Genomic DNA, 107,538 nt, shown 5'->3' with positions numbered 1-107,538 from the left:
ATCAGAAGTCCGATTACTAGAAATGGACTGCAGGAACTATTTATACGAACTACATTATTAAATGCCGATGTAAATGTTAGTTTTAACAAATGAATTATGATTTGAATAGATTCACATTTTAATGAACAATGAATAATTCTGAAGAAGTAATACATAATTTGGCATTCAGAATAAATCAACCCTATTTATTTGACATTTTCGCCTTTTATGTCTATTTGCTATGTTCACACATCGTTGTCAATATATTGAAATTGTATGCGACTGTCATACACCGGAAATGTTTAGCTAGCTATAAACAAATTTTGATCAACCATTTTCTACTTAAGAAAATGCCTGTACCAAGTCCGGAATATGACAGTTGTTCATTCGTTTGATGTGTTAAACCTTTTGATTTTGTCATTTTATTAGAGTCTTTCTGCTTTGAAGTTTGATCTGGATTCATTTTTTTTGGTGATTTTACCTTTTACATCAAGTATAAACTATATATTTTATTTTAACTTGCGAGCTCGTTAATACAATGTTCACACAGTGCTGGTTATGGCTCCCGTTTGTGATCAGACATCGCTGTGACACGAAAAGTTAAAAAGTCGGATTACTATCTTCATTGATTTGAAATTTCTGAACGCAGTCGCACACGTTCGTAACAAATCGGCGGGAATTGTCCGGAGAGGTCGGATAAATTTCGCCAATAAGATGCGTCCACGTAATGTTCGAGGAAACTGAGTCGAATTTTATTATTCGGATTACAATCTAAACTATGTTGCAAAATATTCTTCTGTATCTGGTCAAAATCGTAACAATATTCTGTTTTTTTTTAACCGGTGCCATGGGGAACGCGCGTGATTTGTCATAGCTGGGTTTTGTTTACCGATTGAGTCCAGATATCATCCAGATATTGCCGTATTCGAACCTTTTTTTGTTTCGGAGTCCCTACATTTACAGAACACGATACGACGGAGTTCCGACAAGCGGTTTGCAAATCAGTACAGCAAACTCAGATAGGATGGCTTTCCGGAATTACCTAGTCATTCCTGAATATAAGGATTCTTTTTTTTAATGACGGGGTTTTCTAACGCGGATATATGCCGTAAGCATTGGTTACCTGTCTGGTCACTGTTTTATTTCACCGGATCTTGATGAGAAATTTTGACCAATTCTTATCTGGAATAGTACTATCAAGGACGGCAGCAAAATCTTTAATTTGTTCCCCCGGCTTAATGACGGTATTCATTTTCCACTGAAAAAAACCTGTTTCAATCCAAATCATTTACAGCTACTCTAGTATAGTCAGTGATTACATTTTACTGCATCAGCTTAATTATTTTTAAACAATGATTTTTCTTTTCTTTCGTGTGAAGACGTTCCGTCCTTTGGACTTTCACTCGCTCATTCATCTCCCGGGGTTGTTTCTGGTCTAGTAGCTTGTCCTTTGCGGTTAACATCATTTTCTGTCTGAAAGTTAACTGTTGATAAAAGGTGACAGTTTTGTGAGGAAAAAAAATATGTCTTTACCGAAGCATTTGTTATCTGAGTCGTTTTCGGCACAATTTGTCAAAATTGTTTGGTTTTCAATGGTCTTTAAATCATCGTGTTTATTTGGAATTCCAAATGCTTAGAGTAACATTAGTGAAACTATGTAGACAAAACCAGTCTGCCGTTCCAAATTATAAGCCTGCGATAATTTTCACAAAAAAATCATACGATTCGAATTGTTCGTATATTATGCTGAATTGATAATGACTTAACAGGCCGTACGGTGACATATAATTTAATTTGTTCATTCCTATGTCATTTTGGTCTCTTGTGGAAAGTTGTTACGTTGGCAATCATACCACGTCTTTTTTTTTTTTTAATAATTAAGAGTGTTTTAATCGTCATTGTTTCTGTGTAAAGTTTCGCCTGTATCCTTGAATAGTTTTTATAACTGTATATTCAGAATTTATATTGTATTATAGTTCGTTTCTGTGTTCCATTTTAACGTTGTGTTTCCGTTGTGTCGTTTGTTTTCTCTTATTTTTTTAGTTTGAATTCACATTATTATGAGACGTGTCACGGTACTTATCTATCCCAAATTCATGTATTTGGTTTTGATGTTATATTTGTTATTCTCATAGGATTTTGTCTAATGCTTAGTCCGTTTCTGTGTGTGTTACATTTTAGTGTTATTTCGTTGTTCTCCTCTTATATTTAATGCGTTTCCCTCAGTTTTAGTTTGTTACCCCGATTTTGATTTTTATCCATGGAGTTTTGAACAGCGGTATACTACTGCTGCCTTTATTTAGATGGAGCAAAACAATTGTTTACTTCTATCTTGATGTAAGTGGCATTTTTTCAATAAGAAAAGCATATAAATACTGTACTTGAACCGCTGATGCTAGCACCAACGTGAAATAAAAACCTTGATAGTACTATGACATTTACAACGACCTTAGAACTTAATATCTGTATCTGTATTTTGATATCGATAATGACTCAAAAAGGAAAATGATACAAAAATAACGCCTTTTTATGATTTGGAAAATGATACAAATAATCTAGATTACTTAACAGACAACACACATTCTGTTGAACTTGATTCCTTCAATTTTTTTGTTCTACATACACTGAGACTACTATAACATGTGTTAAGTCTCAGTACATACATGATAAAATATTCAGCGGCAATACGCATATACTGCTCGATATCCTCAGGTTATTTCTAAGGCATGCTATTTCTTGAGTAAAAGAAGAAAAGCACGAGATATCACACGAAATATTTAGAGAACATAACAGTTATTTTTCGATTGGTTTAATAGTAATGAATACTTTTTCTTCATATTATATACACCAAAACAATCTTTATTTCATTTGCGGTCAATTAAAGAATTAATGTGCGTAAATCTTATTACTATCATAATCCTGCAAATTAACAACACCAGGTCAATCAGTTTCATTTAATCGTAGTACAATATATGGATCTGAGGCATTTTAAATTTAACAAAAAGACAGTGCGTGTCAAATGACGGAATGAAATGTGCATAATGGCGGATTAGGGTGATAAAACCCTTCCATGAATACTTTGCATGTTAAGATTTAATGGTTAACACGCGATTGATTGTTTCTATATTTGTCACCGAAGATAAGACAACAAATTAAAACCCCAAACAGCCATATCAACAATTGATTAGGTTTCTAAGACTGTTTCAATGGTCACATAGTCATCATATGAGGGTACACATGGTATGGGTTTTATCAAGAATGGCTGATATATATGTTCAAGAAATGTGAAATAACAGATTCATTGAAGAATTATCTTTTTTTAAATTTTAAATTTTAGTCAGTTGTGTTATATTTCTGTGCTTTACACAGGTTTAGATGTTTGATAGTTATTAATGTCACGTTAACGTATTATGTCTGTTTTGGTTGCTAACTCAAAAAAAGAAGAACGATACCAGAGGGACAGTCAAACTCATAAATCGAAAATAAACTGACAACGCCATGTCTGTTTTTGTTGCTAACTCAACTTTGTCAATATAGCTGAAGTATAAATAAATAGTACAGCAGCTATAAGGTTTAATACACCATTTTTCTCCGGTAAATACACGTACCATGCAAGTCGGGAATATGACAACTGTTATTCATTTGTTCCGATGGTTGATACAGTTTGATTTTGTCAGGTTTTATGGACAGTTCTGTAAATAAACTCATCATAGATACCAGGACTAAATTTTGTATATACGCCAGACGCGCGTTTCGTCTACAAAAGACTCATCAGTGACGCTCGAATTCAAAAAAGGTTAAAAAGGCCAAATAAAGTACGAAGTTGAAGAGCATTGAGGTCCAAAATTCCTAAATGTTTTGCCAAATCCAGCTAAGTTAATTTTGTTAGACTTTCTTATTCACGGTACCTATTTGACTGTAGTAGACGTATATTCAAGGTTACTTGATGTCGAATATTTGAAAACAATATAAAACATATACAACTGTTGCAGAGCTGGTAAAACTAATAAAAGGTATAAAGACATATACAAGCACGAAATCAAACCTATCTAGAAAGGAGATACGTTACAAAACGTCTGTTTGTTTTGCTCACGCGTTGTATGCAATATGGTGGAATTTTATGCCACTGTCATAAAGTGAAAGGTTTAACTAGCTATTAAACCCTGTTTTATCTGCCATTTTTTTACATTAGGAAATGCCTGTATCAAGTTAAGCATATGACGTTTCTATACATTCGATTGATGTGTTTAAGGTTTTTTTATTTTGCCATTTCCTCTATTTATTTTAGAGTTCGGTGTTTTTGTTATTTTCCATTTTCCTTACTTTTTAATGATTCCCAAAATTTATAAAAGCAAATTTCAATAAACAATAGTTGTATTGTTATGAAAGTGTTGTTCATGGGCTGGCGATACCCTCCAACTAACACTCTACCAACAGATGTACCGACCTATTGGCAATAATAGCATTCAGTAGCAATTACCACACAAAATGTACATTTCAACGATCAAGTTTTTAACTGATGTTCGAAGTCAACATATTTTAAAATCAAACTCCTAACTGTTCTTAGAAGATATGAAAATACCAAAAAGAACTCATTGAAAGAAAATCGACAGATAATTACAGAGACTTGCAAACATGAGATACATTCATTAATTCTAATTAACTTCTCATGCTTTTTTTTTAAAACAAGTTCAATTCAAACAAATTTCATATGAAGTTCATATGCATGTTACAGTTCCCTATCAGAATTATTGACCCACTAGAAACGATTACATAACCAGAATCACATTGTCCTGAGCAGATGTGTATCTCGATAATAAATTTCTCTTCGGTGAGGCTCACGATGACAAAAATTTTGGAAATCAAAAACACAATGAAGAGCTGATGAGACCCAAAAGGACCAAAAGTAATGCCTAACTTTGATAAGTTGGTCCGAGACCACAATAGTCCCTAGTGTTGACAGTTGGTTACTTGCCAATGTTTTTATACCCCTTCCAAATTTATTCATTCATGTTTTATGCCTCAAATTGCAAGTAGGGGTGAAATCACACTGTAAAAAAATTGGGTCCAGAATTTTAAAGGAAAGTAGTGATTTGGTCCAGCTGAAAAAGGTTACAAATTAGCACTTCGGAAGCTGTCAAAAGATTTCAAGACGCCCTAAAAATAAAATTGTCCATATTTTGAGTTAGAGCCGATGAAGTTTTCTATTATTTTGATATAATTTGTCCCAAAAGTAGTACAAGATACTGTAAAAAGATCATTGAGAAAGCGCATGTTGGATTTTTTAAATTTTCATTTATGTTCTAAAAGAAATGCATTACGAAATAATTGTGGTCTCGGACCAGTTTTACATTCCTTAATTTTATATGATGTCCACATTTTTTATCAACAAATTTTGACAGAACAATATATGTATTCTAATACAATGTCAAAGTTACAAATGGTTGTACTGAAGTCATCTCTGAAAAGTTTACGGAAGCTAATAATAGTTCTAAGTTGACCGAAATTGAATATTTGTTTGCAGATGACTACGGATATGTACCAATTGTCGTGACCACTATGTCGTCTTCCTTTTCCTCTAATATGAAATCAACAGATAAAGGCAACAGTAGTATACCGCTGTTCAAAATTCATAAATCCATGGACAAAAAACAAAATCGGGATAACAAACTAAAACCGAGGGAAACGCTTTAAATATAAGAGGAGAACAACGACATAACACAAAAATGTTACACACAGAGAAACGGACGAGCATCAGACAAAATCCCACGAGAATAACAAATATAACATCAAAACCAAATACATGAATTTGGGATAGACAAGTACCGTGGCACGTCTTATCGCAATGTGAATTTACATTCAAAAATAAAAGAAAACAAACGACGCAACGTTTAAATGTAACACACACACAGAAACGAACTATAATATAACAATGGCCATATTCCTGACTTGGTACAGGACATTTTTAAAGGAAAAAACAAATCTGACTTGTCACAGTATTTTTAATTATAATTCCGGAGCACCTGATATCATACCTGGTTTTTATGTGAGGTTCTTGTGGCTCAGTATCTTTTTGTGATCTCAGTTATGATATGCAGACTGTCATTTGTCTCTGGTAGTATTTCTTTTGCCAAAGCTGTATCAATATGTGTTTGACTTACGAGATTGAATATCCTTTTAGTATCTTTCCAGTCTCGTTTTGTACATTCGATGACTAACAACCATCCAGCCGAGGTATCAACCAAGTGGTAATTATACCTTTAAAAAAACAAATTTTTACTGCACGAGATATGTATTTCGACAATGACTGTCTATGTCATGGTGCAAATAAAATGATTTTTTTAATTTGTGAATGTGTAGCAATATCATTACGCATTATGCATGGAGTGAGAAAAATTCCCAATTATTCACAAACTGTAATAAGTTAAACTTTTTTTGTCAATTATCGTGTATACTGCACAATACCTATATCATTTATTTACAAAGGTGTTTTGGGCTTCAAAATGCATTTTCATATACCCAAATTAGTGCACAAATTAACTTTTACCATGTCAACTTTGAAATGAATTGTAAGGCTATATTTCCTTTAAAGCCTGACAACTAAAAACAACTCGCAGGAGTAAAGGTAATTTTTCAAGGTAGACTACATAATTAATTGAAGGACATGAAAGGATAGACACTGAGACTTGCCAACTTTTACACAGATGGAGAGAACACCTCAGTAATTTTTAAGTTTTAAACGTCAATTCGTTTTTAGTTATCCTATTTGTGGTAAATTAAGAAACGTCCATTACCGTAGAAACGGCACCCACTCCTTCTAACTACATACAGATTAGTATTAAGACATTATAGATTACAATGTTTACACTAGTATTACGCAGGAAACTTTTCGCGTGCCAAGCACGATGTAAATTGTTCGGTAACTTTGATTTAAAAAGTGATGATTATTTAACAATATGTAAAACAATACTAACAAAAGGCTCCTGAACAATCACTGTCTGCTCAGTAACATCCAAACTAACATCATGTTAGATAGCCCACTGAAATCTACAAGTCATTCGGTCTTTTAATTATTTATTTTACATTTGTTTAAATATCGTTGATCATATATATTAGTTAGCCAAGTAACTAAAGCCACTTTTTAAATTAAATATTGCAAATAATGAATTAATTTGTAAAACTTTGCAAAACAATATATTTAAAGGTTTCAAATTTAATTGATTTAGTTTCAATAAAAAAAAATTAAACTTAAAATTGATCATTGAAATATGGAATATGAACATGACACATACCCGGTAAAAACTTAAACTGATACATAAGTTTACTTTAGAAGAATGTTTTATTTTCAACAAATCAATTCAATTGAGATTTCATCAAAATTATAAATTTAACTTGTAATGTTGTTAGATATTCAGAGTACATACATCACATAGGAAACATATGTCATGCGTTGTATTATAGCTTTAAGGATCTGCTTGGGAATGAAAACAAAGGAACTTTAACTTTTCTTATCGTACTAAAAAATTTAAAAACAATCATATACATTGTCTGATAATTGAAGAGGTAAATGACAAAATGCAAAATGTTCAACAATAATAAAACAGTTGTACACATCAGGATCGATTAAATGCATGGTGTCACTGAGGGACGTGACGGGAAATAATAAACGGACAATATCCACATTAAAAGGTACAGTCAACCAATGATATATGTATCATGGCATGATTTATGCAAAGTAACATCTTGCCTTTTGATAATAGTAAATAATTGGCTACAGAATAATTAAATGTCTTATGGACTTAAAGATAGTCCTTGTGATTTTGTTTGTCACGTTAACGTAAGAGGGTCTTAGTGTGGTCAATGGAGGTTGTGTAAAAAGTAAAATCACAAAAATACTGATCTCAGAGGAAAATTCATTTTCGTTTCCTTTACATAAGACCATTTTCTGATGTTTGACCCTCATTATCTATTTTTATATATATATATTTTAGCACCTTCACTGATTGTCACGTCTGTATATAAGGTCTTTGTGGGGTCTGTGGGATTGTGTTTTCATCTTTATGTTATTTAGTTATGCAATTTTAGTTTAATGTTATCTTCTGATGCTTTTTCTTATCTTCTTTGAGGCCTAGCACCCTCATTATTCTATTGCTTTTTATCCATCATTATACAAACTCTACTCAGACTCTCATGTATTGTTTCTTTAAATTTTCTGTTGTATCTTTGGTATTCCTCTTGTTTCTACTATTAGTTGATTTTATTAGTCGTTTTTTTTACGTATTCTAGTTGACTTTAATTTTACAAAGGTCTTCCTGTTCTAATTTTTCACTTAAAATATTAAAATAATACCAAGTCCACGTATGAGAAATCTGCATTCATCAGAACATTTTACATTTGAGTATTGCGATGATAGACCTAAAATATAATCATGATTGAATAAACTAAGAATAAAAGAAAGCTAGGATCAATTGATATATTATGTATATGCAACTAAAAAAATGGTTATGGAGACTTAACATCAACTCTTTTTATAACACAGTAAAATCATAACAAATGCTGAACTCCGAGTATGCGAGACCACATGCAACCAAAAATTATCTCTTCTAGTTTTTTTAATATAACATTTATTTTTTTACTAATTCTAACACGAGGACATTGATTAAAATAGGGGTATACTGCTTTTGATTCATAATCATATTTTTGGAAATAGTTTTCTTTTTTTAATACAAGTGTTCATGCATGGCAAAAAAATAGAATAAGAAAACATGTTTACATAAAGTATGTGAACAAAAGTATATACACTCATGAACGGGGTAGACAAGAATTAGTATTTTGGGTGCTATCTAAGAAACTTTTGCTAATATTCGGGCTGTTTGCTTGACACTTTGCACTGTATTTATGAAAAGTTTCATTGTGTCAAGAATTTTATGAATCTAGGCTGAATGTTTTATTGTCAGTTTTAGGAATTGGAATCCGGTAGAAGTCAATTAGATAATAGGCCAAGGAATTTTATACCCTAATCAATAGCTCATATACTGCATGTACTAATCATACAAACTGGCAATAATCTAACCAAGTAATTAATTAATATCTATAAAAGAATGATTAGTCAAACAACAGTATTTTGGAATCGTTAAAACACAATTAAAATCAGCAAAGTGGTGTTAATTATAACTTATTTATATCTTTCAAAAACAAATTATGAGGGTCGAAACAGGGTCACCGTTGCAAAGAATATGTTCTTATTTGAAAATATTGTCCTTTCATTTTTTTCTGGGACGAGGCGATTCTTAACTTTGTAAGTGAAATAACAGTTCTGCTGATGAAAATATATGCTCTGACAGTACAGAGGTGGTAGAATGATTAAGATTAGCCAAAAATGTATGCCTTGGAATAGTCCTCTTGTTCTTAGAATTCCTCTGCTTGGAGGAAGTAAATGACAGTTAAACGGAAATATTTGAATCTTACTTTAATTTTTTTTTAAATTTGATGCATATCAAATTTACCGGGAGGCGCTCTGAATAAGCTTTATAAAGCAACATTATTCTAAAACGAAACCGATTATTCGAGTACCATTTGTGTACTGAGCGACAATCGAGTACTCGAATAATCGTTGACATCCCTACTTTGTATACATTATTTTTTGTTACTTTGTATACTTCTGTCATCAATTCGTTTGATGTGTTTGAGATTTTGATTTTGCCATTTGATTAGGGACTTTCCGTTTTAAATTTTCCTCGGAGTTCAGTATTTTTGTGATTTGACTTTTTAACTAATGTACTGAATACCTTTGTCTTAAGTAAGAATGCGATTTCATTGCGCCAAGTTAAAAAACATTTTCGTCAACTATTATTTTTTGAGACAAATACGAGAAAACCATGCATGTATCATGACAGTTCTTGTCCATTCGTTTTTGATGCGTTTTGTTTTTTGATTTTGCCATGTGATTATGGACTTTCCAAATTGATTTTCCTCTGAGTTATGTATTTTTGTGATTTTACTTTTTCCATTCATTACCTTGCTTTGCAAACAAAAAAAAAACCACCAGGAAAGCCTCTAGCGGGTTTGATATTCAAATACTTGTACACATATAAATAGATAAGAATTAAAAAATCACACATAATCAAAATTTGTTGAAAGATACACGAGTTATTTATTTGTCAAATAACATTCTTGAATGTGACTTTAAATAACTTTGCAATGAGTTTTTACCATCATATATGTGGTAGATTTAGCTAACTATGCAACCACGATTTACTAACCATTTGCTTTGGGTAATGCCTTCACTAAGTTTAGGAATATGACACTCATTATACATATATTAACCTTTGAGTTCGTTTTTTTTTATACTTTTTTTTAGCAAGTTTCAGACGTCATAGCATACAAATAGTAAAAGTATGACCCAGGTCTAGTCAATAAAATGAATTCCATTACATAGCCAAATAGAAGTAATATTCGTACCATGAAGAAGTATGCAAGAATATGAATTGTTTTAAGAGCATCGCTCTAGTTTTTGAATCAATTATTTTCTTGTTAATATGTCACTTTTAAGAATTGAAATAATAAAATGCATACGTATATTGTAATCAAATTGGAATTTCTTACTGTGAATTCAATATCTGAGGTGAGAGTGGAGCCAACATAATAATTAAATGTGAATTTGTAACAATTTCGGTTAGATTGCCTTCCTTTGGTAATCCCTCTAATCTTGTTACATGCCTGTATTACACAATGTTATCTCAGCAACTGGTATTTAATTAGATTATTTTAGTAAACTGTATGACTACAAAGTCAACTGTCCACTTGATCTTTTATTAACAGGGATCAGGTATGGATACAATAGAACATAATGATACAAAATATACAGCTAAAAAGTCATCAAGGAGCATACATTATTTTATTTTTTTGCCCATTACAAAAAGTAACTGTTGTTTTTGGACAACTTTATATAAACTTCTATGAACAAGAGCGAAAAACATCACCAAAGATACAAGGCTTATAATCTAATGCACAAGACGCGCGTTTCTTGTCCACTTAAAACTAGTCAGTGGCGTCCTTATTAAAATATTGGTAAGCCAAAATCAAACAAAATATTGAAGAGCATTAAAAACCAAACATTCCGAGCAGTTTTGTCAAATATGACTAAGAAAATGTATGTGTGTTTCGTGGGTTTGAAAAGCCGGTATTGAACATGTTTTCACACAATGATTTATATAAAACTGTCTACTAAGTATTCAAATACAACATACTTCAATGAAATAAAACATGTTTAAATAAACACCAAACCCTCAATCCAAATCTACATAAAAGGATTAACCAATGTACCAAAAACAATATCAGTTTAGTGTATTTGGCAAATTGCATTTACGATACCTCCTGCTTGAAATGTGTTAACTGATTGAATGCTAAAACTTCAATGGTCTTTGGACATATATTTCTCGTGTTCGAATCGCTTTTCTTGATTTAGCCTCATCAGGAACACACAAACCATCGCATTGGTAATTAGATATTAAAAGTACCAAGATTATAATTTAGTACACCAGACCCGCGTTTCGTCTACATAAGACTCATCAGTGACGCTCATATCAAACATATTTATAAAATCAAACAAGTACAAAGTTGAAGAGCATTGAGGATCCAAAATCCAAAAAGTTGTGCCAAATACGGCTAAGGTAATCTATGCCCGTGATAATAAAAAAAAACTTAGTTTTTCGTAAAATTAAAAATTTTGTAAACAGGAAAATAAAAACGACCACATTATTGATATTCATGTCAACACCGAAATGAAAACTCCTGGGCTGGTGATACCCTCGGAGACGAAACATCCACCAGCAGTGGCATCGACACAGTGATGTAAATAGTTACCAAAGGTACCAGGATTATAATTTAGTATGCCAGACGCGCGTTTCGTCTACATAAGACTCATCAGTGACGCTCATATGAAAAATATTTATAAGGCCAAACAAGTACAAAGTTGAAGAGCATTGAGAATCCAAAATTCCATAAAGTTGTGCCAAATACGGCTAAGGTAATCTATGTCTGTGATAAGAAAATCCTTAGTTTTTCGTAAAATTCAAAATTTTACAAGAAATGAATATATACTTATAAAGACAAACTCAAACAAAAGCATATGTAAGCAAAAGATGTATATATACGTAAAATACACATTAAAAAAGCATATGTAAACAAAAACATTTACATATACATAAAAACACACACTGAAACAAACCATATGTAACATGAAATGTATATGTACGTAAAATACACATTCAAACAAAACATATGTAAGCAAGATACACATAAAAAAAGCATATGTAAACCCAGAAAATTATATATACATGAAAACACACACTGAAACAAACCATTTGTAACATGAAATGTATATGAACGTAAATTTCACACTGAAACAAAAGCATGTGTAAGTAAGAGATGTTTATATACGTAAAATACAAAAACTCAAACATAAGCACATGTAAGCAAGAAATGTATATTTACTTAGAAAACACACTCAAACAAAGCCACATGTAAGCAAGAAATGTAAAAATAAGTAGAAAAAAACACATTCAAACAAAAGCATTTGTAAGCAAGAAATGTATATAAACGTAGAAACACATACTCAAACCAAATCACATGTAAGCAAGAAATGTATATACACATTGAAAACACACTCAAACCAAACCACATGTAAGCATGAAATGTATATAAACATTGAAACACACACTCAAACCAAACCAGATGTAAGCAAGAAATGTATATAATCGTAGAAACACACACTCAAACAAAAGCATATGTAAGCAAGAAATGTATATAAATGTATAAACACACATTCATACAAAAGTATTTGTAGGAAAAAAATGTATATATACGTGAAAACAAAAACTCAAATAAAAGCATATATAAGCAATAAAATATATATACGTAAAAACACGCACTCAAACAAAAGCATATGAAAGCAAGTAATGTATATGTACGTAAAACACATATTCAAAATAAAGCATATGTAAGCAAGAAACGCATATATGCGTAGGAAAACACACTCAAACTAAAGCACGTTTAAGCAAGAAAGATTTGTGTACATAAAGCACACATTCAAACAAAAGCATTTGTAAGCAAGAAATATATATAATAAATAAGGGAATAAAAAAGGTAAAACCAATACCAATGACGCAACTCAGGTCCACAGCACGTAAAGAGAATAATACAGAACTTATTAATTTATTTTGGTCTGATGAGAAAAGCTCACTTGGCCTTTCAGGTCAGGTGAGCTAAAAAGGAGAGGATGTATCAAATAAAGTCACAAAATCCTAAACATATGTTTGAATTTGATGCAACTGTCATTTAACAAGGGCTAAGTTTTATGACCCAAAGTGAATACAATACAAAGTTTCAAAATGTAATGACCCTAGAAGTGGTCTTTGTGAATATATGGGAACCGGCCCGCAAATAACATTTAAAAAATGGACAAACCATTGTTCAAATGCAAACATTAATTGCAAAAATGTACTGTATTGTATGCAGAATTTGCAAGGAATGGTACATCGGACAGACTGGTAATTCAATTTTTCAAAGAGTCCTTAACAGACAACAGATACGAGATCCATCTACACGAATGCAAGATGTTAGCGAACATCGAAACGTGTAGTAGTGGACAATTTAGCTTATATCCGTTCTATAAAATGAACGAATCGAACAAATAGAAAAGACTGGCAAAGGAAGCACACTTTATAAAGGAGTTTCAGCCAAAATTGAACGGATCTACGTAAACATGTTTGATTTGTTTCTCCTTACCGTTATTGTCGTCAAGGACATTGTTAAAAGGTCGCCTGAAGATTGCCAGAAGGCATGAAAGCGCTAGTGACAATATTTTAACGAACTGTTATTATTTGATGTGAAATGTAGTTTGAAAGTTTAAAAGATTAATATATTATATAATATAATGATTATATGCATGGGTTCGAATCCCGGCGAGGGCAGAACAAAAAATTCGCAAAAGCAAATTTACAGATATAACATTGTTGGGTTGATGTTTAGACGAGTTATATATATATATTAAAAATAAACTCACACAAAACCACATGTAAACAAGAAATGTATATAAATGTAGAAACACATACTCAAACCAAACCACATATAAGAAAATAATTAAAGAGTGACATTAATATCTGCTCATAGATACCAGACTTATTATCATTACGCTAGATGCTTGTTTCGTCTAAACCAGAATCATCAGTGGAGATCGAATCAAAAGCAGTTGGAAAGTCAAGTCAAGAACGTAGTTGAAGAGCATTGCATATACTAGAACCGAAAATACCGAAATCTTGTTCCAAATACGGCTAGGTCGTTTTTGCCAGGAGTTAGATAACATCTTTGATTCTAATAATTCTGCATATTTTAAACAGAAGACTAATGTATCAATAATAGGTATTGACAACAAAGAGTGCTGACTACTAGGTTGGTTACATATTCAGGTGACACTGATCAAAAGCTCGAATGTAACTTGAAAACAGTCTCTGGAACAACTTTGATCAAAATGATTTCTTAGAATGTTGTTTTCATTTAGTTGTACTATATAGGTCAGATGTTTAAAATAACTACATTCTAGCTAGTGCAATAAAGAAGTTGTCAATGTTAAAAAAACATCCTAGATTGTCATGAAAGCGACATCATTTAAAGCGACTGAATAACTTACGTTTCACTAATATGCTTGTTGGTGAATAAAGCTTACTTTAATTGATCTTTAGTTTCACCTCATTGAAAAAATAAAGAAGTGAATAAGACCATCTTGAATAAGGGTCCAAAATTCATCCAATTTATATTTATCCTATAATCATTGAAAGTCTATTTCGAAAATGGTTCGATAAAAAATGTATGAACATCACAACAATATGTTTCATAGATATCATCGCCTTACAAAACAGAATACAGAGAACAAGTGATAAAAAAATGACTATTTTTCAAAGACTTTAAAGATGAAATAAATTCGGATACGGTAAACAAATGTACAAAGTGCATTGTAATCAAAAGCACATAAGAGGTCATTACTATTGAACAGTGGTATACTACTGTTGCCTTTATTAATGACGGACAGACGAACTTGCAAAGTGAGAAAGGCATGTTGATCTCGATTCAATGCATATAATAATAAATCAACCGTTTAGGTTTACCGATTCAAACAATAATAAGACAAACAAACATGGTTTGATTCCGTAGAATATATGATTGATACTATTATAAAAACGCTTCTCTCCCTATATGATATCTTTATTCTCATAAAGCCAATGCATTACATCGGTACAGAGATAACAAATACAACAATAAATATTTACAATATGTACAAAACAAGCCAGAGTATATACCATATGAATTACTATTGCTTTTCTACCTCAGGAATAGATTACCTTAGCCGTATTTCGCAAAACTTTTAGGAATTTTGGTCCTCAATGTTCTGCAACTTCGTACTTTATTTTGGCCTTTTTAACTGTTTGAATTCGAGCGTAACTGACGAATCTTTTGTAGACGAAACGAGCGTCAGGCTTAAAAGGACAAACTTTAATATAAGTATCTATGATGAGTTTATTTGGTAAATCTCATCAATTATTTAATTCTGGGAAACTAAAAAAAGCTAATATAGGTACCAGTCTTGTATTACAACTCCAGTTTGCACCACGGAGGGAAACAAAATAGTGCATTTTTTTCTGAAATTTTTCTGAACTCATTTTTTTCTGTTTGATTATAGGTTTATGCTGAATTGAAACATATATATAGACTTTAAAAAAAATCATGCATCTTTTGGGGATATCAATCCAGGAACGTGGAAGGATATCATGTTTACTGGAAGTGGTGCGGCCTAGTAAAAATAGCAAACAGAAAGTAGAAAAAAATGTTTTGACTTCAGGATTGCGTAACTTTTATTCTTCGTGGCAAGACCCCCTTTTTATCGATTAAATCACAATTTCACATTAGTACATACATGATATGAACATGATTTTTTTTCTATGTATCATTTTTTAATTTTATTATTTTCAAAGATCAGCTGTTTTGCATGTAAGCCTATGGAGCAGTCATTTCCAAGACTGCAACCTAAAGGGACTTTTTAAACTTTCTTTATATTCAATATTACTGACGAATTCGTCACCTAGAAAACGAAAAACAGTCACGCTTATGTTTTAAAATTACAAGCAACCATCCACTGTATATAGCAACCTTAACGAATCAAATAAAATTTTCACTTTTCCGCTGGACATTGATACCAATCAAAACAAACTTCTAATCTTAATTCACCTTTCTTAAGATGTTAATGTGCTTGTTTATATAACTTGTTTCATTAATTTGTCCAAACAACTTTTTAATCTAAGCTTGATAAAGGAAATCTACATTATACCTAAATTATAATGATATATTTAGAACGATGTGGTAATTACGAGAAACAGAAATGAAAGTGTTCTCTTTGTGTTTAGCTATTGGCGTCATCCCTAAAATCTCAAAGTACTATTTTTAAATTAAGATGTGTTTGTCTCTTGTGGAGTAATTAATGTTTTAATGTTATTATTGATGTATTAAATGCATTATCATGCGAACTAACTAAATATTGTAACATGACAGAACTGCCATCAAACATTAAAAAACAAATCTTTATCCGTCATTTCAAATACTTACGTCAAAATAAAGTAAAATGAAACGCGAAAATTATGAATGAAACATGTGTACTCCTAAATTTGAAATGAAACACGGTTAAGATAAATACCGATTGAATATCATATCAAAAACTTAAAATTATAAAAAACGAATTGCATTTACGTCAGGTTATGACAAATTTAGAATTTGATTTCTAACATTGTGTTGTAATTTTATCTGTTCAATTAATGATGTCATTTGAAACAGTCTAAATCATTTTACTGGAGTTAGATCTTTGCAATGGGAATTTTACATTAACTAATTCATTTTTGTTCATTATTCGATCTACGTCGAGTGAAAATTTTATTTTGTTTCATGTATCAACTAAGATCAATCAATTTGAATCTTTATAATTTGAGAATATGGTATGATTATTCACGTAGAATATTGCTATTTACATAGAGTGCGTACGAGAAATTTAACACTATTAATTTTCTAGCGTTTAAAATCATATCTATAGAAAATAGGTTTATAAATAGTAATTGTTTACCAGAAGTATAAGATTCAATAGTCCTTTAATAGTAATCACATGCTATATTTATACTGTTGGTAAGTAAGCAATACCCTCATCATAACATATTCGTAACCTTTTCAATCTTCTGAATTATAATGACCACTTATGAAGGTGTGGATGGGTTTTACAGAGAAGAGAATATAGGAAGAAATATAAAGAATAGAAAACATGGGAGACTAATAAAAGTGAATAACGAGGTGCTAAAATATAAAAAAAAAGTAAAATCACAAAAATACTGAACTTAGAGGATAATCAATTCGGAAAGTCCATAATAACATGGCAAAATCAAATAACAAAACACATAAAAGACGAATGGACAAGAACTGTCATATTCCTGACTTGGTACAGGCATTTTCAAATGTAGAAAATGGTGGATCAAACCTGGTTCTATAGCGCTAACCCTCTCACTTTAATGACAGTCTCATCAAATTCCGTTATATTTACATTGATGCGTTAAATAAACAGACAAAATAAATCAAATGGTCAAAATATGGGTACATCAGTCATCTTCGTCATAAAGAATAACTACAGAAAATAACAAAATATTCTGATTACAAAACGAACTATGTCCGGAATGCAGTTATCAAGAAATTTTTGAATAACCATTTTCATGCCCTCAGTTATTAAATCTTAGGATACTATTTTATGATGAGGATTTAATAGCGACACTAGTGAAGTAGGAGAAGTTAACCAATATTTTTAACGGCATATTCATATGTATATATATATATCACTGGTAAATATTTAGTTCTGTTCTTATATTTTAGTATCCTCACTAGATAATTCAAAATTGTGTGATTATGTTGAAAGCATCTATCTGTTCCTACCGGTTTTATACTAATATGAGCAAGATGACGGTGCCACATGTAGAGCTGGATATGCTTACCCGTCCGGATCACCCGTAATCGCCCTCATTTCTTTTTTGTGGGGTTCAATTTGCTTAGTTTTCGTTTTCTATGTTGTGTTTTGTGTACTTTTATTTGCCTGTTTGTCTTTTTCTTTTTTTAACCATGTCGTTATCAGTTTATTTTTTACATATGCGTTTGAATATTCTTCTTTTGAACATTTGATATTTTATTTACACAAGTAAAACGGCAAACTTGCACTGGAATTGTTTATTATTCCAGTGCAAATGAATACATTCTTGGTTTTTGTTCGGTTTGTTTGCTCAATCTTAGTGTTTTAGAAGTGTTGTTTTTGTTGTTTTTGTCTTGTTTGTATACAAAATTAAATTATGTTGAATTTTAAATAGCAGTTAAAAAGACCATGAGGGAATCGAAAAGAAGGACAAAACTATTGAAAAGACAAAAAGGCAAAAACAGTTATAGCAGTACATAAATCACTAGCCATGGATCCTGACTCGATGTCTACTTTGCATCGTTTGTTTTGTTTACGCATCGTTGACAGTATAATGGAATTTGATGCGAATGTCATACAAGAGAGGTTTAGCTAGCTATAAAACCTGGTTCAATCTACATAAGAAAATGCCTGTACAAAGTCAGGAATATGATAGTTGTTATCCATTCGTTTGATGTGTTTGAACTTTTTGATTTTGCCATTTGATTTGGGACTTTCCTTTTTTAATTTTCCTCGGAATTCATTATTTTTAGGGTTTTTATTTTTCACTATGTTTTATTTCAGAATATAGCGGCAAAATTTATATGTTATATTCTCTGTAAGCTTTCCTTAATGTGTGTATGTTTGCCTGTATGTTGTATTTAAGGTTTTATAACATAAACGAACTTCGTGCAAGTCATGTACCATTTCGTTCAATTTCCCTTATTTCAGACACTAGAGGCAATAAAACTGAAGACACCAAGTGATGATTTTTGGGCGTATAAAGTAAATACGGAAAATATTTTATATATTATAACTAAAACCTTGCGAAAAGTAACATAAATGGCGTTCTGATTTGTCTATGCACAAAAACATTCATATACCAAGTATACTGGCAACATGACTTTTTACTCGCCAAGTTTAACTTTAAAAAAATAAATTGGTGCATGTTTTAAGTGTGTAATACCATTGTTTGCATTACATCAAAGAACATCTAATTTAAGTGAAATCTACAAGTCATCAAACTGAAATAAACATCATTAAACAAAATCTACATCTTATTCTCAATTCGAGTGTTTGGTATATACTTTAGCTTAAGTTGTGTTATTCTCGTCCCTGAATGTAAATTATTAAGTATCTATTTTTCAACTTATTTAAAACTGGGGTTTTTAATAAAACAATGACGAATCTATCATTACAGATAACATTTAAGAATTGTACATTCTAATATTTGTAAAAAAAACCAAGTATTTCTATTTTTTTACTTTAATAATCATTTTTACAAACCTTGAAATTTCTTCTAAAGTTTAATAGGTCCATGAGGTCATAAGGTACAATGCAGTGCATGAACTATCCCAATTTTTTGAAAGGTGTAATACTCCAATAATTTTAATTGAAATAATGAATCCAGATGTAATGACCAACAAAGATATGCGCTGAGGACTGCAATGGATTCGGAACATATCTGTTACATTGATGTCAGTGCTCTCCAACTTCTTGTTTTTTTTTAATACAAACCATAGTTGTTAATTCATTGTGACGATGTAACTGATGGTTGACGTGTGGTATCCAGGGTATAAACAGCCAGGTCGTCAGCATTCATGTGTTTTCATGATATATTATTATTGCAATACTTACAATAAATTGACTGTTTATGGAATTAGGGATTATTCGAAAAACCGCAAACCGAAGCCGAGGGAAACTCATCAACTATGAGAGTAAAACAAAGAAACAAGAGGAACACTAAAGTGCAACACAGAAAACCGCCAACAAAGAAAGAAACGAACTATTTGACAACAATTGCCATATTCATGACATACGTCATATTTGGCACACCTTCGGAAATTTTAGTTTTCAATACATCTTAGACTTCGTATGAGATTGTTTCTTCCACATTTTTTATACAAAAGCCACAAATGATGGTGAACATAAGTCTCATTGACACTAATAATAATTCCTCCTATTATAATCATTTTGGTAAATTTACTTGATGTTTTAAATTGGTGTAGTAAAATTGATACCGGTTACGTTATCAAATCGATATAGCAACTTTCATACAAGTGAAAGGTTCAGCTAGCAATAAACCGGGTTTAATCAACCTTTCCATTTGTCGGGGGGGGGGGATGGGTTTCGTTTTAAAATTGATTTGGAGTTCGATGATTTTTCTTTTTTACGCAGTAGAAAATATGAACAGAAAGGTGATTTGTTTTTAACTGAGTAAGTCTGTGTTCGAATTTCGCAAACTGTCAATTTAACTCCGATATATTTATGCTATGCGTTGTTCATTACAGATTTTTTTTTTAATTCACCAATGTCATTCATAGAAAATAAAAAGATACTCTAATCCCTAAAATCAAAGTGTCCGCTAAATATGTTAAAAAATCGATATTAAAATTAGTAAATTAGTATGACTATCTTATGTCGTTTTTGAAATTTATTTATGTACATTGTGTATTTTTTGTGTACAAAATACCTACCTCAAACCGTGTAATTGACATATGTAAGTATGTGTCTCATCCTTCTGTACAACGGACAAATTAGACAGAGTGGACGTTAATTCAGGAACCTTTTATCGGATAGACTGTCTTGTTTGTTTAAATTAGGATGACAACTTAAATCCTGAACTAATTCCATATCAAAGAAAACTAATAAGTTAGTAAATTGTTTGTATTTTATGTTAAAGCTTAGATAATATTTTATAAATAAAAATAGCTAGTTGATTGTTTGAAAGTCTAAAATATTCATCTAAAGGTAAGAGGATATCTAACACTTTCAAACATTTTTATCTAACTGGTTTATGTATCTGTCATTGCATTCAGATAAACATTCTTTGTAAGTAATTTATTTTTTTTACCCCTGAAAAATTGTAAAAATAAAATAAAAACGTGATTGCCAATGAAATGACTGCTCCCTAAGAAAGGGAGAAAACGAAAGAACGTATCTGGAGTGTGTTTACCTTACAATAATGGGCAAACATACATATTCTGAGTAAAGCTAAAGCAAGTATAAATATTTTTTCTGATTAAACAAACAATTATCTCATATAAGCTTATGAACCAAAAGGGTTAAAAAATAAGACGACTAAAATAATTTGCACAGAATTAGAAGAGCAGCACATTCTTACTTGCAATCCTCTCTTATTATTTAAAAGCAATGTGATTGCATATCCCTGTACATTTAACAAACTGGAAGCATAACAGAAAACAAAAATATTAAGTGGTACCGACTGAACAGTATACTTTCAGTTGCTGTCTATAATGCAAGTTCAAATGACAAAGATAAAAACTTAAACACGATATAAATAGGTGTACCTCCAAGTGGATTTCTGATTTAAAAAAACAAGTATAACGGCTTTAAACTTAGTTTTAAAAAAAACCCGTGTAGAAGATAAGAGACTTACTGCTTTATACTAAGTTTTAAAAAACCAAGTAGAAGATAAGAGACTTACTGCTTTATACTTTCTGAATATTTTACTTGAAATAAGATACAGTTTATCTATATGATTCTGTCTGCAAATTTAAGTATGGGAAGACAATTACCCATTAGAAGTTAATAACTGATGAATTTGATCAGATTAAGGATTCTTTTTTTAAATAAATGTCTTATTGATGCGACTGTCATACAAGTGAGAGGTTTAGCGCTTAAAACCCAGGTTCAATCCACAATTGTCTTTACTTGAAAATGCCTGTATCAAATTAGGAATATGACAGTTGTAGTGTATTCGTTTGGTGTGTTTTATCATTGGATTATGCGATTTGATTAGGGACTGTCCGTTTTGAATGTTTCTTTGATTTCAGTACTTTTGTGATTTTACTTTTTACAATGTTTATTTTATAAAGTTAATTTCATTCAAGTATAGAAATTATATGTGTCTTCATTTTGTAAAATTTGTAGGACCATACGACTTTAAATGTCCAACACAAAAAGTTTATTGTCGAACACAAAAAGTTTTTGGTAGTTATTGTTCTTTTCTAAAACGATCAACTGTATGATGGAGCATGGAATGCAAGTGAGAGGTTTAGCGCTTAAAACCCAGGTTCAATCCACAATTGTCTATAATTGAAAATGCCTGTATCAAATTAGGAATATGACAGTTGTAGTGTATTCGTTTGGCTTGTTTTATCATTGGATTTTACGATTTAATTTGGAACTTTCCGTTTTGAATTTTCCGTTGATTTCAGTACTTTTGTGATTTGACTTTTTACAATGTTTATTTTATAAAGTTAAATTCATTCAAGTATAGAAATCATATGTGTCTTCATTTTGTAAAATTTGTAGGACCATACGACTTTAAATGTCCAACACAAAAAGTTGTTTGTCGAACACAAAAAGTTTTTGGTAGTTATTGTTCTTTTCTAAAACGATCAACTGTATGATGGAGCATGGAATGCCTTGATTCATGAGAATCAATAGTAATTACTGGGATGCTCAAATCTTGTAAATCCATTTAAAATATACATCAAAAAGCTGAGGAATTAACATGAACTCGAGCCTAAAATTCAAAGTTAATCATGCCACATTACTGCTTATTTTTTTACTGCAGATTTGTGTAGTCCAAAAGTTTAGAGATGCTCATCAGGACAATTTCTTGTTTACTTTGTAACTAAAATCACGAAAAGGAAACATTTTCTTCATAAAAATTCCACTGTTTAAAAGTTACAATGTAGTTATGGCTAATAAATGATTGTGTTGATGTCGAGTGCCAATGCGACTTCAGGGCGGATTAATGAAAAACTTGGGGCACCCGACAGCAAAACAACTCTTAGATCAAAAGACATGATTGAAGTTTTTGTCGAGTTTAAATTCAGTTGTATATACAAACTTACAACATCACTGAAGTTACAGATAAAATTAAATGGTATTGAAATTAGCAGACGATCATTTACAAAGTAACTTTTACTTGTCTTCGTCAATGTTACGTGTGCTTAAATGAAAGTCAAATAATGACATTAGTATTAGTGCATGATTATCGTAAACTAAAAATATACACACTTCCAAATTAGACACTGTACATGATAGTAGTGATGGTGTTGCTTATTTGAATATACAATATGTATTAGTGATCGAAAATTAAATGAGTGAAATAAAAAAAATACGCCTCCAAATTAGAGACTTCATATGATCGGAGTGATGATAAGTTTTTATATTGATCGGGAAATTAAATAGGGAAGTCAAATAAAAAAATAACGCCTCCAAATTAGAAACTCTGTATTATAAAAAGTAAAAACACAAAATCGGAGTGAGCTCAATGCTTATTTGAATATATATTGTTTATGAAAGTTAACACTAGTACCTCGTAACTTTACTATAAAAACGAATATTGGGCATCCTCATAATATGATACCCGAGATGATACCTATCTAAGCAAAGTTTGTAAAATTAGACTATTAATTGTAGCTTGACAAAATGTATCATAACACATATTTAAACTTTATTGTCTACCTCAAACATCTGTATATTCATGTTTTTCATTGTTTTTCATTCATTCTTTAAATGCACATATCTTCTTTTTATAAATAATAAACAATTCGTTTAACTGTATAATTCCATTGTCTTGTACAAAAGAGACAAAGAACTATAGCTCAGGTTTCGAATAAAGATGGCTTAAATTGAAAAAAACGATGACAATACATAAAACAGTCTACAAAACACTAAATAAAAACTGAAGGCTTGTTATTACCCAACCTAATTACGGGTGATCTTATATGCTCCGTTAGAGTAGTCAGATCCTGCTTCATATTTGCTACCCATCGTGTTGCCCAGTAAGGATAATTGAAAAAGTAAAACTTAAATATTCAATCAAACTGAGTTGTTGTAAAATTGTTTAGAAATATTTAAAAATAAAAAGATTTAGAAATGTGGAGATGATTTACATATTTTTTTTAAATACCTTATAAATCAGTTTTCGATTATGTTTTTTTCTTTTTTATTGTAGACTCAATGAATTAAGGCGTAAGTAACATTCTTACTCGTGAATTGAATATTGAATATATTTATACTAGACAACTTTCGAGTTCGATGCATTTCCATCAAAAACTCTGGTTTTAGTGAATGTCATCGTTCATTAAGATCATTATTATTCATATACTTTGAAATTATACTTTTTCATATTTTTTTTTGGCTTATTCTCTTTATTATCAGATAATATTGTCTGTATTCATAATAAAAAGTATGATTAAAAGTTGTTTTCTGGAAGAAACCCTGTCATCTTACCTTTAAATGGTTAAGACAAATCTGTCAAACTTCTAAATATTACTATATTATCTCACTTGTCACGCTTTATTTGGTTGTTTATTGATTATCATTACAGAAAATGATGATTGTATTTGCAACTGTTGTCCGGTAAAATTGAATGCATTCTCCATATTGACAATAGACAATGAAAAATGTGTGCATTAATTGTGAGGTTTTAATACCTTTTTATTTATTTTCTTTTCTTTGTAGAACAAAATATGATTGAAGAGGTAAAAAAGAATATTACCATGCATAAAAAGATAAATTCTGTGAAGAAGGCGTCAACGCATTTAAAAAAAGGGGAGGGGGGGGGGGGGGTAGTTTCAAAATTCAACATTTTATTTTATCTATTCAGATATTTCGAAACGTGACAATCACACTTTAATAATAGTTAGAAATAAAGTAAAGTAGATAAATGTATAAACGAACAAAATCAAAATAACAGGCTTTTCTGTATAAGTAAAATAAAAACAAAAGCATCGATTCAACTGAAAAAGAGAAATGTTGTTATAATGGGACAATGCTTCACAGTAATGGTATGAAGAGATTTGATAACATTTGATAACATTTGCAAAATATCAGAAGTTATTTATACGTATTAAAATGAAGATAATATTCAAGAAACTGCTACCTTGCTTTAACTGAAGCATGTAGATCATATCTGTTCTAAACCATAATGTTTAATTAGTGATTTAAGCATATTTTTCTTCAATACCAGATTTTCTTGCCAGAGATTTGTCGTCTGGATCTTCCCCACGTGCATAGATGTAAACAGCCAATCAAAAAGAAGCTCTTCTAAGATGGAGATGTAAGGCCCTTGTTTTTCAAAGTTTGAATCAGTTATTGATAAGTTGACGTATTTCATTACTAGAAGATTATACGGCAGATATCCTGAGGATTATTAATCGGACACAATTACCTAATAAACAGATTCTAAGGTAAGAAACATTTTCAGAAATTATCTTATTGATATAATAATTAGAATAATGATATTTTTTTTTAATTCTCAATGAATTATTTTTTATCATTATTATAATTTTTATTATTTATTATTTCTATATTATTATCATTCTTGCCATTAATGTTAATATTACCATTTTTTTTAAACTTTTTAAAACCGCTTGATGGGTACTACTTTTTTTTAATTTCACATTGGTATTGATATTAATTCATTGACACGTAAAATATCTCTTTTACTTATTTTTTTAATGATTTTTTTATGTATACTTTTTTTTTATTTTTAATAAATCTGTATTTTTTTCAATTCTGATGACAGAAACATAAGCAATACATATTTGATGTTGTAATAATTGTGTATGTGACTGGTATAAAATTATATGTATAGGTAATTAATGATAGAAAAATAAATTATAAGAGTATGCAGAAGATGAAATAGTGGAGTATTACATAGTTTTATTTTAAAATCATCAAAGATATGTGAAATAAACTGAAACATATCCTTTAATGTGAAATTATTAATTGCTAGTACCTTGCTGAGTAGGATATAATTCAATGTCATTTGCATCCATCACAATTAATAGGAAAATAAGATTTCATTATTCTTCACATCTATGATCTATCCTATTTATAAAATTTCTCCGGAAATGTTTAACTATTTACAAAATCATTTGCCATCATAGAATGTTCAAAATAACTCAAAATAAATATTCATTAAATATACAATAATTTGAAAATATTTGTTTTTCATATTATAAACTCTTTTCTAGCTAGAAGAGTATTTATAACCCGAAAGAAAAGGAAAATGAAAAACAGCAAAACTTATTAATGAATCTGCATAATTTGTGGAATATTGAAGTGACATTGCATACCTGTTCAAACATCAAATTGTGCTATTAAAATACCCAAAGACAGTCTTTAATTTAGAATACACCGTATCAATTTCTCCATTATCCATCAATTGTTAAAGTAAAGGTATGATTTTGATATTTATGAACATGACACGTGTTCGATGGAATATTTTCCACCAGGTACGCTCAAGACTTATATGTTTTAAGTTTCCAAATGTCTCCTTGCAATTAAGATGATTGTAATATAGAGTCTTTTGTTTTACATTGTGTCCGTCATTTCTTTCCCTGTTTCAAATTCATTTATTTTATGTGTTATGCATTTTTACCGTTTTGAGTGTTTAATAAGAATATGCTTATGCATTGAAAGGGTTAGACTCATAGCACATGTTTCTCAATTATTCTGCCAAAAGTGATTTAGGAAAGGCAATAAGAATTTAAGCATAAACTAACATGTTGATGAGACCAATAATTGTAGTTTTACAAATTAAAATTGTAATATTCAACTCAATACTATATCTTATCTGTCTAAATGTAAAATATTATTGTGTGCATGTATTTGCATGTACAGCATTGACTTGCTAATGCTTGGGGCTGATGTTTTCTACATAAAAAATATCTGTACCAAGTCAGGAATATGACAGTTGTTATCCATTCGTTTGATGTGTTTGAGCTTTTGATTCAACCATTTATAAGGGACTTTCCGTTTTGAATTTTCCTCGGAGTTCAGTATTTTTGTGATTGTAATTTTTGCTTATGAGACTGTTATGTTCATTGTACATGTTTCGCGGTATGCCGAAACAATGTCTTGACATTAAGATTAAATGGGTTCGCATAGTTAAAACTTTTTGCCAACGAATTGCCATTTGTCTTTTTAGTTGTTCGATGTATGTTTTTCATTTTTCATTTTTTGTTTTTCATCTTTATTTTTTTGTTTTGTTTTTATTTTATCTTAATTTTACTTAAATGTATATTTAAAATCATGATTAACTAAAGTGCATTCAGCTTCAAATAAATCAAGTAATGGGAGGTATCGTTCGGGAGGACAAAATCCTTTTTGCAGAAAAGTCAAAAACATAAACTTCATTCTAAAACAAACAGTTAGTCAGAAAGGAAATCATCATATTAAGAACCAATAAAGAAGTCAAGCATTCCATTTAGGAAAACAAGCAAGAAACAGCATTTATCTCAAGATAACAAGCGAAAAAAATCTCTATTTTTTTAGTACTTATCTCAGGGTAAACTAGTGATTTAATCATACGTGAGCTTTAACTCTTAGCCAATTTTAATTCGACATTTTTATTGGATAATAGTGAGAAAACGATAGATAAAACTTATATATAATACATAGTGAAACGGCTGTTGGTATGGCTAACTATTTTGAAGACATCTTACTTTATTTTCATTTCTGTATTACCACGGGTATAATTTGCAGTGAATCACAAAAAAAACTGAACGAGGAAAATTTAAAGAGGAAAGTTCTTATTCAAATCGCAAAATCAAAAGCTCAAACACATTAAACGAATGGATAACAACTGTCATATTCCTGACTTGGTATAGGCATTTTTCGTATGTAGAATATGGTGGATTGAACCTGGTTTTAAAGCTTTTAAAAAGACGATTTTTTTTTTAAGTTTGTGTGTATTTTCCTTCAAAAAGAGTTTGTTTAAAGTATTTTCTCCACGATTTTCTTTGTTTACAAATGATACTGATATTATTGTTGTAGACATTATTCACTAAATTACAAACCAAATGATACTGATATTATTGGTAAAGACATTATTCACCAGAAACAAAATGATATGTTATTATCCCAACTAGAAGGAAGACCAAATTTTCCTGGATTAATTTCACTTAATAAACCGACTGTGAATATGCTGTGAATTTGCCAATGAATGCTCAATTTAGGGTATTGGAAGTCAATTATTACAACACCAAAATACTCCAAACCTATTCATTACTGCCAATAATCAGATACGTCAGATGAAAGCCATTTTGATTGCTTCAAACATATAGCGAGAACTTTTGACTGATAAATGTTATATAGTTGTATGTTTAAAAAAAATATTAATAATTTATTTTTCTATCAAATCGAATCGGTAAATAAACACACGAAATATTGGAACGAAAGATACAAGAATACTAAACTTGGGCTTTTGAATTTTCTCGAAATATAAAGGAAGTATATGATAAATTCGGCATTCTAAGTTTTATATTTCAAATACAAAAATGAAGCTATGCTTTTTATCTGGTTTATTAAACAATGGCCTTGCATCATGGATAGAAACATTGTCAAAGTTATTAATCCGTCGGAATTAAATATTGAAAACGAATTTTATTTATATCTAGTATTCAGGTTTTTTTTTACTTTTTTACTAGGTGTATGCATTAATTATACATATTGAAGATAAGCTGACTTAATTTTTATTGTATATAAACTCATCATAGATACCAAGACTAGTATATACGCCCGACGCGCGTTTCGTCTACAAAAGACTCATGAGTGACGCTCGAATTAAAAAAAAAAGTAAACAAATGCCAAATAATGTACAAAGTTGAAGAGCATTGAGGACCAAAATGCGCTTTTTATTTGTATTTTGATTTGATTATTCGCAAAACAATCGGGACACTGTTTTAATGTCGATCAAGAGCCAACAACAAATACTGAAATGATGTATAAAACAGATTATTTATTCATATTTGTTTGGTACAAATAAAGTACTAATAACAAATTCTCTATTCTATGATACCGCTTCGGAACTTCTTTACTTATTTTCTAAGCATATTTGAAAAACAGTGCTTTAATATGTCTTAATGTGTTTTTATCGGTGATTCCAATAATTTCTTTGGAGGTCCTGGGATATAACAAAATGTTGTATCCATTTAAAGTGTACAAGCAGTCAAAGGACTTTAAATCATATTTTAAATTAAGCAACATGGTGTCTGTACAATTTAGTACCATTTAGTGCAAATTGAACAGTAATACTTTGTTTCATCTTTTGTCAGGAAATTGTTCATAAAAATATGACATTATTTGATTTTCATTAACCGTCCTGTCCCTTCAATTAAAACTCGGCATTATTGTTATAAAAAGGACGACAGCACAGGGCTGTAATAGACGTTTGAATAATTCATTGAAAATACATGTTAGTAGTCGGTTGGAAATCTGAGAAATAATGGCTTTTGGCAAATTTGTCGGTGATATCAATTTACAATATCGATATAAAATAAGACATAATTTTGATGACGAGTAGAATAGAGTTTGTACGATAAAATGGGGAACTGCAAGAACGCGTCATACAGGGTCATTTTCAACAACGGATCAATTGATAACAAAAGAAAAGAGTTTTATGTGTTATTGTTTTTGTTAAAACAAAATATATCTTCATAGACTCTCATTGTAAGGTATTTTGACCGATAGGCATAGTAGATCTCAAAACGAAATATATTTATGTCAACAAACAGATCAATGTAAACTAGTTTTAGAAATTAACACGTTATCTTTGAAATAATTCTCAAAACATTTTAACATTGACAGGTTTATTTTGAATTGTCTATTAATCTGTTCCAGTTACAATTTTAAATTGTGAAATTGATAGCTGGCAGCTTTATGTTTCTTCTTTTCTTTTTTTACCGAATAACTGAATGAATAACTCATATTGAGGAGAAAATATGGAGGAGAAAGTTTACCAATTACTCTAACTTTGAGGTAAAGATATAAAGGTTTTCAAGAACATTTTTAGTCAGCGATAGGACCATCTTCATCTTGTTGTAATGTATGATCACTTCGGCTCAATGTTTTCAATCAATTAGCACAATACATCAAGAAATGTGCTGACCATTTAAGACATAGGTACTTTGTAGAATATTACCAGATTGTTTGTGCATACAAATCCTAAACGCTTAAAAAAATATAAATGTTTTCATTAGTTAAGAAAAAAATAAGTGTCTTCTCAAACAATTGTTATTATCTTTGACAGTTATAACTTTAAATTTTTTATAAAATTATCAAATTTTAGATTTAAGATTCTTGACCATCATTGGTATTTTAAAACCAAATTGGTATGCCTTATATTATTAGGTATTTATAAAAATGAAATTCTGAGGTCCAAACGTTTTGAATTTTGAAATAATAGAGTTTCGACCAACAAGAACTACGTAGATCATAATCACGCGCCATTATAGAACAGTTGGAATAGACTTCTGCAAACGAAATGGAATAAAATGGAAATATTTCCTAAAACACGTACAGATTCTCATTAACTCTAAAGTCATAAGACCCGCATAACCCTAACAGTGATCCAGACTGGATTCTTTGAAATTGATTATGAAAAGTTAACCGAATATAGAGTAATTATTGTTTAACATTTGGATCTATTGATGAAGTCTCGTGCAATTTGGCGGGAACCCCATACCGCGAAACAGATTACAGTGTCAGCTGCAGTGCTACTATTAAAACATACAAGATGGTTTAGCTTAATGGTTAATCACGGAAATATTTTGTCACTACACGAGGAATTTGTCTTTCATTTTTTTTCAGATCTCACGTGAAAAGTCAATTTGTTTTTGTATTCAAACAAATACTAATAATAGATTATAACAAAATATACAAATAAGCCATCTTTACTAAGTTAATGATCTATCCAAAATTTTCTAAGTTCTTCGTAATTTATTAACAGGCTGCTAGGCTGTGTCATCTCTTCTCTGTATATACCCCGTCGGTTCACTCGAATGGTTCAATTATGACATTTTGGAGTGTTTTGATATTTTTTCAACATTATTTTGTTTATGAAGTGTGTCCTGTGACAAAAAACAAGCACTTACTGTGCATTCGTCTTTGATACAAAGATTAACATGTTTTCTATTTTTCCTTCATTTAGATTTGACACGAAGACAAATTTGCCAATGTGTCTTCAAAGTTCATCGACGGGCCATGAGTAGTGATACTGGCACACAACAAGATCAAGAAGTTCCTTATCTAGACAATAACAAGGTGGTAAGTCGACTTATATACATACAGGGCAAAAATTAAGGGGTAAGTCTCCCAGTGTACACAAAGTAAAATCCAAAGGGGAGGTCTTCATCTGTACATTTAGGAACAGGGTAAATCTCATGGTGCACATATTTGGCATAAGATAGCAAACAATGAGTAATGTTCATGGTGTTCATATAGGTACAGAGAAGTTCTTTGATTTATTTATGGGAATAAGTCAGCAACCAAGGTAAGTCTCCTGGTGTACATATTGGTGAAATATAAGTCCATGGTGTATATACGGGCATGGAGCACTAACAAGGGGGTGCAATTAGTCTCATATACGTTATGTTAAAGGATACTAATAAAACGGTAAGTTTGTTTTATTGGAAGGATTATTTTTTATAAAGGAGTCGAACTTTACTCGACTTAAGCAACGAAACTATTATCACAGCTGACCATTCTACAAATTTTCTGATTTGTAGAGACAATTCCATACAAATGTTACTATAAAGTAAAGATATTAGATGTTTCTTTTTTTCGGTATTTTGTCTTTCGTTCAAATATACATATGTTATGATAAGAAAACAGATCAAACAAAAAATAGAAAAGATGTAAATAGTCCTTAACCAATGTGATAGCATAAAGCATTTGCAATTTTCTATTATTGATTTGATACAATATCTTTATTCAGTGCTATTATCGGTCGTGTGTGTAATAGTTTTTGCATTACGGGGGGTCCTTGCACGTGCATAAATGATATTTCAGAATGGTTCTTTATATGGTTCAAGAGTGTTAGTTTAGCAAGTATAAAAAATCAATGAAACAATTGTGCATACGGGAAGGTAAAAAAATAATTAATCGCAGTTTTTATCTAATTGTCGTGCTGGAAAACATTTTTTTTACAATAATACTTTTTGAATTGCTAAAAATGTTATTGTCTATTAGTCGATAAGAAGCTTTAGTGCAAACCAGGTACCATGTAAAATGAATTTTATTTATCTGTAATTGAAAATCACCGTGACCGTCAGGTGCGGGTCCAGGTTTTAATAAACGGGGGCTGGCAATCCTATGTTTTGATTGATACTTGTAAAAGTCTATACATTAATATTATATGAAGATCCATAAGACAAGACCGGACCCCTGTCTCTAATGGTGATAAGAATATATTCAGTTATGACACATATTGATATTCATAAAACAATAAGGACGATTGTCCCGCATATTACTTTTACTGTTTTGAAAGTAGGAAAAAAGGTAAAAAAAGACGTAGGTAATTTCCAATTAGACAACCGATCATTCTAAACAGTTTGTGTTTGCCTTCAAGAGACCAGGTGCCGTTATATTGTTATTGCATTAGTTCTCTCTTATGTTGCATTAAACGGATGCATATCTTTCAAAATAAATATTAGTGAGTTTCTGAAAAAGTTTCAAAGTATCTACCTATTCTTTCCAAATCATAGGTTTCTGAATTTTGTGGAATTTTTATATCAGAATTGAAGGAAATACTGAAATAAGAATCAAGGCCCATTGATATATTGTCACCGCAAAGATATAAAATACGGGATGTTGTGTTATTTTGTAATCGCTTGCCAAATAAAGTTTTTTTGGTGAAGTTTAAATGTATTCTATGTTAATTCGGCAGAAATGTTCCTAAAATATGCCCTTTAATTTTCGTTTGACTTAAAAATTGTCATTTTGCTTTATGCTATTGTCAATATATTATAATTGGTTCGTTCCTCTGCACTTTCCGGCGACGGCAACTCCTCCTTAATCACTGCCGACAAGCTCCAAATTTTTATTGATTCTTTTACAGAATGAAATTTAAAAAAAATGTCGGTCTTGTACATTACAGGGGGTCTTATGCACGTGCATATATGTCATTTCAGACAGTTTTCTCCCTGTTTGCACGGATTGGGTGTGGTATGACAAATGGGATTTCCTATAGTCACCATGTACTCCGTCATATCAAGGATAACATAGAAAACAGAATATGAGTTAATGAGCTCTATAATCTTTTTTGTTTATTTTCCCAAAAGTCAAATATAGTTAATATAGTTTATGTTTTACACTAGTATCATTTCCTGATCATTTTATATCTTCTTGATACGCATAATTTTGTAGAAAGCCTTCTATAACGGGCAGCTTTAATATGTGTGACGTGTGTAATTTCTTATACTAAAATTATTGAAAACGTGAAAAAAATAAAGTATATAAATAAGGCAATGCGCCGACTTGTATAACTCAAGGGTTCTGAGTTTTAGTTACAAGTCGTGTATTCTAACTATAAAGAATAAGGTATTCACAATATACTTTGACGAACCATTTTGGAATATTTGGATAACGCTCTACAACTTAGTACAAGTTTTTTTTTTAATTGGGTGTTATTTATGAATCTTTGTTAGACAAAAAGCGCGTATAATGTGTACAAAATTACAAACCTGGTACATTTGATGGTTTTTTTTACAACTACTTGCAATTGGATGATGCCACTGCTGGTGGATACATCGGCCGATGGTATCACTAGCCCAGTACTCAGCACTTTTGTGTTGACATGATATATCATTGGTAACGACATGTCTGAAAATTACCAGTCTACACAACTATGAATTGTTCTGAAAAAACTAAGGATTTTTACTACCAAGAATATATTTCTTAAGGTGTATTTGTGGATTTTTGGGGTCTCCGATTCTGTCCAACACGTCGATGGTGAGTATTTTTTAGAAGTAGAATCGTGAACAAATCATAAGCCTTTATATTTTAACTATATATTATTTCCTTCAAATACTTAGTAAGATAATTAGGTACGCTATATAAAGTTAAAAGTTTCATACTTTGGTTTTTACCCTAGATTGATAAGAAAGATCGTAGTCCAGAATCATCAGACAGAAAATCAACAGACCGTGGTATTGATAATAGAAAAAGAAGGAACAGGGGATCAGAACTACTTCAAGTTTCAGACGGTAAATACTTTATTTTGATAAATAAAGTAAATGGATCAAAACAGTAAAAGAAAATTAAATATTTTTTTATACTCACCTCTAATAATTAATCAAAAGCATTATATATGAAATTTCAGACACGGTTGTTTAAATATTGAGCTACCCTTGATGTTTCAAAGGGGGTGTCCTTGAAAATCAACGTGGGAGAGAGAAAGAGAGGGTCATACAATAATGATGGCAAAATAAAAACTACTTCAGAGCTTTTTCTTGGAGGGTATAGATCTTCTAGTCTTTCTTAACTTATTTCTCGATTTTGTTTTGAGGATTTGATATCACTCTGATATTTTTTTTTACTTTTCAGAGCTTTTCCAAGACCTAAGCCAGATGCAAGAGACGTGGCTAACAGAAGGTATGTCTCTATTTTTATTCCATTTTGGCATTGGACTACCGGTTATAATATTTTTAACAGTCATATTAGTTTGTTATGGCTTTTTAAGATACAAAGACACATCAAACATATTTACGCGGCCCCGCCACATTATTTGTGTATGTGCCTGTCCCATGTCAGAAGCCTGTAATTCAGTGGTTGTCGTTTGTTAATGTGTTACATATTTGTTTCAGTTCGTTAATTTTTTTTTTTACATAAATAAGGTCGTTAGTTTTCTCGTTTGAAGTGTTTTACATTGTCATATAGCCTTTTGTAGCTGAATATGCGGTATGGACTTTGCTCATTGTTGAAGACCGTACGGTGACATATAGTTAATGTCTGTGTCACTTTGGTCTCTTGTGGACAGTTGTATCATTGGCAATCATACCACGGCTTCTGTTTTTATAATCTGTATATGTATAAAAATCATCCAGAGATAAGTAGCAATTGAAGCGACTCGAATACAATACTGTACATATCAACTTAGGTGCACCTGAATAATAAGTATGTTACTCTGTCAATTTTCATGTTTACCATGAGATTGAGGTATGATAACGATTTTAAAATTGTTATTTGATGCTGATTTGAAGTTTGGATGTTGAAGAAGACAATTGAAATCTTTTTAAACTGAAATCAGAATGGCTCTGCCGGACTAGCTTATGAGCTTTGGCTCATCTATCATAAAATACGACTTCTTGAAGTAATAAAATTTCAAAAGCAATATCGTAAATTTTCCTAAACCGTAAGTAAGTATAGAAAATCAGTCGCGGCAGGATTGAGACGGTACCATGATGACTCAAGTCTCGTTTTAGAGAAAAAAATGTGTTTTCAGTTAGTGGAGTTTTTATTTATTTATTTACGAAGCTTTGCTTTAATAGTCAGCGAGATTTTCATCTTACAATAGTATTCTATATTATTTGTTATTTTGAACCACGTAAGACGGCGTTTTTAATTTTCCGGATAAATGTCCGGTCTTGGTAAAAATTAGAAATACGGGAAAACACCAATTTTATATTTAGCGCCAAATCTCTTCCATCGAAGACGTGAAAAAGACCACAGTTACACAATCTCACAGAGGGACATTCAACAATGAAAAAACATTTGACGAAAGTGTGCCATTCATGTTTTTCCCTGAATCCATTAGCACCAATAGTGTCCCATCGATAATTTACCCAAAATTAGAGCTAGAAAATGGAAATTTTGCTTACCTGTCAGATTATTTCTATTCATTTTTTTTAAATTTTTATATATACATGATATATGAATCTGAACAATTTTTGTCCATGTCAGGTGTCTGTAAATTTTGTTTACACTAAACACCTATGTAACATGTCGTTGTAGAAATTACCTGGATAGATTTATGAAATATCTTTGAATGGTCACAAGGATTTTTAATATTGAAACAAATCATAGGTCACCTCAACAATTTTAACTTTTGTAGTCCTGACTTGGTACAATTAAACATGTTCATTAATGGCTTCAGTCCAGTGTGCACGGTTAGCCACTAGTCCGATGCCCCAGACTAGTAAAATTTCATTCGGTCTATGTTTGGCCTAATCAGAAAAATGTCAGAATATTGGTCTTAGCAAGGATTTGTATAGGGTCTAAGGACTAGTAGTTGAAAAAGTTTTTGGTGCAGACTGCTTCACAAATTATATGTAAAGTTTAAAAGACACCAACTGTCTAAATTAAGTTAATAATTTATAGACTATAATTAAAAAAAAATCAACTGGTAGAAAAAAAACCATACAGCATGTACAAATGTAAATGTAACAACAACAAAAAAGACATTAAAAAATGTCTAATTCATAGACAATAGATCAGACTTGAAATTTAATTACAAATGAATATTAACAATAGTCCAGTTCTCTATATAAACAGCTACTAAATATTCAAATGTCTAGTCAATATAAAGTGTATGATGTAGAATATTTCAAAAGGATAAAGATTAAAGTAATAAAGAACAAATATATAATGTATATATTTACAACTTTTACTTTTTGAACTAAGTTTAAAAAAAAGATTGTTTTAATTTTCTACACCTTGACATGGAGACAATTTTCTGTATGAAGAAAAGTTGAATAAAAGAACCGTATAAGTCTTCCCTTGCAGTAGAGAAATTTGTCTCGTGTTGTTTAATCCTTTTTCTTATGACTAGTTGAATTTAAATAGAAAAGTTTGCCTATAGATTTGACTTGGGATTACTGCTATCCTTTGAATTGGTTTTTATCATTGAAAGTTTAACAAGAGATTAGTAGTACAGATCTTTTTCAAAAGAAGAGGTGGTACACATGTTATGTTTATCTGTATGATTACTTTTGACTCGTGTCATCATAGACATATACAAAATTACATGTACAAAAGCTTATGATGTTGCATACAATTTCTTAATGTCGTAGAATAAAAGATATGTAGATTTGTTTGGAATGTTATATATATTTATTTAGGGTGCACTAGTTAAAGGACATTTTAATGTTGAAGTAAAGTTTGGAAATCTATAGCAATGGGTTGGTCTGTCTGTCTGTCTGTCTGTGGATCAATTACTTTGTCTTTTGTATAATTCACTTTAAACATTGTGAACAATTGATTGTGATAGGTTTACATCGCCAATAGACGGCATTATTCTTTATCTATTTTAGTCTTCAAGTATTTTGGAACATTTGAAATCCATTATGTCATCCCAATTTAAGATATATTAGATCTGAATTAGATCCAGAAATATTTTCTATGTTTTAAAAATATTGAAAAATTTGTGAGCAGTAACTATCTCATAAATTTTAAATTTTATAATTAAATGTTGGATTCCTGCAATTGCATGTACTGTATTTGTTTTCATATAATGAATTCACACCACCCTTTTTTTTTTTAAAATATTCCTTTTTATCAGACTTTTTTAACTGTTCCCCTCGCCTTGGAAATTTTATAATTTATTGAAATGTTGTTTTAAATTTATGAGAATAACCCTTTACTATAAAAAAAAATATCACAACACAACAAAATATTTTCTTTCAATTTCTTTCAAAAGTGAACACAGTAGAAGCAAAATCATAGAATATAAATTCTTATTGGAAAATGTAAATGAATACAAAAAATACATAGTATCTTGAACATTTTAAGTTTTTTTTTTAAAAATTATACAAAAAAACATGATGAATATTGTCTACTATATAATGGATTCAATTATTTTAGTGTTGGTTAGGAACAAATTACATTTTTGTGGACATTTGTTTTTCGTGGCATTGTCAAATCCCATATACATTTGTACAACCTTTATAAAGTTAATGTGTCATTTCATTGAACATAAGAATTCATGAGGCACCTACAAATTCCTTGAAATTGGATAACCCACAAAATATATTTAGTTTTGATATAATGCATTTGTAATGGTTTACTTTTTAAAAAATTGTTATTTGGATGGAGAGTTGTCTCATTGGCACTCACACCACATCTTCCTATATCTATTTATATTAGAAAAAACAACTATGTTTGAATAATTCGTTTAATTGTATATTTGTAGCGAGTCAGACAGAGGAGAGGGAACAGTATGTCCCAGGATGCAATACTGGAATCAAGGGAAATAACTATGGTAAGTCAATCATATTTCTAATTTTAACAGGATGTATCTATCCATTTGAACTCTAGAGTAGAGTTGCCTCATTGTCAATCATACAACTTTCCCTTTTTTTTTTATATTGACACACAGTGGCGGATCCAAAGGAGGGGAAGGGGGGTGCCACCCCTCCCCCCTTAATTTTTGGACGAACATAACATAATGTTTTTGCATAAATTTTACATGAAAAGTTTAACAGATTAAGATCACAAACTGAACCAGGTAACCATTCTAAGACTTCCCTGTTCCGATATAGGTATTTTTCACTGATAAAAATGAAGTGGTGGTTACATCTTCAATAATAACATGATAGGGAGATAATTTACCAGTGTGTTTATGTTTGAAGTATGACATTATCCCTGTTATCAAGAGTGTATAATTGAACAGATTTACATGAAGATTTAACACTCCACCCAGTGAATTATGGTATATAGATCTATTAACACGGATTAACTTGTCACATTCATTGTGAAATACATTTAAATCTACCCAAACTCAACTAATAGTATTGGTTTTATCACAAATTTGTTGGATGTTGTGGTATCTTAATTGACTTATATAATCTTTCAAGATTAAATTTTAGATATATCTTTGTAAAAAATATGGAAACTTTAAAGGGAAAATTTGACTTTTGATATTATAAGTGTTTATTTTGCGTAATCTATAAATAGGGACTAATGGAACAGTATGGTTAATCATTCGAAGGTGATTTGCATAAATTTTAGTATTAAGTTTTGAAATGGTTTTATTTTCTATTTTAAAATTTAAAAAATTCAAGTTTGATGTTTGTAGAGAAAATTATTCAAATTTGTATCACGATATATTATTTTATGTCCAGATCAAATTATGCACAAAACATCAATATTGTTGAAGAATGAAGTTTGGTCTGTGTTCTTGTTTTACAAGTTTGTGAAATTGTTTAGAAATTTTGGTGGGAAAAAGATGTCTAGATTTTTCAGATGAGATGTCTTGGAAGATTAAAATTTTAAGTTGTATAAAAAATATGTTAGAAATATATTGAATTTTTTGATATTTTACCATAATTGTTTCAAAAATGTTATTTTGAGAAAAAGTTTTGTACCTGAAAATGTTGAATGTGGTCAAATGCTAGGACAGGATATTTTTTTAACTATAATGTCATCAAGGATGTACTTAGGTGAAATTAAAAAAATCAAGAATTTAAAATTGATACTATATGTTGAAAGATTATTAATTTAGGAACAAAATAAGCTCAATCAATATTGATAGGTCATAGAGCTTCTTTTCAAGATATTTTTTTTTAAATATGGAGGGAAAAGACTGAATCAGACTTTTGCCTTATATTTGCATTGGTATTATTTAGGTCTCAAATCAAAAGAATAAAAATCAAGAATCTGCTTAAATTTTTGCAAATGACATTTTATGAGCTTCTAAGTTGTATATGAAAAATTGAATGGGTGTTATGGGGCAAAATATTTTACAGTATAAGGTATGGGAAAAAAACAAGGAGTCCGAACATCTGACACATATTTCATAACCTCACCTAAAGATTTTAATTTAAAGGGGAATGTATTATCAAATGACATCTATTAAGTCGTGAATTTAAAAAATTGTTTTAAACTGAATAAGTTTGTTACTTTTAGAAGTCCTTAATTAAGAATTCAGTGGCCAGTTTTATTGTCGTAAGATTTTGATCTATTCAATAGGACAGAGGGGTCGGGACAGAGAAATGCCTGAAATCAAGCAAAATATGAACTCAATATTTTTTATGATTTGTAAATTATTTCATAATGGTTGGTTCCCAGGAAATACACATAAGAAGATTTTATTTCAATACTGTAAATTCAGAAATTATTGCGTGCATTTATTATTGCGATTATGTCAATTTCAACTTAAATGCGATTTTAATTTTTATGATTTTGGGAAAAGTCATGCTTTATTCATTTAAAAAATTACAAAATGCGAGTTTTAATTATTGCGTTTACAACTCTGTGGCATTATTCGCAATAATAAAAACCTCGCATTTATTTCTGAGTTTACAGTATTACTTACATTGTATACATATATGTTACAAGACAATGCCATAGGAATGGACTGATTCGGATGACAGTTGACACCTAGACTACTTGAAAATGCAGATAGGTGTCGCCACAAACTATACCGATAATTAGTTTGTAATATCTGAGATGTGAAAAGGTTCCTATCTAAGTCAACAAATTCACATTAGTTGATACAATTAATATCACTGGGTGGAAAAAGTTTACAATAGTTCATATAAAGTTACAACTTACTATTTGAAGATAGAAAAAATATTTATTTAAGTGATATTGCATTTTTATCTAGTATTAAACTGTCCATAAGGAATTTTCCAAGTTTTTGACCTTCGCTATAGCTAATTATAGATGTGGGTAAATCATAGTTTTGTTCATAGCAATTTCAGTTTTCCGTATGTAATTTTTTTTCTCTTAAATATGATTCTCTATTGACTTTGTCAAAATTTATCACCAGAAAGTGCAGTGGAAGTTTTAGATAGACCCTTCTTTTGATGAATTGAATTTGTTCAACTTCTCTGAAAGTAAGATAATTAGAACCATTTCTGGTAGATTTTTTTTTTATTGTTGAGAAATCTCTCACTGATGCAGGAATAATTTCAAAACAAAAAATTCAAATAGCCTTTCAAAACATCATAACTATTTGGACTAAAAGTAAGGATGCTATAAAAACAATTAGGAATTAAAATTAGAAATTAAGAATTGCAAATATTCAGTTAGCAAATTGAAACAAGTTGAATCGTAACTACCACGTATTTAATCACAATGTTAGATTGCAAGTTTTTCTTTTTTCTTTTCTAAATGGTAAAGGGACACAACAAAAGTTTTAAATGTTGTTCACCAGACAAACATTGACTAATTGGATGACGACACAAACTAAGATAATTGTGATGTGTAGTGCGAAATCTAAAACGGACTTATCTCAACTTCATCTGCCTATCTCCAAAGGGTGTAATTAATTGTTGTGTGATGTCCTCACAAATGCCGCTGGTCATAGCTACACAAAAATACTCGGTTATAAAGATGGCTTAGTGGAATTTCTTTAACGATTTTATCTTTTCACTGATAATTTCAACTTTTATTTAATGAATGGAGTAAATATTAAATAAAGTAAAGTTTGAGTTTCATTGAAGAAGAATGTTTTTAAAATACCTGCGACATAACTTTAGTGTTATTTGATTTGTTTGCCGACTGATATAGAAATAAATGTCACTTTCTTTTGATGTATGGAGTAACCTCCCCTCTTAGGAATGAAATAGAAAATTCTAAATTTTTTGCTCTGAGCACAATGGTATGACAGTCCGTTTTCTTTATTTGATGAGACTTAAATGGAGGAAAAAGTTTGTTTCAATGTGAACTTTATAGCCTTAATTTGGTGACTAAGTCCACATAGCATATTTATAAAGGTTCTTATTCACTAGAAAGTAAATTCACTCATTTAATCAACAACTATTAAAAAAATGGCTCTATTCGGCCCAAATGCTGGAAAGGCATCTAATTTATATAGACAAATAACAATTTAATGAGTGAATTTACTTTCTAGTGAATAAGAACCCTTGAAACAACTCTTTAAGTGGCCACTATGTGGTCTGTTGCAAGACTAAATTTCTGTCCTTCTGCAATAGATTTCCATTTGTTAGTTGCATTACAAATCTCCCATCAATGTCAATACATGTATCTCATTTCAAGACCTATCTTAGGTAAACTATGTATTTCGATGAATTTTTAAGTCTGTGCTAGCCCCCTATCCAAGAAACCCCATCTTCGCTGGCCAAGGGTTACAATCCACTCCCGCTCTCTTGAAGAGCGGGAGTGGATCGTTACCCTTGGCTAGCGAAGATGAAGAAACCCAGGTAAATTATTATTCCAAAAATATAAATGACACCATTGAGTAACAACTATAGGAAATGGGTTTCTGTAATGTTTAAATGTTGGTTAATATCTCGTGTTTTACTTGGTTTGCTGTCTAGTTGATGTTTATCCTTAATCTTTATTCATTTGTATTCCTGTTGATTCCGTTGTACAAGTAGTTATATTCATAAAATACTAGAGGAAAAATATTTCATTCATAAATTTTTACAAATTTTCAATTGAGTGTATCTAATTTGCTGCGAACATGCTCATAGAAACCAGGTTTCCATTCAGTTTTAGCCAAAATATCATTTAATTAAGCCACCATATGCATATCATTTTATAAAACATACATAGGTATTTAACCAGACCACAGTGATTGTTATTTGAAATGAAGTCAGGTGTGTGTATTTTTTAAACAGATGTTCAATATATAGGTCAGAATGTAGAACAACTGGAATGCAACTTTAAGTTTCTTCATACCTGTACACAAAAATATATATTGTGAAATTGTATGAAAACAAAAACCCAAGATATATTTTGATTTTCTTCACAAGTTGTTGTTTATGTGTTTTCTAGGTCTGTCTGACTGTCATGGCTATGGTAAGGGTTTCTACCTCACTCAAGTGAAAAAGAGTTAGGCCATTGTCTGTTAACTTTTACAAAATCTTATCCTCAGAAACTACTGGGCCAAATACATGTTTTTCCAAACTTTGCAACTAATTGTCATTGTGGTATCTAGTGTCCAATAAACCAAGCCTGCCAAGCAAGATGATCAACATGGCTAAAAATAGAACGTAGGGGTAAATGCAAGTTTGTCTCTAATTTTGAAAACAACTTCAAATTGAGAAAATCTAAGGCCATTCTTAAAAAATATTTGGTTTGCCCAAACCCTTCCTAGAGTGATAAATGGTAGATGTTAACTAAAACTGGAATATTTAAATTTTGTATGTTGTGTAAAACTGAAATCTACTTTTAAAATTTCTGTTTTATCTCTAATTATGTCAACACAATGTATTCATATAATGAAGACGAAAAAAAAGGTGTTCATAAAAATGGTGTTTTAAAAGACATCAATATTAACGTTATGAAGGCTAATTTAATTGTTTGTAAATTTTTTAGCCAGTCTTGATCAATGTGAAGTTTGCATGCTTAGGTCATATCGTTTAATTGTGCATTTAGTCCGTTTAATTATGATGGGCTGTGGTTAACACGAAAATTACATTTTATCAGAAAGGCGTAATGAAGATGTTAATTTCATATCAGGAATTATTATAAGAATCTATACGATCGTAATGAAGTCGTGAAATAAAAATCTGTTAATAAAATTATTAAAGATCACAATATCATAAGGTTGAATGAAAATAAATATGATATTATCACTTAATAGTGGTCTTTGATCAGATGCTATATAGATTTTAAAAAACCAGTCACTTGCAAAGCAGAAATTGGTTGGATATCAAAGTAGACCGGTTTATAACTTCCGTTGTTTTGAAGGCTATGCATCGTTTATTAGTTATGTAAACTTGTAGCTTAATTAAGAGGTTGGATAATAGCTGATATTTTTGCCGCTGAAATGCATATTTTAGTGTAAACGACATGATGACAAAATAATTTGTTGGAACTAATGGGTTGCCTTTTTGAAGTCGTAGAAAACATAAATGCTTTCAATATTATGTGTATTATTCTATATGTCTGAACTAATCTAAGGTTTGTGTCAAAGTTGAAAGAACATCAGCTCCTTTACATGTCTTATATGCATATATATATATATATCTATAGAAATCAAATGTAATTAATTCAGGATATGTATGTTGATGGTATTTTGTACAATTTCCGAAACTTATTTGATAATGTATTCAAACCTTTAAAAAGGAGACAAGTAATATTGTTATAAAAATTATTTCCATCTAACTTTTTGTTTTACAATTGAAGATTCAGGTGTGTCGATTTTTATTTTAAAGATTTTTTGGACATTTTTTTGTTGTCTCAAACTTGAAGTAAAAAAAAATTAAAAACAAAAAAATTAAAGGAATTGTATGGGACCAAGGGTCAATCTATGACTTGACTTATTTTAGCATTAATATACAACATGTAATTAGCTAAAACAATTATATCTAGTTTTTATGCATGTTAGTATAAGATGCGATTCCAACTGCTCAAGCACGGTTCAAAAGTGTTATCCTTATAATTGTTACAAAACAGAATGCCATCATATATGAATTATTTCCGAATGTTATTTGTACCAGTTTAATTGACCAACTGATTTCTCCTTAGGCTGATTTCTTGTCTAACAAGCGAAATAAATAATTCAATACAAAACATTGTTGACTACAAATAAAAAGCCCAAACAAGAGTGAGACCATCTGATGGAGCGAAGCCCTTGGCAAAATGTTACAAAAATCTGATATTCGTCAATTAGAGTGTCTTCCCAGGGGAGATTACTGTGAACTTAGACTATCTGCTGAGTTGGAAGCCGATGGCAGGTGTATGACAGTTATTATAAAAATCTGCAGTCGTTGCTCTGACAATTTGATGGAATTACGGACTTTGACAAATTATCTAACTCATTGTTCTCTTCAATTTTTGATATTTTGAGATCATATATATTTCAGAAATTGATTTCTTGTTCTTTTTGGTGTAATTGAGTTTATAGATAATTTCCAGAAATAGGTTTTTGAAATAAACAATGATGATTATTTTGATATCAAACCATTCTTTAAATAAACCCCCCAATTTTTTTTTTCCAATTTGAAATGATTTTTTTAATGCGCTTCATAAAATTTAAAAGGACACAAGTTGAAAATTAGTGGCAGAACTGATTTTTTAGAAAATTGAAAAACTGAATGTTTGATTTCCGTAAAAACAACAATTTCTTACACTTTATTATGAATCAATTATTAAGTTATATGAATTGTGAAGAACCCCAGTTGGATAAAATATCTTTAATTTAGTTTTCTTTTTGCCACATTTAATTTGAAGACATTAGATGGTATATTAGCCTGTCATATATCTTAAGGAATCAACATGACCATAATTTCTTCTTACACTATTTTATTTTTATTTTCATTTGGCAGGTAAAGAATCTCTGCTACACTGACTAATAACAATCAGCTTTATGTTTAATGATAATTGTCTTGACTGGCATAACAAACGTCTTATTGTTTTTATTGTCATTTTTCCATTAAGTCAAACCCTAGGTAGCTCACGGTAAAAAGAAATAGAATAAAATGCACCTACAGTAGAATAAAAATTATCATGGTATTTCTTAATATCATTGTGGTATTATTACAGATCAATCATAATAAGTCTGAATACCATCTACACAACAGATAAGACACAGCGTTAAAATAGCGATTGAATAGGATTCACAATTATCAAATAAATTTTCCAATTATTTAAGACGAATCTTTTGTTAAGTGAAACTTAACTTAATTTTAAATTGACTTTTTCTCAGTGGGTAAAACTAAAGCTTCTTTCAATTATGTAAATGTCTCAAATGGTCGACATGTTTTACAGGAAATATTAAATGCTGCCTGTGTTGGTGACTATCTTGGCATATTGAAAATTAAGTCAACAGTTTTTGAATAAAATTAAAATTCAAAGAAAATTATATAGATTATTTCATTAATTTTAGCAATTGCAAAATTTCTCCTAGTAGGCTACCGGTAGTATTTTTTGTGATAACTTTAATTCAAAGAGTTCAAACCAATATTTTTTTTAAATATGTAGAGTCATATGAAATGTGACCTTCATACACTGCCCTTTTAACCTTTGACCTGATTAACTTTTTGAAATATGTCGTCATGTTATAAATACAATGAGAAGAATTAACACACATTTTAAGGGTAACTTAAATTTAAGGTAGGTTGGGATATGAAAACTGCTGTGTCAAAAAAAGAAAGGCAAATAGTGGTGAAAATTATTAAGCCTTTAGATATAAAGGTGAGGTACACTTCAAAAAGGTAAACAAATATCATTTGTAAGGGTATAAAAAAGAAGATGTGGTATGATTGCCAATGAGACAACTGTCCACAAGAGACCAAAATGACACAGACATTAACAACTATAGGTCACCTTACAGCCTTCAACAATGAGCAAAGTACCACACCTGTAAGTCTAAAGGCTTTATTATTTTTACCACTATGTGCCTTTCTTTTTTATTGACACAACTGTACCTCATAAAACAATCTACTTCAAATTCAAAAAAGTTTCTTAACTTGCCTTTTTGATTTAGCCCAAATAATGGACACTCTTGTCCTTGAGTTTGACGGTACTTACAATATGGCTGATAAAGATAATGGCTGTTGGTTTTCTGTTGTAAGTTGTTTCACATTTTGTTATGCTGTGGCCTTTTATAGTTTACTATACATGATGTGTTTTATCATTGTTGATGGCTACTCAGTGACCTATAGTTTACTATACATTATGTGTTTTGCTCATTGTTGATGGCTACTCAGTGACCTATAGTTTACTATACATGATGTGTTTTGCTCATTGTTAATGGCTACTCAGTGACCTATAGTTTTCTATACATTATGTGTTTTGCTCATTGTTAATGGCTACTCAGTGACCTATAGTTTACTATACATTATGTGTTTTGCTCATTGTTGATGGCTACTCAGTGACCTATAGTTTACTATACATGATGTGTTTTATCATTGTTGATGGCTACTCAGTGACCTATAGTTTACTATACATTATGTGTTTTGTCATTGTTGATGGCTACTCAGTGACCTATAGTTTACTATACATTATGTGTTTTGCTCATTGTTGATGGCTACTCAGTGACCTATAGTTTACTATACATTATGTGTTTTGTCATTGTTGATGGCTACTCAGTGACCTATAGTTTACTATACATTATGTGTTTTGCTCATTGTTGATGGCTACTCAGTGAATTATAGTTTACTATACATGATGTGTTTTATCATTGTTGATGGCTACTCAGTGACCTATAGTTTACTATACATTATGTGTTTTATCATTGTTGAAGGCTACTCAGTGACCTATAGTTTACTATACATTTTTTGTTTTATCATTGTTGAAGGCTACTCAGTGACCTATAGTTTACTATACATTATGTGTTTTATCATTGTTGATGGCTACTCAGTGACCTATAGTTTACTATACATGATGTGTTTTATCATTGTTGATGGCTACTCAGTGACCTATAGTTTACTATACATGATGTGTTTTGTCATTGTTGATGGCTACTCAGTGACCTATAGTTTACTATACATTATGTGTTTTGTCATTGTTGATGGCTACTCAGTGACCTATAGTTTACTATACATTATGTGTTTTGCTCATTGTTGATGGCTACTCAGTGACCTATAGTTTACTATACATGATGTGTTTTATCATTGTTGAAGGCTACTCAGTGACCTATAGTTTACTATACATGATGTGTTTTGTCATTGTTGATGGCTACTCAGTGGCCTATAGTTTACTATACATGATGTGTTTTGCTCATTGTTGATGGCTACTCAGTGACCTATAGTTTACTATACATTATGTGTTTTATCATTGTTGAAGGCTACTCAGTGACCTATAGTTTACTATACATGATGTGTTTTGTCATTGTTGATGGCTACTCAGTGACCTATAGTTTACTATACATTATGTGTTTTGTCATTGTTGATGGCTACTCAGTGACCTATAGTTTACTATACATGATGTGTTTTATCATTGTTGATGGCTACTCAGTGACCTATAGTTTACTATACATTATGTGTTTTATCATTGTTGATGGCTACTCAGTGACCTATAGTTTACTATACATGATGTGTTTTGCTCATTGTTGATGGCTACTCAGTGACCTATAGTTTACTATACATTATGTGTTTTGTCATTGTTGATGGCTACTCAGTGGCCTATAGTTTACTATACATGATGTGTTTTGCTCATTGTTGATGGCTACTCAGTGACCTATAGTTTACTATACATTATGTGTTTTATCATTGTTGAAGGCTACTCAGTGACCTATAGTTTACTATACATGATGTGTTTTGTCATTGTTGATGGCTACTCAGTGACCTATAGTTTACTATACATTATGTGTTTTGTCATTGTTGATGGCTACTCAGTGAATTATAGTTTACTATACATGATGTGTTTTATCATTGTTGATGGCTACTCAGTGACCTATAGTTTACTATACATTATGTGTTTTATCATTGTTGATGGCTACTCAGTGACCTATAGTTTACTATACATTATGTGTTTGCTCATTGTTGATGGCTACTCAGTGAATTATAGTTTACTATACATGATGTGTTTTATCATTGTTGATGGCTACTCAGTGACCTATAGTTTACTATACATTATGTGTTTTATCATTGTTGATGGCTACTCAGTGACCTATAGTTTACTATACATTATGTGTTTGCTCATTGTTGATGGCTACTCAGTGAATTATAGTTTACTATACATGATGTGTTTTATCATTGTTGATGGCTACTCAGTGACCTATAGTTTACTATACATTATGAGTTTTGCTCATTGTTGATGGCTACTCAGTGACCTATAGTTGTTTCACTTTTGTCATGCTGATGCCTTTTATAGTTACATTATGAGTTTTGCTCATTGTTGATGGCTACTCAGTGACCTATAGTTTACTATACATTATGTGTTTTATCATTGTTGATGGCTACTCAGTGGCCTATAGTTTACTATACATTATGTGTTTTGCTCATTGTTGATGGCTACTCAGTGACCTACAGTTGTTTCACTTTTGTCATGCTGATGCCTTTTATAGTTTACATTATGAGTTTTGTCATTGTTGAGGGCTACTCAGTAACCAATATAGTTGTTTGAATCTTCATTCATTAGTGTTGGGTGAATAAAGTTGTCTCACAGGCTGCTATAGTCCACATCTCATTATTTTTATAAAGAATTAAACATTGGAAAATTATGGTTTTTAAAAGTGGTGGAAAAAAAGAATTACTGTGGATTTATTTTTTGGTAGGAGATAAGAATTTTTGTGGGTGTGGGGGTGTATGTATACCACATCTTTAAGTATTCAACAAAGTACAAACGTTCTGTAGATTTGAAGGCAAAACCATTAAATCAAATATTTAGGAAGTTAAAAATAAAATTCTTAATAAACAATCAAATATCTGCCATTAACACTAAATTTTACAAACAACCAATCCATTTAGATATGGCATAGGAAAGCCATTGTAAAAGTATCAGAATGTGCTTTTTGCAGAATGTTGAAATTGGGCATAATGTTTTTGCAGCAATGTTTGGATTTTCAATTATTTGGACACAGGATTTAATGAATAAGTTTTTCAAGATATGGAAAGAATGTTTTTTGATTTATGGAATTCAAGATGACACTCCCTCCAACTGCCTCTCCTGAAAATACTTCTTTCTTGTGACATGCTTATGTGGCATGTTGTTCATAAACTAAGAAGTCATTTTTCTTTTCTTTTATGAATAAGATATATTGAAAATGAGAGCCATCAATTGAATTAATAATCAATGCACATTATATAGTGACAGATATAGTGAATAAGATCTTTATAGATTTTTTATCTAAATTCTGGAAAATAATGAACAATGATCGGAGCAATAAAGATATAGTGTAATTCACAACTCAATAAAGATACACTTTGACGATCAAATCTTTGATAAGATTAACGGGATTTAGATTTGACTTTTGTCATAACCATATTTAAAGGTCTAGCGATAGCTATGCTGCATTGACGAATCAACAAGAAAAAGGTGTAGGCATTGATCTTGCTCAATCAACCATTCTATATTATACAATTACTATTCAGCGCTGCTTTTAATTGGAATCACGATGACAGAATTTGTAGAATTGTGTCTTTTATCTTGGAAAATAAGATTATGTCTGTCTTTGTTTGTTTTTATCTTCATTTCTTGTAGAAATTTCTCATTTATGACAAATTTTATATTGTTTACTGCAGAAGTAGAGAAGTATTGTATTTTTTAACAGCTTTTTTCAAAACTGATTTCTACAAATTTTTTTTAAAAACTTTTTCTATTGTACGTAAGAAATAGATAATTTTACTGTTTGAATTTTTCTTTGAATCTACTACAAAAAAAATGGATTATCTTTAAAAAAAAAGAAAAAATGTTTATATAGAGAGTTTGAAATATATTGAGTACTATTAAAATAGAATATATAAGTCCTGTGTATTAAGGTAAAAATCATGCTAACGTAAACTAAAGGAACAATTAAGGTATTTTTTCTACTTCTTGAGTACATCTCGTATACACTTGCATTGATGAAAATGATGAATCATAACTATTACTCTTCAAAAATAAATAAAATAAAACAAAAATACAAATCCGAATAAAATTATGCTTGGAATTATGATACACTATGAGAGAAATATTTATCCCTTTTCAAGGCTTTAATTATTTCATCGAATTGATAACTTTATCCTGCATTTAACAAAAACCCATTTATAATATAATCATTTAATATTAAATCAACTTTTCTAGACAATAGATATGATGAAAGAAAAAAAAAAATCTATTAAAAACAAAAAGAAAACAGTACAAATATTCTTCACAGATAATTTAGAGTTAATCACAGTTTTTCACAGTGTCTGAAATTTCTTTGAACTAACAGACAATTTGTCAGAATTTCTATAAAAGTTATAGCCTAGACGGACTGCCGTTATTTTAACGGATTATTATACCGCAAAAGATGTCTCTTTAATTATTAAAAATGATGAAATGGACACCTCCATAGTAACAAAATCAATTCCCTAACGTTTTCAATAACCATTTTTTTGTGAGAATGAAAACAAATTAAGGTGGTGCATAGGACTCAATTACTCCTGAATGTTGGGGCCTTTTAACCTCGGCGACACTCAATCTTGTCTTTCTATGAATAATTTATGCTGCACATCCAAGAAAATTTCAGTAAGATCCCAATTAACTATGTCAATGATCAGCCATTTTTGTATATGTTAGACAAACACGTTATTGACGGGATAGAAATGAGATGTTATTAAAATTTAAGATTTAATGATCGTCTTGTCAGAAAAGATGTTGACAGCATCTTAATTCATTTTCAGTCTTGTTCATCTTCTCAACTTGTATTTCATCTTTTTTTGTTTTTATAATTTTTTTCTCAAATTTCTGTCTAAAAGACAAAGTAATTATTTTTCTTTGACTATTAGAAAGAGTTTAATATCTGTACTGTCAGAATAAGGTGCTCCATCATTTAAGTATAGATGATAAGTAATTTACTTATTACTAAAAACAGTTCATACCGTTGATTTACATCTTTGAAAAGAGTTTATATGAAATTGGGAAATTTAAAGCCTTTTAGTTTCTGAAGAAATTGAAATACATTGCACATGGTAATTTTACCTTCACTTCATAAGAAAAGCAGTTAGGTAAATTTCTGCCGCATCAATGCAAAGTTGCAGGATATGCAGTCAAATCGTGCTGTGTGGCAAATAATTTTTACCAGCAAAAGCTATAGGTCAAGGGAACTCCATGATTGAACATAAGAAAGAGGAAAACTCTTTTTCCGCCAGGGATGATTAACACAAGTGTCATTCAAATATAACCAAAATATTTGAATTTGCAGAACTTTTTGAAAATTCATAATTTCATTGAAGAAATATTTTGCTTCTTCACTATATTTCCCAGAAGACATCTGTCAGCTCAGCACTCAGAATTTTATTTCAGATCAACTGATCTGATAAAAGACTACTACTGCATTCTTGCTATATGCTAGTAAAATTGAGGCATCTTATTTAAATGTATTGTATGTCACACAATATATTTGCAGATGTTAATTTACCTAATGTGTTATATAATCTATCATTTAGAACTTATTTTCTCTGACAAAAATTATATTTTAAAAAAAAATTTAGAGAATATAATACTTAATTTAAAATACATGTATTTGAATATAACAATAGATTATTTACAGAAAATGATGTCTATCAGTATTTGTTTCTTTATTTTGTTGAATGTCTTATGTTGTATTTTTCTTTCCTCAGTTAATCCATACTTAAAGATTAAGACAGAGCCTAAAACAAGCACCTGCTGTGGTCCTGCCATACCTAACAGCTTACAGAAAGTAAACACCACATCTAAGTATGACTACGGAGAGAGGCGATATCTCACAGGAAGTGATCACACACCATCATCCCCGTCAGGGTCTGTGTGCTCATCATCGTCTGGAAAGGAATCGTCCAGTCTGTCACCTTGCAGTAAAGACGTGTCACAATATTCTAATGGGACAGATTCATCATGTACCTACATGAACAGATCACCTGAAAGGTTTGTTATTTACAATTGCAAGAGTTGCCTCCCATATCACTTGGCATTAGCAGGAGTTATCTCCCATCCAATCAAGAATATTACAGATCTAACACCTGAAAGGTTTGTTATTTACAATTGCAAGAGTTGCCTCCCATATCACTTGGCCTTAGCAGGAGTTATCTCCCATCCAATCAAGAATATTACAGATCTGACACCTGAAAGGTTTGTTATTTACAAATGCAAAAGTTGCCTCCCATATCACTTGGCATTAGCAGGAGTTATCTCCCATACAATCAAGAATATTACAGATCTGACACCTGAAAGGTTTGTTATTATTTATAGGGAGGGGGGATTATGTTATGAACGAGCAATTGGGATACAAGAAGCCTCCGAGTGAGTTGGTGGGTTCAAAATTTAAACAATCTTATTTCTTCATAGATCATCATATACTTACATGAACAAATAAGCTGAATTTTTTATCATTACTTAGAAATTGTAGGGAGCGAGTGAGTGTGAAATTGTTAAAAAATGAAATTAACAGATTATGCTTATTTTGTTTTACAATTGCAAGAGTTACCTCCCATATCACTTGACAATAGCAGGAGTTACCTCGACTCCCATACAAACAGGTATATAACAAGGCATAATTGAAAAAATAAACAATTATTTAATATTTTTAAAACAATTCTTTTATAGTTCATAAGTTGTCTATGATCATTTATTCATGTTTTTTTCACCATTTTATCTACTTGCCATAAAAATACTATTGGCAATGGGAGACAACTCATTATCAAATGAAAATTAATATGCTTTTTTTAAATGGTAAGAGATAAGTTGAGTTAAATTGATAAATTCTCTCAAAAGGTTTAGATGAAATATTTAATTGGAACATAAAAAAAAGTATACAAAAAATCCCCTGTTTTTTCATTGAGCTGGTTGTTATTGTATGGTTACTGCTAGTAACTGGTCTTATACCTGAAAATAACTATAGAAATAGAGCAAACTTTAAACCAGATGATCAAACATATTTTTATACCTTAAAAAAAAAAAATGGCTGACTTAAAATAATAAAATACAATGTGATAATGAATTTTGGACAAACATATATAGCTTTACGTATTACTTTGTTATGTAGTGAGCCCTGATTTTTTGAATTTTGCCATTTTTTGCTTTAGAATTGATAAATATTTGTTTATTACTTTGATAGAGGAGGCCTGTCATTTATTTGTCTTCTTCTGAAATGGGGTTGGGTTATAAGTAGACCAAAGCCTCTCCTGGATGTACATAATATAAGTTTAGTTTATTATTTAAATATATACATATGACTTAATTCTTGTAAGATTTTTCAGGGAAAGAAAATTAAGAATAGAACTATCTTGTTATGTCTAAATATATGTGTTGTGTAAAAAGTTAAGGATAAAACTATCTTGTTATGTCTGAATATGTGTTGTGTTTATAATTATTGCCACTATCTCAGGCTGTTGATGCATACAATACAAATGGTATTATCTCTTGTACACTTAAGAAACTTGACTGATTTATGATCAATACAAAATCCATTGTATTTGAAGACTTTAAATTGGAACTTATTTTCAACTTAACATGCAATCTACCTTTTATAATTTTCGTTGTCAAGTTATGCTTTTTGTTGTCATGGCAACAAGAGGATGAAAGGTTGTCAGTTTCAGAAATAAATTTGATGTCACATTGTTACGAGGATGTCATATTTCATTGTGAAACTGACATACCTGGCTTCTGAGAGAAATGAATGTGGATTTCGCATGTGTATTTACAGTTAACGACCTAGTATTTACTTAATGGTTACAAGCTTTTGGTGACAAAATGAAAGTTAATGGACGAAAGTGGGAAACAACTTAGTGAAATATTGCATGCATTTTTATAATAATATTTGATAAAACAATTTGTGGTAGGGAATATTTCTCTATTTTCACTTTCTTTTATGATTGTAATGATTTTCCCTAAAGAGAGGCAATTGTCTTTAAAAATATACAAATTAAAACACGATTAGCAATAGAAAATTTACCTTAAAAATTGTTTATACTAATAGAAAACAATATACCTTGATGAATGTTAATAAAAGGAGTCAGGCGACTCATTTATAAATTGAAAGGAAACAATATTTTAGAACTTTCTAAACAATTGAGTCATAAAATGTAAATTTGGCTGCAATAAATACCAGTTTCCCTGAACTGTATTATTTAATCCATTTGCCTTAGTTCATTAATGTCAGAGCATAAGATTTCTATAAAAAGAGTGTTAGTTTATGAAAAGGGATTTTGCTATATTTTTTTCCACAGATAATTGTTATGTTTATTAGACACAATCCTTTGTGTCATCTTTCCCTTCTTTGAGTGAATAAACAGTATAATTTTTTCTAAAGTTCTTAAAGGTCACTTAGATGGTCCAATGGAAAAATATGATTACTTGTAAAAAAAAAATGGATGAATTTTTATGACATACTGTGCTTGGAAAAGCAGAATATGGTTAGGGATGACAATAAGTCAATTAAACTACATTTATGAAGACATCGTTAAGTTAAAGGATTTTCTTTTATAAGAACTTTAAGTAAAACTATTTTGTAACCATTCAATAGATATAGAAAGATGTGGTATGAGTGCCAATGATACCATTCTCCATCCAAGTCAAAATTTATAAAAGTAAACCATTATAGGTCAAGGTACAGTCTTCAACACTGAGACTATGCTCACACTGAACAGACATGGAGCTTAATAAAAGGCCCAAAAAATACTATTGTAAAACTATTAAAACAGAAAAACCAACAGTCTAATCTATATGTATATAAAAAAAGTATATAAAACAAAATCGTCTGTTTGACTTACTGTGGATTCATTTATTTTCGTGGGTATCAATTTTCGTGGTTTGAGGAAAACTAACATATTCGTGGATATTTAATTTCGTGGTTTTGGCAAAGTCTACACTCATTCCTTTACAAAATTTGTATTTCGTTAAACATTTGAATTCGTGGTTCTCCTGTAGCCACCAAATCCACGAAAATTGGTATCCAACGAATATTAATGAATCCACAGTATAAACTTTAATTATAACTGTTTTTATCTCCAGAGTTCCAAGATCAACCTCAGCACCACAGAAGGGTTATTTCTCACCTGATCCACAAACCAACTATTGTCGTCTTATGTCCACGACTTATGCTCATCATTTCTTCAAGCAAGAGTTGTACGACAGAAGCTATGATATTTCTAGGAACCATGGCTATTCACAGTTGCCTTCTACACAAACACCTACCATTAAACAGGAGCCGAGGGAATTTACATTTGACAATGGTAGGTTCATTCTTAAGAAGATGATCGCTCAGCAAAGTTTTCTTCTAAATGAATAAAAGTTACTTGAAGTTTATTTTTGTACAGATTTTTGTAAAAAAAACTTATTCAATTTTGTTGTAATTTTTTTTTTAATCTTTCCCCAAGCTGTATCTTAAGTGTGCTAATTTTGTCAGTGATATAACATGAATATTTGCAGACAGGACATATGTACTTAAAACAATTGTTAGCCATACAAGATTTCAAAAGATTTCTTATAATTAGAGGTAGTTTTATGTCCATCCATGTTTCCAACAAGGGTGTTAAGTTTTATGTCTGTACTTGAATCTATATGTTCAGTTTTATGCAGTAGCCTTAACGTACCCTGTGCAACACATTGCAGGGTGCATAGAAAAACTTGTTGTTTGTCCATTTGTCTGTGCATCCGTCCTTTTGGTCTTGTTTGTGCTCTCAAATGTATAGTTCTTGCCAAATTTTTATTTAACTTATATTACAGGTTTATGTTCTAAAGTCAGTGCTGATCAATTCCACTAATGATTTCTATTTCTCCCTTAGCTTTTCTTACTTTTACTCTATCCAATAATTTAGCAGTGATAAGGTTTATAATAATATTTTTAATTTGTGTACCAGTAAAAGAAAGAATTTATAAATTTTGAATTTCATCTATTTTATTTCTCATTACAAAAACAAAACCCACACATGTATATAATATCAAAACATTGTTCAAGTTGTAGACAATAAAATCTGTTAAAGGGAGACAAACAAAAAGATTTTTCTATTATATATATATTAACTTTTTATGAAATTGTAGGTTTTCCTTGTCCCTACGACAATCCAATGAGATTTTTCTGTCACGAGTCAGCTGACTCGTCCTATTTAGAAAGGTTTAGAGAAAAACACAGGGAGAGATTTGAAGGTTTGTTGATTTTTGTTTAAGAAAAGAAATATAAAAAACTGAACATTATAAGGCAGATTTTCTACTGGATCAGAAAATTTCTTACTGTTGGTTACTTATATATCCCCCTTACATCAAAGTCAACAACATCAAAGTCAACAATTACAAAATTATCTCCCTTTAGCCAATATCATTACTTATCTTACATATTCACAATTATAAGAAATCAATGTTTTTTTATTTTCAAAATAAGTGGTCATAGGTCAAGAAAATGTTGAGCCTTAATTAAAGATAAGACTGAATCAAACTTCATCAAACTTGGAATGAGATGGTGACATTTTTCCATTTTTGAAGGTCATGCTTAAATAAAAAAAAAATAATTGAGGTAACAGGGATTGAAATGGAAATAAAAGTAATACATTTTCATTCAAACGGATATTCTAGAGAAAATTCCAATTTTATATTGGTGTTCTGGACAAATTCCCATTTTAGAAACCAAACGACTCAGAAATTTCATTTTTGTACCCCAAAATGAAAATAACATCATTATTTTAGACATTTGAATTCATAATTTTCTTAACTTTTGTAAAAATGCTTGTAAATTTTTTTATCTATCCCATCTGAAACTGCAATCAGCTGTTGAATAGTTTGTATATATCCCAAAGGCTCATAACAAATAAAATCATAGTGAATTTGTATGCTGTTCGCATCAGTAACAAATGTTTCTGGTGACAAAAAAGGAGTTTGATTAGCTAATTTAAATAAGAATAAAATAAAACACAATCAAGATCCAGTTTGATGTCTTATTTAAACAGAGTCAGGAGACTTTATCTAGTAATAGTTTCCTAATCACAGGCATCCCTACCAGAAAAATCAACTCTAATTAACTCCCAAGTGAAAAGCTGCGGCTGATCAAATTCAATTAGAATTAACACCATCCTTTTACGTTTGGGATCAAAATCTCTTCGGCAACACTATACGTAAATCCAATTTGTAATTAAGTTGACCACTGGAAGAATTTTGAGTTGATCTTTTAAGAATAATGAGACCTTAATCCTGTTTGATGAAAAAATCTTGTGAAGCTATCGATGTGCTGGAATGGTTGACATCTCGTTAGTGGATGGGTATTATCTGATAGAGAAAGGTCAGTTTTTGTCTGACTTTTTTACCTATGTGAAAAGGTTAAGAAGATTTGACAGATAATGACATGAGACGATTCTTATAAAGAAAACCGATTTGGATGTTCTATTGTTATAATATGTTAATAGTTATTAGGACTTTAAAAACTTCCACAGTCCAATTATTCTCTCACTTTCAAAATGTACAATTGAGAGTTGACAGAAGTTGACATAAATAAAACTTAAAGAAAAAGAAAAAAAGGATGAAAATATAAAACAAAGAATCTCCAAAAATTAAAAGTCATAAGGTGGGAATACCAAAAGGGGAGAAAGATCCCAAGGGACCTACTTAAAGCCACAAGTTAAAGAAAGCCACCAATAACACAATGGCCATAGAAAAACAACTGTCCACAAAACAACACAGATATGTATAGTGATTATCCCATTTAAAACTTAGGATGAACTTGGGTGCTCTGGAAGGACAATTTAAAGTTGTATTGACCTATTATATAGTATGAAGTAAACATGTAAATATCTTTTATTATATGGTAAAAGGAGGGGGTTACTGTTTCTTAGTACAGTTGCCTTACCCTATTTGATTTCAGAGAGAAGTTTCAGTGTTGAGCTGAATTTAAATATTATCTGTTTATTATTTGATAACCAAGTTGATTTAAAAAAAATCTCTATAATTATTATTTTTTAGGGAGAAAAACACATTTATACTCGAAATTATAAGATTTGTTTAAAAAAAAGTAGGATTTTGGAAATGAGTTTTTATTTCTGTACCAAGATATTCTACAAAAAAATCAATAGACCATGAATTATTCATGAAATTTTACAATAGGTGATCAGGAGTTGATTTTTGTTAGTCGTTACTTTATCTTTTCTTGTTTGAATAAAGCCCATATTGACGTAGAATTAGCGATAATTTTTCTTTTGATAATGAAAATGTCATCGGTAGCACACAGAAAAATGATGTACAAACTTTATAATTATTTTTGTATTCACTTAGTGGTAGTTGGATTATTATCATGATGGGCAAATTGATATTAAGTTTTACTACTACAATTCATCAAAAACATGTCGCAAAGTAATTTTACAAACATGTACCGTCTACACCGGATATGGTTTGGCTCATAAAATATATTTCTTTAATATTTATGTAACAGCAACCAAATGAAAGTCTGAAGTTCTACTAATTGAGTATTTTTAAGTCAAATAACTGGTTTATATCATATGTATGCTATAAAACATCTAAACTTTTTCACAAACTTTTTAAAATTATAATTTTTCGTCGTGATAATTTTTCTATTCTCATACATTTGGAAAAAAAACAAAACATTTGTTAATGTTTATGAAACAAAACTAGTTCATTTTAAAGAGATCATATATCATTAAAGAGCTCTTTCATTACTGTTTAAAACATTTATGGAATTATTTAACATTGCAAGATACCTTTATGTAATTTTTTTTTTAATATTTACCATACATTCTTGTATGAAATTCAGGCTCTGGCTGTTTTTTTTTTTTACCTTAGAATTATTCCAATATATAAATGGAGGTATTAGCATTATCTTTTGATTAAACTTTCTTGCTTTTTCTTGGATTAAAATGCATTTAAACTTTTTGACGCAAAAATATAACTAAATTTCCTCAGTATCATATACATCTATATTAAATAGTTATAAATGTTTAGCAAATTGATTTGTAAATCAGGTTCTACTTTAAGTAAGTCATGGTAAAATAAATGAATTATCGCTTAATCACAGCTTTACAATTGTAACATTATTTTTTACAGTTAATTCTAAATTGATAATTATTTGGTGTAAAATCTACCCTGTTATTCATTTTGAACATCAGGGCTTAAATCATCAAGTTGTGTATTCTACCTTGCTGTTCATTTGAACGTCAGAATTTTTATTCATTTTGACCGAATCATCCTTATAATGTTAAATTTTTTCACAATAGATTGAATCTTTTATTATTATAAGATCCTAGGTTGATAGCCATTTTCACCATTCAATCTGTAGCATCGTCCTTGATCAAAGAGACTTCCGTTGTACTTTCGTTCTATTGTGCTTGGTTGTAATAACGCCGTGTTAGTTAGTGTAATTAATTTTTGATTATCTGAGTTAATAGTCTTATTAATGCAGTCGGGGCTTTCACCGCATAAACAGTTAACCATTGTTCATTTTCTTAAATTAGCCTACAATTCTGTTCAGGATCGACTATTTACAAAATAATTACCGTCATTTTGTATAATTTTCACAAAATCATATATTCTAAATCACTGGAATTTGAATATCTATTCTTCTAAAATGGTCGTTAGATTTCGTAATGGTTGGAATTTACTAGAAAAACAGAATAAAGGTTATTACTATACATCTATTATGTTGCAATTTTTCTTCTAGCTTGCTTCTAAATTTTGGATAATTATACAAAATACTCGATAATTTCATTTTTTTTGAAATCATAGATTTAATGTTTACATTAGAAGATAATTTGTCTTTTTCCCACGTTAAATCTGAATTGTTCATATGAAAGTGATCAAAAATATATCGTATTTTACACTATTTAAATTACAAAAGCCTCAATTTTTATGAAAACCACAAATTAAAATTTCATGTGTCATCAGTGTATATATCAAGTTCTTCCTTGTTATATCACTCATTATCGATTGATTGTTGCTTAATGACCAGTTGCAAATGTTTCATGCATGTTCTGGATGAGAACAAATTGAGAATGTGTACATTACGTAGGTCACGATAAAGCGGGTACTATAATAAAGGGTAGAAAATTAAAATTCAAGTGGAAAATGAGAATATATTGCAGCCTGTAGCCAGATGCTATTATTTGGTAGGCTTTAGTTGACCCCCCCTTTTCAACAACAAAAAAAAAGTAAATAAAGACTTCAATAGTCTAGCTAGAGATTTGAGTCAGAGCTTTTGTTGTGACCCTAGATAACCCCCTTCAAGATATCCTTGCAAAAGGGCCTGTCATCAACCATGTTTTTTTTAATCAGAAGATTTTTTTGTTTGAATTAATTTTGTAAAATGTTATATAATGCCAATGTTTTTCACTGCATGAATTTCCTTTGCTTCAGTAATGCAAAAAAAGGTTCTAACTTTTTTCAATTGCACATACAAATTTGTAGTTTGTCTAATTTGTTCAATCAACAAAGAGACAAACAAATCTCAAACATGCTTTATTCTAGTATTCACGACCATATTTGTCACATTTAACAAGCAAACTCCCCACGGAGAACATATTCAATATTTCTTATTTCATTAGGACTAGGGGATCAACCTCTTTATTAATTGAGCATCGTAAAGTGTGGAAAATTGCATTTTAAAATGCCAAAGAGCAAACAGTTTAGGTCCCGAGGGCTGGTTCTATGATTGAGAGTCAATTAGTTTGTTGATCAATCGTATGTTTCATAAGGGATTATTGTTGATCTATTAGCTTAATCCAATTCACAACTTAATTGAATAAAATTATTAGTTGTTAATCAAAAGTTTTCTCTCGCTTTATTATATTAGTTGGTAATTCGTCTATTTGAGGTGAAAATCTTGCTTTGAATGCTCAATGAAGCAGTTGTTTTGAAATAAAATCTCTGGAAAATGTACATGGAAATTTACTATAGTGTAAATCTAGGATAAGGATGAAGATTGGTTTATATGAATACATTAAGATATTAAGAAAGTATCTTTTTCAATAATTTTTAAAATCTTAGTATTATAATGGGGGATGAATTGGATGTGTGGTGTACAGGTTCAAAGAGGCAATTAACCAAAAATGTATTGATTGCTTTACGTCCAGTGAAAACAAAAAAGACTCTAGAGTTAAAATTATAATCCTTAACAATAGTCCAGTGTCTATACTCTATATCATATCACATGCTCTAAATCACAGTCTAGAATTTGATTTTTCATCGTGTATAGAAAACTCCCTAAATATTAAAAAAAAATCTTTATACAAAAATGTCTTCCATTCTGATATAAAATAAGAATTAAAAAAGATTTTTTTTTTATCTTGAAATGTATTTATGTTACATAGCATGTGTACTTGAGATGCTATAAATAAAAGGAGATATTTAGAATGATGACTTAGACAATGATAAGATACTAACCTTTCATAAGATAATTGTATATATCTTCTCAATGTTATTATGTTTACATTTGTAAGGATTCAAAAGGTAATTTCATTTTGTTTTATTATTCATGTCCACTGTCGTGATATTAAATATAAGATCATTATAGAAGCCAAAAACATAAAGAATGACCAAGTAAAGATTGTAACCAATGATTAAAAGATACAGTAGGACAATAAAAAGTGATATGACACCACATAGGCTTCCATTGATGGTTTAGGGTGTGTTTGATTAGTTGTATCAAGTTGATGGTTTACTCTATTCTAATCATTTGAAACCATTCAAATGAAAATAGAAACAACACAATTTAATCATCATTTGATGTTCTGTCCATGGCAAGGGTTGGTAGAACATTTTAGAAATATGACTCTTAATAGGAGATTTAGCTAATTGACTCTTTTGTAATGATATAAGGGGTAATTAGCGCATTCTGGTTTTATCCCATGTTCGGGCTTTGAAATTAGACTAGATGAGCAGTGTAAAGTGCGTTAATGAATTGTCTGTCCTATATTACAAAATTTGTATTGTAAAAACGAGTAGAATTGTAATCTCTTTGTTCAGTGGAATAGGACACTGTAATCTGAAAAGCATTTTGATGTCTAATCAACCTCGACAAGAATATAACAAGATGGAGGAAGATGTTTACTGATCAATAACAACAGTTTCATCAACAAAATCTCTTTCAATATTCAATAAATAGAAGTATTATACACAAAAATTAAAGAAAATTAAATTTAGACCACATAAAAAAGAAGATGTGGTATGATTGCCTATGAGACAACTATCCACAAAAGACCAAAATGAAACAAACTTAACAACTATAGGTCACTGTACGGCCTTCAACAATGAGCAAAGCCCATACCGCATAGTCAGTCCATTTGCATGTTATTGAGATATAGACATATGAAGAGTGAGATTTTGTATTTTTCATATGTAATGAATGGACGAAGCATGTTATTTAAGTTTATGAAAATACATTTAGAAATAAAAACAAATTAAAAAATGGTCACCCAAATTTTATTGGAGATACCGGTACATTTTTAAAATCCTTAAGTAAAAGAAAACATTAAGAAGATGTGAATAAAAGCTAATTTTGAATGTCAATGTTCAGTTGGAAATTTATTAATGTTTGAAGATACTGTTATATATATTATTTGATAATTTGTAAATTTTAATTTTGTAGCTTTTAAAAAAGTACAAAATCAAGGTTTCAAAATATATGGTATGATGCAATTTATAAGATTTTAGATTTTGTGGTCTTGATTTTTCTTCACAAAAAATAAAACTCCTTGTTGAATGGTAATTAAAGGAAATATTTATTGATATTTCCCTTTTTAGCTCACCTGGCCCAAAGGGCCAAGTGAGCTTTTCCCATCACTTGGCGTCCGTCGTCGTCCGTCGTCGTCCGTCGTCGTTTTTAACTTTTACAAAAATCTTCTCCTCTGAAACTACCAGGCCAAATTAAACCAAACTTGGCCACAATCATCATTGGTGTATCTAGTTAAAAAATTGTGTTCGATGACCCGGTCAACCATCCAAGATGGCCGCCATGGCTAAAAATAGAACATAGTGGTAAAATGCAGTTTTTGGCTTATAACTGAAAAACCAAAGCATTTAGAGCAAATCTGACAAGGGGTTTATTTGTTCATCAGTTCAAGATCTATCTGCCCTTAAATGTTCAGATATATCGGACAACCCGTTGTTGGGTTGCTGCCCCTGAATTGGTAATTTTATGGAAATTTCACTGTTTTGGGTTATTATCTTGAATACTATTATAGATAGAGATAAACTGTAAACAGCAATAATGTTCAGCAAAGTAAGATTTACAAATAATTCAACATGACCGAAATGGTCAATTGACCCCTTTAGGAGTTATTGCCCCTTTATAGTCAATTTTTAACCATTTTTCGTAAATCTTAGTAATCTTTTACAAAAAATCTTCTCCTCTGAAACTACTGGGCCAAATTAATTTAAACTTGGCCACAATCATTTTTGGGGTATTTAGTTTTAAAAATGTGTACGGTGACCCGGCCATTCAACCAAGATGGCCGCCACGGCTAAAAATAGAACATTGGGGTAAAATGCAGTTTTTGGCTTATAACTCAAAACCAAAGCATTTAGAGCAAATCTGACTGATTACAAATTGTTTATCAGGTCAAGATCTATCTGCCCCTAAATTTTCAGATGAATTGGACAACCCGTTGTTGGGTTGCTGCCCCTAAATTGGTAATTTTAAGGAAATTTTGCTGTTTTTGGTTATTATCTTGAATACTATTATAGATAAGAGATAACCTGTAAACAGCAATAATGTTCAGAAAAGTAAGATTTACAAATAAGTTAACATGACTGAAATGGTCAATTGACCCCTTTAGGAGTTATTGCCCTTTATAGACAATTTTTAACCATTTTTTCGTAAATCTTAGTAATCGTTTACAAAAAATCTTCTCCTCTGAAACTACTGGGCCAAATTAATTAAAACTTGGCCACAATCATTTTTGGGGTATTTAGTTTTAAAAATGTGTACAGTGACCCGGCCATTCAACCAAGATGGCCGCCACGGCTAAAAATAGAACATTGGGGTAAAATGCAGTTTTTGGCTTATAACTCAAAAACCAAAGCATTTAGAGCAAATCTGACTGATTAAAAATTGTTTATCAGGTCAAGATCTATCTGCCCCTAAATTTTCAGATGAATTGGACAACCTGTTGTTGGGTTGCTGCCCCTAAATTGGTAATTTTAAGGAAATTTTGCTGTTTTTGGTTATTATCTTGAATACTATTATAGATAGATATAACCTGTAAACAGCAATAATGTTCAGAAAAGTAAGATTTACAAATAAGTTTTACATGACTGAAATGGTCAATTGACCCCCTAAGGAGTTATTGTCCTTTATAGTAAATTTTTAACAATTTTGATAAAATTTGTAAATTTTTACTAACATTTTCCACTGAAACTACTGGGCCAAGTTCATTATAGATGCAGATAATTGTAAGCAGCAAGAATGTTCAGTAAAGTAAGATGTACAAACACATCACCATCACTAAAACACAATTTTGTCATGAATCTTTCTGCTTCATTGGTTTAATATTCACATATATATATACCACGGTGAGCGACACAGGCTCTTTAGAGCCTCTAGTTAGTAGGGTCTTATTGTATTCACCTTGTCCATCTGACCATACGTCTGTTCAACAATTTCTGTCTTACATTTATTTGACTTTCCCCAGGTACAACTAAAGGCAGAATTACCTCACAATTGGTTGTTTCAGAATCTAAAGCATCATGTGTAATTGTTCGTACCCCAAAATGAAAATATTGTCACGTCATTAGTTAAATTTCCATTGTTTATGAAATTTTGAACCTATCAGGACGTTTTGGTGTACTCTTTTGAAAATATTACCCAGGATGCATTAGATTCTGAAACGGTGAATTGGTCAGCAGTATGACATTAATGAGTAGTAACCATGGTAACATGCATGTTCCTCAGATATGTCAGACACTTCTTCCTGTTTGCTGATACTCTTTTACTTTTTTTTTTTTTTTTTTAAATAGAATGAACATTTTTGTCACCATGGTCACTCATTGTCCCAGTACAGTATTTGTGTACAGAATTAACTGTGATAAGTTTTAATATGTGAACATTTAACGATTTGTCAGACATATTCTTCCCGTTAACAGATAATTGTACATGTACTTTTTGAATATAGTAAACAAAAGTTTTTATTGTCACGCCTTTCTTCATTACAACTGTACATAACAACTTTATATTTAGTCTGTAGTTTTACAATGATGATTAGTAATTTGTATCATGTTATCACTTATCAGATCTGTCAGACAACTTTATCCTCTTTTCGGGTTGGACAAGCATGAAAAAGTTCTTTTTGTGTTGTAATTTGTTTCATATAGCCAGAAACTGAATTTTAAATATCATAATTTTCAATATTTATTATTTTCTTTACAGGAATTGAAATGAAAGCTGATTTTTATAGAGACTTCTATTTTGATCGCTACCATAGAGATGGACCACATCCTACCTATCAGAGACGAGGGTCATTACAGTTGTGGCAGTTCTTAGTGGCCTTACTGGATGATCCAGCAAATTCTGCATTTATTGCATGGACTGGTCGAGGACTAGAATTCAAACTTATTGAACCAGAAGAGGTAAAGAATTTAGGCAATACATATTAAAAAAAGAAAATGTGGAATGATTGCAATTGAGACAACTCACCACAAGTGACAAGTGACTCTAAAATTAACAACTATAAGTCACCATAAAGCCTTCAACAATGAGCCTATACTGCACAGTCAGCTATAAAAGGCCTCGAAACAACAAAAGTAAAATATATAGCTTATATTTTATAAACATAGGCATAGATAAATACTTTTGTGTTTAGGTTTGTCAATATATCCAGGATTTACAGATTTCCACAGAAACACAATACGTAACATAAGTGCAGTAGCAATGCAAATCTAATCATGCTGTTCATCATGTAAAAAACATACTCTGTACTTAAAGCAGTAAAGGAAAACAATACTAAAAGTCTAAGTCTAAGGGGAAATAACTCTTTGAGACCATAAATTATTTGAAATGGCCAGTTACATCCCTTCTATAGAATTCAGAGCTCATGTGAAGCAGGATAAATAATCTGATATTAAGAATATTTAATAAATAGTCCCAAATGTTCCAGTTATACAATGAGATATGTTCCTTATGAATATCTGCTTTGTAGAACTACAACTTTTCTAATTCATTCCAAATGTTCATTTTAGGTTGCACGTAGATGGGGAATACAGAAGAATCGTCCAGCCATGAATTATGATAAATTAAGTCGATCATTGAGATATTATTATGAAAAAGGTATAATGCAAAAAGTTGCAGGAGAACGTTATGTATATAAATTTGTTTGTGATCCTGAAGCTTTGTTTTCAATGGCATTTCCGGACAATCATCGACCCATTCTGAAAACTGAATGCTCAAGAGACGAATATTTACGTGACACAAACCACGGGTTTGAAAATCAGCCTATCAGTTTACATTCAGGACACATTTCTCAAGGACATCTGCCCCCAAGTCACATGACACCTGTACATATGATGCCTCCACCTACATCCACGTCCAATATGGCACCGTCAAATATGGAGCAGCGGTACCATTACATGCAGGATATGCAAAGAGTATACAGCTCAGGACCTTATATGGAAAATTGTGTGTATTGAAACTGGCTCAAACAGGGAACTTAACAATTCAGAATATACTGAGTATAAACTTATTAGTCTCTGTGAAACTGATTGGACAACAGTTATCGGTCCTGTTCTTTTGTATAAATTAGTTCAAAGTCAACAAGATGATTTTTTCAGTTGAAATTAATTTATAGACCAAAACAATTCTTTTATGTTTTCATGTTACCTACTTGGACCAATACTTTTTATCAAATTAAAAATAAGAAATATGTTGGGTCTTATGGAAATCATGTTCTCGCCTTAAATGATCTAAAGTTCAAAAACTGTCCTGAGATAGGAAAATTTTTCATTTACTATCTTGCTGCTTATAGCATAACAGTGAATACAATTTTATAAAAATTTATAGAAAACTGAGAGAAGTTTATATAAGACCTTATCAAGGTTGTTAATTAAAATGCCTTAAGTAGAACACTGAAAGTATAAAATTATTACTAATGTCAGGTCTGTTTATAATGGTGTAAGTGGCACTCTGTAGTTTTAATCTGACATATAAAACTTACAGGTCTAAAATTTTCAGTAAGTGTATAAAGACAACATTGAAGTTTACATCTTATTTATAACTTAGTCAGGTAAGAAAATATTAATCTCAATTGTGCCTCAGCTTTTACAAAGCAAAATGCCATAACTGTTTGTTTTTATTGGAGTTTTCCATGACAATGTCAAACCATGTAATAATATATAATATATTCCAACTGGAGTAGATGGTGATTTTAATTACAATGTGCAACTGTAACAATCATTAAATATTACATGTACTCCAGGGATGATTGTGATTGGCCTGGAACTTATACATGTATGTTGATTTATACTATGATTTTGATGATTCTTTGAAAATTTATAACACCAACTGAGCTTTGCAGGGGTGGATCGAGCCATTTTAAAGGGGGGGTCCAACGTCCAACTATATGCTCCCATTCAAATGCATTTATCGTCCAAAGAAACGGGGGGGGGATTCAACCGCTGGAATCCCCCCCTGGATCCGCCAACGCTTTGTCAGTTTCACAACCTCCAGCAACTATAGTCTTGCTTCAGTTTTCTTTTCTTTGTTAAATTGGACACTCACATATGTCCTGCAAAACCATCAATAATGATAAGTGCATTGTAACAATTTTAGATTTTTTCATTATCATGATTATATGATATTAATTTGACCATTTAATTTTTGATGGTTACCTGCATTTGCATGTACTGATAACATTCTTGACCTTACATTGTTAGTATATAGTTTTGAAAAAATAAATTGTTTGCTAGTCATCTTTATATGCAATTAGATTTAGTTTGCTTTTTGATAGTTCATACTTTTTACCTTGAAAGGTAAAAGCTTGAAATATGTCTATTTCCTATACTTTGATTACGTTTACCATTGTTGATTGTGGAAAGTGTCTATATGTTATTTAATTTTTGAAGTCCTGAACAACTGTAGTTGTTATAAATTACAAAGTCAAAATTAGTCCCATTATTGGTACAAAATAATTTGGTTTTTTTTTCTTGTAACATTTTCATTGCCAAAACTAAAGTTCTGTTGTTTATTTTTGCCTTCATCTGATGATGTAAAAAATATATGATTTTATGAAGCTTTTTGTGGATCAATAACTTTCAAGTTGATCTTTCCAATATTGTTAGGTAGGTTTCAACAAGGCTATAGCAATGTTTACTTTATTGAAACACTTTTGTAGAATGTAATGTAAGCATAAACATATATGTCTACAACACTTAGTTACATTGCTACCTGCTCAGTGGTATTTTTTTTATTTTTTATTGTTTAGTTGTAATGAATATCACTGAAAGTAAAAGCAGTGAAATTTCTGTGGCAAGGGAGATAATTCCAATGATTTTATAACCCATACAACTAGTGAAAATAAATTCTATATGTCATACATGTAGTTAACAAAATTTGAATTCAAATAGCATTGGAATTTGATTTTTTTTTTAAATGTTTGCCATTCTATAAACATGATGAAAACTCAATAATGATTTGATTTACAAATTACTCTAGAAAATTTCTCTTTTTTTTTGCCTTGTTCTGATTAGTTTTATGAAGTTGAACCACACTACAATGCTGTTTGTCTCACTATCACTGGGACATTTTTAAAATGAGTATTGCTGTAATAATTAACAACCAACATAACCAAACAATTGTACAGTATCTACATCTTACATCTAATTGTACATATTTGATTATATTGGTGATATAAAACTGTGCAAGCAGTTAGAATTTTTAAACACACTTTTTTAGTTCCAATGGGAGAATTGTGATCCCTGCAGGACACACCAGGAATTTTGTGACATTTGACAATAGATCTTATTTTGTTAAAATATTATTTACAAAATGTTATATTTTTAAAGGAAATGATATTTTATTTGTTAATAATTCCATTTCTAGTCAGATTGTTGTATATTTATATGTAAAGATTGTGATCATGTTGCCATGACAATAAAAATACATATGATATTGTTTTATTTTGTTGAGAGCCATATGTGGTAATGAAAACATACATTCAAAGCTACATTATCAACCGATTCCTTACAAAAGAAATACTGTCAGTTGTCTGTACAGTGAAAAAAAAATCTTTTCTGAAGGGCAAAACATTATACACGCATTATACCATCAAGAACGAAAACTGTAATTTTTTTTCAGGTTCAAATGATATCACAGAATATTTCTACCATTTGGAACACATATTACAGGGGTACTTATTTTAAATGCCAACACCACATTTTTTTGTCCAGCCTATGATTTTTGTGTCAGAAAGCTTACTTCTTAAAGTTCAACAGATATAGGAATAGTGATATGGCAGGGTTAACTTACTTCTTAAAAGCTTTATATTTTAGAAGGTGGAAGACCTGGATGCTACAGTTAAGTTTTAGTGTTTTGGTCTGTTTTTCTTATACTGTTTGCAAAAGGTCTACTATATTTAGTGTATGGAATGATTGTAATGTGTACATGTCTAACTGGCAGCTGTCATCTAATCTTGACCTAATTTTCATGGTTCAGCGGTCAAATTTATACGACCTTGACCTCATTTTCTTGGATCATGCTTAGTTTATGTGTTGTTATAATTAAGCTTGAAATTAAGGACTATCAACATGATATCAATGATTTATAAAGACGGTAAGACATTTCAGCGTGTGCACTCTTTATTTTATTGCTGATCAAATTTTAAAAAAAATAATGAAATAACAGCCATTTTCTTTATGTGCCATTCCCAAGACAGGAAGGAGCCTGGGAGCCTGTTTTTCAGTGGTTGTTTGTTCATGTCTTCCATATTTTTATAAAATGTCTTGTTATAAATAAGAATGTATGTTTTCAATTTTGAATTGTTTCACATTTTTTATGTCAAGGCCTTTTATAGCACACTTTATGGTTTGGGTTTTACTCAATATTGAAGGTCAAACTGTTGCCTATTTTTGTTTACATTCACTTCATTTGAACTCTAGTGGACAGTTGTCTCATTGGTAATTATACCACATTTCCTTATTTTTAATTTCAATAAAAGGGCAATAATTGTACAAATATGTTGGGGGTCCTTTAAAAGAGGGAAGAAGATACCAAAGGGACAGTCAAACTCATAAATCGAAAATAAACTGACAACACCATGGCTACAAATGAAAAAGACAAACAGACAAATAATAGTACTCATGACACAACCTAGAAAACTAAAGAATAAGCAACATGAACCCCACAAAAACTAGTGGCGATCTCAGGTGCTCTGGAAGGGTAAGCAGATCCTGCTCCACATGTGGCACCAATCGTGTTGCTTATGTGATAACAAATCCAGTAAATAGTCTAATTCTGCAGATCACATTAATGAAACGGATGGGGATTGAAGTTACGACGTAAGGAACATACCCAATATCAATATCAATATCGTACGGGGCCGGTATGGGTTGCGTGTGGAAAAAGCAAAATCCACTCGGGCTGTTGTGTACTTCAAAGACAATGCTGCTTTGTACACATGAGGCTGCTTACAAAACTGGATAATAGGAAACAAAGTATCTTTGTCCCAATAGTGTTTTGCAGGATGGACAACAGACACTTTTGGTCACCCGCAGGACACATTTGATTTTGTTTTTTCTCTTACCTTTAACAATCAGGATAAGAATTACAGGATCTTCCATACCTTATTTCTGCCAGATTGATAAAAAAAATATTTGAGTAATTTAGATTAAAAGGTAAAGGCATCACATGATAAACTTAAAAGCTAACCAATTGTGTGCAACTTTCCTAAAGCTGTAGTATAACTTAAGCCCTTAATGTCAAAATAATTACAATAAAGCCGTGCTCGTAACCAGGAATTTCCAAGGGGGGGAGTTCGTTGGACTCGAAAACTCGACTTTAACAGTCACAATTCGAACAGAACATTGACTTTAACAGTGCTTATTTGTTTTATTTTACCCCCTGGCTACGGGCATGGAAGCCATACCCCTATGTAAAGGGTCTTATGTAACAATTCCTGATTTATAGTTCTACAATTGGCCAAGTATTTTGTTTCAAGAGAATGTTTTTAGAACTGTTTGTAATAGTCTTGTAGATCATGTCTTCGAACTAGATGCTTGCATACAACCTACTTTAAGTTTGTCATACATATGTCACCAAATATTGATTCTGGTATGCTTTTAGAATTCAGTGGCGTCACAAGTGATGTATATTAACCTCATTATTATTTATACTAACTATAGAAAGCAATCAATACTAACTAAAGATCAGACACACAAACCATTTATGGTACCTAATACCTTGATTGGGAGAATAGTACTCTTACATGAAAGACTTTAAGGAACTTTACTTTACTTGCTGTTCTTCATCTTAAAAGTAACAGTAACAGTGAAATTGCTGATTATAATCTGCTATAAAATAGTCAACAACTGCCTGGTTAACTACAATATCCAAAACTTCCTGGCTTACTACAATATCCAAAACTTCCTGGTTAACTACAATATCCAAAACTTTACAAAAGAGAGAATAAATGTGGCAGACAATTAAGGAATAACTGTACTGTATTTGAAGAGTTGCCACCGTCAATTGTGGATTTGACGGTCGCAAATGCAGTTTTACTGGCGACGCGGAGCTTGCTTCTTACAATTATTTCTATCTATAATTAACTTGGTCCAGTAGTTTCAGTGGAAAATACTAGTAAAAATTTACAAATTTTATGAAAATTATTAAAAATTATCAAAGACAATAACTCCTTAGGGGGTCAATTGACCATTTCAGTCATGTTGTCAGACTTATTTGTAAATCTGACTTTGCTGAACATTATTGCTGTTTACAGTTTAACTCTATCTATAATAGTATTCAAGGGGCAGCAACCCAACAACAGGCTGTCGGATTCATCTGAAAATTTCAGGGCAGATAGATCTTGACCTGATAAACAATTTTATCCCATGTCAGATTTGCGCTAAATGCTTTTGTTTTTGAGTTATAAGCCAAAAACTGCATTTTACCCCTATGTTCTATTTTTAGCCATGGCGGCCATCTTGGTTGGTTGGCCAGGTCACACCACACATTTTTTAAACTAGATACCCCAATGATGATTTTTGCCAAGTTTGGTATAATTTGGTCCAGAAGTTTCAGAGAAGATTTTTGTAAAAGTTAACGACACCAGATGCAAAGTGATGAGAAAAGCTCACTTGGCAAAGGGCCAGGTGAGCTAAAAATGGTTGACCAAAATTATTTCTAGGACAGCAAGAAATTAGAAAAACTAATGGGATGAATTTATTATTACAAAAATAAATATAACATAATTTGGTGAATATTTCTATAATATTATGTTTTTGATGCCTCGTCTTTAGTAGATGATGAACACATTTTTATATCAAGTTTTGATATTCAAATATTATTTGTATAAATCTCAGTTTCTATGTTGTGCACTGTTCTTCTTTTCCTATCCTTGCCATCTAAAGAACAAAATCATATGACTGATGTTGATGCCCACTGTTTGACCTCTGTAGGGCATTGTGGGTATTTTTGTAATGCATCTGTGATCTGTGATGGATGAATAAGTAGTGACATTAGTCTGTACTCTTTCTGAATACGAGTCCCTGAACCATCAGTTGACTTAACAAGTTCTAATGCTAATAAATGTTCAAATGCCTACAAGAAAAAAACAACGTTATAAAACAAGAATAAAACATTGTAGGCTTGTCAATATCTTATTGATACACAAAAGATCATTGATCATAACATTCTATACATCCTATCCATGAACATTTTCAGAAATTTATCAATATAATATATGCTGAGATATTCAAGTCACAAAACAATGTTACACCTGTCAAGAAGATTACATAACTTTTGCAAGGTGCAGGAATCTAATATCTGTTCTAAAAATATAAATGATGTCATTGTAAAGTCATCTTTAAAAATTGGGAGTTATCTCCCATTGTCTAGAACTGAAGTATTTTAAATCAATTAATGGGCAATGCAATATTTGATTTTATTGTATAGCAATATAATATTTCCTACAGAATGTAATCAAAAGTGAGCGTGCAATAAACTAGTGCAATAAATCTTCAAAATTCATGACGTCATCAACAACAAAATCTTAGTTTAAACCAATTTTTACTTTCAAATATTATATTGCTATACAATAAAAAGGTTATTGCACAAATATTGAGGAATATTGTCCCTTGTAGAACATATATTGCACACGCAAGCTCGTGCAATATAAAATTCTACTCGGGACAATATTCCCCAATATTCATGCAATAACCCTATATTACTTCCCACTGATAAATTAAAGCAATTACTACCCTTCTGTGCTTACAAGCATTTTGATTAAAGCTCTGGAATGATAAATATATAATGCCCTTCTAGTACTTTAATATTGTATTATATTTATCATTAGGGATCAATGTTTTGTTTTCTAATTAATGATAAGATGCAAGTCTTGCACTGCCCTTTTACATTTGTAAATCTACTAACCATTATGTTGTAACTATATTCACTCACCTTGAGAACAACTGCCTTTTCATACATCTGCATTGAAGATCTTTTCTGAGCAAACTTTGCATACTCTAAAAAATGTATAATAATGTGTGTGATCACATGTAGGGAAATGAAATGTGTGTCAATTAAAGAACAAGGCATGTCTATACAGTAGAAAATATGTGTATAACAATCAATTGTGTTGGCAAATATAAAGTGTCTAGTATATCAAATCATGTTTGTCAAGGCAGTTATGCTAATAAAAATAAAAATCATGCATTTAAATGTGTTATAGTACTTCTGTACATTGGTAATTGGTAAGAAAATATATAAAGAAAATCTTAAGTCCACGAAGGGGGTGATATAATATTTCGACTTGTTTATCAAATATAACATACCACTGTAAACCATCTCAAAATTGAAAGGCTCTCCATCATAAATATCTGTCAGATGTTTCATGGCAATGATCAAACACAACTCTAATATAGATATTCCTATAAAACAAAAACAATACATGAAGGGAGATAACTCAAGAATAGTGAAAGTGGTTGGTGGTTACTAGCATTAATATTGAGTACTGAGGACTCGTTAATTTTTGTTGGATACCAATTTTCGTGGTTTTTGTGGATACAGGGGAATCACAAATTTAAATGTTCAACGAAATTCCAATTTTCTATAGAAAAGTATGCTGACTGCCATAACCGCGAAATAAAAAATCCATGAATATGTAAGTTTTTACCAATCCACGAAAAATTAGTTCCCACGAAAATAAATGCATCCACAATATAAGTTTTATACCATTTAATTGAGGCAAACTTGAATTAGCATTTTATAATGTTTTTCTATTAACTGTGGTATTGTTATGTCATGTTTAACAATTGAATTTTTCATTTCCCAACATATGATAGTTGATAAAATGTTTCTATGTAAGAAACACAAATTTTTAACAAAGTTCATGTAAATATTTTCTATGTAACATGTTTATATACCATGCAACATTGCTGATTTGCTGTCTGTAGATGTAACTTTCATTGCTTCTACAAAATCACTGGGTGTTGGGAAAGGGTGAGTCTCATTTAGTTGACAAACAACATACATCTGAAACAAATACATATCATCATTATCATTACATAACAGGGTTTAATATATCACTCTTATCCTTAAAGGGAAAATTCACGATTTTTTACTTATGGTTTAAATATGTTCATCATGACATAATATATATATTCACAAAGTTTTATCGCTATATGTGCAGTAATAAAGGAGAAATTCAATATTTAATGAAAAAATATTAACTACTTCCTGTAGGTCGTGACGTTTTCTCCTGGTTTTTGCATGCAGGGATTTAAAATACAATCATTAAAAGTCTTGGTTTTTAATCATATTTTAACGTAATCGTAAGCGCGCCGATGACTTATGCTTTATCTAAATAACCATCCGATAATAAGAAGATAAAACGCACAGGCTTTCAATTGTACATATTCATGAGATAAATTTTATATGTTAAACATAAATATTCGAATTATTTTTGTAGACAACACAAAAAGTTATAAATTTATTTTTAATTAATATATTTTCGGACTGATAAGGTGAACAAAGTAAAGTACAATAATCTGTAAAGACAATATGTTGGTGTACTCTTATTGACCTTTTACTATCTCTGCTATGACTTGGTTGATATGATGTGTGTATTCACGGTTCTGTGGCAATACTCGTAGATGGCTTGTTGAAAGGTAAATTGTTATTTGCACTTCAGTATTTAACCACACCTCTCGGGCACACCTTCCCAGGTGTGACTGTCTATTCGGATCAGTGAATTATAAGACAAGGGAGCATTCAATACACATATTTAAAATATATATTCAAGTTGGTGACAAATAAAAATTGATCGCCGTGGAATTATTTAATTATGTTTGGTGCTATTATTTATTTGAATTCAAATAAGTTAATTTACTTAGAAATACACAATTTTCGGTTAATGACGGAAAACGTAAATCACATGTCCGATTGAAATGATTTACACCTTTTGTCCTTGATTGATGTCTAATAAAAAGGAGAACTTAGAAATTATAAATAGCTTTACCAAAGTATTTTTATTTGTCTTTATTAGGCAAATAAATGAATGAGAACACTTAGATTTAGACTTTTTAAAAGCCACGTATAAATTAATAACTGATAACTCTACCGAAGCGGAATATAATATGAACGAATAAAGAAAAAATATTTTTCTACTTGAGAAGTTTTAAAAAATTGACAGCAAATTTAAAGTCTTCTTGGAATGGAATCGAAAAATTACGAACAGATATTCTTTATCAAGTGTGAAAAACGTCAACCAAATTTAATCATAATCGGGGACGTCCTTATTAAAATAGTCTTCGTCTCACAACGTATAATACTTAATAACTATTTAACCAAAGATGTTTAATCAAAGAGCTGATAGCTCTGAAGTGGAAGAAGGTGAATAAAAGGTAACTTGAATTACCATAAAAGCAGCCCCACTTACCCAGGGTTCTTTGTTCCATTATCGTTAAAATATATTTTTTTTCTTCAAACAAGAAAAGGTCATAAGTACATGGATTTCCCATCCGTACAATCATTTTCTATGTTCAGTTGACTATGAAAATTAGGTAAAATCTTTAATTTGGCAGTAATTAAGAAGATCATATCAAGAGGAACACATGTGTACTAAGTTTCAAGTTGATTGGATTTCAACTTCATCAAAAACTACCTCGACCATTAACTTTATAACAAGAAGCAGGACGGACGGACAGACTAGAAAACATATTGCCCATAAATGGAGCATAAAAATAGTAAGACTTGTTACATACCCGCCAACTTTTGAAAGTTCCAATATGGGTTTTTACTGCACAACAACAATTTTAAAGGTTATAATTTTTAGAGACGTATTTTGCAAGATCTGGATTGTCTAGAAAAAGTGTCATATTTGTATGATGAACTTACATGCCTTTTCCTTAAGTCTGTTTGCATGATTCTAGTTATATATTACATCGGTAGAAAAAATATACATGAAGCTAGCAGACCAGGGTTTATTTTCCAGATTAAGAATATTAGATGCTTGTTGAAATTTCCAATTTTGAATTATGCACAAGATGGACCTTTAACAGGTTGGGAACAACACTCCAAATGAGGGTAACCTAACTGGAAGTTCATCACAACCCACTGTAAAAAATGAGCACAAAAAAAGTCATTTATATTCATATTATCTGATGAAACTTTTCCCCAAGAACTATGCATCTATTAAGTACTGAATGGTCAAAACATCATGTTTTTTTATCGACATCAATTTTGTCGTAAATGTAACCAAATGATGTAGAAATTGTGTTTTTTCTTCAAATTTCCATCAAATTGTAATGTTTATAGTTCCCTTATTGCCTCTCTATTTGAATAAAATATATTAATAAGAAGAATCTGTTTCTTGTTTTGTTTTTGACAAATGATTGTTCACTGCTTGCAAATGAATCATTATATTTATATATCTTATCTGTATATATTTTTGTTCATGTCTCCATCTCCTTATCATTTGTAAATGTATAGACAAATAAGAAAGAAATAAGCTCCACATGTATATTTGCAACATCGTAAATTAATTAAAAAAATAACATACACTAACACTAGTACTGCATGGATTTTAAGCATTATGAGAGTCATATTTGTAGAAAGCTTAAAGAGACTTTAAAGCAGTGTAAAATGTCTTGCTATTTCTTAGCTTACACAATAAAATCTAATATATACTAACATTTACTAATTCAAATTTCAAGATTTTACTAGAACTATGAACCAAAGCAAGTTATAGATCGACCTGTATTTAAATCAAATTGGTCCTCTTCTTCTTCTTCTTTTGGTATACCGAATTGGATGATTACATACTGTTGGTATACATGGACTAGTCTATTTACAAAACTTTTACCCCAATTTTCACAAAATGTATGTTTCTTTCTTATGTTCAATGTATACATGTATATATTTTAAATTGCGCTGTAGTTCCGTAACTTTCTATCCGGGCGTATAAACGAATCGTCGACAAGTGCGCACATTTTTTTAATCAACATTTCTGGAATGATCGAACTATGTCCTTTACTATTGACAACGAGTAGATATTACATTTTCCCATAGACATATAATACAATTATATGTCTCTGATTTTCCCAAATTAACCCTTGGAAAAAATACGTATACAGACCTGCCAACTTTTGAAAATCTCCATGGGGGATTTAGCGCGCGACAAGATTTTTAAGGGTTACAATTTTAGCGACTTTTCTGTGAGCATTGTTTTTTACTCCTAAAATAGTCTAAGTTCTCTTCTTTTTTCTTTTGGTATACTAATGATGAGCTTGTAGGCCTTGGTTACTTTTATTTGCATGATTCTTGTACTATTAAATTATAAAATTGACAAAATAACTGAGGAATAGAGAAAATGACATTAACTAGAGGCTCTAAAGAGCCTGTGTCGCTCACCTTGGTCTATGTGCATATTAAACAAAGGACACAAATGGATTCATGACAAAATTGTATTTTGGTGATGGTGATGTGTTTGAAGTTCTTACTTTACTGAACGATTTTGCTTCTTACAATTATATCTATCATGAACTTTGCCCATTAGTAACAGAGAACTATATTTGGTAAAAATTTACATAAATTTACCAAATTAATGAAAATTGTTAAAAATTGACTATAAAGGGCAATAACTCCTTAAGGGGTCAATTGACCATTTAGGTCATGTTGACTTATTTGTAGATCTTACTTTGCTGAACATTATTGCTGTTTACAGTTTATCGCTATCTATAATAGTATTCAAGATAACCAAAAACGGCAAATTTTCTTTAAAAATTACCAATTGGAGGGCAGCAACCCAACAACCAGTTGTCCAATTCATCTGAAAAATTCAGGGCAGATAGATATTGACTTGATTAACAATTTAACTTCTTGTCAGATTTGCTCTAGATGCTTTGGTTTCATAGTTATAAGCCAAAAACTGCATTTTACCCCTATGTTCTATTTTTAGCCGTGGCGGCCATCTTGGTTGAATGGCCAGGTCATCGGACACATTTTTCAAACTAGATACCCCAAAGATGATTGTGGCCTAGTAGTTTCAGTGGAGATTTTGTAAAAGATTACTTAGATTTATGAACTAGAGGCTCTAAAGAGCCTGTGTCGCTCACCTTGGTCTATGTGCATATTAAACAAAGGACACAAATGGATTCATGACAAAATTGTATTTTGGTGATGGTGATGTGTTTGAAGTTCTTACTTTACTGAACGATTTTGCTTCTTACAATTATATCTATCATGAACTTTGCCCATTAGTAACAGAGAACTATATTTGGTAAAAATTTACATAAATTTACCAAATTAATGAAAATTGTTAAAAATTGACTATAAAGGGCAATAACTCCTAAGGGGTCAATTGACCATTTAGGTCATTTTGACTTATTTGTAGATCTTACTTTGCTGAACATTATTGCTGTTTACAGTTTATCGCTATCTATAATAGTATTCAAGATAACCAAAAACGGCAAAATTTCTTTAAAAATTACCAATTGGAGGGCAGCTACCCAACAACCAGTTGTCAAATTCATCTGAAAAATTCAGGGCAGATAGATATTGACTTGATTAACAATTTAACATCTTGTCAGATTTGCTCTAGATGCTTTGGTTTCATAGTTATAAGCAAAAAACTGCATTTTACCCCTATGTTCTTTTTTTAGCCGTGGCGGCCATCTTGGTTGAATGGCCAGGTCATCGGACACATTTTTCAAACTAGATACCCCAAAGATGATTGTGGCCTAGTAGTTTCAGTGGAGATTTTGTAAAAGATTACTTAAATTTATGAAAAATGGTTAAAGATTGACTATAAAGGGCAATAACTCCTAAAGGGGTCAACTGACCATTTTGGTCATGTTGACTTATTTGTAGATCTTACTTTGCTGAACATTATTGCTGTTTACAATTTATCTCTATCTATAATAATGTTCAAGATAATAACCAAAAACAGCAAAATTTCCTCAAAATTACCAATTCAGGGGCAGCAACCCAACAACCGATTGACCGATTCATCTGAAAATTTCAGGGCAGATAGTTCTTGACCTGATAAACATTTTTATCCCATGTCAGATTTCCTCAAAATGCTTTGGTTTCTGAGTTATAAGCCAAAAACTGCATTTTACCCCTATGTTCTATTTTTAGCGGTGGCGGCCATCTTGGTTGGTTGACCAGGTCACGCCACACATTTTTTAAACTAGATACCCCAAAGATGATTGTGGCCAAGTTTGGATTAATTTGGCCAAGTAGTTTCAGAGGAGAAGATTTTTGTAAAAGATTACTTAAAATTTACGAAAAATGGTTAAAAATTGACTATAAAGGGCAATAACTCCTAAATGGGTCAACTGACCATTTTGGTCATGTTGACTTATTTGTAGATCTTATTTTGCTGAACATTATTGCTGTTTACAATTTATCTCTATCTATAATAATATTCAAGATAATAACCAAAAACAGCAAAATTTCCTCAAAATTACAAATTCAGGGGCAGCAACCCAACAACCGATCGACCGATTCATCTGAAAATTTTAGGGCAGATAGATCTTGACCTGATAAACATTTTTATCCCATGTCAGATTTCCTCAAAATGCTTTGGTTTTTGAGTTATAAGCCAAAAACTGCATTTTACCCCTTTGTTCTATTTTTAGCCGTGGCGGCCATCTTGGTTGGTTGACCAGGTCACGCCACACATTTTTTAAACTTGATACCCCAAAGATGATTGTGGCCAAGTTTGGATTAATTTGGCCAAGTAGTTTCAGAGGAGAAGATTTTTGTAAAAGATTACTTTAATTAACGAAAAATGGTTAAAAATTGACTATAAAGGGCAATAACTCCTAAACGGGTCAACTGACCATTTTGGTCATGTTGACTTATTTGTAGATCTTACTTTGCTGAACATTATTGCTGTTTACAGTTTATCTCTAACTATAATAATATTCAAGATAATAACCAAAAACAGCAAAATTTCTTCAAAATTACCAATTCAGGGGCAGCAACCCAACAACCAATTGACCGATTCATCTGAAAATTTCAGGGCAGATAGATCTTGACCTGATAAACATTTTTACCCCTGTCAGATTTGTTCTAAATGCTTTGGTTTTTGAGTTATAAGCCAAAAACTGCATTTTACCCCTATGTTCTATTTTTAGCCGTGGCGGCCATCTTGGTTGGTTGACCGGGTCACGCCACACATTTTTTAAACTAGATACCCCAATGATGATTGTGGCCAAGTTTGGTTTGATTTGGCCCAGTAGTTTCAGAGGAGAAGATTTTTGTAAAAGTTAACGACGACGGACGACGACGACGACGGACGACGGACGACGACGGACGACGACGGACGACGGACGACGGACGCCAAGTGATGAGAAAAGCTCACTTGGCCCTTCGGGCCAGGTGAGCTAAAAATGGTTAAAGATTGACTATAAAGGGCAATAACTCCTAAAGGGGTCAACTGACCATTTTGGTCATGTTGACTTATTTGTAGATCTTACTTTGCTGAACATTATTGCTGTTTACAATTTATCTCTATCTATAATAATATTCAAGATAATAACCAAAAACAGCAAAATTACCAATTCAGGGGCAGCAACCCAACAACCGATTGACCGATTCATCTGAAAATTTCAGGGCAGATAGTTCTTGACCTGATAAACATTTTTATCCCATGTCAGATTTCCTCAAAATGCTTTGGTTTTTGAGTTATAAGCCAAAAACTGCATTTTACCCCTATGTTCTATTTTTAGCGGTGGCGGCCATCTTGGTTAGTTGACCGGGTCACGCCACACATTTTTTAAACTAGATACCCCAAAGATGATTGTGGCCAAGTTTGGATTAATTTGGCCAAGTAGTTTCAGAGGAGAAGATTTTTGTAAAAGATTACTTTAATTTACGAAAAATGGTTAAAAATTGACTATAAAGGGCAATAACTCCTAAACGGGTCAACTGACCATTTTGGTCATGTTGACTTATTTGTAGATCTTACTTTGCTGAACATTGTTGCTGTTTACAGTTTATCTCTAACTATAATAATATTCAAGATAATAACCAAAAACAGCAAAATTTCTTCAAAATTACCAATTCAGGGGCAGCAACCCAACAACCGATTGACGGATTCATCTGAAAATTTCAGGGCAGATAGATCTTGACCTGATAAACATTTTTACCCCATGTCAGATTTCCTCAAAATGCTTTGGTTTTTGAGTTATAAGCCAAAAACTGCATTTTACCCTTTGTTCTATTTTTAGCCATGGCGGCCATCTTGGTTGGTTGACCAGGTCACGCCACACATTTTTTAACTTAGATACCCCAAAGATGATTGTGGCCAAGTTTGGATTAATTTGGCCAAGTAGTTTCAGAGGAGAAGATTTTTGTAAAAGATTACTTTAATTAACAAAAAATGGTTAAAAATTGACTATAAAGGGCAATAACTCCTAAACGGGTCAACTGACCATTTTGGTCATGTTGACTTATTTGTAGATCTTACTTTGCTGAACATTGTTGCTGTTTACAGTTTATCTCTAACTATAATAATATTCAAGATAATAACCAAAAACAGCAAAATTTCTTCAAAATTACCAATTCAGGGGCAGCAACCCAACAACCGATTGACCGATTCATCTGAAAATTTCAGGGCAGATAGATCTTGACCTGATAAACATTTTTACCCCATGTCAGATTTGCTCTAAATGCTTTGGTTTTTGAGTTATAAGCCAAAAACTGCATTTTACCCCTATGTTCTATTTTTAGCCATGGCGGCCATCTTGGTTGGTTGACCGGGTCACGCCACACATTTTTTAAACTAGATACCCCAATGATGATTGTGGCCAAGTTTGGTTTGATTTGGCCCAGTAGTTTCAGAGGAGAAGATTTTTGTAAAAGTTAACGACGACGGACGACGGACGCCAAGTGATGAGAAAAGCTCACTTGGCCCTTCGGGCCAGGTGAGCTAAAAATTAAGGACTCAAAGTAGAGACCCCCCCTTTCCCCCCTCCAAAGAACTTCTTATCTATGAACCTTGACTCAAAACACCTAAAACTACATGTCCTAAAGTAAGAAGGATGAAGACAGATTTTGATTTAGTCTTACTCAATCCTCATGGTCTTTATATCAGTATCAATGAGAAAATGGATTAAATTTGAGTTATCTTTCTTTGTATTCAGAGGTGCTCTTACCTGCGGAGGCTTATACAGTAACACAGTAGATCAACAGACACACGATGTCTGGTTTCAAAAATTAAACAAATTTCAAGATAAACGATGTTTTCTGGAGAGTTCTTTACAGTTCTCATCTTTCAATTAATTATGATTTTGCTGTGGAACTACGGCAAATGTTGCAAATTGTGCTTGTATGATAAATTGAATAAAATTGAAAGGCTGTTTGACCAAATTTATACAAATTAATTTTGAGGATTGTTATGACCCATTAGGTAATCTGATTACATACAACCACTAATTATGACACCTGTTGTACCTGTTGTGACTGTTGATTAGCTTAGGGTCATTAACTTGTCATAATATGTCCCCAGGTAAAATGATTGATCAGAAAAACTTCAGAATCGGTAAACAATAATTTTTTCGGGTATATTTGTTGAAAATCGGGATTTTGACTAATTTTACAATCCCGATATCGGGATTCGGGTTGAGGGCTAAAAATCGGGATGATACCGCGAAAATCGGGATAGTTGGCAGGTCTGCGTATATTTGTATATCTTCAATTTTTTTTTTTTTTTTTTTTTTGTATCATTTTTTTTTTATAAATAATATTCTTTACACCAGAAATTTTATTTATAAACAAGCGTATGAGTTAAGTAATGACTAGTATATTATATCACTTTCGGACACGCAAGACAGAGATGTATATTATACATGCACCTGATAGTTCAAAATGGAAAGTTATAAGTTATCGGCCGTGTACACTGATCAATACCTACAGAAGTGAAACGATGCATGAACTTGCAAGCCCGACAGGAAATCGCTTGAATACCTGGACGTGTCACCTTACACCCCTCACAATACCTTTGGGAGTAATACCTTAAGCCATGCAGGTGATCATTGGAGCGAAGATCCTAATTTATTTGAATAAAGTATATTACTTTAAAGAATTATGAACGAATTAGATTTTCGAAAACAATTTTCACGGAACACTTATTTATGATTTGAACTTTGACTTTTTAACTAATTCCAATATTAACAGTTTAAAAATAACAGACTATATGGTTATTAAAAAAATTCCGTATCAAGTTAGTTAGTCAGATAAAACAACTGTACGATTGACAAGATATTGACACGTAATTAAGACTACATCGGTTACTGTAGTTTTGTTTCTTTGTGGTTTATAGACATATCGTGATTTTTATTTGGACAAGATAACAAAATGGCGGAAGGCAGAGAACTGATACTCAAAATTTAAAATCGATCGTGATCTCTTATCTAGTGGAATAAAACTTTAATATTTATAAATTTGAGCATTTTTATACAGAATGGACATAATATCAATTTTTGATTTTTTTGCGAAGTTTCCCTTTAATCAAATCATGTTATATGGTGTGTCTTTCTAATCAAGACAAAAAATAAGGTGAAGTTTCAATATTCAAATATATGATCTTTTACCTATTCTGGAAAAAAAATCCTTAAACTATTCCACAATAGCAGTGCAATATAAATGCAATCCAACTATGAAGTTACAGGTTATCAACTGTATAGTTGATTACACAAAATAGACATCATCTTTTCATGCCTGCCTTTTCACTACCCAACATCATCATCATACTGAAAAGCAGAACTAACAATTTATGCAACCTAGCCAAAAAGTGTTTCATAAATGACACATGTGTGGTTGCAAACTACTGTACCTTTAAATGCTTAACTTACCAAAATGTGATGTAAAGCTCTAATATCTTTATTGAAGTGGAACTGTTGCTGTAGTACATCTCTGACTGTCCCATCTTTACTCAATTTCTAAAACAAAACAACTATACTGTAAATTCAGAAATTATTGCGTGCATTTATTATTGCAATTTTGTCATTTTACACTTGAATGCGATTTAAATTTTTACGATTTTGAGAAAAGTCATGCTTAATTCAGTTAAAATATTACAAAATGCGAGTTTTAATTTTTGCGTTTACAACTCAGTCGCATTATTCACAATAATAAAAACCTCGTATTAATTTCTGAATTTACAGTATATGATTATATCTCAGGTTTCACAAACTGTTGCTGCTTTTTGTTGTTAAAGAGAGACAATCAAGGAAATAAGACAACTTTTAAATCTAGTGGTATGTTGGACATTTAATTAACAAACTGTAAAGGTTAATTCTAAATTTACAAGCTATTTATTATGATTGCTCTACTTTTCCCATAATGAATCTTTACAATGCATAGAGCTGTTTATTGTCCTGAGTCAACCAAAGAAATGATTTGTAAACATTTAGTGTTTTTTCACTGTTCAATAAAATGCCCATTTAGCATCACTTCTGACGAACTGCATTTGTACTTCACTGTTTGATTTCATATGTAATATTGTCCTGAAGACGCCACACTTGCCTGGTCAGATTTGGCACCAGAATAAATTCTCACCGTGAGGTAATTGATGGGTGTTGGTGTCTTTATTATCTTTTTTTTTTTAAAATTTCTTTAATAAGGAGTGTTGTATTCATGAATAAAGTCATGAAAGTACTTGCTTCCACTAAATAAAGAACTTAAGAACAACATCAAAAGTTCAATGTAGGATAAAAAACTTAATTCACATAGTTTTTTCACTGACCCCCACACACCCCCTCTTAACTTAATTTGGAAAAAATTGATTTACCAATAGGGGTATATGTAAAAATGGATTTTAGATATACAAAACTTGCAGAATTTTAACCCCCCACCCCCAAACTATTTGAATGAAGTTTTTCATCCTACATCAATCTTTTGATGTCGTCCCTTACCTCTACTTGTTTATTCCATTCTTTGATGAAATCACCGCTGCCTGGTTTTGATTCTATCCTTAAGTAAGACATACAGATATCACAAAAGTTCTGAAAACTATAGTTGTTTAGGAAATACACTTGCCGATGTGAAAACCGTGACTTCACTCTCTTCTCAAGTAGTTCTATAACGTCCTGTAAAACCAGAAAGAAATTAAGGAATAATTTTGTTGTAATATTTTTTTCCCATAAAGTGACACATATATCTACGTACTGTACTTGTTAAATGTATTAGTAATGTTGTATAGAACACAATTTTCTATTTCAGTGTTTTTACATTTTTTTCATCTGAAGTATATGGGAGATAACCCATGAAACATTAAAAAATCATAAAATGAGTATGTCTCATACCTGCCAACTGTCACTATTTGCGGAGGATTTCCCCCATGGAGGCTCCCAAATTGAAATTTTGAAAGAGCAATTTTATCCACAATTTAAACAAAACAATTAATTTTACAACGACATTAGGCTTATTAAAGTATGAAGAATAAAAAAAACAACACATAAAAATGTATTTGAAGGCCCCCTATGACAGCCATCTTGCACGCAAAACCCCCATGGGCATTTTGAAAAGTTGGCAGGTATGAAGTCTTTAAATTTATGTTGTTTTACTTTGAGCCTCAATGATGTAGTAAATGGAACAACATCCATAATGCGCCTTGAAATGAGGAACTCAAAAGTCACATGTAAACAAAAATTCTCTGTGTAGTGATATTTGACACTTTTCTATGATAAACAAGTGACTGAGCTTAACCATTTGAGTTAATTTATAAAGTAGGGGAACACAGAATAAATGTATAAAATCTATGGAGATATCAAATGTGTTCAAAGAACTTTTTGTGTTAAAAATGGATTATTTACCATGAGGAGCTGCATCACAAAAGGATACTCTGGGTTTGCTAATTTTTGGAAAAAGTAATCTCACTTCGTACCCCGAGAATTTAACCACATATGTCAAAATGTCTCGGCTTCGAAACGAGCCATCAAACATATCCAAGTTAACGATATGAACTGAGCAACAGAAGAAAACGTTACCATTACAGCCTATGGAGAAACTAATGGGCATCTATACCCAAATGTATTCAATTGAGTATTCTTTACAGTAAAAAATTTACATAATTTTTTTTAATTTCCAAAAAGACTCCATAAAACAACAAATCTCACATATATCAATTTCTTTAATAAAAACGATTTTGTTTCAAAAGTAATTGTTCTTTTGAACAAGACATTTGTTAAAGGCCAAAAATATTTTATCAGATTCTACTCAGCCTACCAAGGTGAAGACAGATGCAATTCATTTTAAACAAATTAAAAAAAATTCATCCCTAGTCTCATTCCAAGAATACAGGTCAAAATCTGGTCAATGATATTTTTATGTCCAATGCGATTTGATATTTTTATACAATTTATACAATTAATAGGACTTCTTCCTCAGTGTCATGCTAGTTATTCCAAAGTGTAGAGAAAAACTTTTTTTTCCTCATGTCATAACCAACTAAAATTCTTTCATATTCATATTCATATTTGAAAAGGAAATAACTGTGTCACATTTACATTTCTTACTGCTCTAGATGTGACACTTAATGAGTTAGTTATAGTTCAGTCATTTAAACAAAAGTATACTTACAAGTCTACATGTAACGCCCACTACACATATTGGTGCCTGGTCTGACTGGGCAATGTCAAATAAATTATATAACAATGTCTGGTTTTTGTGGTGGGCGAACATATCAAATTCTTCCAGGATAAACAAGATTGGCTTAGAACTCTGACTTCCTATAAAATACATTGAGCAATAATAGGTGAAAAATTAGTCATTAATCATAAGGTATATATAATTTTTGTTTCAGGTACAGAGAAACATTTGTACTTTGTGAACATGGAGATCTAACTTCTATAAACTTTTTAGTTGCTTCTTGTTTTTAGATTATTGTATTAGTGTGAGCTCTAATGTTTTCTCTTATTCATATATTTTAAAACATGTCAGTACAAAGGGGGTCTCATTGGGGGGTTCCAATCCCGAATCCATCTTACTGTTTTGTCAGATTCCTGTATCCCGCTTACACTATAAACATAACCAATTCTCACTTTTTTGTCATTTCCTGGGTCCCGCTAGACCTCATTTTCCGTTTTCACGACACAATAATGTGACTTTCATGTGTCACGCTTACAAAAAAATCAGCAATCCTGCGTCACGCTTCGACCCCAATGAGACCCACTACAGATGTATACCAACAATTAATTGCACAAAAAATCTCATGAGAAATAGTCATGATTGTGGTTAGTATAACTCACAATCAATTCTAGTTTTAAGATATTTTGTAGGTAAATGAAGTTATATTGCCATAGTCGTTTATAAACACAATCTTGTTCTTCAATAGTAATATATTGTACCTTATAGGCATAAGTTTGAAGTCTATTTATCTAGCTAGTAAACATTATTATTTAGTGGCTAGCTGAAGCACACCTCTGGGTACGTGATTTCTTCCCAGGTTGAATACCCATTGTTGGCCTTACACTGATTTCTGAGTCGAGTTGTTGTCTCAATGACAAATTCCCTGTTTTTATTCTCAATGTTATTGTATCTTACGACAGGTATGACATAGTGCTCAATCATTAGTATTTTACATAGTTTTTAATGTTAAGTCTTTTGTCTTATACTTTAACGTTGTCTGCTATAGTATGTTCAGTTTTGACTTCTCCTTGGCAATTTTTTCTATTTCTTAGTACTAGTAATCTCTCATTCTTATGAATTTTAAGGGAGTTCGCTTCTCAGTTTTAAAGTAATAAACTTTTCAAAACACTAGTTTATATTGATAGGGGATTGTTAAAGGAATCTAAAGAGCAAAACAAATATATAGGTCACCATGCTTGTTTTCTAGATATTAGCCATTGAAATTTTGGCATTAAAATATTCTTTCTTGACTTTTTATAGCTTTATCATTGACAAGTTAAAGCTCTCAAAAACTTTTTAAAAATAATTAAAATTTGATATTAAAGACTTTTTTCAAGGCATTCAAATGGATAAAACCAGAGGATTCCAAAATCTGACAAAAAATCCAAAACATGAAAAGCTAGCTTCCTTAAAATTTGTTTGTTCCTTTTGAAATGGATAACACTTTGTCTGTCGGCTTGTAATATGTTCTTACCACATTTCAATGCATCCAGCAAGAACTGTAAAGTCTCTGCAAATGAACCCTGTAAAAGGAAATCAATTGAAACTGAATGTAAGAAAATAGTGCAAATTTAGCAAATTTTATTTTGAACAGATTTACACATACTTTACTTGTTTTCTATACATTCTAACACATTTATGGAGCAAGTGAGTAAATACAATGAGTTAGTAACCAACTACCTTTCAAATGAAAAGACATTTAAAGAGGTCAGTATTCAGCACAAGTAAGTTTCACTGATATTGCAACACAAAATGAACAACTAACATTGGAACAGTACATGTATCTAACAAATATGTAGTAGATCGCTTTCAATTTGCTTTTTTTATCCATAAACCTCGATAGTTTATATTAATGTAAAATACTCTCATAGAATGAACATAATAGACGTATTTACACTTGTATGCAAATTTGTCCGCCATTAAATAAAATCACACAGGTTCCCGTAAACTTTGACATAACAATTCAAAACATTTGATGTCACTATAAAAAAAGTGATTGTTGCTTGACTTCAGAAGGTTATTCGGAGGTGATCTAATGTCATTTGGAGACAAAATTCAGCTAAAAACCAAAAGTGTAAACACGTTTATTTTAAACCACTTACAAAAACTTTATCACCCAGTGTGTTTTCCAGCTGTAACTGACGTGTGATTTCTTTTAATGCAATTTTATCATCTGTTTGTAAAAGTCCTATGTAAGAAACAATATAATAAGTTGTTAATTTCTGGCAGCAGTACCTTTGACTTTTTTGAAATAGATAAAAAAGCATAGAATTCTTATATAATCTATGCACATGTATTAAATTAAACTCCTTACAATGAATTATTGGCTGGTTTAAAATAAAATTATTTCAGTAACCCAATGAAATATTGATTGATTTATTGTTGTAAGCTTAATGTCCAGTGACAGCTATTTCATGGATATTGAGGAAGAGAACTACAACAGTTAGGTCCTGCAATAGGGGGTAGTCTGAGATGGTTGGCTGGAAGTTATTTTTTTAATGCTATTGAAAATGAGGGCACATTGGACAGGGACAGATAGTTAGTATAACAACTGCCCACAACAGACCAGGGATTTAAACTTGTCAAGAGCAAGGCACTCTCCCTACATGAGGCAGACACCCTTTTGTAATAAGTTTGATTTTTTTAGACCCCAATTGATCTAGAGATTGGTAGACACCTTTCTACTACTGAAGGCCATATGTATATATCTCTCTTTATATATAAATAGTAGAACACACCCGTGATTAAGTGGGTCCATGGCTGAATTAAAGTATATAACTATGTGCAAGCCTTATTGTAGTATTCTAACTGATTAAAATACTACAATGGGTAACAATTTGACAATTTAGCAGTGTCAACCCTGTAATTATGACCAGTGTATAAAAGCATATTAATCCTGAATAAACCGTTTGATGGTGAGCCTGTCAGATGCTTAACGTACAGATAAGGTAATTGGAAACAGGTGAATGTACTATTGGTATCGGTATCGGACTCGACCCGGAACGTCTTAATTATTGGTTATATTAATTAGGTGGAAAACAAAAGGGCCTGGAGTGGTGTAAGTTTAATCTACACCTTTGTACTATATTAGTTATATATAACAGTTGAATTCTTTGATTCGTCGTTTTTACATGATGACGGCTGACAAATTGGACCTTGTTATTTTAGTATTATAGATTCTTGTATTGTGGTGTTGCTGACTCATCAACATTTACAGCCTTTACTCTTTGTTGAAGGCTGTATAGTTGTTAATTTCTGTGTCATTTTGGTTTCTTGTGGACAGTTGTTTCATTGACAATCATACCACATCTTCTTTTATATACATATATACCAAATTTCCTGTCAAACATTATATTTTCTTATAATAACTTTTACCATTTAACTTGACTTGTAGTAAGTTCTCTCTGAGGTTGTCATCTTCAATCAGTTCATTGTAAATACTGTTCAATGTCTGTAAATAGAATAAATAAAATTATATTATTCTCTGTACATATTTTGTGTTTAGGTAAACCATAAACATTTAGATCAATAACAATTGGTATACAGTCAGGGGATATACTAAAACAAGTAATTTTCTAAATCACTGATTCAAGTAACATTATTTCCATAAAGGTTGGAAGTTAGAGTTGTCTTTCTTTTATAATCACCTATTTAAGCAGTACAAATTTATCGCTAGAAGAAGTGATTTAATTTTATTGTAGCTTTAAATATAGAATACAAATGATCCAGGCACTAATTATGTTTCTAAACTAATCAGAACCAACATCTGTGTTGTCTAGGATGACCAGGTCATTTCAGGTGATGACCTTGTACTAAATGTAGGATGATGACATAAAAATCACTTGTTTAAGTATCAGACCTCATTTCCATTTTATAACTGAAAATGTAAAATGAAGAAAATTAAGATCTTATTAGGTAATAATAGTACATGGACTGGTTTTTCCTAATGAGGCCACACTTAAAAACATTTTGGTTTGCCCATACCCTACCCAAAGGTTGAGATAGTGGGTAGGTAGGTAGGCATTTTCTTTTTTTATTTTCTGTTTTTTTTTCAAAAAAAGAAATTAAAGTATCAGATGTTTATTAGTCTTCATACCTATTTGATTAAAAAAAAAACTTCTTCAAATCAGGACAATAAAAGAATTTGAGTAGGCAGCTTTTTTCTGGGTAGGTAGCGTTCAGGCAAACAAACCTATTATTCATTATGGCCTGAATGGGCAATTTTTCATTAAACTCTCAGAACTAACCATAGTTTTTCCACTTCCTCTAGGTCCTATCACCAGTACAGAGTTACTCTCACCAGTGGAGGCAGTTCTTTTGATCAAATCAAACAATTGCCTGTAAAATAAGACCAATCCTGATAGGTGCAAATAATCATTTATTATAAATTCTTAAATACTGAGTTCTTGCATTGACACTTTCCATATTTTTCTCAAATCATTTTTTTTTAAATGTATCTAGCTTGTAGAGTATGTACAACGTAAATAGGTCAGGTCCATTTTTTAAAATCATACCAAAATTAAAGTCCACTTGTTTCTTTGAGGATGGATGTCTGCTTTGTAAAATTAGATGAATTTTCAGGACAAGAACATGTTTAAGCAGAATAAATATTGGTTAACAATGCAGAGAAGCAGTACACACTGATTTTACAGTCTTAGGTTCATCTCTGCAAATGATCAAACCCACAACCTCCTGCACTAGACATTGCTAGAGGGAAACATACTACCAAGAGCAATGGCAGTTCTTGATCCTTAGGACATGTAATTAGACCATCACTGGCCTGCATGGCCTTAATGATGTAAAATGTTTTTTACTTTTTTAATCAATTAAATTACAAACAATTATTACCCTCTTTCTTTTTCATATCCATGTAATGATGGAGAAGGTGCATTCTGACTAAACCTCAGTCTGAGCTCATCTTGGACATTCTCTATACTACATGTAGTTGTCTCTCTTGGGTCTGTCTCTTTAGAACCTTTGCTTTTTCTTTTACTACTCTTCATTATCTAATGTTTAAATCTGAAAAAAAAAATATCAATTAAGCATGCAGTATAGTTTAAGAGGTAGGAATACAGCCATTTTTGTCGACGTTTTATAATAAACCATAATCAGCCAAATACCTGATGAATGGGGGTATGAGTACACCTTATCAATATTTGTCCGCCATAACTGGATATCACACAGGTTCCCGTAAAATTTTGACGTAAAAAAACAAAACATCTGACGCCACAATGGAAAAGTGATTGTTGTATGCGTCAAAAGTTCAAGCGGCTGGGTCAGCCGGGATTAGCAATAAGGTGTATGCCCTTTACAGTCAGTTGCCAAATGCAAGTTTCTGGCTACCATTAGCATCAAATTGGTTGAAATTTTAATGTGGTTTATCAAAATAGCCTTGATGTGATTTGTCTGAGGTCTCAAATGATTATTGTTACCATACATAAACGTTATTTTAAAATCAATTGATTTTTTTTTATCTTTTAAACATTTTCTAAAAGAAAGTTTACATTTTATTGTTATGCTCCAAAATCTAAGATTACTGTTTACTTAACTTGGTTAAATTTTTTACTGTTATTCGTAGTGAGCATAGCCCCATTTTAACCCTCATTAATAGCATGTGATTTGATGTAATCAATTAGTGAATTACTTTTCAAATAATTTACCTTTTAGTTGCGAATTGTAATCCAGGGAACAAACTTAATTACCAAAGATAAAATATTTTTACAATGCAGTGGTCTATCATATGATAATATACAACTTCTTTATAACAGACAGGTATATTTTAGTATTTTTTTTATTTTTACTTTTCATGAGAATACATCAGCCAATTAAGCATTTGTATGGTAGCATTACTATACATTATCTTCCTATGATAATGCATATCTTGAAACAGTTACAAACTATTGTTACTTGATGTCAAGCCGAACTTAATAGAATTCCCTTGAAAAATAAAATATTATATTCAATATTCAACTACCTGTACCATATAGTTTCTTTGGAGAATTCTTTGACACATGATATATTCTCTAAATCTGTAGATTCAAACCCTTGGGTCAGAAAGGTCAAGAGTCTTTTGAATGGACTTGGAATGTCTTATATCACCCATTACTTTAAATTGTTAAAGTTAAAGTTAATTTAAATTCTATTTAACACTTAATTATGTTTCAGTTAATTTAAATTCTATTTAACACAGAATTAATGACCAATGTTTGCAAGTTCAAAATGCAAAAGAAAATATATTTGAATAAAAAAAGATAGACTTTTTTTTCAAGAGTGTCTACATAATGGGCAGAAGACCACCCTATGTTGATATATTGTAGAAAAGTAGTGACAGAATTGCAATACGTAAGATCGGTAAAAGCGCTCATATACTGATGATTGAAAGAGGGAGACATCTAAATATTCCCAGAAATGAGAGATACATTACTCTGTATGTAATTCTGGTCAAATTGAAAATGAAAAACATTTTCTTTTACATTGTGAAAAATACTCAACTAAAAGGTGCATATTTTACCAAAATGTTTCAAATATAATCATTGATCCTACAAAATTTCAAAAACATGAAAATAAAATCTTTTTATTAAATAATAATAGACCACTTTTGAGTTCATCCATCACCGGAAAAAAACCTTGTCAATTATGTGCTCCTTTATGACATCATTTACCAGATAGAGGGGCTGGCCTGTACATGTATCCCTGCACTGTTAACCTTCATCAAGTGTCTTAGTGATCATGGTTGTGCAGGATAAAATAGAAATAATGGTTGTTCTGTAGATACAAAATGACAATTCCCTAATGACAGCAGTGCTGATTGTCTATTTTGAGAATTCAATTTGCCGAATAATTCGTACAATATAGAATTATAGTTTTCCAAACATTCGCTCAACATTAGAATGGAAGTGACGACCCCCCTAAAGGCACAAATGATGTTCACTAAAACCAGAGTTTTTGACTGAAATGCATCGAACTCGAAAGTTGTCTATTCATACACAATCTTAAAATTGACTTCCTCTTTCATTTCAGACAGTCTTAACTTGCGTAAAGCAGAACAAACTCTATAAAATTGTCAATATATCATTGTTTATAATATTACGTATTAATATAGTCATTATTTGCAATACTTATTATATATGATCAACTATGTAATCAATTGTTGTTGTTACCAATTATGTAAATCAATTGTGTCTGATTTTATGCTCTTTAAGGGCCCTGTAATTTGGGAAATAAAAATATTCTATTCTATTTTATTCTATACCATGAGCCTTATCCATTCATTGTTGATGAGTTTGTGCTAATTAATATTTTTACATTTGTATTGTATATCTGTATATACAAATGATTTTATCCTTGAGTTGATCTGATCATCCCGACATCATCTCTCTTTTCTGTATTAGTTCTTTTGTTCATCTCTTGTTGACATTTTCAGTGCCTATAATCATTGAATTATAAAATTACATATATATGAACAGATTTACATACCTGGACTTAGCTAATGATGCAAACTTACGTTTGTTTTGATATGTGACATGTGGAAATTTCCCGCTGTTATTTGAGAAAACTGCCTCCAATAGAGGAGAACTTGATATCAAAAGTTATCTCCCTTAAAAATTGGGCTGAACTATGGACCGTTGATGTGATCATTAATGTAGATGTTTTAAGAAGCTTTTCCAGTCGGATATATCATTACCCTTTAGTCTTTAACACGTAAGGTATCAAAGACTGTCCATCTTTTTCTTTCTTGTCCTATCTGAAATCATATCATAATAATACATTTGGTATCAAAATTACACTAAAAATTAGTTATTTTATTTTATCTATCATCAGGATTCATGATCATGTTTATTATTACAAATGGACAAAAATGACATTATTTACATTCCTAAACAAACTTTTTTGAGGACAGACTAGTCCTAATAATTATTATGCGTTGAAAGGCTGCTTAATTTTTTTTTCTGTAACGCCTTCCTATCACTATCAGGCAGGGACATCAATGAACATATATACAAGTTATTGACGGGACCTGACACTACATATAAGAGGGTGGTAAAGGGTGTTTTTCTTGCAACGTTTTCAGCCTTTTTATTTTTCGTGTTTTGGTGTTTTATTTCTCGTTTTCTCGTGTTTGGTTCAATGTGCATGCTTCATATTTCCCCTTATTTATTTTCCATGTTTCGTTTCGGTGCTCCTAATTTCACGTTCTTGCCCTTTTCTGCATTTGATTAAAAAGTAAATTGGAACTAACTCAGAGTCAGTGAGTTATGATCAGTTAAAGTACCTTTTGAAACTTCTGTAATATAATAGAAATTAATGTATATTGTTACCATTCTAATTTCTATTGTACATGTAGATATAGGAAGATGTGGTGTGAGTGCCAATGAGACAACTCTCCATCCAAATAACAATTTAAAAAGTAAACCATTATAGGTTAAATATATATATAGTATACATTTAATAAAGTCCATCATATTAATATTTTTTTCAAATCGGATGCAAGTAGCAGACGCTTTAAGGTGACCACAAGGTCTTTATGTTCATTAACAATGTCTTCATGATCTTTAAGAACGGCTGAGAAAATAACTGCTGGTACTTAATTTTCTTAATATGCAATTTATTTCTCGTGCTACGTTTTTCCCAATTTTTGTTTTTCTTGCTGTTTTTGCAATTTTTATTTCACATGTTTCCGTGTCCAGTACCCCCTTTACCACCCTCATATAAGTTGTAACATATTCTATAATTCAGGTATAGTTATAAAGAAACAGACATGTGTAAAAAATGAAGTCACTTTTATCTTGATCCTAGAGGGGGGAATTGGACCTTTATCAGGACTCTGGGATCTTGGGTGTTTCTAAGATCAGGATTTTTGGATTGACCCTTTCAGGATCCGGGAATTCTATTTTTCGAATTTCGGGACCTCCAGATTTTGTGTTTTTAAGCCCGGGATATTCGGATTTTCATGTTTTTAAGCCTGGGATTTAGGGATCAGGACCTTAGACTCCTAACCCTCCTCATCATAAGGTCAATAATTGACACAACTTGTCTCTCTTGTACTATATATATTATCCTTATGATTTCTGATAATGATAATAAAATATGATGCCAGTGTATTGAACTTGTAATCTGTCACTTCAAATTTGTTATAATCACATTCATTTCATCACAGAATTGTATAGAATGCAAACCTGGTAATTTAAAAATGGCACCAATAGGATTCCAAATTCCAAAACCATTATCATGTATACAACACTTCATATCAATTAAATCACACACATTTTGGTCATTTTACACTGACACTACTATAACTAATGTGTTATTAGTCTCAGTTTTACATGAAAAAATATATCTACTTTATTATAAAACTTGTATTTGTTTACGATTAGAATTATGTGGTAAATATATTGAGCAGTTCCAATACTTTATTAGTTAGAAGCTACTTAAATGCATAAAGTCTGGTAAAGTGCTAGATTTTCGCAATTTTATACTAAAAGTCAATCAGGTTCATTTCCGGTTTGCTGTACTGTTCCCAGTACAATGCAGTATGACATAACATAGAAAGGCATCAATGAAAAAAATTTTGCCTTTCAAAACATCATCATATTATTTGGGCAAAGTATGTAGACTAACCTGTAATTATAGTTGGAAAAGTGTTGAGACCTGGTTTCCACTAGATATATAACCATGATAAATGTTAAATGAATTTTTTGTTTCAGAAAGATAAAATCTCTTTTGAATTTTGATTGGCATTTTTTCCCCTTCCTGCAAAAGGATTTAAAAAAAACAACAACACCTGAATTGCATTTGATACTGTCCACTCAGTTACACCCTTTAACTCACCTATACATGTAGTTGTGTAGATATCTATTGTCTTTTTATTATCCAGGTCAATCAAGGACAATCAAAACAATAACAGAGAGCTTGAGGGAGCATCTTAAAGATGTATCCTTACTTAATTTACTTTTATAACTTCTGCTGGAACGAATAATTCTAGGTTCAGTTACTTGAATATAAAAAACAAGTTTGTTATCACATTTTTTCATGTACGTGTGTAATATAACTTTTTGCTAGAAACAATTTTCATGCTTGTATAAAGTCTTCTTAGATGAATGCAAGACCTGTTCCATAATTTTTTCAACTTTACCTTCACAAAATGCAGAATGACTAGACAATATTGAAATTGAACAGAACAAACTAATAATGGAAAGTTCTTATGAATGATCATAATTTTATAAAAGTTTCATAATAATTTTATAAAAGTTTCATAATAATTTTATAAAAGTTTCATAATAATTTTATTTGCCTTGACAAATAAACTGAGGTTTCATATGTTACAGATTGTCTATTCAGAACAGAGGAATACATGAAAGAAAAAACTGTTTGCCAGTATAAATTTCTGTAAATATCTTAAAAAAGGAATGGCTTCAAGAGGTGCTCAAGAAAATACAAAATTACGTCAAAATTTAGAAGAACAGCTTGACAGATTAGTTCAGCAGTTAGCTGATCTAGAAGAATGCAGGTATAGTTATAATAGAAATGTGAATTATAGGAGGTGTGGGTATAGATCATTAAGGGTGCAATCCAGACACACAAAAACAATAGATACCACATATGAAAAAGTCTTCAACGTGTTTCTTTAGAAAAGACTCATCAGTGCACTCGAATAAAAAAAAAGTTAAAAAGACCAAATAAAGTACGAAGTTGAAGAGATTTGAGAACCAAAATTCCTAAAAGTTTTGCCAAATACAGCTAAGGTGATCTATGCCTGAGGTAGAAAAGCCTTAGTATTTAAAAAAAATCAAAAATTTGTAAATTTATAAATATAACCATATCAATGGAATTCCAATTGACCAATGCAAAATATTTACAAGAAATATAAGATACACCAAACATACTGAACTTGCCAAAATTTAAACTTCAAGACAATAAACATTTGCAGGTAATTATTTCAATCCAACAACACCATCACAAGTTCATTAATTTGGATTTTACATCAAAAAGTTATTACAACTTAGGACAGGGGACACTGGACTATTTACTGTAATTAAATGATTGGGTATACATATACAAATGTATATATATACTGTAAATTCTTACATTATTGCGTTCATTTACTATTGCGATTTTGTCATTTTAGACTTAAATGCAATTTTAATTTTTACGATTTTGAGAAAAATACTGTTAAATTCATGTAAAATATATCAAAATGCGAGTTTCAATTATTGTGTTTACAACTCAGTCGCATTTTTCGCAATAATAAAAACCTCGCATTTATTTCTGAATTTACAGTATATAATTACTATACTTGCTTGTATGTATGTAAATTTCAGCTATATTGTCTACTCCTGAAAAAAGAAGTGAAAAAAAATCAAACATCAGTTTTACTGATTTGCTTGATAATTTTTAATTGCAAAATTTAATTGTTGCAATGAGCATGATGAGCTATTGAATTATATGATTATATTAGATATAAGATAATTATTTAATGTACTAATTGACAGAGAAGATTTAGAAGATGAAGAATATGAAGAAACAAAGAATGAAACAATTGACCAGTTAAAAGAATTTAAAGATTCATTAGACAAAATGACAAAAGGCAATGTCAGCCTGGTAGATGAACTAAATGGCATGCAGTTAGTAAGTACTTGTTGAATTTACGATCATATTGTAATTGTATTACATAGTAAACTAAGGAAACCACTCTATGTAGGCATCTGGATATGGATAATGCGTAGAGATAGCGACAGGCTCTGTGGTCTTGTGGTAGTAAAGTTCACAGGTTCGATCTGCTGTCATATCAAACCAAAGACTTGAAAATTGGTATGTATTGCCTCTCCACTTATAAGCACAGGGCATTTAAGAGTTAGAGCAAAGACTGGAAAGCCATAATGCACAAAATGATGTTCCCAGTCAAAGTTACTTGTCTTCCAGCAGACGGTTACCTTCTGAACTATCACATTAAAAATCCTGCTCAGTATGTCTTTCTAATACTGGACATTGAGCAGCCATCTGTCAAGCCTCCCACATGACTTGGAATTCAAAATGTTCCTTCAGCAGAACAAACTGCTATAAAATTACATGCATAGATTATAAATAAGTGAAATGGTATAAATCCTAATTTGCCATTATTAAGTTTGTTTTGGATTCTCTCTTTGTGTAACTTTTCATTTTTAAAATGAAGAAATATATCTGATGATAAAAATGACAAATGTTTGGTTGATTTATTTTACTTTTTGTCACATTTTGATTTTTTTTAAATTATGTACAATGGGAGATAACTCATATATTATCCAGTAAATTTGTCTTTTTATCTCCCATTTTATGTACTGAATTACATTGAAATTTATTGTAGGCAATACAAGCAGCTATTAGTCAAGCTTTTAAAACTCCAGAAGTTATTCGTCTCTTTGCTAAAAAACAACCAGGACAATTGCGGCAAAGATTATCAGAGGTAGGTCATTGCAATTTATGTGCTAAAAAATTCCATTAACAAATTGGAATTTCATCAGTGTTAAAAATTTCGGGGCTTTAACTGTTTTTCACAATACCAGAAAAAGATTATCAAGAAAATATATGAGTTTATTTGTTTGTTCTTTCTTAATTTTCTTAGACCGTGGCTAATTGTCAATAAATATAGTATAAACAAAGTTAAGTATAGGAGTCAAATTTTTAGACTTAAAAGAGGTCAGCAGTAACACCAAAAGCCATTTGAATTTGACACATAGCTCATACATGCAATAGTAACCTTCCCTGTTTCGGGCAAAGCTGAAACAATATGAATTGTAAAAGAGAGACAAAATATACCAGAGGGACAGTCAAACTCATAAATTAAAATAAACTGTCACTCAGACAACGCCATAGTAACCAATTTCTTGCCCAAGTTTCTTGAAGGATTTTTTATGAAAATTTTGAAAGATTTTTTTTTTTTTATTGAAGTTATAGCCTTGGACAAATTGTAAAAGTGGGTCATCAGGGGATGTTGAAATGCTGTTCTTTAATCTATTGAATTTTAACAGTACACAGCATACACATGGTTTATATAGATAAGATCTTATTTTCACAGTTTGAGTTAATGAAACTTTTATTATTGATGCTTTCTCTTCTTTGATTTCAGATTAAAAGAGATGAAAAAATTGGTAAATTACAAAGTGCAATGGCCACAGCTCAGTGTGTGGAAATATTAACAGCTTTAAAGAAACTAGGAGAAAGTTTGAGTCCTGAGGAGGAAATGTATCTACAGAACAATTCTAGTGCTAGTCTTAAACAATTTGAACAAGTATCAGGTGACTTGGGTAAGTTATTGTAAGTTCTGTGACTGGAATTATAAAAGGAAAGGAGATACGGTATGATTGCAAATTAGATAACTAGCAATAAGATAACAAATGAAAGTGAAAAATTGGATTTTAATTTTTAACATTTACATTAAAAAAAAACAACAGTAGTAAACTGTTGTTGGAAATTCATAAATCGATTGAGAAGAAAACAAATCCGGGTCACAAACTAAAACTGAGGGAAACACATCAAATATAAGAGGAGAACCATAACAAAACAGAAACACAACACTTAAATGCAACACACACAGAAATGAACTATAATATAACAATGACCATTTTCCTGATTTTGTAGAGGACATTTTAAGAAAAAATGGTGGGTTAAACCTGGTTTTGATGCTTGCCAAACCTCACACCTTTATGGCAATGTTAAATATAACACTAAAATGACACCATTACATGAAAGGAATTCAGAACAAATAAATGCAAGAACAATTTGTAACATTTGTTGAGGGGGATCTTCAAATAGATTGATTTATTAGAAAATAATTGAAATATTTTATTTCCTCTGTTGAACATTGAAACTAGTGGTTCATCTATAATAATGAAATCCTTGAAAATGTGTACCTAACGAATAATAAACAAAGGTAGTTTATGAAATATTTTCTAGAACTGTTTGTTTTATTTTCAGCTGCTGGTGACAAAGTTTTAGATGTAGCAGGTTCACAAGTTAAAGATGCAGACAGATAACACATTTTAAATTATGGACAAAGACTGCAATATATACATTGGTTATTAGAAAGGGAACTAACATGTTTATTTATGGACAAAGACTGCATATATACAATGGTTGTTAGCATTGGAATTTATGAAACTGTGTATTTATAATACTGTGTATTTGCAAATTATTTATTTTGTATCAATTTTATATTGATTTAGGAAAAAAATGTATTTTAGTGGATTTCTGAGTTCACTATTATATCAAAAAGTCTATAGTAAACCTATATTTTATTGCACACTTATACTTCGTCACATCAATAAGAACACTAGGAATACTGTAAATTCAGAAATTTTGAATTGTGACAAAAGATGTATCACAAAAATGAAAATAAGCATTTTAATCATGATAGCTTTATTTGTGTGTAGCATTTACTGTTTTTGGAATATTTGATCCTGCATTTTTGTTCACTCTTAAAAAATGCATGAATAGATGCTCACTATAATTTCAGAATTTTCAGTAACACTGAATCCACAGTAAAACTGTTTTAAGACCAACATACAATTTTGGTTGAATTATGTTTATGTTTTGAGGCAATACAAATTTGTGTTTTGTTTTAATTTCTACTTCTTTTTTTGTAAACAGTTATCTTGGTACATGTAGGTGGAAACAAATTGTTTTTTCTCCTTTTAAATTACAAAACTGTTTAAAATTGATAATGAAAAAGACAAGTGAAGTTGAGGATTGTGATCCAGGATTTTTTTTATGCACTATGGCACTGCTGATTTTTAACCAGATACCTTGCATTGGTTGTTGTTGTTTTATGTCTATAAATATATGTTAGCTACCGGTACATTTTACTGCATAATAGCAGCTTCCTTTTGTGTTTTTATATCATTCCTTATACTGTATTCTAAATTTTAATTAATTGTCAAAATATGATGAAACATGTCAATCGTTAACTGTTTTCCCACTGTTATTTACTATTAATTTTTATGCTAAATTACCTCGTACACTGTAAGATGTTTTGCAGTTCATAATAAAATAATCTGTATTACTATACAAACAAAGGTATATATAAAAAAAATAATGTGATACCGCAAACTATTGTAATATATAAAAATATAATTGCATTTATAAAACTACATATTCTTCATTTCATTTTTATCCCCACCTTAGATAATGGGGAAGCTTTGTGTAATTATATGTGTCAATCTGTTTTTCAATCCATATGGGTTAAAGTTTTAGTGTATTGTAGTTTACCATGAAGTTTTGGTCAAATCAAATTTAAGTTAGTGCATGCACATGTTCATTATGAAAAGAAATGTACCAACAAAGATATTGGACTCCAAGGTAAACCAAAAAAGGGGAGGTAAACATGAAAAATAAAGGGAACTGTAGAATACCGCTGTTCTTAAGTCATAAATTGATTAAGCAGAAAACAAATCCAGGTTACAAACTAAAACTGAGAGAAACACATCAACTTTAAGTGGAAAACAACAGTACAACAGAAATACTGAACTGCAACAAAAACAAAAGCATACATAGAAATGGGCTATTTGATAACGACTGCCATTTTACTGACTTGATACAGGACATTTTAAGAAAAAATGGTGGATTAGATTTGGAATGTGACTAGCCAAACCTCCTGCTTATATGGCAATGTTAAAAATTTTGATGCTCTATTCTATCAATTAAGGAATTGACTAGAAAAAAAGTCACTTATATGATGGGAATTGATGAAAACAAATGCAAATAACAATTTTGACCATGATTTGGCTGTAAACTGATCAAGTTTTAGTTTTCATTAAAGACAGTTTATCTTAAAGTTGTGGTCACATCTACTTGAAAATAAGTACACATCTGTATTATGTGTAAATTACAAAACAAAGTAGGGTTGAAACTAGATTTTGGAGTTAAATGTACATGAAAGTGTGAAAGTCTGTCCTATAGTGTTCCAAGACGAATATGACAGTTATTATCCATTCGTTTGGTGTGTATGAGCTTTTGATTTTTTGCATTTGATTAGGGACTTTCCTTTTTAGCTCACCTGGCCTAAAAGGCCATGTGAGCTTTTCTTATCACTTGGCGTCCGTCGTCGTCGTTGTCGTTAACAATTTTTCAAACATCTTCTCCTCTGAAACTACTGAATGGATTTGAATGAAACTTAGCATGATTGTTCCTTAGAGTATCCTGCACAAAGTGTGCGCTTCGATTTTTGATCCGTCAAAAAACATGGCCGCCGTTACTTAAAATAGAACATAGGGGTCAAATGCAGTTTTTGGCTTATATCTCAAAAACGAAAGCATTTAGAGCAAATCTGACATGGGGTTAAAATGTTCATTAGGTCAAGATCTATCAGCCCTGAAATTTTCCGATGAATCAAACAAACCATTGTTGGGTTGCTGCCACTTAATTGGTAATTTTAAGGAAATTTTGCAGTTTTTGGTCATTATCTTGAATATTATAATAGATAAAGATAAACTGTAAACAGCAAAAATGATCAGCAAAGTAAGATCTACAAATAAGTTAATGTGACCAAAATTGTCAATTGACCCCTTAAGGGGTTATTGTCCTTTAATGGCAATTTTTCACAATTTGCTCATCATATTTGCTAACTTTAAAAAATCTTCTCTTCTGAAACTACTGAATGGATTTGGATGAAACTTAGCATGATTGTTCCTTAGATTATCCTGCACAAAGTGTGTGCTTAGATTTTTGATCCGTCAAAAAACATGGCTGCCGTTACTTAAAATAGAACATAGGGGTCTAACACAGTTTTTGGCTAATATCTAAAAAATGAAAGCATTTAGAGCAAATCTGAAATGGGGTTAAAATGTTCATTAGGTCAAGATCTATCAGCCCTGAAATTTTCAGATGAATCAAACAAACCATTGTTGGGTTGCTGCCACTTAATTGGTAATTTTAAGGAAATTTTGCAGTTTTTGGTCATTATCTTGAATATTATTATAGATAAAGATAAACTGTAAACAGCAAAATGATCAGCAAAGTAAGATCTACAAATAAGTTAATATGACCAAAATTGTCAATTGACCCCTTCAGGGGTTATTGTCCTTTAATGGCAATTTTTCACAATTTGTTCATCATATTTGCTAACTTTAAAAAATCTTCTCCTCTGAAACTACTGAATGGATTTGGATGAAACTTAGCATGTTTGTTCCTTAGATTATCCTGCACAAAGTGTGTGCTTAGATTTTTGATCCGTCAAAAAACATGGCCGCCGTTACTTAAAATAGAACATAGGGGTCAAACGCAGTTTTTGGCTAATATCTCAAAAACGAAAGCATTTAGAGCAAATCTGACATGGGGTTAAAATGTTCATTAGGTCAAGATCTATCAGCCCTGAAATTTTCCGATGAATCAAACAAACCATTGTTGGGTTGCTGCCACTTAATTGGTAATTTTAAGGAAATTGAGAAGTTTTTGGTCATTATCTTGAATATTATAATAGATAAAGATAAACTGTAAACAGCAAAAATGATCAGCAAAGTAAGATCTACAAATAAGTCAATTTGACCAAAATTGTCAATTGACCTCTTAAGGAGTTATTGCCCTTTAAAGACTTTTTTCACAATTTGTTCATCATGTTGACTTACTTTAAAAAATCTTCTCCTTTGAAACTGCTGTATCAATTTCAGCCAAACTTAGGCTAAATGAGTTTCAGAGTTTCAGAGTATCTAGTATAAATTTTATATTTCATTTCCTTGTATGTCAAGAAACATAGCTCCTATGGCTAATAGAACATAGGAGAAAATGATTTTTTTTTGGCCTTTGAAGAGAATAGGACGATTTAAAGAACATTTAAATAAATTGAAAAGCCAAAATAATCTTTGATGAGAGATTAAACCAAAAAAATTCAGGTGGGCGATTCAGGCTCTTGAGAGCCTCTTGTTTAATTTTCCTCAGAGTTAGTCCTTTGGTAATTTTACTTTTTATAGTCCTTGTCAACATTGCCCTTGATATTGTGGTTTCATTTATTTTCGTGGGTACCCATTTTCGTGGATTAAAGAAAACTTACATGTTCGTGGATATTTAATTTCGGGGTTTTGCCGAAGTCTGCATACTAGAATTTTTGTTATTCGTTGAACATTTAATTTGATATGAGCGTCACTGATGAGTCTTATGTAGACGAAACGCGTGTCTGGCATACTATTAAATTATAATCCTGGTCTCTTTGATAGCTATCTACCCATGAAAGCCACGAAAATTGGTATCCCAACGAACGATTATGAATCCACAGAATGTGAAAAAAATGTAGCAACCAGTTGAAAACAAATAAATTGATAAATTTGATAAATAAAATAGAGTTTCAAGATAAAAATTTGTGTCTCGCCTATTTTTGCTGTAAATCGCAGGCTCAACAACAATGAGGAAAAAAATCAATAAAAATATTCCTCTTGTTACTATTTCATGATTGTAAGAAAATCTAAGTCCATTTAAAAGTAAATTACAGAAAAAAACAGAGTAATCTTTTTACAAACTTTACTTCTGGATACAATCTTATGATCATAAATAAGCTTCTGTCCAAGTTTGATACAAACCCAGGATAGTTTAAGAAAGTTATTTAAATTTTAAAAACTTTAACCACAAAGTGAATGTAATGTTTCCCCGCAGAAAAAACTAAGTCCATTTATAAGTAAAATACGGAAAAAATGGAATTTTATTTTTACAAAATTTACTTCTGGATATTATAGAGGTATTAAAAGATGAAGAAGTTTTAATAAAACATTTTCAAGATCAAGGTAAACCTTCATCTATAAATAATGCTTTTATGATAGACATTGAATCACAGTTAAAGCTATTAGAAAATAATATAGACTTCAAAGCTGAAACAGATGCTCCAATATCTTGTTCAGAAGTAAATAAGGTAATCAGAGGACTAAAACTTCAAAAGTCTGCTGGACCAGATAGAATTATAAATGAAATAATTAAAACCTCAAATCAAGTAATAATTAAGTCAATTGTTAAAATATTTAATTTAATTCTAAAAACGGGTATATACCCAAAATCATGGAAGGACTCATATATAATTGCACTTCATAAGAAGGGAGACAAATCTGATCCCAATAATTACAGAGGTATATCTTTAATCAGTAATCTTCCTAAAATATTCAATGCTGTACTCAATAATAGATTAATCACAGTTGTGGATAAACAGCTGAATAACTGTCAATTTGGCTTCAGAGAAAACCACAGAACTGCTGACAGTATTTTCATATTAAAATCTTTAATTAATAAATATATACACAAAAATAACAAAAAAATGTATGCATGCTTCATTGACTTAAGAAAGGCATTTGACTCTGTATGGAGGACAGCCCTTCTGTATAAATTATGCAAAATGGGAGTAGGAAAGTCTTTTTACAGAGTAATAAAACAACAATATTTAAATACAAAATCCTCTTTAAAACATAAAGATCACATTTCTGACTATTTTGACATTACTAGAGGTGTGAAACAAGGGGATTCATTAAGTCCTACTTTGTTCAATATTTTTATAAATGATATCACTAAAGGTTTGGAAGATGACAACTCAAGTCCACTGGAGCTTATAAATAGTAAACTAGGCTCCCTCCTGTTTGCTGATGATCTGCTTTTACTATCAGAATCTAAGGAGGGTCTCCAAAATAGTCTAAATAAAGTTTCCATGTTTTGTGAAAACTGGCAGCTTTCTCTAAACATAAATAAAACAAAAAGTATGGTCTTTTCAACAACAAAGCAAAAGCCTGAAACATCTATACTTGTATATAAAAACAAAAAAATAGAGAATGTTTCAGAATATCCTTACTTGGGTCTGCTAATTAAATCAAATGGTAATCTTAGTCAT

At 30.9% G+C, this 107,538-nt stretch overlaps 3 protein-coding genes across 6 annotated transcripts; 2 read left to right on the top strand and 1 right to left on the bottom strand.

Annotated features, from left to right (window-relative positions):
- The first annotated feature begins 25,302 nt into the window (after positions 1–25,302).
- Positions 25,303–69,501, top strand: LOC134708211 (ETS translocation variant 1-like). Its single transcript, XM_063568570.1, has 10 exons — positions 25,303–25,395; positions 31,143–31,258; positions 34,086–34,197; positions 34,538–34,585; positions 38,121–38,189; positions 52,093–52,375; positions 55,469–55,680; positions 56,489–56,593; positions 65,802–66,001; positions 66,611–69,501. The coding sequence occupies exons 2-10, from the start codon at positions 31,196–31,198 to the stop codon at positions 67,055–67,057; spliced, it is 1,539 nt and encodes a 512-aa protein (XP_063424640.1). The 5' UTR covers positions 25,303–25,395; positions 31,143–31,195; the 3' UTR covers positions 67,058–69,501.
- Positions 69,502–72,779: 3,278 nt separating this feature from the next.
- On the bottom strand, positions 72,780–97,705 carry LOC134708208 (origin recognition complex subunit 4-like). 3 transcript variants are annotated; one of them, XM_063568567.1, is made up of 13 exons: positions 97,542–97,705; positions 92,562–92,732; positions 91,961–92,051; positions 91,089–91,164; positions 89,816–89,901; positions 89,188–89,236; positions 87,666–87,814; positions 86,000–86,173; positions 84,938–85,024; positions 74,999–75,107; positions 74,408–74,503; positions 74,034–74,098; positions 72,780–73,175 (listed from the first exon to the last, which is right to left on the bottom strand). In XM_063568567.1, the coding sequence occupies exons 2-13, from the start codon at positions 92,714–92,716 to the stop codon at positions 72,993–72,995; spliced, it is 1,320 nt and encodes a 439-aa protein (XP_063424637.1). In that variant the 5' UTR covers positions 92,717–92,732; positions 97,542–97,705; the 3' UTR covers positions 72,780–72,992. The 3 variants fall into 3 exon arrangements, with proteins under 3 accessions (XP_063424637.1, XP_063424635.1, XP_063424636.1); XM_063568565.1 differs by lacking the exon at positions 97,542–97,705 and adding an exon at positions 95,190–95,373; XM_063568566.1 differs by lacking the exon at positions 97,542–97,705 and adding an exon at positions 95,218–95,278.
- Positions 95,297–102,835, top strand: LOC134708209 (protein LZIC-like). 2 transcript variants are annotated; one of them, XM_063568569.1, is made up of 6 exons: positions 95,297–95,414; positions 98,039–98,220; positions 99,203–99,338; positions 100,054–100,152; positions 100,816–100,993; positions 101,664–102,835. In XM_063568569.1, the coding sequence occupies exons 2-6, from the start codon at positions 98,120–98,122 to the stop codon at positions 101,720–101,722; spliced, it is 573 nt and encodes a 190-aa protein (XP_063424639.1). In that variant the 5' UTR covers positions 95,297–95,414; positions 98,039–98,119; the 3' UTR covers positions 101,723–102,835. The 2 variants fall into 2 exon arrangements, with proteins under 2 accessions (XP_063424639.1, XP_063424638.1); XM_063568568.1 differs by having other exon boundaries at positions 95,306–95,419.
- Positions 102,836–107,538: the final 4,703 nt, after the last annotated feature.

The sequence above is a fragment of the Mytilus trossulus genome, chromosome 2, assembly GCF_036588685.1.
Source record: "Mytilus trossulus isolate FHL-02 chromosome 2, PNRI_Mtr1.1.1.hap1, whole genome shotgun sequence".
Lineage (NCBI taxonomy): Eukaryota > Metazoa > Mollusca > Bivalvia > Mytilida > Mytilidae > Mytilus > Mytilus trossulus.
The sequence above is the reverse complement of the archived record's forward strand: the minus strand, read 5'-3'. Positions and strand labels throughout refer to the sequence as shown.

What these genes read in the sequence shown, in the direction of transcription:
- LOC134708209 (XM_063568569.1), top strand. Translation starts at nt 98,120, where the DNA reads ATGGCTTCAAGAGGTGCTCAAGAAAATACAAAATTACGTCAAAATTTA. An exon ending in GCTGATCTAGAAGAATGCAG is followed by an intron (nt 98,221 to 99,202) that starts GTATAGTTATAA and finishes ACTAATTGACAG; the next exon opens with AGAAGATTTAGAAGATGAAG. An exon ending in ACAAGTATCAGGTGACTTGG is followed by an intron (nt 100,994 to 101,663) that starts GTAAGTTATTGT and finishes TTTTATTTTCAG; the next exon opens with CTGCTGGTGACAAAGTTTTA.
- LOC134708211 (XM_063568570.1), top strand. Translation starts at nt 31,196, where the DNA reads ATGAGTAGTGATACTGGCACACAACAAGATCAAGAAGTTCCTTATCTA. An exon ending in ATCTAGACAATAACAAGGTG is followed by an intron (nt 31,259 to 34,085) that starts GTAAGTCGACTT and finishes TTTTTACCCTAG; the next exon opens with ATTGATAAGAAAGATCGTAG. An exon ending in ACTACTTCAAGTTTCAGACG is followed by an intron (nt 34,198 to 34,537) that starts GTAAATACTTTA and finishes TTTACTTTTCAG; the next exon opens with AGCTTTTCCAAGACCTAAGC.
- LOC134708208 (XM_063568567.1), bottom strand. Translation starts at nt 92,716, where the DNA reads ATGAAGAGTAGTAAAAGAAAAAGCAAAGGTTCTAAAGAGACAGACCCA. An exon ending in GCTGGATGCATTGAAATGTG is followed by an intron (nt 87,815 to 89,187) that starts GTAAGAACATAT and finishes TGTATTTTATAG; the next exon opens with GAAGTCAGAGTTCTAAGCCA. An exon ending in AAAAGGCAGTTGTTCTCAAG is followed by an intron (nt 73,176 to 74,033) that starts GTGAGTGAATAT and finishes TTTTTCTTGTAG; the next exon opens with GCATTTGAACATTTATTAGC.